The sequence below is a fragment of the Carcharhinus amblyrhynchos genome, chromosome 16, assembly GCF_965287045.1.
Source record: "Carcharhinus amblyrhynchos chromosome 16, sCarAmb.v2.hapA, whole genome shotgun sequence".
In the NCBI taxonomy this organism is placed as follows: domain Eukaryota; kingdom Metazoa; phylum Chordata; class Chondrichthyes; order Carcharhiniformes; family Carcharhinidae; genus Carcharhinus; species Carcharhinus amblyrhynchos.
This window is the reverse complement of record NC_137339.1, coordinates 7910319-8054497: the sequence shown is the minus strand read 5'-3', so window position 1 is coordinate 8054497 and position 144179 is coordinate 7910319. Positions and strand designations below refer to the sequence as shown.

The 144179-nt window shown below is 45.6% G+C and overlaps 2 protein-coding genes across 2 annotated transcripts; one reads left to right on the top strand and one right to left on the bottom strand.

Annotated features, from left to right (window-relative positions):
* The first annotated feature begins 23732 nt into the window (after positions 1–23732).
* LOC145354081 (deoxynucleoside triphosphate triphosphohydrolase SAMHD1-like) lies at positions 23733–63345 on the top strand. Its single transcript, XM_080205214.1, has 14 exons — positions 23733–23894; positions 28697–28735; positions 29814–29974; positions 34998–35113; positions 37476–37546; positions 41816–41971; positions 43033–43133; positions 47078–47189; positions 47904–47995; positions 48552–48667; positions 52204–52343; positions 59589–59693; positions 59991–60128; positions 63292–63345. Exons 2-14 carry the CDS (start codon positions 28718–28720, stop codon positions 63343–63345), a joined length of 1380 nt encoding a protein of 459 aa, XP_080061340.1. The 5' UTR covers positions 23733–23894; positions 28697–28717.
* Positions 63346–78126: 14781 nt separating this feature from the next.
* On the bottom strand, positions 78127–119721 carry LOC145354080 (deoxynucleoside triphosphate triphosphohydrolase SAMHD1-like). Its single transcript, XM_080205213.1, has 16 exons — positions 119558–119721; positions 115888–115926; positions 114683–114843; positions 109515–109630; positions 106553–106623; positions 103416–103571; positions 102265–102365; positions 100550–100661; positions 99745–99836; positions 99074–99189; positions 95392–95531; positions 93169–93252; positions 81934–82038; positions 81499–81636; positions 78937–79010; positions 78127–78301 (listed from the first exon to the last, which is right to left on the bottom strand). The coding sequence occupies exons 2-16, from the start codon at positions 115903–115905 to the stop codon at positions 78127–78129; spliced, it is 1659 nt and encodes a 552-aa protein (XP_080061339.1). The 5' UTR covers positions 115906–115926; positions 119558–119721.
* Positions 119722–144179: the final 24458 nt, after the last annotated feature.

The window sequence follows — 144179 nt, the reverse complement described above, 5'->3', positions numbered from 1 at the left end:
CTTTAGTTCAGGGTAACAGCACAGAACTGGATTCCCTCTTTAATAACTGCGGGCTTGAATTGAGATTGTGGGAAGCGGAGGGAAGAGTAGCACGTGAATATCATGGCTCTTGGAGGGTTACTCCCCTGACACTCTTCTGTGTAATATAGAAAAGATTACTCTTCTAATTCTGTCCCAGAAAGGTACCTCCGTCCACACTGACCACTCGCTTCATTTTGATTTGAATCGAGCTGTCTGTGAACGATGAAAACTTAATGACAAGCAGTTTGGAGAGGGGCAGTTGCCAATGTGTTTTAATGATGTGTTTCTAGACGGACTGCTTGAGGCTGTGTGATGTGCATTGAAAGTGACAATACTGGACGTTGCTGTGGACAGAGAATCCCACCTATGCATTTACCTGCACCGTGCCTTTTATCATATAACCTTTTACGCTGTTTGGACATTTTTGGTCAGCTCTTTGCGAAATTCTGGACATGTTTTCTGAGTTGTAGAGTATGCAACTGGTTAATAAATAATGTTCTTTTTAGATGGTGACTCTGATTAATCATGGAACTTGGCAAAATATGATCTAATTAGAGTAAACTGTCTACAACAAATCTTAGGGAATTTGCAGAACTATGCACTAATCTCAGAGACAAGTGAAAGTGTAACCAAGTGTTCACAGCTGCCTCACCTTTTTATTTGTAAAAGGCTGGTTTTCCTCTTGTAGCCAAACAGGCCATCTAAAATGGTGTTTTGTAAAGCACTCTGGGATAACTGGGCAAGAAACTAAACTGACAGGCTGCAGTTTAAAGACAGAGACAAACAGGCTACAACCCTGATGAGTGAATACACAGGATACGGGCCATCTCCAGGATGAAAGAGACTTTCTGATCACACTGGGTTGTGTGCCAGACGTAAAGGCACCGTGAATCCTTATTTAGGAGGAAGGTATGTGACCTATGTGCCTACAACACCTACAGGCATGGCCACTGGGGACACACCCAGAGATCGGTGTGGTAGCACCTGATTGGACTCTTATCGATCAGGGTGATCAAGTCCTGATCGATTGATTGGCAATGGCCAAAAAAAGGGCGTGAAGCCAAATGGGGTATAAAGGATGCTGCACAACCAGGAATCTCTCTCTCTCTCTCTCTCGGACCCCCACGAACAAGCTACAACGACGGAGAGCCACCACACCTGAGAAGGGAGGAAAGAAAGAAGATCAGAGCCAGGGTACCACACCAGACTAAAGGACCAGACTACGCAGACAACTACCAAGACCAGCACACAGATAAAGGCCAGTATCTGTTTGGGTATTTGTCAGTCACACACAGTTAAGTCAAGGTCTTGTATTGTACTTGAATTCTAGCATTTCTGTAAGATAACTTATTGTTGGTCGGGTGGGTGATTATTGATTGTGTGGGTTTAAATAAATATTGTTTGTACTAATAAGACGTCTACTCAAAGTTATTTGTCCACCGTATAAGGGTTAAAACAGGCTGATTTTTTTACAACACTCTTCACTCCATTTATTTATTATTAACACAAGTAGGCTTACATTCACACTGCAACAAAGTTGCTGTGAAAATGTTTGAGTGTACTAAGGGGCAATTTAGCACGGCCAATGCGCCTAACCAGCACGTCTTCTGGATTGCGGGAGGAAACCAGAGCACCCGGAGGAAACCCACGCAGACATGGAGAGAATGTGCAAACTCCACACGGACAGTCAGCCAAGCTGGGAATTGAACCCGGGTCCCTGGCGCTGTGAGGCAGCAGTGCTAACGCTGCTTGTATGCCTCTTGAGGCATACAAGGTGATCAAAGGATTGGATAGGGTGGACAGTGAGAGCCTTTTACCTCAGATGGTGATGGCTAACACAAGGGGACATAGCTTTAAATTAAGGGGTGGTAATTATAGGACGGATGTCAGAGGTAGGTTCTTTACTCAGAGGGTAGTAAGGTCGTGGAATGCCCTGCCTGCAGCAGTTGTGGACTCGCCAACTTTAAGGGCGTTCAAATGGTCAGTGGATAGGCATATGGATAACATTGGAATAGTTTAGGTTAGAGGGTCATTAGGTTGGTTCCACTGGTCGGCGCAACATCGAGGGCCAAAGGGCCTGTACTGCGCTGTAATGATCGATGTTCTATGTTCTAACCACTGTGCCACTTGCTCTATCATTAACTTTCTCACAGATATCACCCTACTCACTTTATGTGTGCTTTGCTTCACAGCGAAGTTTTTGTGAAATGAAGACTTGTTTAGCATTTTACATTTTGAGTGTTTTGAAGTCTAACCACTCTGCCCTGGCTGGCGTGGCCTAGTGACCTGTGGCAGATGAAGCCAGTTAGCTGGCACTACAGGATCAGTGCTTTTGCAAAGGACTTTGGTGTTTTTCTTGTTGGCGTTCTAAACCGAATCGGCTCCTGGAGAATTTGGGCTGATCGCTGGCATTTTCTGGGACTTTGCTTTTTTGCCAATGGAAATGGTTGGTAACACATGTTAGTCATGATGTGGTTAACACATGTTAGTAGCAGAAATAGGCCATTAGACCACTTGTCATTCAATAAGATCATGGCTGACTGTGGCCCCTGTTCCACATTTTATCTGAACCCAATAACCTTTGACATCCATTAGTTAAGAATCTACCTATCTCTACATTAAGTTCTTCAATACCATTGCCTCCACCCTTATCTGTGGAAAAAATTCTAAATATTCACAATCCTCCTGAGAGAATAAAAAAATTTTCACCTATCTTAAATGGCAGACACCTTATTTTTAAACTGTGTCCCCCTAGATATAGCCACAATTGGAACTATGGACATCCAAGTTTGACTCATTAACTATAAAGGTTAATTTTTGAAAATTACTGTCTGTTGGGATCCCTACAGTGCAAAAGGAAGCCATTCGGCCCAACACCAACTCACTAAAAGACAGCCTGACCCAGGCCGAATCCCTGAAACTCTACCCATTTCCCATGGCTAATTCCCCCTAACCTGCACATCTTTGGACATTAGGGGGCTTTTTATCATGGGCAACCCACCTAACTTTGGGAGGAAACTGGAGCAAACTCACACAGACACTGGGAGAACGTGGAAACTCCACACAGACAGTGACCCGTGGCCAGAATCGAACTTGGGACCCTGACGGTGTGAGACAGCAGTGCCAACCACCACTGCCGCCAGGCAAATACATAATGTGATTTTAAAAGTAGCTGCTTATCTATTCAGGAGCTGAGATCTGAAAGGTCCTCGAACATATTTTTCAGAATTTCAAGCCTGCAAAATTGTTTGGGAGAGCATTGACTCTTCATCATTAAGCAGGAGTTGATTCGGTTTAGAATGCAAGCAGGAAAAAATGCCAAAGTCCTTTGCAAAAGCACTGATCCTGGAGTGCCAGCTAACTGGCTTCATCTGCCACAGGTCACTAGGCCATGCTAAACAGGGCGGAGTGGTTAGACTTCAAAACACTCAAAATATAAAATGCTAAACAAGTCATCATTTCACAAAAACTTCTCTGTGAGGCAAAGTACAAATAAAGTTTGTGGATTGTGCAATGTCTCTGGGAATTAAAATATTAATTTCCATGCACTGCTGTGAGCATCCAGAAAAACTGCCATGATATTAAAAAAGTTTGTTTCCTTTGAGTATTTTTCCACCTGTTAAATATGAAGCTGAATGGTCTACATTGTTCTTATGGATGACTAGCCGTTTTTGACAATCCTGGAGTTTATTTTCAGTTAATTTCAGTTTATTTTCAGTTAAGAACAAGCTTCAAATTAGTCAACTCTGCTTACATCTGTCTCTGCACTTCTCACTTTCCTTACTCACATTGTTGTCCAGTCACTGGTTCTCCTTTTACACCTTCATCAATTTTATGTTGCACCCATTTGCCTCCATATGCACCATAGAAAGCATTCTTTCTGGTTGTTTCACAGTTTGGTCTGGGCTCCTGCTCTGCCCAAGACTGCAAGAAACTACAAAAGTTCATGAATGTAGCCCAATCCATCACGCAAACCAGCCTCCCACCCACTGACTCTGTCTACACTTCCCGCTGCCTTGGAAAATCAGCCAGCATAATTAAGGACCCCATGTACCCGGGACATTCTCTCTTCCATCTTCTTCCTTCGGAAAAAAAAACAAAAATCTGAGATCACGTACCAACCGACTCAAGAACAACTTCTTCCCTGCTGCCGTCAGACTTTTGAATGTACCTGCCTCACATTAAGTTGATCTTTCTCTATACCCTAGCTATGACTGTAACATTACATTCTGCACTCCTTTCCTTCTCTATGAACGTATATTTTGTCAGTATAGCGTGCAAGAAATAATACTTTTTACTGTAAACTAATATATGTGACATTAATAAATCAAATCAAATTCATGTCTTCCTTGCAAAAACCCAGCTTGCAGGTGCAGCAGGTGGTCAGGAAGGCGAATGGGATGCTGGCCTTCATAGCGAGGGGGATTGAATATAAAAGTAGGGAGGTCTTGCTGCAGCTGTATAGGGCATTGGTGAGGCCGCAGCTGGAGTACTGTGTGCAGTTTTGGGCGCCGCACCTGCGCAAGGATATTTTGGCCCTGGAGGGAGTGCAGAGGAGGTTTACTAGGCTGATACCGGAGTTGAGGGGATTGAGCTATGAGGAGAGGCTGAATAAACTGGGCTTGTACTCGTTAGAGTTTAGAAGAATGAGGGGAGATCTCATTGAGACGTATAAGATGATGAATGGGATGGATAGGATAGAGGTGGAGAGACTCTTCCCGCTCAAAAAAGACAGTAGGACTAGGGGGCACAGCCTCAAGATAAAGGGGAGGCGGTTTAGAACGGAGTTGAGGAGGAACTTCTTCACTCAAAGGGTGGTGAATCTCTGGAATTCTCTGCCCGTTGAAGTGGTGGAGGCTGCCTCGCTAAATATTTTTAAGAAGCGGGTTGATGGGTTCTTGATAAGAGAGGGGATTAAGGGTTATGGGGAGAGGGCGGGAAAGTGGAACTGAGCCACAACAGATCAGCCATGATCTTATTGAATGGCGGGGCAGGCTCGAAGGGCTAGATGGCCTACTCCTGCTCCTATTTCTTATGTTCTTAACTAAGATCTGTAACTATCCACCAGCCTTTTATAGTGTATGATCAAGACACCACTGCACTTATCTCTGTGTTCCTCACCCCCTTCAGGTATAGGCAACTGTAACCAGTCCGCCAACTCTGAAAGCTTTGTTTTAACCACCTTTTGTAAACCACTCTGAGTGACTTCTTCCAAACCCAAGAAACCCTCAGCCACTGAAAGACCTGTTATTCCACAAGGCACTCCTTATTGAAACTAACCGAATGCAACACCTGAAGAACAAACATCAGGTAAGGCTGCATTTTCATCCAATGAGAAAGGTCCAGGATGATCGGGTGCATGTTGAGGTGCATAAGAACAGGAGTGGAGTGAATGGTGCTGGGGCAGAGATGGCACTGCGACCAGTGAAATCTGGAGCTGGAGCCAATAACTATCGCCAGTATGTTTGACATCTACAATCAAAAAACCTTTTCTTATAAGCTCTAGGTTTATTTAATGAACTGAATTTAAATTCCTCAGCAGCCCATGATGGGTTTTGAACTAGACTATAAACCTTAGTACCTTTTCCAGCACCATTCACATCCTTCTGACTATCTGGGTTTCAGGATTGGACATAATAATGCAGAACTGCATGGAGAAGATTTGTAGCCATCTGACCTCCTGGTGGCACAGCAGTTAGCATTGCTACCCCACAGCTCCAGGGGCCCTGGTTCAATTCCCAGCTTGGGTCACTCTTTGTGTGGAGTTTGCACATCTTCCCTGTGTCTGCCTGGGTTTCCTCCAGGTGCACTTTAAGAACATAAGAAATAGGAGCAGGAGTAGGCCATCTAGCCCTTCGAGCCTGCCCCGCCATTCAATAAGATCATGGCTGATCTGTTGTGGCTCAGTTCCACTTTCCCGCCCTCTCCCCATAACCCTTAATCCCCTCTCTTATCAAGAACCCATCAACCTGCTTCTTAAAAATATTTAGCGAGGCAGCCTCCACCACTTCAACGGGCAGAGAATTCCAGAGATTCACCACCCTTTGAGTGAAGAAGTTCCTCCTCAACTCCGTTCTAAACCGCCTCCCCTTTATCTTGAGGCTGTGCCCCCTAGTCCTACTGTCTTTTTTGAGCGGGAAGAGTCTCTCCACCTCTATCCTATCCATCCCATTCATCATCTTATACGTCTCAATGAGATCTCCCCTCATTCTTCTAAACTCTAACGAGTACAAGCCTAGTTTGTTCAGCCTCTCCTCATAGCTCAATCCCCTCAACTCCGGCATCAGCCTAGTAAACCTCCTCTGCACTCCCTCCAGGGCCAAAATATCCTTGCGCAGGTGCGGCGCCCAAAACTGCACACAGTACTCCAGCTGCGGCCTCACCAATGCCCTATACAGCTTTCCTCCTACAATCCAAAAAATGTGCTGGTTAAGTGCATTGGCCGTACTAAATTCTCCTTCAGTCTACCTGAACAGGCACCAGAGCGTGGCGGCTAAGGGATAGTAACTTCATTGCGGTGTTAATGTAAGTCTACTTGTGACTAATAGATAAAGATTCCTTTGTTTTATTCATGTTTATTTGAGAATCCACATCCATAGGATTATAGAAACTTGGAAAGTGGGAGTAGGCCATTCAGCCCTTTGATGCTGCTCTGCCATTTAATATAATCATGGCTGATCCCCTATCTCAACACTATACTCTTGCCTTTTCCCATTTTGACATGTGGAGTCTAGAGATCATCTATTTCCTCTGAGGTTCCTCTGAAGCTCCCACAGCCTCAGAGATTTCCACAGGTTCACTGCTATCTGATGTAAGAAATTCCACCTCATCTCAGTCCTAATTGGCCTACCCTTAATACCACAGTTCACCAGATTGATTCCGGGAATGAAAGGGTTGACGTATGAGGAGAGATTAAGCAGTTTTGGGCTTGGACTGGCTGGAGTCTAGGAAGATGAGATGGGATCTGATTGAAGAATATAAAATACTAAAGGGATTAATAAAGTAAACATCGACCAAATGTGACAACCAGCTTCCATTGTTCCTGCACCCACAGGAGTTTGAAGTCCAGTCTCCTCCCCTTGAGGATGCTCCAGCCTGCGACACTCATCATCCTTAAGAAGTTCAATGGGCCTGTGAGTAACTCAAGACTGTAATGCATTGTGTGGCAATAGGTAGCGGAATCGTTATCACTTGTTTCAGTGTAAGGCTGCTCCGGTGCAGATACTGGATTGCAGGGTTAGTATGACAAAGTAGGATTGCCCCAGCATCAAAAAGCTAGGATTTATAAGGAGTTCCTGTGTAATACACTTCAGCTGTGAACGCTCTGTAGTTTGGGCCCCTGCTTCTTTGCTGAAAGAAGATTTGAGTATATCCTTGACTTGCTGGTGAGATCCAAGTATGAGCTGCAGATTAAATTAATAAGATCTAAACTCCCATTATTATTTTTATCCAATGTGAAGTTAAACATCTCATTCTTCCTGGCCACCTGCTTGCAATTGTCGATGCATTGAATCATAGAATCACTACAGCACAGAAGGAGGCCATTTGGTCTATTGAGCCTGCACCGACCACAATCCAATCCACGTCCTATATATATATCCCTGTAACCCCATGTATTTACCCTGATAATCCCCCTGATGCTAAGGTGCAGTTTAGTAGAGCCTTTCCACCCAAATTTGCCCACCTTTGCAAACCACTGTGCCGCCCTATTATTGGTGAACTCAGCGGAATAAGTACTCAAATTTACACCTTTTATTATCTTCTTCAACATATCCCAAAGATGTGCAGGTTAGATGGATTGGTCATGCTAATTTGACCCTTAATATCAGGGGGATTAGCAGGGTAAATGTGTGGGGTTATGGGGATAGAGCCTGGATGGAATTGTTGTCAGGGCAGGCTCGATGAGCTGAATGACCTCCTTCTGCACTGTAGAGATCCAAAGATCCCTGTGGTTCATTTTCCAATGAAATTCTACTGAACCCACACATTGATTAAGGGTATTTCTCTCCATGTATTACATCCATCCCTGCTGTGTTCCTCTATCAGTGCACTCCCATATTTGCCACATATGGCTGGATATTATTGTTGTAATATCACTTTAAGAGAAAATGCTAACGGTAAGCAGACAGGGTGTAAACTATATGACCGGCAGACATTAGACCAAAGAACAGTATGGAACAGGAACAGGCCCTTCGGCCCTCCAAGCTTGCGCTGTTCATGAGGACTGCCTAAACCATAAAACCGCGTATGCTCAATGGAGTCTGTATCCTTCCATTTCCATCCTATTCATATATTCGTCTAGATGCCCTTAACTGCCACTATCTTGCCTGCTAAAGAATTATTCAGGGTTTCAGTTCAGTTAGCAGCACATGGTATGAAGGAATTGTAGCTGTACTTTACTGTTAACAATAGCTGTTGAATCTTTATAGTCAACATGACTGCTGAGAAATTCTATCTTACCTCTTCAAATAAACCAAACCCATTTTTAATGTACTAATATTATGGTATGGTAGACGGTACGTTCCAGGCTGCCCAAATCTCAAAAAGAAACAAGCTGCCACCACAAATTGCAATTTATGTATTATGAGGAGTTTCCTGAAGTCAATACAAGTAAATTTCAGACCACTTGTAATGACTTTAAACCTTTAAATTTCTAATATAAACCTATTACACAATTAACAGTACTTCTACAAACATTTCTCAAAATAAATAAACTCATTAAATCCCTCTTCAGGCAACATTCCTCAGATTTTTAATCTATAAAATAACTCCACTAATATTACAACACAATACTCTGGGCAAAATCCTAGTAAAAAGTCTGACAACACTAGGTTTAAGTCCAACCGATTTATTTAAAAATCCTATACAGAGCAGCGGAAAATTGCTGTTTGCATGTTTGGCTCACAGCCACACACAACTGCCTTTCATATCACTTTAAATATTTTTTCTCTTTGATCTCCCATTTTATTATTTCTACAATTCTTTAGTAGTTCCTCTTCCCAAAATTGATCAACATTTTTTATTACTGTATGGCTACTATATCTACAAAATAAACCTGCTATTTTCCCAGATATATTTGTGATCTCCCAGTTGTACATGTTTTCTTTGAAATCTAACAGGCAACATTAAAATCACTCCTGAATATAAATTCCTGGTGATTCTGCTTCCCTGCGCACCCCACCGATCATAACTATTTCAACCACCTACCTTCATACCTCTTTTATTGATGTTTTGACCTTTTCACTCCAATTGTCTCCAGTTTAATTTGTCAGAATAATGAAGGAAAAACACTGAGTTACACCCAGAGATGTTTAATTTTGAATACAAGATTTTTAAAATGGAAATATGAGGCAAAGATGGCTGAGGATATAAAGTCAGTCAGTGGCTGAATTGTTGGTGGGTGATACTCCAAGAGCCACAATGAAACCACTTTGTTTCCAGTCAAGGATACTTCTAAAGCGTACAGAAGTTAATTGCCATCTCCTGTGAAGACAATGGGAGACAACGGGAAATAAGCATCACCCTACCTCATCAAAAAGAATCGTGTGCATAATGTCCCATAATGGAATAGTGTATTTTGCATTCCAGGACTATACAAAGACTAGGCTAAAAGCCAGCTGAAATGCTGTCCTAAGTGTGTGTATTTGTGTGTGAACAAACTAATGAATGCTGCTATACATGCAGAGAATGAAAAACCAAGTCATTGCAGCACCTCTCACTCTCTGTTTCTCCGATTGCTGAAGGAGGACAAGTTAGCAATAACCACAGCTGAAATGGAAATGGGGAAACTCCTCAGCTAAACTGCAGAACACTGGAATCTCAAAACTGACTATTCAGCTGTTGAAGCCGGCACTACTGCAATCACAAAATGCAATCACCATAACTGTCAATCATCTGCTCCTCACAAGTCAGAGACTATTTCATATACTATTTCCACTTACTTTGGACTCAATTCTCATTTTTAATCTGTGTGAATGCACATGTTTTATCATTTTCCTGCGTTTAGTAGTCAGTAAGCTCTCTTTTTTTTTAATCCAAGAAAGTCTGGTTCCATTGGCTCCGTTTAAAACGTAAATGGTGGGACTGGGAGAAGGAATCCACGAAAGTTGGGATTGTTTTTAGATTAGACTTGTCACCACCACAGGAGGGAGTTGAATAAACAAAGAGAACCAGTTCATCCCTCCTGACCCAGGGCACAGACTGAAGTCAACGGTTCACATCTGGGTTAACCAATGTGGGAAACCTTGCCTGGGGACCAGTCACAATGAATTAAACCACTCACAGTCATATGAACAAACGTAAGCAGTTTCATAGAATCATAGAACCCTACAGTGCAGAAAGAGGCCATGATATGATATGACAACGATACTGCAAAAAAATGAAGAACTCTCATTTTCCCTCACACCGGTTCTGTGTGAGATTGGTAAATCTGTTTTATTTCAGTAGAAATAGAGCAGGAATCCCTCAGGATTCCTAAATTTTCTGCCCTAATATACCGAGAGTGGGCTAGCTCCATGCGGTGCTACAGGCAAAGAACAACACCATCCCAATAATCATAGAATCCTACAGTGCAGAAGGAGGCCCATTGAGTCTGCACCGACTACAATCCCATCCCGGCCCTATCCCCATGTATGTATCCAAGCCTGTTCCCCCTAACACTAAGGGGCAAGCAACTTAGCACGGCCAATCCACCTAACCCGCACATCTTTGGAGGAAACTGGAGGAAACCCAGGCAGAAACGGGGAGAATGTACAAGCTCCACAGTGAACCCAAGCCAGGAATTGAACTCGGGCCCCTTGGAGCCCTGAGACAGCTGTGCTAACCACTGTGCCACCCCGTGTCACCCCAATATTTCAATCAGTTCCCTTACAATCCTCCGGTACAAGGCACACTAATCTCCTGAGCCGGCATGCAACGATGTTGCTATTATATTTGGATGGGGCCCCAGTGCATTTGTTGGTTATCCGTGACGGTACATCCCTTTAGTGCATTTTCCTGATATTCTTCTGAACCTGCTCTACCGACCATGAACCGTATATAACACACACACATTATTTTGAGCTTCCTCATCTGTGATATTTTTATCTTTTGTTATGAGTATATTTACACCCTCACACGTACCTCCAATTCACCGACTACATCCATAAGGTGGATCATCAGTATCTGGTCCCCCTGTAATTGTGAGACCTAGTTGATATTTCCACTGGTGAGGAGATCCTTTAAACTCCTCTTGAGATAATAAGAACATAAGAACATAAGAAATAGGAGCAGGAGTAGGCCATCTAGCCCTTCGAGCCTGCCCCGCCATTCAATAAGATCATGGCTGATCTGTCGTGGCTCCGTTCCACATTCCCGCCCTCTCCCCATAACCCTTAATCCCCTCTCTTATCAAAAACCCATCAACCCGCGTCTTAAAAATATTTAGCGAGGCAGCCTCCACCACCTCAACAGGCAGAGAATTCCAGAGATTCACCACCCTTTGAGTGAAGAAGTTCCTCCTCAACTCCGTTCTAAACCGCACCCCCCCCCCCTTTATCTTGAGGCTGTGCCCCCTAGTCCTACTGTCCTTTCTGAGCGGGAAGAGTCTCTCCACCTCTATCTTATCCATCCCATTCATCATCTTATACGTCTCAATGAGATCTCCCCTCATTCTTTTAAACTCTAACGAGTACAAGCCTAGTTTATTCAGCCTCTCCTCATAGCTCAACCCCCTCAACTCTGGCATCAGACTAGTAAACCTCCTCTGCACTCCCTCCAAGGCCAAAATATCCTTGCGTAAGTACGGCGCCCAAAACTGCACACAGTACTCCAGCTGCGGCCTCACCAATGCCCTATACAGCTGCAGCAAGACCTCCCTACTTTTATATTCAATCCCCCTCGCTATGAAGGCCAGCATCCCATTCGCTTTCCTGACCACCTGCTGCACCTGCAAGCTGGATTTTTGCGACTCATGCACAAGGACCCTGAGGTCCCTCTGCACCGTCGCCTGCTGCAGTTTTTCGCCACGTAAGTAATAGTCCTTCCTACCATTATTCCTACCAAAGTGGACCACCTCACACTTGCCAACATTAAATTCCATTTGCCATTTCCTGGCCCATTCGCCCAGCCTATCTAGATCCTTCTGTAGACTCTCCACACCCTCCGCACAATTTGCCGTTCCACCAATCTTGGTGTCATCAGCAAATTTCGACACCATACACTCAGTTCCCTCCTCCAGATCATCTATATAAATGGTAAATAGCTGAGGCCCCAGCACCGACCCCTGGGGCACTCCACTAGTCACCATCCGCCGATCCGAATAGCACCCATTGACCCCCACTCTCTGCCTCCTATTTGACAACCAGTCCTCTATCCACGCTAACACCCTACCCCCAACTCCATGTCCCCTGACCTTCTGCAATAACCTCTTGTGAGGCACCTTGTCAAACGCCTTCTGAAAATCAAGAAAGACCACATCCACCGGCTCTCCTCTATCCACCGCCCTAGACACATCCTCATAGAACTCCAGTAAATTTGTCAGACACGACTTTAATGAAACCGTGCTGCATCTGCTCTATCAAGCAATTCCCCTCTCTCGCTTTGTTTTCCAAAGAAGTCATGTTCAAGTTCGTTACCGGGGACACGCCTGTGTTGAACACTGTGGTGACGTTTTAATCAAACTATAATAATTTCTTTCCCTTACACTGGATGCCTTGGCTGTGAGATATTTCCATCTCCAATGTCCCAAACCTCCATTTAGTTTTATTCCATTTTTCGTGAACCGGTAAGTTGTTTTCTGATGTAAAACTTGTGTTTTCCTCTTACACCTATTAGGTAACCCCATTTCTGTTCAGTTCAACACCACCGTTGGCAACTCATGGCATATCAGAACAAAGAACAGCACAGCACAGCACAGGAAACAGGCCCTTTGGCCCTACAAGGCCACACTGCCCATTTTAACACTCAGTGAGTGCCCTATTCAAGTCTTTCATCGACGTTTTTGTCTACCTCAAGTGGACTCCACAATAAAGGGGGTGCAAATTTAGGGAATTATGTGTGCACCAGATTAAGGAAAATCCAATTCAGGGACAATTTATTGACACCAATCAGCCTAAAAAGCACGTTTTTGGGGTGTGGGAGGAAACCGGAGCACCCGGAGAAAACCCACGCAAGCACGGGGGGGAATGTGCAAACTCCCACAGACGTTGATCCAAGTCGGAGATCTGACCTGGGTCCCTGTAACTGCACAGCAGACAGTGATAGCCACTGAGCTGTCGTGTTGCCCGTCCGATGGTCCAGTTTAAGCGTACACTAACAGACGTGCAGCACTAGGCAACTCTCGAAGCAACATCCAAGAGCAACCCTCGCACGACCCACCACATGTATGCCCCTTGTTGGCCAACAAGGCGGACTGAGTCACCTGTGGATATAAAAAGGAGACATCAATAAACATCAATAGACAACCAACAGGCTGTACAGACAGTAATGGAAGATTCCCAGTAGCTCCTACGTAAGTGACAAGGCGAGCCTTAAAATTTGTTGGACGACTGATAGGAATCTATTAATTTCCAGGAATGTCCTGAGGCTCTTGATATTCAACTAGAACATTCTTTTGTATCCCTCCATCTCCAGTCTGCCCATGTGCCTATCTAGGTAAGTCTTAAACAACCCTAGCATGTCTGCCTCCACCACCCTACTTGGCAGTGCATTCCAGGCCCCCACAACCCTCTGTGTAAAAAACATCCCTCTAACATCTGAATTATACCTTGCCCCTCTCAGCTTGAGCCCATGACCCCTCCAACTTGGGAAAAAGCTTCCCACTGTTCACTCTATCTATACCCTTCATAATCTTATACACCTCTATTAGGTGTCCCCTCATTCTCCGTCTTCCCAGGGAGATCAACCCCAGTTTGCCCAATCTCTCCTCATAGCTAAGACCCTCCATACCAGGCAGCATCCTGGTAAACCTCCTCTGCACTCTCTCCAAGGCCTCCACATCCTTCCAGTAGTGTGGCGACCAGAACTGGATGCAGCACTCTAAATGTGGTCCAACCAACGTTCTATACAACTGCAACATTAGATGCCAGCTTTTATAGTCTATACCCCTTCCTATAAAGGCAAGCATACCATATGCCCTCTTCACCACCTTCTCCACCTGTGCTGCCACCTTCAAGGACTTGTGAACTTGCACACCATGTCCCTCTGTGTTTCTATACTCTTAGTGGTCCTACCATTTATTGTATAACTCCCCCCTACATTATTTCTTCCAAAATGCATCACCTTCCATTTATCTGGATTAAAATCCATCCGCCATTTCACCGCCAAATTTACCAGCCTATCTATATCCTGCTGTATTGTCCGACACTGTTCATCACTATCAGCAAGTCCAGCCATCTTCGTGTCATCCACAAACTTGCTGATCACACCAGTTACTCCCTCTTCCAAATCATTTATATATATCACAAATAGCAGAGGTCCCAGTACGGAGCCATGCGGAACACCACTCGTCACAGACCTCCAGCTAGAAAAAGACCCTTCCACTGCTACCCTCTGTCTCCTGTGACCAAGTAAAAAGTCTGACAACACCAGGTTTTAGTCCAACCTATTTATTTGATAACATACTCACAAGCTTTCGGGTTAGCCCCTTCGTCAGGGGCTAACCCGAAAGCTTGCGAGTATATTATCAAATAAATAGGTTGGACTAAAACCTGGTGTTGTCAGACTTTTTACTGTGTTTACACCAGTGCAACGCCGGCATACCCACATCCTGTGACCAAGCCAGTTCTCAACCCATCTAGCCACCTGTCCTTGTATCCCATGAGCCTTAACCTTTTTCACCAACCTGCTATGAGGGACTTCGTCAAATGCCTTACTGAAATCCATATAGATGACATCCACGGCTATTCTTTTGTCAACTCCTCAAAAAATTCCACTAGATTTGTAAGGCACGACCTCCCTCTTACAAAACCATGCTGCCTGTCACTAACGAGATTGTTCTGTTCTAAATGCTCATACATCCTATCTCTAAGAATCCTGTCCAACAACTTCCCTACCACTGACGTCAAGCTCACCGGCCTATAATTACCCGGGTTATCCCTGCTACCCTTTTAGAACAATGGTACCACATTTGCTATTCTTCAATCCTCTGGGACCTCAGCTGTGTCCAGAGACAAAGATTTCTGTCAGAGGCCCAGCAATTTCATCTCTTGTCTCCCTGAGCAGTCTAGGATAAATGCCATCAGGCCCCGGGGATTTGTCAGTTTTAATGTTCCCTAAGAAACCTAACACTTCCTCCCTTGTAATGGAGATTTTCTCCAATGGGTCAACAACTCCGTCTAAGACACTCCCAGACAACAAGTCCCTCTCCTTTGTGAATACTGACGCAAAGTATTCATTCAGGATGTCCCCTATTCCCTTGGGCTCTAAACATAATTCCCCTCCTTTGTCCCTGAGAGGTCCGATTTTTTTTCTCTAACAACTCTCTTGCTCCTAACATATGAATAAAATGCCTTTGGATTATCCTTAATCTTGAATGCCAAGACCATTTCATGACCTCTTTTCGCCCTTCTAACTCCCCATTTGAGTTCCATTCAGGCAAATTAAGCTGGAGACAATTGGAGTGCATAGGTCAAAACAATGACCATTGTGATTGTTGGCTGGGCAGTTCATTCAGCAGTAACACCTGTACCACTCCCATGCTGCCTCTAACTAACTGCAACTAACTTCTTGCTTTGTTTGTTCTCACACACACCGACACCCTTCGCCTTCTTGGTGAACTGTGATCAACAGCATTCTTTATCATTTCCCTCTGAATGCAGAACAAGTCCCACCTTTCCCTAACCTCATGGTTTCCATGCACCTGTTGTAGTGTATTGGACTCTGTATTCCCTCATCCACAGCGACTCCTAATATGATTTCCCTCCTAAATCCCTTTTCCTCGTGTGAGATGCAAAACTGACAAGCTCACTCCACAATTACATCAGTCAATGATTTACAGGGATATTGGACTCCATCAACCCACTTTCCCGTTCCTTTTCATACACCGTCCCTCTTCCGAACTTACTATTCTTCCTTCAACTGATCCATCAATTTATTTATCATGGCCTTACAATCGCTAGTTTCCCTATCCTCCCCAACCCGTCCACCCCCCCAGCTCCAGGTCCTACCTTCAGATTTTTGCATAGCCCCTTTTTATCGGTTGCTGATTACATTATCAGTCACACTACCTTGGCCAGGGATTTTTACTCCATAACTCATTGTTCACCTTAACCTCCTGGGCCACCCCCTTCATATCATAGAATCCCTACAGTACTGAAGGAGCCCATTCGGCCCACTGAGTCTGCACTGACCACAATCCTGCCTAGGCCCTACCCCCGTATCCCTACATATTTACCCACTAATCCCTCTAACCTCTCAGGACATTAAGGGGCAATTTTAGCACGGCCAATCAGCCTAACCCGCACATCTTTAGACTGTGGGAGGAAACCGGAGCACCCGGAGGAAACCCATGCAAACACGAGGAGAATGTGCAAACTCCACACAGCCAGTGACCCGAGCCAGGAATCGAACCCGGGTTCCTGGAGCTGTGAAGCAGCAGTGCTAACCACTGTGCCACTTTTACCCACGTTTGCCTGACAGATAATTTTCCCACCATGTATCTATAAACGAGTGCATCCATAGTCTTTCCCACCATTATTCTGCTTCAGGTCTTGTTGTTTAGATACTTGGGGTCGATTCTCCCAACAAAGTTCCAAGTGCTGAATTTGCAAGAAAACTGGTGTAAATCACAATTATTTTCTCAGCGATGGTTCATACTAGAATCTCTCACACTCTGTACAAGGTAGAGGTCACAATCGTGAATATCATTAAAAGCTCGGAGGGGGGTGCGGGGCCTATTCATGCCAGAGTCTCACAGTTCTGAAACCCTGTGCATGAACAGTGGCCCCAAATTGTCAGCCTGCACTTTACTGACCAGCTCGATCGCTGGCCAGCCCGGGACCTCGCAGTGCTGACTACCCCAAACCTCCCGTGACCTAATCGCAGCCCCCACGAGAATTCTCAGGCCAGCCCCAAGCTTCCACACCATCCCCCGTCCTCCAGCGATCTCCAGCACTCTCCCCACCTCCAGCAGTGATGATCCACCCCCCCCCACCCCGACTCCAGCAGATCCTGCTCCCCCTCTATGGGATGCAGACCCCCAGCAGTCAACCCGCACCCCCCCCCCCCAACCCACCCCAATCACTGGCCATTCTCCAGCCCCGATCAATCCTAATGCAGAGTGGCAGCGGGATCCCGCACCCTGCTGATTGCCCCTAGGCCTTGCCCCTGGCACTGTCCCCTTGGTTCTGCCCCCTTGACACTGCCTGACGGACAGTGAGAAGATGCCCCTACATATTGGCACTTTGTCCCTTGGGTAGTGCTGGGGTACTGCCAGGGTGCCCGTGCCCGGGGGCACCACCCCCTGTCGCCCGACCCCCTGGAGTTGCCCTAATTGCCCACCCCCCTTCACTCTAGCCGGAGTGAAATTACACTGACGGGGTGGGAGAGGCTAGCAGACCTGGAGAATTCCTGTGCCCGATAATGACATGTAAATGTCTGGTCCCGACTATATCGGATACCTGGCGCTCGGAGCTGTGCGTGTGTCGGGAACGCACGCGTGTATCCCACGAATCAGCCCGCACACGATTCTCCCGGTCAGCCGCGCTAAATAAATTAGTGCGTCGGAATGGGAAAATCGGCCCCAATCCAAAGTAAGATAATTACTTTGTTTTGGGCTGCTTCTCTTTAGAGTAATGACAGGTGCCGACAGCCATGGTGACCACTTAACGTGATGCTGCCTTTATTGAACCTTATTTTCAAGTTACAGAAAACAACAATACCAGTCGATAAAAGCAAAGTGCTGCGGCTGTTGGAATCTGAAACAAAAACAGGTAAATGCTGGAAAATCCCAGCGGGTCTGACAGCATCTGTGGAGAGAAATTAGAACCACTGTTTTGAGTCTAGATGACTTTTCATCAGAGTTGACTAGGTCATTCCTTCCTGCCAACAGTCCAGAACCTCTACCACGCTGACTTTTAAATTCTTGGCTGCATTCCAATTATGGAGATATCTGTTGCCTCTGGCCAATTACGTCAGTCAAATTTCAGCTCACCTCAGTCATTTTGTTAGCCATTGCAGGTCCTGGTTGACAGATCACATCTTCCTTTGTCCTAACACTGATTAGATTCATCCAATTTGTGGCAAGTTGCAACTTGTTACAGCACATGTGGTTCTTGTAAGTTCTTCCCTCCATTGCTTTTTGCAATCTTGCTGTTTCACAGTCCAGCCTTCCAGCTTGATGCGTGTGAAGCGTTACACCAAAATCAGTTTTTATTACAATCACTTGTTTTACCATCTGTGAACCATCTTACACCTGTTCCGGGAAACAGTCACGCCTTCCTTAGGTTAGGCTGCATTTTAAAATTGATCAAAGGCAGCGTGCTACGGCTGGGAATCAGGCAGGTATGGGGACCCGAAAGATAGTGATGGAGGAGCCTCTGTCCTTGGTTCTGACCACCAGGTGCAATGTGCTTGTTACCTGCGTGGATGCAGAAAAGCACTGCAGGGCGAATAAGCAAGCCCACTACAGTAGCACGCTGAAGGAAGCCTTTTAATTGGGGGGATTTGAAGGGAAAAGATTCTCTTCCCTGTTGTGACCAAGGGTTCTGAAGGTTGTGCTGCTGCCTAGTGCCGGGATTAAGGACAGTTCCTTATTGCTGGAGAGGCATTTGGAGTGGGAGGGGAACAGCCCAGTTCCTCTAGTCCACATGGGAACCTATGGCCCCGACAGAACTATTGATTCACAGTAACTTCATTGCAGTGTTAATGTAAGCCTTACTTGTGACAGATAGGTAAATAAATAAATAATGTTCTGTTAAGAGTGTTTTGGAAGTTAGAATCCAAAATAAAATATTGAACTTCAAAGGTGATAATCTTGGACAAGTAGAGATCCTTGTAAGGTGAAAACATTTTCCTTTTTCTTTTTTTAACTGAAAGTCAGAGTAGTTGCAGTTGGTGACAGGCAACTATAGAGAGAGCCTCTCTATCAGCATTGCTACAAGAAAAACCATACAATGGAGTAACGGTTATCTAAAGAGCAGCTAGTTAAGGAAACTAGATAAATGAAGAAAAGTTTTAAGGCAGTCTGAGGTTAAAGAAATGAGGCCAGGGGACTATTGGATAAAGATAGATGGAGCTCAGAGGGAGGCTGAGATGCCAGAAAGACATCTGCAGTGATTTTCAGGTTTGTGAAGCTTTTCTACAGCCTGTAGAATGTGAATTGAAAGACTTCTGGAAAATGGTGGCTGGGCCTTGAGTAAGATGAAAACATTGTTTAAAAGTGTAATCTTTTAAATTCTGGACCAGATTTCAGAATGCAACCTGTTGGTGGAAAACATTGTTGTGAGAGAAGCATATTTTGGGAATGGAGTCTGGAATTTTTCATATGACAACCATCTGGGGGGAATTCATAGAATCAATAGTGCAAAAGGAGGCCATTTGGCCCATCAAGCCTGCACCAAGAACAATCCCACCCAGGTCCTATCCCGGTAACACCACATATTTAACCTCCTAATGCCCCTGACACTAAAGGGCAATTTATCATGGCCAATCAACCTAACCTATACATCTTTGGACTGTGGGAGGAAACCAGAGGAAACCCACGCAGACACTATCTTCCACCCAGACAATGACCCAAGGCAGGAATTGAACCCAGGTCCCTGGTGTTGTGAGGCAGCAATGCTAACCACTGTGCCACCCAATTCTGAAGAGAAATCCAAAAACACTAACTTGGGTTCGGATCGAATCGTGGATTTGACTACAACCAATCTGTGTGCTTTAAAAAAAGTTTTGAGTGTTAGAGATCATTGTAGCTTCGCATGTACGTTATCATCTGTGTTAATCTAAAAACCTGTGTATATTTATCCACTTACAGGGGCAGTAATGGGAATATTGTGTTATAATTCAAACTTTCCTTGTTCAATAAACTTTCTTGTTGTCAGAACTAATTCGAGGGAACGAGGGGATTTTCTCAAATGAGGGGACATAGCTTTAAATTGAGGGGTGGTAATTATAGGATGGATGTCAGAGGTAGGTTCTTTACTCAGAGGGTAGTAAGGGCGTGGAATGCCCTGCCTGCAGCAGTTGTGGACTCGCCAACTTTAAGGGCGTTCAAATGGTCATTGGATAGGCATATGGATAATATTGGAATAGTTTAGGTTAGAGGGTCATTAGATTGGTTCCACTGGTCAGCGTAACATTGAGGGCCGAAGGGCCTGTACTGCGCTGTAATGTTATATGTTCTAATTAGCAGTCCTGTGACTTGGCTATTCCATGTTTGATTAAAAAATGTAAAGGTTTTGATTTTTTGACTCAGCGTTCCATTCTGGGCTGTCCCTGTCCAGTTAGAGCGTCAATTGGGACCAGTGGATTTGGGAGTTGTACTGAGTGTTGGTTAGGCCACAGTGGAGTAATGTGTGCAGTCCTGGTCACCTCACTATAGGAAGCATGTGATTACACGAGAGAGGGTGCAGAGAAGATTCACCAGGATGTTGCCTGGGATGGAAAGTTTGAGCTATAAATAGAAGCTAGAATCATAGAAAGAAATCATGGAAACCCTACAGTACAGAAAGAAGCCATTCAGCCCATCGAGTCTGCACTGACCACAAGTGGCACAGTGGGTTAGCACTGCTGCTTCACAGCTCCAGCGATCTAGGTTCGATTCCCGGCTTGGGTCACTGTCTGTGTGGAGTTTGTACATTCTCCTCATGTCTGCGTGAGTTTTCTCTGGGTGCTCTGGTTTCCTTCCACAGCCCAAATATGTGCAGATTAGGTTGATTGTCTATGCTAAAATTGCCCCTTAGTGTCCTGAGATGCGTAGGTTAGAGGGATTAGATGGTAAAATATATGGGGATAGGGCCTGGGTGGGATTGTGGTGAAATTAGATAAGCTTGGATTGTTTTTTTTAGAGCAGAGAAGGCTGTAGCGGGGATGTGATTGAGGTGTGTGAGAAAATGAAGGGAAGGGACAGGGTGATTAGGAAGCAGCTGTTCCCTTTGGTTGAGGGGGTCAATAACGAGGGGGCATAGTTTTGGGGTGAGGGGTAGAAGATTCACAGGAGATTTGAGAAAACATCACTCAGAGGGTGGAGGGAGTTGCAGTGACTGCTTGGGAAGGTTGTGGAGGTTGGAAACCTTACAATCTTTATGAAGTATTTAGATGAAATATCATAACATTCAAGGATATGAGAAAGAGCGCTGGAAAATGGTATTTGTGCGACTGTGGTCATTGTCAGTGCTGACTTGATGGGCTGAAAGGCCTTTTCTGTGCTGCAGGCTTCTCTAATAGTTTCGAACCTGGTCATGAGACAGACCACATGTAGCCATAACAAATGGGTGGTGGTATAGAGCCAGATCCCATAGCCATACAGCTAGATGGTTGCCGGCGTAACCTACTACAAGTAGCTGAACGAGTACCACATAACCCAAGCATCCAACCTACAGTCCAGGCCGCCTGCACCAATGCAAATGGAGACTTCTCCAGGGGCCAACACAGCGAGCCCTGTGGCCACTGAGTCCACCAAAAGGATGCCTGGTGCCACCCACAATGAGGACACCAACTTGAGAGCATCTCCAGCCCAGCGAACTGGTACAACCCCATGCTCAGGGTGCATGAGTCAACCAAGTTGGAAGGTTCAAGGACTGTGTGATGAACTAATCGACAAATGGACTTTGTTTTTGAAAAGGGAGGAGGTGGCGGGGAGGAGACGTGATGGGCTATGCACCTGCTGTGCCAGCCCAATTAGTGTTTTGCGCATTGTAAATAACTGTAAGTTGTTGGTCCTGTTCAACTTGATATGTTATAAATAGTTTACAGCATGTGACTGTTCCCTTATACTGTTACTCCTCAATCCTGCAGGTTGCCCCAAATTAACTGGGGAAGATTCTGGTCACGTGGTCTGGGATGACACTGGCACAAAAGGTGCCACATTTCGGGGAGTCTCTCCCCCCCACCACCCCTCCAATGGGTGTGGGCAGACACAAGCCTGTAAGAGCTGTTCACTATCATCAACACACCTTTATTGTTATTAGTCCTTGGTCACTCTATGGACAGTTAAATGGATAAGATGAGTATAGAGGGATATGGGCCAAATGCGGGCAATTGGGACTAGCTTAGGCGTTTAAAAAACGAGGGTGGCATGGACAAGTTGGGCCGAAGGGCCTGTTTCCATGCTGTAAACCTCTATGACTCAGCAATTCTATTCTGTAATTCAATGGAAGTTTGATCAGTTCATGATCTGGAGTGCACTGTCTGACTAGTACATTCAAGAACAACTATCACAACAAAATCAGAAGGGGAATATTTTGCAGGAATATGTTGAAAGGAGAGAGAGGCGGGATTGGTTGGATAGTTCTAACCAATGGTTAACTTTCTGTGGGTGGCACGGTGACGCAGTGGTTAGCACTGCTGTTTCACAGTGCCAGGGCCCTGGATTTGATTCCCATCTTGGGTCACTGTCCGTGTGGAGTCTGCACGTTCTCCCCGTGGGTTTCCTCAGGATGCTCCGGTTTCCTCCCACAGTCTGGTTAGGTGCGTTGACCCGAACAGGTGCCATAATATGGCAACTAGGGGAATTTCACAGTAACTTCATTGCGGTGTTAATGTAACTCTTAAGAACATAAGATCTCCTACTTGTGATGAATAAATAAACTTTACTTTTTAAACTTTCTGTATGGTATCATTCTATAACATAGTTTACAACAACTTAAAATTCACTAGCACCTTTATTGCTTTAAAACATCTCAAGCCAGCTACACTAACTAAAATTTGACACTCAAGATAATATTCGGACAGGTAACCAAAATCTCAGTCAAAAAGATAGATTTACACAGAAACTAGCTGGGGGCAAAAAAAAGAAATATACCTGGATTGGATCTGATAAAGTAAAGTGAGAGGAGGCTCATGTGGAGTATTAGTACTAGCAGGAACCTGTTGGGCTGAATGGCCTCTTTTACTGCAAATTCTCTGTAACAATTTTGGGGTGAGCTCGGATTTGATTGACAGCGAGAATGGATACAATTAACCAATGAACAGGGAGGGGTGGGCCCATTCCTGGGATAAATTGGAACTGGCGGGTGAGGGAGCGAGAGGCAGCTGCCAGAGGGAGCGAGAGGCAGCTGCCAGAGGGAGCGAGAGGCAGCTGTCAGAAGAGAGAGAGAGAGACAGAGAGAGGTCAGAGGAGAGAATGAGTGAGAAGGAGCTCTCAGAGGAGAGAGAGAGTAACAGAGAAGAGACAGAGTGAAAGAGAGAGCAGTTAGAGGAGGGGGAGAGAGAGAGAGGGAGAGAATGTTCATCCCGTTCATGGAGCATCCAGCACCCAATTATCAGGACTCTGTTGTGGAGGAAGCTTTCGGTGTAAAGATTTTGTGAAGTTTGTTTGGTCTGGGGGCAAAGAAGTAGAAATACATCTGGATAAGATTGGATAAAGGAGGGTGAGAGGAGGCTGGTCTGGAGCATTAATACCAGCAGGGACCTGTTGGGCTGAATAGCCTCCTCCTTTACTGTAAATTCGCTGCAATAATTGTGTTTGATTGACAGCGAGAATGGATACAATCAGCCAATGGGCAGGGAGGGGCGGGCCCATCCCTGCCATAATTTGGCAACGGGGTGAGCTGTCAGAGCACAGAGGAGACAGAGGGCAGAGTGCTGTCAGAAGAGAGCGAGGCAGAGTAAGAGCTGTCAGAGGAGGGAGTGAGAGAGTCCATCGTGTTGACAGAGCAGTGGATCCGGCATCCAACTACCAGGACTCTGGTGCGGAGGAAGCTTTCGGTGGAAAGAGTTTGTGAAGTTGTGCCGAGGCAAGTAGAGAATGAGAGAATGTTGCAACAAAATAGGAGGCCATTCTGTCCATCACTTCTGTGCTGACCCTTTGAGAGAGCTCTCAAATTAGCCCCATTTGCCTTGCTTGTTCCCCCATAACCTTGCAAATTTACTCCCTACATTTGCTTAAAGCAAAATGCGTGAAGATGTTCTTGGATCATTCTTGGAGCCCTGAATAATTTTAATTTCTCTATAGATGGTCCCAATCTGAATTCTCAGTACACTTAGCTTGTTTGTTTTAAATTCTTTGCATGCGGGTGTCAAGGGCAGCAGTGCCCTTGAGAAGGTGGTGGTGAGCTGCCTTCTTGAACTGCTCCAGTCTCTGAGGTGTAGGTACACCCACCGTGCTGTTAGGGGTGGAGTTCTAGGATTTTGACCCAGTGACAGTGAAAGAACCGTGATATATTCCCAAGTCAGGATGATGCGTGGCTTGTATGGGAAGCTCCAGGTTGTGGTATTCCCAGGTATGCAGTTGTCCGTCTAGGTGGTAGAGGTCACAGGTTTGCAAGGTTCTGCTGAGGGAGCCTTGGTGAGTTCCAGCTACACAATGCTGCCACTGCGTGTCGGTAATGTAGAGAGTGAATGTTTCTGACAGGGATGCTAATCAAGCTTTGTTTTGGAGTTTCTTGAGTGTTCTGGGAGCTGCACTCGTGCAGTCAAGTGGAAAGAGTTCCATCACACTCCTGCTTTGTGCCTTATAGATCATGGACAGGCTTTGAGGATTCAATCATAGAACCCTAGAATCATAGAGCCCTACAGTGCAGGAAGAGGCCCTTCGGCCCATCAAGTCTGCACCGAACACAATCCCACCCAGGCCCTACCCCCATATCCCTACATATTATACCCACTAATCCCTCTAACCTACACATCCCTGGACACTAAGGGGCAATTTCGTAGCATGGCCAATCAACCTAACCCCCACATCTTTGGACTGTGGGAGGAAACTGGAGTACTTGGAGGAAACCCACGCAGACACGGGGAGAATGTGCAAACTCCACACAGACAGTGACCCGAGCCAGGAATCAAACCCGGGTCCCTGGAGCTGTGAAGCAGCAGTGCTAACCCACTGTGCTACTGTGCCACCTGCTCAAGAAGTGAGTCGCACACTTTGGAACCCCCAGCCTGCAGTTTCCATTCATAGTCAGTGTTAATAGTGTTTATAACACAATAAATGTACTTTGTATGCTATGGATTCTTTACTTGGGTAATACCATTGTGTGATACATTGAATGCGTCTCCTTGACTCCTCACACACTGTATTTCTGTAACTCAAGCAGGTGTTTCATTGTATTTTATTCAAATAATTTCAAAGGATCGTGAGATTAACTGACCACGGTACACAAGGCTGGATTGTTACTAGCTAAATATGTAATGTAAATATATGTCAACACATATATTTATGTAAATATGCAGAAATCAGAAGAAAATCAAGGTAAAATTTCCATGGGCCTTTACTGGCTCAAACCTGGATTAGTGTGAACTATTCTGGTCTCCCTAATATACCACTGATATTGAGGCAATTGTGAAGCTTTAAAACTAATTACACGTCACGAGGAAAGATTGAACAAGCTGTGGCCTTTGACAGAGGGGAAAGTTAAGTCTACGTCTTGATCCTTTTTTAGTTTGTGTCAATACAGCTCCCCCCTCCCCCACAGTGCCACCTGTCACTTGTTTTTCAGGTTTGCTTCCACCGAGCAATGACTTTTGCCCTCCTATTCACACATTTTGCTATCTTAACTTCACGTCACTATCAGAAGTCTACAATTAACACCCCGTTTATCTTGCGCCCATTGCAATTTTGTCAATCTCTCCTTAACTCTGACCTATCCCTGACCCGTTCTCCAACTATATAATTCACCACACTGCTATTCCTCTTCAATTCTGCAGAAGAGTCATATTGGACTCAAAACATTAACTCTGTTTCACTCTCCACAGATGCTGAGTTTATCCATCATCTTCTGTTTTTTATTTCAGAGCTCCAGCATCTGCAGCACTTTGCTTTTAGCCCTTTGTAAGTGGCGGGAAGGTATTGATTCTGGGATTATTATCCCATTCCTTTGCTGTCTGATTTTTGGGAGTGCCTTTAAAGGGTAAGGACTGGCTCCTATTGGTATGATTTCTGCTTCAATCACAAATGCTTTAGGACCCTCTGGGAAAAATAAAAGAATGTTTTTCGTGTTCGCAATGAAATCTCTTCCATTTACTGTTCTACTTTTATCTCTTCAGGCAAGGTAAGTAAACATATTTACGACCTCTCCTCTGCTGTTCCTTCATGGTTGGAATCATCTGTTAGAAAGCATAGTGTAACAAAAACAAGCCCAAGCTATGTAGCTCTATTTGCATTCCCAAGGGTGAACTTCCTGAACTATTAGCTGTGGGCATTGTTTCATTTCAAAACTGATCTTGGTTTGTTTGCTCTTTCTTTGTTTCAGTATGTGCCGTCCTTTATTGTATTTATTTGTGCAACTTTAACCAGGTGATCAGGAAGAGTTTGGCATTTTTCCCTCAATATTTTAGGGGAATTTTTGATTTGATTTGGTTTATTATTGTCACGTGTATTAACGTACAGTGAAAAGTATGCTATACAGACAAAGCATACTGTTCATAGAGAAGGAAACGAGAGAGTGCAGAATGTAATGTTACAGCCGTAGCTAGGATGTAGAGAAATATCAACTTAATGCAAGGAAAGTCCATTCAAAAGTCTGACAGCAGCAGGGAAGAAGCTGTTCTTGAGCCGGTTGGTACGTGATCTCAGACTTTTGTAACTTTTTCCCGACGGAAGAAGGTGGATGACAGAATGTCCCGGGTGCATGGAGTCCTTAATTAAGCTGGCTGCTTTACCAAGACCGTGGGAAGTTTAGACAGGGTTAATGGATTCACGACCTTTTGTAGTTCTTGCAGTCTTGGGCAGAATAAGAGCCATACCAAACTGCGATGCAACCAGAAAGAATGCTTTCTATGGTATATCTGTAAAAGTTGGTGAGAGTTGTAGCTGAGATGCCAAATTTCTTTAGACTTCTGGGAAAGTAGAGGCGTTGGTGGGCTTTCTTAACTACAATATTGGCATGGGACCAGGACAGGTTGTTGGTGACCTGAACACTTAAAAACTTGAAGCTCTTGACCCTTTCTATTTTGTTCCCAATGATGTAGATTTTGTCCCCATTGATCAATGACAATCTTCTTCGTTTTGTTCAGGGAGAGATTTTCCTTGCCGCACCAGTTCACCAGATTCTCTATCTCATTCCTGTACTCTGTCTCATCATTGTTTGAGATCTGTCCCACTACAGTGGTGTCGTCAGCAAACTTGAAAATCGAACTGGAGGGGAATTTGGCCACACAGTCATAGGTGTATAAGGAGTATAGTAGCGGGGCTGAGAACACAGCCTTGTGGGGCACCGATGTTGAGGATGATCATGGAGGAGGTGTTGTTGCCGATCCTTACTGATTGTATTGAATTTTATATTTCTCAACATAAAACATGTAAAAGGGAGATCGGTGATTTGGTAGGCGGGGCAGATATTACATTTATTCTAATATAATAAATTTTAAATTGCGAGACCCGACCTCATATTACTGAAAATTATTACTTTTTTAGTCTTTCGCAGGATGTGGGCATTGCGGGCATGACCAGCATTTATTGCCCGCTGCTATTTGCCTCTGAGATGGTGGTGGGGCAGTTCTTGAGATGTAGATACACCCACAGTGCTGTTAGGGTTGGAGTTCCAGGATTTTGACCCAGTGACAATAAGGAACAGTGATATATTTCCAAATCAGTATGGTGTGTGGCTCAGAGGGAAACTTATCAAGTGGCGATGTTCCCATGCATTCACCACTCTTGCCCGTCTAGATGGGAGAGCTTGTAGGTTTGGAGAGTTTTGTTGAAGGAGCTGTTCTTTTTTCACCGTTGCTGAAACTACCTTTTGAACCTTGAAGACGACAAGATTTTGAACAGTCAATTCAAATTTAGATTCAGACTTTTCCTTTTTCCTAACCTTAACAGAGCAGAAGTAGAACAATAGGCTGGCAATAATTAGAAATTGCATTCTTAAACTAACTAATGATAAAATGAATTATAGTTGATCATATCTCAGTAGATTTCACAAGTTCTCAGCACATTCCCACAGACATCTCAAAGAGATGACATATCCCTATAGACAATTTTAAATCTCATTGTGCTTTTCGCTTTCTTACAGCAAGAAAAATTACTTCTGCGAAAACTTGTGTTCCTGCCAGGGTCAATAAACATGGGGATGATTGCAGAATGACAACTCTCACTGCAAGCTTAGAATTAATTAATTCCTGCAATGCCAAATCACTCTAAATACGCGCAATGTTTTTACACAGACTCCCATTTCCCCGCCATCTTGAGATGTATGGAAGATAGCGCTTTTAATAAAGAAGTTCATTTCAGCTGTTACCTCTTTCCACTCAATCTGTCTAGGATGTAACCCACTTTGATGAAACCAGCTCAAGGGGCTGAATGGCCTCCCTCTCCAAAGGGACGCAAGTTCAATATTCAGTCTCTAGTGGCTGTGATGATTTGTAATACAGTGAGCTGAGATTTTACTCCCATTGCCTCCTGTCAGCCACTCAGGGCAGTGTATTTTGAGGGTTGGGGAGACGGAAAGGGAAAGTAGACAGTGTCTGTGGCCAATTTACTCAGTTCCAAATGGGTGTTGTGTAGGGCACATCTTGCCAAATATCAGCCTCTCTTCTTTCATGAGCAAGAATTGGTTATGAGCTGACATCTGAAGTTCCTGCTTTGTTTTCTTCTTTCCAGCATTTGTGGAGAACAATCAGAATGGGCCCTGTCACAAAGGTAGGAGAATGCAGTGGAAGGGGAAATCGTATCATCTCTGGGCAATGATTATCAATCACTCTCTCTGACTCACAGCAATGCTGTCAGTTTGTTGAGAGGTTACCAGTTGGGTAAAAAAACAATAAATGATGGGGGTGGGGAGGGGGCAGGGGGAGATGAAATTAGAAACTATTACACTGCATCTTTCTGTAGCTCTACTCAGTAGAGTAAGAAGGTGGTCGGATGATTTCATGATCCATGTCAGCACATTGCCAATTACAAGGTGATCACCTGTGTGATCAGACACACTGAAAATTGAGACACAGGTGAATGAAAAAAACAAACCATCCACTGGGATTCACTTGTGATTGAATTGAAAAACAAGGAAGCCAGGTTAAACTTGCATCAAACCTTAGCTAGAGCCCACTTAAAGTCCCGTCTGCATTTTCAATTTACAAAAGAGATGTAGAGACATTGGTGAAGATGCAAAAAAAGGATTTACAAGGAAGATCCCAGAACTGAGACGTTATACCTCCCAGGAAAGATTGACAAGGCAGGAGCTATTTTTTGAATAGAAAAATTAGACTTGGGAGGTGACCTAATAGAAGTCTTTAAAAACATGAAATGATTTGATAGAAAGTTGTTTCCTCTTATATGAGATTCAAAAACCAAGAGTCATGAGATATGACAGTCACTACTAAATCCTGTTGAAGATTCAGGAGAAAATTAATATATCAAAGAATTTGAAATATTCCAACACAAGGACTGAGAGAACAAATAGCTTGGATGTCTTTAAAGAGAACCTAATAGTACATGAGGGAGCAGGGAAAAGAAGGTTATTCTAACAGAGCTAGAGGAAAAGGAGTGGGTAGCTCTTACCTGGAACATAAAAACAGCACTGATCAGTTAGACCAAATGACCCGAGTTCTTGATTTGATGTAACTCAAAGTTTTATTGTTATACGGAGTTGGGAATAGGTGTGTAGAAATAATTTCATCATTGAGTGCCAATTACTTATTCATTATGATAAACAGAGTCGGAAATGTAATGAACATATGCACATCCTGTCATGGGAGGACACCTTTCCATTGTTCTGTAGGTTTTCAATGACCCAATCCATGGACACATTGAGATGCATCCACTCCTCGTCCGGATCATTGATACACCACAGTTCCAGCGACTTCGCTTCATCAAGCAGCTCGGTGGAACTTACTTTGTGTATCCCGGGGCTTCACACAACCGGTTCGAACACTCCATAGGGTAAGCATCTGCAAAGGGGCTCTGAACATTTAATTTTGGAAAGCAGATTGAGAATATTTGATCAACCTGGAATATTAACTTTGCATTTCTCTTGCCACAAATGCTGCTGAGAGTTTCCAGCCTTTTCTGTTTATGAGGCTTTTATTGCTTTATGTTCCTTGGTGTCGAATCTTGCTTTACAAAGCTCCTGTGAGGCATCTTGGGATTTTCTGTTGTATTAAAGATGATAAAGAAGTTTTTAATCACATTGATGTTTGTGGGATTTAACTTTGCGCAAATTGGTTGTTTCCTACATTTCAACAGTTAAGATTCCTCAAACGTAATTTTTTAGCTGTGAAGTGATTCGGAACATGGTGAATATGTGAAAGATTTTCTTCCCTCAAGGGCATTACTCTTAGTCTCTCACCTGGACTGGTCCACATCTCTCCCTCCCTCTAACACCTTTACTTATCTAGCCTCATACCTTTCTCCGTAACTCTCACACCTCACCATCTCTCTCTTTCACATTCCCAGTATTTGGTCTGCGTTATTTCCACATGTATTTTTATATTAGGTATAGCTCTTTTTTGGCTAAAAGAATCAAGCAATATGGGACGAAGGTGGAATCGAGGAACAATTTGAAGATCAGCCCTGATCATAATGAATGGCAGAGCAGACAGAAAGGGCTGAATGGCCTGCTCTGGCTTCTACTTTCTACGTTTGTCTCTTACATTTTACTCTCGCTCCCATTCACTCTCTTGGGTGGACCAGATGAGATTTCCCAATGCTTCTTGTTATGAACCAGTGATGGTAAATGCCAGAGTATCTCAAAACACAGAAGCGTAATTTGGAACCCTGGTTCATTGTGATATAATGGGGTTTTTCTATATTATGCGAGGAACAACATTAAATCCAGTGAAGAAATAATAGTCATCATGTGAACAATTGAAGAATAATTATTAACTTAAACAAAAAACACAAACAAACATGACAACAGAATACCCTACAACAATTAAGGATATTGATAGCTATACACACACAATGAAATGATCCATTGGTTCCCAAAACAACCTACATTTTACCTGAATTCTGAGACATCGTGGGTGGAATTTTACGAGAAAAATTCAATGCTTCCAGCTAACATAAAAATGGGAGAGTTGCAGATCTGTTTTTTGAGCGAGTTTTTACGCACAATCCTGTGCACATAGTGCATGAAAAAATGGGCTGGATTGTTCCTAACTGCTACATGCAGTAGACAGGACGTAATTTGCTAGCCAGGAGCAGAGGGAGCTATTGCGCATGTGAAGACCTTTGTAGCTGCACGTGCACAATTCCAACAGCAGAGGCCTGATAGAGAGAGCGAGCTGTCAGGCCTCTGCTGCTGGAGCCAGCCTGAACCAACCCGTCTCACCAAAATTGTGGGGACCCGCAGCAGATCGAGAGCCTCACAGCGCCCAAAAATGTAACCACCCAGGCTGATTGCACCCCACTCTCTCCTCCCACCAATCTTAGGGAGAGTGATAGTGGGCCCACCTTGATCCCCTCCACGATCATGATGCAGAGCAGCAGCAGGACCCTCTCCCTCCTCCACCAATCGTAACTGCAGAGTGCACAGCACTGACCTCCCTCCTCCCAGTGAGAGATAGAGAGAGTGACTGCAGAATGTGCAGCAGCAGCATCACCCTCTCCATGATTGAGCCACCCTGATGTGGCCCCACTCTTCAAGGCCCCTTCCCTGTCAGCCCCGCCTCCTTCAGGCCCTCCCCCATAGGCCACACCCCCTGACATGGCCTAGTGGGCAGTGCCAAAGTGCCAGGCTGGCACTGCCAGGCTGGCACGGCGCAAAAGAGAGCCCCCTTGCCCTCAGCCTCCCCAGGGGGTTTCAGTGGTTTCCGGTCCTACTGAAGAGAGCAACATGACTGTTCCCCATTCATGAGGAACAAGTGTCTTCCCTGCGAGAGAGAAACTCTCCCGTCAAGGCCGCAAAGGCAAGAGAGCCCAAACGATTGAGCACCGGGTTCACTAATGTCACGTAAATCAGCATTATTATAAATTTAGATAATTTATTCAGCCTCTCGCTGGAAATGGGTGACAGGCTGACCTCGCTGGAACTCCAGTTTCGGAGAGATTGCGAGAGCTGAGAAATTGGGCACGAACCTGATTTCTCAGCTTTCGCGTGACTTTACCGGCTCACTCCATCCATAGATGGGTGGGCGAACCAATAAAATTACACCCCCCCTCTCCCCCCACTTTCCCAAACAACATCCAACATTAAGTAACTCTATGAGCTAAATCTAGTAAATAATTACCACAATTATATCAGGGTAAAGTGGACACGTCTGGGAAATGGTCCTCTGGTTCAGAGAAGGCAGAAACTGGCTGCTTCTCTCAGGAAACTATAGCTGCTACTTGCTGGAGTTCTGATGTTGGTGTTCCTCTCCCTTGTCTTCTTGTTTCCCCTGTGTTAGGGTTCTACAGTTATTCCATTTCTTTCCCTTTAATATTAAACCGGGGTTTTGGGCAGATATGTGTCAAACTCCTTATCTGTCCACTTTGAAGTTACCCCTCATATAGCCTCACTGTTTTCTCTAGTCACATATGCAAAATACTTGAAAGGCTAATTCACATCTCATCATTTCTCCAGCTGTCTGCCTCAAATCAACTCCCTGCTTTGACTTTATTTTTTTAACCTTAATTTTCCCCCATTCATTACACACTGTCTCTCCCGCATTCTTCACTATCCTTTTGACCTGTCTCACCCCTCTCACTGTGACTCTCAGTCACTCTGTCATCTGTCCTGCAGTATCTCTCCCCTTGTCCTTTCGTCTCTCATTTAACTTCACAATAGTTGCCTTCGGCCTGTTAAATCCATCTGAAAAGACGAGCAAGGCCTCCATATCATATCTCAGATGAGCAATGGCACCTCTAACGGAGCAACACTTGTTCAGGATTGGAATTCAGATTTTTGTATACAGGTCTCTGCATTGGGACTTGAACCTGCAACCTTCTGCCTCAGTCAGAGTGCTACTCTCTGAGCTTTAATCAATACAGATGCATAGTTACACCATAGAACATAGAACATCGAACATTACAGCGCACTTCAGGCCCTTCGGCCCTCAATGTTGCACCGACCAGTGGAACCAATCTAATGACCCTCTAACCTAAACTATTCCCAATATTATCCATGTGCCTATCCACTGACCATTTGAATGTCCTTAAAGTTGGCGGGTCCACAACTGCTGCAGGCAGCGCATTCCACGCCCTTACTACCCTCTGAGTAAAGAACCTACCTCTGACATCCGTCCTATAATTACCACCCCTCAATTTAAAGCTGTGCCCCCTCGTGTTAGCCATCACCATCTGAGGAAAAAGGCTCTCACTGTCCACGCTATCCAATCCTTTGATCATCTTGTATGCCTCAATCAGGTCACCTCGTAACCTTCTTCTCGCCAATGAAAATAACCTCAAGTCCCTCAGCCTTTCCTCATAAGACTTTCCCACCATACCAGGCAACGTCCTGGTAAACCTCCTCTGCACCCTTTCCAATGCCTCCACGTCTTTCTTATAATGCGGCGACCAGAACTGTAAGCAATACTCCAAGTGCGGCCGCAACCATGGAGATTGGGAATTTGAAACTCACTGCACGAGAGGGTGGATGAGACAGAAACCGTCACTGCATTTCAAAAAATACATGGATATGCACTCGAAGTGCTGCGTACATACCACAGGACTATGGACTGGGGGTTGGGAAGTGGGAATTGGCTAGTAGCTCTTGTTTTGGTGAATAGATATGAAGGGCTAAATAGCCTACTTTTGTGCTCCAATATTCTCTATGCTTCTATAGGCAGAACTTATCCCCAAAAATTCTAAGTGTCACGAAAGTCTGAAAACCGGAGAGTTTCACTCCGTATTTTTCAGCGAGCTAACACACGCAACTTTCACACACACTGGGAATTTTGTTTGGCCGTAGGGAATTTCACACCGATAACAGGGGGTTGAATCTGAGCTCTGGTTTTCAGACTAATGCGACACTTTGAAATTTTTTGGAGAAAAACTGTGTACAAGTCTAAACGGTATATGGGGAATCTGACATCCACCACCCCCACCCCCCCGCCAGCCACTCCCCCACAGACCCCTGATCACTAACCCCACCAGAGACATCGCTCACAGACACCCCCACCACAGACCACACCCCCCACAGATACACCCCCACAGAACCCCCACCACAGATACCTTGCGACGTACGGTCCCCACAAACATCCATAAGCACCCCATTACCCACCCTCCTGCCAAACAATGCACCCACTGATTGCCAGCCTCCCAATCACCAGCCCTGAAACCCCCAGTGGCTGGCATCCCATTTGCTGGCCCCCCCCCCTACTTGCCCCACACCCCAACCTGATACATTGTTCCCCCTTTCCTCCCCTCAGACCCCACCCCCTTGACACAGCCCAGTGCCTGTTGGGCAGTGCCAGGGTGCCCAGTGGGCATGACCAGCTGGCAGTGCCAGAGTGCCTGGAGGATACTGCCAGGGTGCCAGGCACGCAGTTCCAGGCTGACACTGCCCAAGAGGTGCCCACCCCTCCCACAACTTCCTGAAGGTCTCAATGGCCTCTGATCACACCATCAGGTCTGGTCTCCATTGCTGGGGACCAGGTGTGATTCCCGCAGTTGTGGACCTCCACCAGTGAGGTTGAATCCTAAGTGAGCCCAGGCGATAACTCCACTGAATGTACAATGCACATTGTAACAAAAGTGGTCTGGGAAGCCCGCGACTGGCCAAGTGCCAGGCACAATTCACATTTTTGGACCCCACTTACATTTCCCACGGCGCTACAGTACTCAAATAGTGCAGCAGAACTGGAAAATCACATCCTATATTTGCAAGAAATTAGGTCAATAAAGAAAATTTGGAGCTGTCCATAACTAGATGATACTGACTGGTAAAATATATGGGGGTGTTTACTGTACTTGGAACCCCATGACAATTGATGTATAAAGAATTGTGTGCGCCCTTGTCTAAATTCTCTGTTTTGCCCGGCAGTGTGGCATACCTGGCAGGCCAGCTGGTAAAAGCCCTCAAAGAGCGGCAACCGGACCTAGGGATTGATGAACGGGACGTGCTGTGTGTGCAGATTGCAGGACTTTGTCATGACCTGGGTGAGTAGGCAGATCTGAAGGAGCTGGTAGTGCACAATGTTTTATTTAATCTGTCCCTGGGGTGTGGACATTGCTGGTAAGGGCAGCGTTCGCTGTTATCCAGATGGTGGGGGTGAGCTGCCTTCTTGAACCATTGCAGTTCACGTTGGGTAGGTTCATTCTCAGTACCTTCTGTAATGGTTTGATACGATTGTGAGGCTTGTGAGGTGATTTCAGGTGAACGGAGAGTTCTGGCCTCAGACAGAGCTTGTAACAGCACACACAGTTTACAGATTACTGATTAGAATGTGAGTCTTTACAACTAACCTGCTATTCAAGTCTTAAAGATGCAGACAATGTGAGTGGAAAGAGCATTAGGCACAGGTTAAAGAGATGTGTATTGTCTCCAGACAGTAGTGTAAGTGAGGTTTTGCAAACCCAGGCAAGTCACTGGGCTTACAGATAGTGCGACATGAACCCAAGATCCCGGTTGAGATGTCCTCATGTGTTCGGAACTTGGCTTTCAGTCTCTGCTCAGCGACTCTGTGCTGTCATGTGTCGTGAAGGCCACCTTGGAGAATGCTTACCCGAAGGTCAGAGGCTGAATGCCCGTGACCACTGAAGTGTTCGCCAACAGGAAGGGAACAGTCTTGCCTGGTGATTGTCGAGCGATGTTCATTCATCCATTGTCATAGCGTCTGCATGGTCTCCCCAGTGTGCCATGCCTCAGGACATCCTTTCCTGTTACATGCTCTGTCTGAGGCCAGAACTCTCCATTCACCTGAGGAAGGGGCAAACCCCGAAAGCTAGTGAGTTTCTATCAAATAAATTGGTTGGACTTTAACCTGGTGTTGTCAGACTTCTTCCTGTGTTTACCCCAATCCAACGCCGGCATCTCCACACCATGACCACTTTATGACTGATTTCCAGACTATGAACAAAACATTCACCACCCAGATGAGAGGATTGAACTCCACTTTCTCCGATGCCACATATTCTGCCAGGATTGACTGTAATGTCTCATACATGAAGAATGGCCACAAGTGTGAAGTTATTGTAGGTCACTGGTTCCTTTGATGTCCCAGTAAGAATTTGAAAATTAAGAGGGCAAATGGAAGTAGAATCTTCCCCTTCCCACCCACTCGTTGAACGAATGTTCCAATCTACCCTCAGACTTAAATTTTACTCCTGAGTCGGGAGTGGGGACATTTCCCAGCTCTGTAAACTCAACCCAGAAGAAAGTGCCCTGGAAGTTTAGATTATTGTTCTGAGTGGGGTCCGAGTGATAGCAGCTGATCCAGGGTGAGTTCAGAGGTTGCCAGATGTTGGACTGGTGGAAGGCTTATCTCAGTGCTCCAGCACCGTGTCAAAGTGAAAAAATAAATAAAACAGCCCTCATACATCCCTTCACCTCCAAATTCCCCCGTCCTCACTGGCAGCAGCTGCAGGGCATAAATGAATGAAAAGTCTGGTCCTTATCTCTCCAAAATGGGTATCCTATCTCTCCAAAGAGCTCCATGAGCTTTAGTTGTTCTCCTAAAGAGCACAAGTCATGTTCTGTACATCTGACTAATGGAAATCAGATCCTTTTGAGGCAGTGGCACTTTAACATGTGCAGTTGCCTCTGTGAACCATGGATCTGTATATTAAAACTTGCCCTCAATGGCACAATTTGCCCACTGCCAAAATGGTGGATGCCTTGTTTGTCTGCAGATTCCAACTTCTGGAGCCAATTTCATAACGGTAAACAGACTCTCCGTGACTATAAAAATTCAGGCGTTGGGCCAGCCCCTTACTTCTATCCCATGATGGGGAACATTCACCCCCAGTACAACAGGCAGTCAACTATAGTTTTTTTTTACAATGTCACTCTAAATGCCAAGGATGGTGTGGCCATTCCATTCAAACATTCTCTGTGAGAAATTCACAGTAGGAGGAACATTATTAACTATTTGATTAGTATCGAACCCTCAATGCAGCAGAGGTTTTTGCCCTCCAACCTCGCTATGCATGATACAAGGAATTGGATGCTGGAATATTCTAGCATTTGGTTCTGAAAGTTGGGTATTGAGACAGGACAATTCACCCACAGTCGCACAAATACAGTGGAATTAAATCTCTTTATTTACCTCACCATCCAAAATGCATCAAGTGTGAAAAGTGCACAATTGGAACAATTGAAGCAGAAATGAAATTCAAATTAAGGTCTTCCACTTAGCAGTCATAAGATTGCGATCAAACAAGGACTAAATCAGCATAACCTTTAGCCAAGGAAGTACATCAGAATATTAACTTTTGCAGTTTAATGAGGTACCATATAATTAACTTCCTAAACTATCAACCTTGATGCAGACAGCAAATGTAACATGTTTCTTTTTCACAGGTCACGGGCCATTTTCACACTTGTTTGATGCAGCATTTATCCCACGTACACGACCAGGGATAAAGTGGAAGGTAACACTACCTGTAGATTCTGAGTAATGCTGAGTGTTACAAAAATCAATAACATGAACTCTGGGCCATTATCATATCGATGGGGAAGATCTTCGTGGAACTCATTGGGAATTAGATCATTCATTCAAAGCCCCGCTGCCGGTTTATTAACTCATAAGTCTGGTTCACCCATCATCCTGGGCTTGCTGACATATATCTGTGCCCAGCCCAGCAATACGCCAGTTTTAAAATTCTCGCCCTTGTCTTCATATCCCTCCATATCCTCACCCCTCCAGCCCGGATATGCTTCAAGATCTCTGTGCTCCTCCAATTACGACCTCATGCATAATCCCCAATTTCCTTCAGTCCCCCATTGGTGACCTTCAGGCATTTGGATATTAGCCCTGGAGATCTCTCTCTAAACCTTTCCATTCTCTGCCTGTTCCTCCTTCTTCCAGTTGCTCTTTACAACCAACTCATTGATCATTTGTGGCTCACTATCTGATGTTATTTTGTCACGCTACACGGCACCTTGGGACATTTCATTACGTTAAATGCTCAATATGAGGGCAAGATGTTGTGTGAGTTAAAATGTTTGATGCGAGTGGCAGGAGAAAGTAAAGAAAACATTGCAGCCCAGTTGAGCACTGAAAAGTCCACTGTCCCTTCACCAGATACCTTTTTATTTACAAGCTCTCTTATAGTTCATAGAGTGTTACAGCTTCTGGGCAGAATTTTATGAGTTTTTTTTTCTGTGTCCAACCAGTCTGAAGATGGGACAGTCCCACTTCCGTTCCTTGGGCGAATTTTCTGATCCTGTCTCACACACACTGTCTCTGAAATTTTGGGCTATTCAGTTCCTGGCCACAAGTGGGCAGGGGTTAACTTACCAGGCATCCAGCAGCACAGATCAGAGTCACAAACTGTGCATGCGCAAAAATAAGCAAAAATAAAGCAGTTCTCCTCCTGGGCCACAGTCAGCCACCCTCTCCCCCCCGACCCCCGCCACCCCAGGAGCCTCCCCCAAACATTACTGACCCCCTTACCTACTCAAACCCACTTGCACATAACCAGCACCCCCCCTCCCCCACCCCACTATACCAACCCCTTGCCCAGATGGCTGCCTGACATGACCTTCTCTCTCCCCGATCATCATAGAGGCACGAATCCACCCCCCCCCACACCACCCCATCAGCACATCCGCAAGTGCTAACTTGACTTCCTCTTCATGGTAACCAGGCAAACTGCATTAAACTCGCTGGAATGCTCTAAAGGGTGCCTGACTCACCCATGCTGTCTGCAGCTAATCGGCCCTAATGAGGGACATGAAAACCTGAAGGATGGGCAGACAGACGGGCAGTGCAGAGCCGGAGCCATCGGCAACACGCGATGTCTGACAGTTGCTCAAAAAACACCCACATGTGGATCTGCCAGGTCCTCCGCACCCTCCTTCTCCTGATCCCCCGGAGCGAATGGTGGCCACATCCTACCTCCAGAAAAATCAATGGGTTCCATTGCAAAAACCATCTCATCAATCTGTAGGGTAGGGGGATTTGGGGAAGGGGGGAGACAGATGGAAAGGTCAACGAACTCTGCTCAAATGCACCCCAGCAACACAGCTCCCCAGACACCCCTACACCACCAACAACACAGTCTCCTCATTCCCCCCAGCAACACAGCCTCTGCGTACCCCCTGCAGCCCCCCAGTTATACATCATCCTCCCCATTCACCTCCCCCCACCATCACACATCCAGAAGCCATGCAGTAGCGACCACAGACACTGCTGCTTGACAGGACCTGATGATGCAGCACTGCCACTTTAGAGGGTTTCCAGCACATTCCCCACTTACAACAGTGCTTCCTGCTGCCTGCACTAGGACCCAGATGCATCCCTGACATCTGAGGTCAATGTTCAGACTGGGGTCTGTGCTGAGAGTCCAAGGTTAGACTCCGTGATCAACAACAGCCACCACCCTCCCCGACCCAAAATGCAACATCACCACCATGAAACAACCCCCTGTAAGCAGCACAGAGAAGTTTTAACACTGAGACTTACCTCCACGCTCACACTTATTGATCAAGCGCCAGAATCAGACTTTTATACATGAGGTATTTTCCAGTCCAATCCGGCTGCAGTGAATGGGTTGGTAAAAGCAGGTGAGCTGGGACGATTGGGAGTGAAGCTCACGCATGACATTACGGTGCACGCAAAAACATTTAAATTGAGGATTAAATTGAGGTCGTGTTGATTTTTTTTCCCCATGGTAAGATGAGAATGGGCATGGAAAGGGGTGCCATTCCTACTAGCTGCTTTATGCCCGATTTTCCGGCTGAAAAACGGGTGCAGAAAGGTTATAGAATTGCACCCTCTGTGTCAATATCCAGACTGCCGAGAGCTCTGACACCCCCAGTTATATATACAGAAAAGATTCCCTGATTGGGCAGGCAGAAATGAGCCCACAAGAGGCCAACCTCAATGTCTGCATTGAAGTAATTACACGCACACTTCACATTGATTGGCTCAACTGAACCCGACTAAATTTTTAACAAACCTTATGGGGTTAGAAATCTGTTTGCTTTGAGCGACAACGCAAAATTCCAACTGCCATGGGCACGGTGCACCACATGCTCCCTGCATGACCTCTGCCACACTGCTGGAGCAAAGGGGTGAGTCCCCCTGTGAGCAATGAAAGATCTTGGATCAACACTAAGCTGACGTCGCACAACCAAATAGCTGGTGTGGCACCAAGATTCCACACCTGGGCAATGAATGTGCAGGCAACCTCTCAAACAATAAACCTGAAGCTAAGAAATTGGCTCTGCACTTGTAAGATCCAAGCACCCAAAATGTAGGTATGGTAATTTTTGCAAACATTTTCTATTCTGATCTTGCTAGACTGTTTTTAGAGATGTTAATTATTAGTCACGAGTAAGGCTGACATTAACACTGCAATGAAGTTACTGTGAAGTTCCCCTAGTCGTCACAGTCAATGCACCTAACCAGTTTGTCTTGCAGAGTGTGGGAGGAAACCGGAGCATCCGGAGGAAACCCACACAGACACAGTGAGAACGCGCAAACTCCACACAGACAGTGACCCAAGCTGGGAATCAAAGCCAGATCCCTGGCGCTGTGAAGCAGCAGTGCTAACCACTGTGCCACTGTGCCACCCCAAGTTGTGGTGAGTTGGTGGATTTGCCAGAGTATTCCTGTATCCTCTCAGTGCCAGGGGACAGTGGGGAATGGGGACACTGGAGGGAGAATAGGGGACATACTACTGGGTCCATTCATTCCTTTGAACAGATGAGGGGACAGCACTGATATGAATTTTAAATGATTTTCTTTTTTTAAACAGATAAAAGCAAAAAGATAAAACAAGCTTGGAATTGGCTTTTATTGCTGGCCCCTGTACTGAACACACTGAATTGAGCTTGAACAGGATCTTGAAAACAAACTGCACAAACACACTGAAACCAAAATATATATCAACCCTTATCTCGTTATTGGAAATGTTTTCCACAAACTGTCTCTTTCTGGCAAACACAGGCCTTGCAGCTGCTGTTATCAAAAATGTGTTTGTCTACTGTGTACACTCCAGGAATGCAGTTATTTTTTAGCTAACCCAGTATGCCTTCTGAGTTTTAAAATGCAGTCAATTTTTTAAGATTAGCAGAGTTAGTTGCACAGGCAGAAATATCTTAAAAGGAAGTCTTTGCATAGACTGGAGCAAACAGGACTAAGCATACATGGGATCTCTCAGAGAGACTGTAACCTTCAGCCACATGTTCACCACCCAATCTGTCTACCCTTATTTGTGCATAACTTGGGATATAGTCCAGAAATTATAACTTCTGAGGTCGTCTTCTTTAATTAGTCCTTCGCCTCTGGTACTCTACAATTGAGAGCTCTGTCTCCGACCTGTGTTGTTGGTCCCAACATGGGACCAATGATTGGATGGTCCTCCTTCTTCTGAATCAAGCTGATTCAGGATGTCCCTCACATTGATGCCAGTTGGTAACACAGCATGATGGGCCTTTTGATTCTGCTTCTGAAGGATGCTATCTGAACCCAAATGTTATTGAAACTGCAAGATTATCATTTTCCTCCTTCATTCAGCCGCCTGGTCCAAGGTGCTTTTGTTAGCATTTTGGCTGTCCTGTCAGCAGTTACAGTCCTTATGCTGACAGGTAGCGAGTGTGTTGTGTTATTGGATAAGATCAGTTTCTGTGAATTTCATTTGTTCTTCGTGGGAACAGATCGCTGATCTAATTTTTTGTTCTTGATTTAATAGCACGAGGATGCTTCTTTGAAGATGTTTGATCACTTGCTAAAAAGCAATGGCCTGGAAGATGCTTTCGGAAACTATCATCTGAATTTAAATGATGACATTATATTTATCAAAGAGCAGATCAAAGGGGAGCCATTAACTCCAGAGGAGAACCAAGGGGTAAGTGACAACAACCAACCAATGAAAAGAGAAGGATGGCCTGTACAAGTTAACTACTTTAACAATAAGAAGGTGTATAGAGGTTAGTTTAGTTTTGCGCACCAAATGATTCTGCTGCAGATATTCTTCACAAATACTGTTGTGGAAAGGCTTGGACGATAAACGTAATTCACAGAACGGAGTCGTCCAGAATTGCAAGGCCGTGGGTTCAATTCCGATTGTGTTGAGTTGGCAGATCAACCATTGGAATCAAAGAATTTGGGATGTGATGGTTACTGGATTAATCATCCAGAAAACAAAAGTTCAAATCTCACCATGTGAGGCTGAGAGTTTAAATTCAGTTCAATAAGAAATAAAAATCTGGGGACAGAAAAGTGACAGTGAAACTGACAGAATGTTAGAAAAAGCCAACTGGTTTGTTAATGTTGTTTAGAGAGTCTCCTTACCTAGTCTGGACCTATACATGGCTTCAATCAAACGCAGACATGGGTCACTCTTAATTGCCCTCTTAAGTAGTTTAGCAACGAATTGCTTGTTACAAGCTCACTTCCACTGCAGAAGGGGATATTAGCCAAATTTCAGCACCTATCTGCTTTCCAAAACTCTTGGTTGGAAGTATGCATGTGTGATGTTGAATAAAAACATGAGCAGTATTCAGTCTGATACTCTCTATGATTCAATAGCTTGCTGGAGTTCGTTGTCAAATTGAAGGCTGCTTATTTGGGTGAGGGTATCTTGGGAATGTGCCCCACTTATGTCAATAGTGTTGGAAGAGGAGATATAGGGGGAAAACTGGTTAACTTGGAGGACAAGAATGCTGGTGATTGGTTTGTATGGGATTGGTAGGTGTTGGAAATTCCTGGATGTGCAACATCCCGACCCAGCAGGACATGACAGAGCTCGACTACTTGGTGAGGTACCTAATTTCAGCTGCTCTTGTTCATAGCGAAGAGATTGAAGATAAAGAGAATGTGAAAGAAGAAACCAAGGCGTGGTTCTCAATATTTCCTTTGCCCTGAGAGTTCATATCTGCATCTAACTTTGCTATCTTGTCTTTTCAGTGGCCATACAAAGGCCGGCCCAGAGAGAAGGGTTTTCTGTATGAAATTGTCGCCAACAAGATACATGGGATTGATGTTGATAAGTGGGATTATTTTGCCAGGTAAGCCTGCTCTCTGATCACTAAGTGATGAACTCTGTCTCTCTGATTGATCTCGGGAAGAGTTCACCAGGTGCAATACAGAAGTTAACTGAGAGTAAGTTTCTGTGCTGTGCTATTCTGTATTGAAGGACCAGCCCAATACCTTAGAATCAGAGAGTAGTAAAGAAGCCATTTAGAAATTGTGACATCTCTCTGAACATTAGTCCCATTTTCCTATTTCACATTTGTTGAATTTATTCCGGTACATATCAAATATCATTTTGAAACTGATTACTGGTCACGTTTTCTCCCACTCTTCTAATAAATACATTCTAGATCAGAACTCAGAGTGAAAAAATGCTCCTGATCTGACATTCCCAACCACCTTTCTTAGATTAATTTAAACCTGTTCCCTTTACTTACTGACCTTCATATTAATGGATTATAGAATCATATAGTGCAGGAAAGGACCTTCAGCCCATCAAGTCTGCACTGACACATTTATATCCTGAATAATTCATTTAAAATTATCCACTAATAATTTTATTCTAACTTGCTCTCTCCTCCTGAAGGTGTTGTCTCTCACTGATATGCAGATTCAATAGGCAAGATGCTTCTCGAACGTTGCCTCGAGTGGTGTGTGTGTGTGAATGTTGGAAGGCTATTTGACCATATGGGGCATCACAGTTCATTTTGATGATGAACTCATTCCTTGGGTACATGTGCAGTAGGTGGGTGGGAAGGGAAATTTTGCTGGAACAGCTGTCTTGGCTGAGATCAGCTAATTGAGGAGGAATTAGTGAATCTCTGGGACAATCTGGTCTGCCTGCCTTATGTTACATGAGGCCTGGCTCTATACACCTGAACCTAACTCTACACCTTTTTCCACTTCTCAGTAGAATGGCTTCAGGACTCAAAGGGTTTAATTGTGGGGACAGATAGTACAAACTCTGTTTATAGTTTCTTAAGTTTAGAATATTGAGGAATGATGAAATGATTGGATATGATAGACATCAAGGATCCAAGCCTCACTCCAAGGCTTGAGTACAAAAATCAAAGGGATGCTCGAGTGCAGTCTTGAGGGAGTGCTGACTTTCAGATGAGACCTTAAACTGATGTCCAAACTTTCCCTCAGGTGGATGTAAAATATCTCATTGCACTATTTCGATGAAGCATGGTAAATATTACCCTGGGCCCTGACCAAATTGATTCTTCTGTCAACATCAGAATGCAGATTACTTGGTCATGATCACAAAGTTGTTTTGTGGGAGCTTGCTGTTCACAATTGGCTGCTGTGTTTCCTACATTACAACAGTAACGACACTTTGAAAGTACTTCACTGGCTGTAAATTACATTGGGATGTCTTGAAGTCATGAAAGACTGCTTGTACATGCAAGTCTTTCCTTACACAGAGAAAATAAAATCTCTGCTGGGCAAATCCAGTACTTAACATAGAACATAGAACATTACAGCGCAGAACAGGCCCTTCGGCCCACGATGTTGCGCCGACCAGTTAAAAAACAATGACCCACTAATCTAAACCAATCCCTTTTCGTCCATAAACCTATCCACAGATCTCTTAAACACCCCCAAACTAGGCGCATTTACAACCGCAGCAGGCAGGGCATTCCAATCCCTCACCACCCTCTGGGTAAAGAACCTACCCCTGACATCCGTCCTATAACTACCCCCCCTTAATTTAAAGCCATGCCCCCTTGTGCTAGCTTTCTCCATCCGAGGAAAAAGGCTATCACTATCCACCCTATCTAAACCTCTAATCATCTTATATGTTTCAATAAGATCCCCTCTTAGCCGCCTTCTTTCCAACGAAAACAACCCCAAATCCCTCAGTCTCTCCTCATAGGACCTCCCCTCCATACCAGGCAACATCCTGGTAAACCTCCTCTGCACCCTCTCCAAAGCCTCCACATCCTTCCTGTAATGTGGGGACCAGAACTGCACACAGTACTCCAAGTGCAGCCGCACCAGAGCTGTGTACAGTTGCAACATGACGCTGCGACTCCTAAATTCAATCCCCCTACCAATAAACGCCAAGACACCGTATGCCTTCTTAACAACCCTATCTACTTGATTCCCAACTTTCAGGGATCTATGTACAAATACACCTAGATCCCTCTGTTCATCCACACTATTGAAAGTCCTCCCGTTAGCCTTATACTCAACACATCTGTTATTCCTACCAAAGTGAATTACCTCACACTTCTCCGCATTAAATTCCATCCGCCACCTCTCGGCCCAGCTCTGCAACCTGTCTAAGTCTCCCTGCAAACTATGACACCCTTCCTCACAATCTACCACACCTCCGACTTTGGTGTCATCAGCAAATTTACTAATCCACCCAACTATACCCTCATCCAGATCATTAATAAAAATTACAAACAGCAGTGGCCCCAAAACAGATCCCTGAGGCACACCACTCGTAACCGAACTCCATGACGAATATTTACCATCAACCACCACCCTCTGTCTCCTATCCGCTAGCCAATTCCTGATCCAGTTTCCTAGACTACCTTCAATCCCATACATCTGCATTTTCTGCAGAAGCCTACCATGGTGAACCTTATCAAACGCCTTACTAAAATCCATATATACCACGTCAACTGCCTTACCCCCATCCACCTCTTTGGTCACTTTCTCAAAAAACTCAATAAGGTTAGTAAGGCACGACCTCCCTGCTACAAGACCATGCTGACTATCTCCAATCAATTCATTACTCTCCAAATAACTATAAATCCTATCCCTAATAATTTTTTCTAAAACCTTGCCCACAACAGAAGTAAGACTCACCGGTCTATAATTCCCGGGGAAGTCTCTGTTCCCCTTCTTAAACAATGGGACAACATTCGCTATCCTCCAATCTTCCGGTACTATACCAGAGACCAACGACGACCTGAAGATCAGAGCCAGAGGCTCTGCAATCACCTCTCTTGCCTCCCAGAGAATCCTAGGGTAAATCCCATCCGGACCAGGGGACTTATCTATTTTCAAACCCTCTAGAATATCCAGCACATCCCCCTTATCAACTGCAATACTGTCTATTTTACACCCCTGCAACCCAGTGTCCTCCTCAGCTATATTCATGTCCCCCTGCGTGAACACCGAAGAGAAATATTGGTTCAATGCCTCTCCAATCTCTTCCGGTTCCACACACAACTTCCCTCTACTGTCTGTAACTGGCCCTAATCTTGCCCTAACCAACCTTCTGTTCTTGACATACCTATAGAACGCCTTAGGATTCTCCTTAATCCTATCAGCCAAAGTCTTCTCATGTCCTCTTTTAGCTCTTCTTAACTCACTCTTCAACTCCCTCCTAGCCAATCTAAAGCTTTCTAATGCACTATCTGAGCCCTCAAGCCTCATCCGAACATAAGCCTCCTTTTTCTTTTTAACCAACGAATCAACTTTTTTAGTGCACCACGGTTCCCTAGCCCTACCAAATCCTCCTTGCCTGACAGGGACATACCTAACATGGACTCGCAGTAGCTGCTCCTTGAAAAAACTCCACATTTCGGACGTTCCCAGTCCCTGTAATCTCCTAGTCCAACCTATGCTTCCTAATTGTCTCCTAATAGCCTCATAATTACCCTTCCCCCAGCTAAAACTACTGACCCGAGGTTCATGCCTATCCCTTTCCATCACTAAGGTGAACGTAACCGAATTGTAGTCACTATCACCAAAATGCACACCAACTTCCAAGTCTAGCACCTGGTCTGGCTCATTTCCCAGCACCAAATCCAATGTAGCCTCACCTCTAGTTGGCCTATCTACTTGGCAGCATAATGGTAAATAGAATTATCATCTAAATGTGAAAACAGGTGGCTTATTTACAGTTTTAAAGTGCAACTCCCTTCATTTAGGGATTGCAAGCTGATTTAGCAGAATATTTCACCATGTTAATGAAGATGATGTGAAGGCTGGGATTAATGGCATCTTGTTTCTGAAGGGACTCTTATCACCTGGGGATGCAGATCAACTTTGATTTCACGCGCTTCCTCAAGTTTGCTCGAGTTTGTAACATTGACGACGAACAGAAAACAATTTGCACTCGAGATAAGGTGGGTCACCTTAGATAGAATGGAGAGTGATAATGAGGTTGTAGTTTTGTAGAATCACAGTCTGCGGTACACCAACGTACCTCAAACAAACTAAAGTCAATAATAAATAAACACAAAATATTGCGGATGCTGGAATCTGGAACAAAAATGCTGGAAAATGTCAGCAGGTCTGACAGCATCTGTGGAGAGAGAATAGAACCAATGTTTCAAGTCTGGATGACCCTTGAAATATCTCATGATTCTATTCCAATGAAGAGCCATGAAGTTATCCCTGGATTCTGACCAAACTGACCCTTTGGAGGATCATGCAGACTCAAAACGTTGGCTCTATTCTCTCTTCACAGATGCTGATGGACCTGCTGAGATTTTCCAGCATTTTCTGTTTTGGTTAAAGTCTATAATAAAACCATGACTTCTCTTAATTAATTCAATACAATTTTCAGCGACTTTTCCTCTCTCTCTCTGCCTCTGGGGATCTCTTGGAAAGCACTTTTGAAATGTATTTGTGGGATGTGGGTGTCTCAGGATTCTGACTCCAAATGTTGGCTCTGTTCCCTTTCCACGGATGCTGTCAGATCTGCTGGGATTTTCTAGTATTTTGTGTCTTTGCACTTGTTGGTCAATCCTGCTCCATGCTGTCTGTTCGGGACCTTTGCGGCCGATGCACCTTGTGATGACCAAGAGTTTAATTCCAGTTTGCGTCTTTCTCTGCAGGAGGCTGGTGACCTGTATGACATGTTTCACACACGTTATACTTTGCATCGCAGAGCCTATCAGCATAATGTGGTCAATGGCATTGAACGCATGTGAGTATTGGTGTAGCGCTCATCTGGGTCATTTTTGTTCAGCATTTTCCCCTTTTTCTATCTCTTGTTGCAGATCAGATGTTCTCCTCCTCTCCTGAAGGAACTCGTCGTGAATTACAAGTCCTTGTTTCTGCTCATCCTCTATCGCCTTATCCCCAAATGTGAAGCCGTGATGGTGAGGGTCAGTAGCTGATTGGCGTTGCCCTAAGAGACATCAAACTCCAGCCCGCCTGGTCCTCACTGACGGTGATACGTTTACACTGCAGCAACAATCTCTGTCTGTTGGCCAACATGAGGAACCCTGGCTGATTTCTATTCTCTTTAATCTTCCCTGTCCCCATCCTAAGGACACTGAGGCTAATAACGGAGCATTGCTGCTGTGCCTGTCCAGCTGTACAAGCTCCGTACAGACCAGCGATCCACCCTGAGTCTCAGTCTGTTCCCCCCATGGCTGTGAATGTACCCACTGAGCCATTGGATTCCTGGACAAAACAATTTAAAAATCCTTGTTTGGGAAACATCATTGACACATTTCTGAAAATATTTAATCTTTCAGGATCACAGAGGCACTGGTGCTGGCAGATCCATTTATCAAGATAAGAGGTACAGGCGGGCGTTCTCGCCGAATGTCCGAATCAATTGATGACATGGAGGCTTACACCAAACTGACAGGTGAGTGTTCTAGTCAGTCAGATATCCAGTTTTCTTGAACCTTACTGTAAGGTCCAGTTTCCTTGCTTTTTCCTCCTCGCCATTTCCTCCTGGAAAAACTGGCAGCAGAAAAACCTGGTGATGAGAAATTGTAAACCAATGGGAAGAACCAGAAAGTATTCTGGATTTCTGGTGAAGGCTAATGGACACGAAACGTGAACTCGAGCCAGAGTCTTCTGCTCTCACTGCATAGGGACATGCCATGGTGATTTGGCCACCCAGATTCAGCGGGACTGGACAATCCCATAGGTGTATGTGGCTGGAAAATCCCTCCTTCTGATTCTCTCTTCACAGTAACATTCACGTCACACAAGTGCCAGGCAATGTCCATATCCAACAAGAAAGGACCTAATCATCGCCCCGTGACATTCAACAGCTTTACCATTGTTGAATGCCCCCGCTATCAACATCCTGGGGGTTTATCATTGACCAGAAACTGAACTGGACCAGTCACATGAATACTGTGGTTACAAGGGCAGGTCAGAGGCTAGAAATCCTGCGGTGTGTAACTCACTTCCTGACTCCCTAAAGCATCTGCCGGGACAAGTCAGGAGTGTGATGGAATACTCTCCACTTGCCCGAAAGAGCGCAGCTCCAACACTGGAGAATCTCCACACCATCCAGGACAAAGCAGCCCGATTGATTGCTATCCCATCCACAGACGTTCACTCCCTGCAACTCTGATGCACAGTGGCAGCCGTGTGTCCCATCTAAAGATGCACTGCAGGAACTCACCAATGTTCCTTCGGCAGCGCCTTCCAAACCCACGACCACTGCCATCTGGAAGGAGCAGAGTAGCAGATTCAGGGAACGACTTGAAAATTCCCCTCCAAACACTCACCATCCTGACTTGGAACTATATCGCTGTTCATTCACTGTTGCTGGGTCAAAATCCTGGAACTCCCTCTCTAACAGCAACGTGGGTGTACCTACACCAGCTGGACTGCAGTGGTTCAAGACGGCAGTTCACCACTACATTCCAAGGGTAACGAGGGATGGGCAATCGATGATGATCTAGCCAGCGACACCCACCTCCCATAAATAAATTTAAAAAAAGATACTGCTGGACCTGCTGAGTAATTCCAGGTTTTATTTTCGATTTCTTTTTGGCTCCAGTGAAAGTCTGTAACCTGCGATCAGCCATGTTACAGTCACTGGGGTGTGTAGCTTTAGGACAGTAAAAGGCATCTGCAAAATGGCCACTGGGGGAATGTAAATCAGGTTTTTAGCTTATTTTTGCTTGTATAATTGAACGTATTAACAGGCGTTAGAGAGAGGGTTTTGTGTGATGGCGAAGAGGTCACTGTGATGGGACGTCTCAGGTGGATGTGACGGTGAGGAATAGGGGGTCCATGGTGATCCGAGGTAATAGTCAGATTGAAACTAGAGTCTCAGCGAATAGTCCCTGCCACCTGATTCAGGTGTTCAGGATTCTTTGTCCCATCCTTCTCCTGTTCCTTCTCCTCTCAGTTGGCCTCTGGATTCCTGGTGGGGCAATGACTGTTCCCTCATGGTGTTAGTGAATGCTGCAAGCTGCCATGAACTTGCATATCTCACCTGGTGTGTACTGGAGGCTTCCAGCCGAGCAATTTAGGCAGGTGTGTCACACATCAGCGACACCTACCTGTTCAACCTGAATCACTTCAGGGACTACTCCTGGGCCAGGGGCAGGTGGGAAAGGTGTTCCTGTAAAATCCTCTGTGGCGCGCCCTCCTCTCTCGCAGTGGGCACTGTCCCTGCCTCTGAACAGGAGCTCCAGGATTGACCCCATTTCAGGACTTGATGTTCAAGGACGATGTGTTCATAACATGGCCCAAACAGATTGAGAATCAGACTGTAAATACTTACAATATGCCGCTGGTAGGCAGTAAGAGTGGGGGACTCTTCTGGTCAGCCTGAACCGTTCAGTTACTGCAGCACAACAGTGCCCCTGTGTCAGAAGTTCCACACACAGGTTCTTGCCATGGGCCGTACTCCACACTAGAACCATCCTCTTCACCTCGAGGGTGTACCTCATCCTCCTCATTCTTCACAGAAGTTCCACTCACTGCAGTTACTGTTTATTTCATGGTTATCTTGCAATACTTTCATAATCTTTATTTTCAAATCATATTGATTTTAATCAGCAGATCTTCAAAAAAATACACTCCAGTTCCTGGAATCATTTAACCGAGGCAGAAATAACTTTTTTGAAATATTTAAAATAAAATATGTCAGCGTCATTGGCAAGACCAACCTTTGTTCTCTATCCCTAAATTGCCCTTGAACTGAATGTTTTGCTCAGCCATTTCAGAGGGCAGTTAAGAATTAACCCCATTTCTGTGGCTCTGGAGTCACGTGTAGGCCAGAACGGTTAAGGACAGCAGATTTCCATCGCTGAAGGTCATCGGTAAACCAGATGGGTTTTTACAAGCATCAATGATGGTCCCATGGTCACAGTTATTGAGACTAGCTTTCAATTTCTAGTAACTAAATTTAAATTCCGCCACCTGCTATGGGGGGGGTTTGACAAGCATCAGCTTAGGCCTCTGGATTACTAGTTCAGTGACATTGCCGCTGTGTCACCATCTCCCCAAAGTAGCCATGATGGGGAGATGCTGGCGTTGGTCTGGGGTGAGCACAGTAAGAAGTCTCACAACACCAGGTTAAAGTCCAACAGGTTTATTTGGTAGCACGAACTTTCAGAGCACTGAATTGTTAATAAGATTTTGCAAGCCCAGGCAGGTCATGGGGGTTACAGATAGTGTGACATGAACCCAAGATCCTGGTTGAGGCCGTCCTCCTGTGTGTGGAACTTGGCTATCAGTTTCTGCTCAGCGACTCTGTGTTGGTGTGAGTCTTGAAGGCCACCTTGGAGAATGCTTACCCGAAGATCAGAGGCTGAGTACCTTTGACGGCTGAAGTTCTCCCCGACAGGAAGAGAACACTCCTGCCTGGTGATTGTCGAGCGGTTTCCCATCATCCATTGTTGTAGCGTCTGCATGGTCTTCCCCAGTGTATCATGTCTCAGGACATCCTTTCCTGCGACACATCAGGTGGAAAACATTGGCCACCTCTTCACTCACCTGATGAAGGGGCAGCGCTCCGTAAACGTGTGCTACCAAATAAACCTGTTGGACTTTAACCTGTTGTTGTGAGATTTCTTACTGTGCCTCCCCAAAGCACGAGAGGGAGGGATGGGTGGTGTGGATGGGGGGCCCGGGTCCCTGGTGCTGTTAAACATAGCTGGGACTGATTAGCACTGTGTCCAGTGTGAGCGTGCTGATAAAGTTTGTTGAATTAACATTGTGTCAGTCAGAATGTTCTCTGACATGTTGGTAGCGCCTCTTCTGCCCCGTTCTGGGATTCATATAACATGCCTAAACTCATGCCCTCCCCAGGAAACCTGGTTGGCATCAATGTAAACCCTTTGGGTCTTCTGTAACATTGGCACCAGCATTACAGAGCCCAATTTCACTGCCCATATTTCATTGGAACTTGTGTTGTTGCTTTTCCAGACGGTGTATTTCAGAAAATCTTGTGGTCAACTTGCGATGATCTGAAGGAGGCACAGAAAATCCTCCAAAAGGTCGTTAAGCGCGAGCTCTACAAATGCATTGGGCACGTTCGTCCTGAAGAAGAAAGAGAAGTTAAAAAAGTCAGTATTACAATGAGCTATACATTATTTACCAACAAGTCATTGAGTTCACCTGGACCATATATGATCTCCCTCCACTCTAATTACATCACTCACCCTGTTTTTGGACCCTGATATTCTGGAGTTTCAAACCCTTCCACTTTGGGTGGAAATCCCGAAAATGGCGGATTGGTTTCCCGAGCACTGTAAGTGAGCAATTCAAGAGAAACAGTCCTGCTAACGTGATAGTTTATACCTTACCCAGCCAGAAGTTGTAGTAAACTTTTATGATCTTTATTTATAAATTACGTTAGGCATCTCACTGTGCGACACCATAACAAAAACTTTCCTTGTGGCTCGGTGATACTGAGACATTCGACTCCTGTAAAGGCAATGCCATTGACAAGCAGTGGGCAAAGGTCACGTGAGTAAGCATCATGTGAGTGGTGTCACATGACCAAATGTCATGTGATCCAATATCATAAGAAAATCTCCAGGAATATCTCAAAACAGGGTTGGCAACCCTGCACTTTTCCCTTCTCCCTCATGTTGTACTTTCAGCTCCAGCCACGCTACGTGACAGCAAGCTTCACTTCCTCATCCCTGTTTGCGGACAGAAAGTCTCCTAAATGCTTTATTGTATCTGTTAGTTACTATCTTGGCGAACACAAACAGGTTCCAACTGGGACAATGCAATAACGGACCCACTCAGGGGCCTGCTTTATACAGGGCTTGGTATGCGAGCTCCACCTGATGAATTCATTACCAATCCCTGAGGAGTTTGTTCATATTCAATGAGTCCTACAGAGAGGTCAATCAATGATTCCCCCGTGCAAGTCCAGGGAGTTATCACAATGACTATTTAGCATTCTATCCTTCCAGTTCCATGCTGTTTTGTGTAGAATTGGGCAGTTGTGTTGCTTTCAGAGGTCTCATCACCTCTATGTGGAGCCTCGGTTCCATTACTCATAGGAATAGGTCCAGTTTCTATCCATTTCCTGATTATACCCAGCTAGATATCTGTGCCTCAACTTTATGTCTATAACTGTGTTGTCCAAGTGCTTCATAGACATCAGGTGGAGAGTAAGCAAGATTTTCCCTGGCTCAACATAGACACAGCGAATAAACCTGTGCTTGCTGTAACTGTGCACCATCAACACAAGCAATAGAAGCAGGAGTAGACCAGCAGACCCTTCAAGCCTGCCCTGCCATTCAATACATACATGGCCATCTCCTCATAACCCTCTATTCCTCAATCTATCAGATATTTATCCACATTCACTTTAAATATTTTTAATGATGCAGCCTCCACTCCCCTTTTGGGGCAGAGAATTCCGGAACACATGCTTTTGCCTTTGGAGCAGTGGCTGCTAATCTTCCTAGCTGATTTCTTCAAAACATTTCTTTTTGACCTCATGAATATTCATTACCATTAACTTCCAATTTGTCTGTAGTTTTGTAGCCTGATTCCTCTTCTACGGTGAGTTTGTAGCTCCATCCTTCTGTTTGCTCTTCATCACAGTCCTCTCGTGAACAGTAAATTCTTCTTCCACTGATCAGTTATTGCACCAAGTCCCATTCACTCACCCCCCTCTCATTCTCACTATCTACGTTAATTCCCAGAACAGCAATTCTTGAAATGTAAAATTCTTATTCTTGTGTTCAGATTCCTATAACTCCCTAACTCTGTACTCTCCTCCAGCGCTACAACAATCTAAGATCCCTGGGTATCTCCAGTTCAAGCATGTTGTGCATTCCTATATCTTCATCACTGCCTCAGTTGCTGGGGTGATAAGGTCTAGGATTCCCTCCCCTACCTCTCCGCCCATCTCTATCTCTCTCTTCCTTTACCATGTTTCTTAAAACTGACCTTCCTAACTAAGCTTTCAGTCACCTCTCCTAATATCTCTCTTTGTGGCTTGGTGTCAAAGAATGCTTAATAACATTGCTGTGACATTGTGCTATGTTAAGTGTGACTTGGCTTAGGCACTCCATGGGTTAATTTTCTGAGCTATTGAAGAAATTTTGGATAAACCTTTATAATTTTGCATTTGTATTGTTTGCTGTTTTTATAACACACTGCGACAAATGTTTTGTTGTAAAGTTCTTTTACTTTTTAATAAAACCAATTTTAGGACAAACTGTTGCAATTTTTTTTAGACAGGACAGGAGTTGGCTGCTGAGCTGGTTAAAGCATTGGAAATTCCAGATGTCCAATTTTCTTCGGATGACTTCATAGTAAATGCAAGTATTGGATAGTTATGGAATTACTTGACTTCTTCACTTCCCTGCCTCCGAACCACCGGGGAAAAGTGGCTATGTATATGAACACAGTTGGAAAGTGATCACGCCTGGGATCTGAACATTCAAGGACATTTGCCATTTTGAAATGGCAGGAGGAAAGGAAAGCGAGCTTGAGTAGCTTTGTTAATAATGGATGATATTAATATTGGAATATTGACCCCGGAATGTCAAGATAGCGAATCAGTTTGGGTGGAGACAAGAAGGAAAGGAGTCACAGGCAGGAATAATTTATAAGCTCCCTTACATTCTGGAACTGACCAGAGAACAGAGAAATGCGGACCTGGAACTGGAATCTTAAACTTAAATAAAGACAATTACAATCGAGTGTAGATTGTTAGTTAAAGTGGACTGGGACAATAGGTTAAAAGGTAAGATGGTAGAGAGGCAATAGCAGCCATTTGATTGGATATTTTGTAACACTTAACAAAGATTGAATGCCTTTTGGAAGTCCAGGTACGTCATATCTTCACATTCCCCTTTATCTATTTCTCTAGTTGATTCTTCAAAAAACTCTAATAAAATTGTCAAACAGGATTTTTCTTTTGGAAAACCATGTTGACTTGTTCTAATAATATTCTGCTTTCCTAAGTCCTTTGTCAAGACTTCCTTAATCATAGAATCCAGCATTTTCCCAACAATTGATGTTAGGCTAATTGGTCTATAGTTCACTGCTTTCGCTCCCTCTTTTGTAACATTTGCCAACTTCCAATCTAATGGGGCTGTTCTGCATCGAAGGAACTTTGGAAAATCATAACCAGTACGTCCAGTGTTTCTGCATCTATTTCTTTAGAATTCAAGGGTGTAGACCATCGGGTGTGAGAATTTGTCAGATTTTAGCCCCTTACATTTTGCCAACACTTTCTCTTAGCTGATATTAGAAACGTAGAAACCCTACAGTAGAGAAAGAGGCCATTCGGCCCATCGGGTCTGCACCGACCACAATCCCACCCAGGCCCTATCCCCATATCCTTACATATTTACCCACTAAACCCTCTAACCTACACATCTCAGGACACTAAGGGCAATTTTAGCATGGCCAATCAACTTAACCTGCACATCTTTGGACTGTGGGTGGAAACCAAAGCACTGGAGGAAACCCACGCAGACATGAGGAGAATGTGCAAACTCCTCACAGACAGTCACTCAAGCTGGGAATCGAACCCAGGTCCCTGGAGCTGTGAAGCAGCATTGCTAACCACTGTGCTGCCCCATTTATTTATTTCTTTAGTTTTCTCGCCGTCTATTTCTGGTGTGAAATCTGTGCCTTCTACTGGGAAGAATAGGCGCAAAGGACAGGAGTTTCCAGCTGTGCCAAGACGGGTAAATCCTGTGGAAGGCGGGACAGTAACATTCTGCCCAAAAAATGTATTCAATGTCTCTGCATTTCCTCATTCCGATTGATCATTTCTCCTCTCTGCTTCTATGGACCAATGTTTAATTTAGCTATTCACAACCTCTTTATATACATATGAAAGCTCTTGAGAAATGTGTTTATATCCCTATCTAATTTACTCTCATATAATTTTTCCCATTTTCATCAAGTTTCTGATGACCTTCTGCTGGTTTCTAAAACATTCCCAATCCTCAGACTGCTTTTTGGGACATTCTAGGGGCAGCCTATCTCTCGGCAAACCAGAAATCATTTTGTTTTTACATGTTTCATGATGAGTTCCATTAAAAAATTAGAGCAATGATTGAGTTTTTTTTTATATTCTTTGATGTCCTCTAACATTGTGTCTATCTCAAATCTTTCTTCAGCCGGATGTGAGGTGGATAGCCCAACAGTTAGAGTGGCAGGATCGTAAGGAATGATGGCACAGAAGGGGGCCATTCGATTCATCAAGTCCATGCTGGCTCTCTTTAGAACAATCCATTTCCTATCTTATTTCAGTAACACCAAACGTTTATTTTGCTCAAATGCCCATCCACCCAATTTCCACTTGAAATCACTCATCATCTCCACATCCACCCTTGGAGTCCATGGACAACATCTTCCAGTGGGATCTTCTGGTCCTGCCAATGGAAGATTCCACTGCCAGCCAATAGCACACCGCCTCCATCACTGGAAAATGCACCATAGGCGATCTGGAAAATGAGTTCAAGTCATTATTTTTCTCTGAAGGTTTTTCTCAACACCTATTTTTCTCATGAAGGTTTTTCTCGCACCCCCCCTGCATCAATTGCCCAAAACCTTAATTTTGTGCCCCGTAGTCATTGTCTCATCAGGCAACAGGAAACCCTTTTGTTTACCTTATCCAAACAAGTCAATCTGCAAAGAACAACAAAGATCAAAGAACAACACAGCATGGGAAACAGGCCCTTCGGCTCAACAAGCCCGCACCGCCATCTTAATGATGTGTTTTTCCTCCTTCACCCTTGACCCATGTCTATGCTTATGGTACCCCCTGTTGGAAACCAGATTAATCTCATGCACCTCTACCAAATATTCCCTCAATCTCTTTTGTTCCAACAACAACACTAACTTTTCCAATCTAACTTTGCATCTAAAACTCTCCGTCCCTGGAACCATTTTTGTAAGTCACCCTCGCACCCTCTCACGTCCAATAATCTCCTTCTTAACGAGTTTATGATTGAGGTCCATGATGTCCTGTGGCTTGCCAATCTCCAGAACTGAAAATATCTCTCAAGTTATGGCCTAACCAGAGCTTTATAAAGCTCCATCAGAACTTTCCCTTTTTGTTTTGCCCAAAAACCTTTAGTTATGAAGCCGAGATCCCGTATGCTTTGCTGCTCATTTTGTCAGTATGGCCTGCCACTTTCAAAGGTTTAATTTACATGAATCACTGGTGGCAAGGGGTGGGAGGGGATGTGATCTTACCAAAAAACATTCTAAGGCCCAAACATGTGTGAAAACGGGGGAGAGTCGCACCCATTTTTTTGGCAAGAGAAAAATTCAAACCATGCGCCATTTAGAGAAAGAAATGAGACCGACTGTGATTTGCACCAATAGGGGAATGAACAGAGTGCATTCATACAGGGAGGCTAGTGATGAGTACCAGAGGATGCTATTGCCCATGACCTTCCAGTGCACTTTATGAAGTGTACACAGTTAGTGCACTGGGCATCTGACATTCCTCCCATCCCCACAATCACAATATCTACTCCTCCCACCCCACACCCCCCCACCCTCCCCACAACCTGGCCAATCACGCACTCCACCCTAATACCCCCCAGCCGAACGCCAACCAAAGGGGCACTACACCCCACCTCTCGAACACCCAGGGTGCCTCAATGGCCTCCTTTCCCATTGGCGAGGCCATCACGATAGCATCCCCACCCCCCCGCCACTGGGAACTGTACGTGATCTTCGCCAGTGAAGGCCTACAGCAGGGAGGCCATTAAGGCAAGTGAGTCCTTCAAGGGCACGAGACTGATCATGCCAGCAATCCAGTGCCGATATCATCGCAAGAAGCGAGCGACCGGGCGTGAACCTGGTTTTTCTGCCTCTTTTGCGACCTCACCAGCTCGCCATGCTGTTCAAATGGCATGACAGTTGCCCCCTCGTCCTCTCTGTCCCTTCACACTCTTTAGCAATGTGCGTTTGAGTCCAAATCCAGATGTTTCTGGCTGTTAATGCCGGCAGGATCTTTTGGTTCCACTGAAGGCACGCTTTATTGCAAGTTTCCCAACGGTAATGGGGTAGAATGAAAGTGACAGAATCAGAAGACCCCATCGCTGGCCAATGGCAGCCACCTCCCACCATGAGAGACACGCTGTGGGAAGGCCAGAGAATTCCCTTCCTATATTGCTTCTCCCTTCCATCACTTCACTCTTCTCTGTGTTAAATTCCATCTGCTGCTTGTCTGCCTATCTACTAATCTATCTTTGTCCTGTTGCAGTTAGCTGGTGTTATCCTCACTGTTGGCTATACAATTTAGTATAATTGGCAAATTCTGGAATTTTGCTCTGTATTCCATCTTCAAGTCAGATATATATATATCAATCTATGAGAGTGGTTCTTACACCAACTCTTGGGGGAAACCATTGTCTACCATCTCCAGTCCAAAAAACAACCATTTAACATGACTCACTTTAGAAAGTCAGAAAAGTAAAACAATTTGCATTGCCTATTTTACTCTCTGACGTCAGAAAGGAAGTAAATATGAATTAGCAGGAAAATATTGGTAAAAGACCACACTGCACATTGACTGGTAAATGTGACCAAGACAGATACCATGGATTTCTCAGCAGCCTATCTTGACGTCAATGACCACTGTTAGTCACAAAATCTCAGCACTGCCTCCCTCATGAGGGATTTTCAACTGTTCACTTTCAAAGGTCTGCGCTCTGAATTCCCTCGAAAACCACTCTGACTCAGATTGCCTCACTAACTTCTCATCTCTCAATGGTTAACTTTCTTCTCCTGAAACTGTGTTTTCCTAACATCTGAGCTGGCAATATCCCTAGATTTCGCCAAGCTTCAATCACTTCAACTTCACCAATCCGTCAGTGGCACCCAGCCCTTTCTCTAACCCCTAACCCTCTCAGCATCATGGAGCCATCTACTCTGTCTTTTCAGTTCCCCTGAGCCCTAATCAGATGGAACTATCAAAGTGTTCCTTGGCCTTCTGCTGCAGCCAAACTGAGGCAGGGCCAGCTCACATGAACACCCTTTCTGCCTGGAGCCTCTGTCCCAATAAACACACCGATAAATTGAAAGCAGAGTATTCTTAAGCACCACCAATCTTTATGACAACATCACCTTTTAGGGTTCACTAAATGTTTTTAAGTTACTTTAGTTGTACAGGACTGGTATTCAATGGTCTAGTCTAATGGTCTTAGTTATGGGTCAATGGAAGACACTCTTGCCTAAGTGTCTAAAGGTTCTAGGTTCAAGGCCCACTTCAGAAATGTGAGCCATCTGCTCATGAAGCAGTGACATTGGCAGTGTTTTGGATTGAAACATTTGCAATATTTCAACATCTGGATTTGCTTACTTAGGTTGTTCCTTTGGACTATGGAATGAAGGAGGAAAATCCCATTGACAAGGCTTGGTTCTATCGCAAGGACAACCAAAACCAGGCAGTTAAAATCCCAAAAGCTCAGGTAAAATCAACATCTAAAGCAACAAAGCCTCCTTCTAAAACAGCATTAAAAACTTTCGATAGTCTAAGGGACGGGGGTGTAGCTGATTCCCAGTGCCGCTGGGGATCGACCATTTTCACAATGTCCCTGTCCTTGATTTGCTCATCAGCATCATCTGTCTTATGAGGTGTTCGGTAGCTCCGCAAATCAGAAAGTTAACTCACTGTGGTGCTGAAGTTCGCTCCATTCTACCAGAACGTTCACCCCTATCAGTTTGTTAATGTACGTGAATGTCAACTTTCTTTCTCATGCACCCAGGTGCCTCAGTTGCTGCCAGAGAGGTTTAAAGAGCAGCTGATCCAAGTGTACTGTAAGAAGATCGATGGGAAAAGTGTGGAAGCAGCCAAGAAGCTCTTTGCAAAATGGTGCAGTGACAAGAAACTCACTGCACTCAGGGTAAGGGGTTGGAGATCACAGCGCAATGTTGAGTTCTGTGCAGGTTTGTGTTATAGGCCTGTGCCTACAACTATTGACTTTCACTGGAGTAATTACAAGAGGTTGGCCTGTAATGGATTTGTCCACTTTTTGCTCACTACAGTGCAACACTTCTGCTATCGATCAGCTGTGAGTCAGAGGGACATGGGTTCCAGTCTCATTCCCGGTATTCTCCAGCCTCCCAGCCGCAGCGGGTGGACTGTTCACCGGTGACGGGATTCTCTGGTCAGCTGCTGTCAATGGGATTTCCCATTGAAGGCATTCCACACGGCAGGGAAACCCACAGGCGGGAGGTGGTGAGCTGTCGGCACAAGCAGAGAATCCCACTGACGTGAACAGCGGGGCAATTCTGGCTCAGGTGTTTGACGCTGATAATACAATGCGTCAGGCAACATTAAATTACGTCAGGAAAAGTTCTGCTCATAAAAGAAGTTCACTCAAAAGTAACAGTTCAGACTTATCCAGCAGCTTTAACATTGATAAATATTCCAAAGTGCTTTACAATGAATGTACACAGATAAATTTATCCGCACATGAGCAGACTAGAGATGGAAGGATACAGGAGACTGTTCTAAATAAGGATCAAGAGCCTTGGGACGTTCCTGGGAATGAATTGATTCCTATGGACCTTCCAACATATTTTATGGCTCACTGGTCTTACTTCTGAGCTCCTGGGGATTCCGTGAATGTCTGTATAAGTTGTGCATGTTGATTGACGTCTTTTTTAATCCATTGGTGATTCGGTCCGCCTTGTTGTCCAACAAGGGGCATACACGCGGTGGGTCGTGCGAGGGCTGCTCTTGGATGTTGCTTCAAGAGTTGCCTAGTGCTTCACGTCGTTAGTGTACGCTTAAACTGGACCATCTGACGGGCAACACGACAGCCCAGTGACTATCACTGATTGCTGTGCAGATACATGGATTTGGGTCGGTGTCTGTGGGAGTTTGCACATTCTCCCCGTGCTTGCGTGGGTTTTCTCCGGGTGCTCCGGTTTCCTCCCACACCCCAAAAACGTGCTCTTAGGCTGATTGGTGTTAACAAATTGCCCCTAAATTAGTCTCCCCTCAATCTGGTTATGGTTCCTTTATTGTGGAGTCCAATAGGCGTAGACAAATGTCATAGGTAGAAGAGGGCATTCACAATGTTAAAATGACGGCGCGGGCTCGTTGGGCCAAAGGGCCTGTTTCCTGTGCTGTGTTGTTCTTTGTTCTTAAATATAGACACCAAGTCAAAAAGACATTTTTTTGTTATGATGGATGACCAAGAACCCGTGTTATCTGAAGCAGTGGGCGGTGGTGGGGCAGCTGGGCTTAGACAGGGGACCTAAATCACAGGAATTAGACAGCTGAAGCCATAGTTGTCAATGAGAGAAAGGCTTGGGGTGTGGGGTTGATGGGGTGGAAACTGGGATGCACAATACACCTTTGTTATACATTCTCTGTAATCAACTGTCACTGAATTATTCAATTCATCCATTATTAATTCAAGGAAAATTGGCTGCTTCTCTTGGAGAATTTTTGAAGTGTGTGGGAACAGAGTATTTGGCAGGAGAGGCAATGGCCCAGTGGTGTTATCGCTAGGCTATTAATCCGGAAACTCAGCTAAAGTTCTGAGGACGGGGGTTCGAATCCTGCCACGGCAGATGGTAGAACTTGGATCCAATAAAGAAAGTATCTGGGATTAAGAATCTACTGATGAACCAATTGTCGGAAAAATCCATCTGGTTCACTAATGTGCATTAGGGAAGGAAATCTGCCGTCCTTACCTGGTCTGGCCTACATGTGACTCCAGAGTCACAGCGATGTGGTTGACTCTCAAACTGCCCTCGGGCAACTAGGGATGGGCAATAAATGCTGGCCCAGCCAGTGATGCCCGTGTCTCACAAATGAATAAAAAAGTCTTTTGAGGGGTGGGGGGGATTTGCGGCCCCTGGTTACGGTGGGTGGGAAAACCAGCGGCAACAGATAATCGAGGTGGAATCCCACAGCGCCTTTCACATCAGGGGATTTCTCCCCTCCCTACAAATGATGCAATGCGGTTCATTGAAAGGTCAGGAACCCTATTACAACACACTTACATATATTAGAGGGCTTCCTCACCCTCTTATCCCCCCTCCCATGTTGGGAATTTATGCCTTAGTCAGCAGAGTTTACAAAAGACCTGAACCAATTAGGACCTGGCTAAGGGTTAGTGCCCAGTCAATGCCAGGGGGCAATGCAGGGGGACACAGTCAGAAAGGGGGGAATATGGCAGGAGGTGGCAGTGTGGGAGGGGGGGGGGGGAGGTGGGGGTGAGGGTGGGGGGAATCCCATGCCTGTAGCCTGTGGGGGGGGGAAGTGTTTCGTGGGTGGGGGGGCAGGGCACCTCTGTGTCCATAAGGGGGTATCCTTTTTCTCATTTTTATTGTCTATTTAGATCGGGCAATCTCTTAAAGGCCGAGATTGCTCGTTCAACCCCGCTCTGAACCCACCTCCGCGATTTTGTTTCACGTGAGTGTCAGAAAATATGATGGGGGAAAGCCGGCAGTGGAGCTGGCGGGTCTACACATCTCCTTTCCCACCGGAGCTGAAACTTGGTCAGAAGGTGATACAATTGCGCCCAGTGTTTCTGTGCCCTGAGAATTCCTGCTGACTGCCACACAAAGTGAATTAGGCCCAGGGCTTTGCTGCCATTAGCAGAACTGGCAGCAGCTTTGGAAAAGAGTTATGTTTCTAGCTGATGACATGTCATTGTTGTAATGTTGGAAATGTGGCCATCAATCTGGGCACAGCAGGATCTCACAAACACCAGCGTAATGATGACCAGGTCATCTCTGGTTGAGGTATAAATATTGAACAGCAAATCCGGAGAGAACTCGCTGCTCTTCTTTACAACATAGAACAGTACAGCACAGGATCAGGCCTTTTGTCCCACAATGTTGTGCCGAGCATGATGCCAAATCCCTTCTACTGCCCTTGGTCCAGATCTATTCCTTGCACATCCATGCACTTATCTGAAAGCCCCGGGATCTTTTAAGTTAAGACTGAAGTGCAGAGGGAGACTTGGATTGACATTCCATTCAAAGGGCAGAGACTCCGACAAGGGGTGTGTCAGCTAACAGTTTGACCTTTTTACCCATCCACAGGTCGATGATGATAACACTGCTCCTGAGCCCAATCTCAAACGGCAGCAACAGTAATGACCCTGATCCCAAACAGGATCCCAAGTTCCATCGCCACTGGCCACAGGCTCAAGATGAAGCTTTCGAGTTGAGGGAATGGCAATTTCCTGTAAACAGTGGGAGACCTGTAATGGTGTGACACTCATGTGGGGCCACTTGGGCACCTCAATACTTACCTTTTTGGTGCTTTTATACCTGTAGACAGCTCTGATTTTTATTCATGCAAATGAAGCTGTCTCTAAATGGATATACGTTTTAATGCTTGGTGAGGGAATAAGGCTGGGATTGTAGAACTCACAGCTGGTTAATGTGATATTTCTTCAGCTTAAAGCTTCAACTTTTTAAAATATTGTAACTTATGGAATGAAGTAAAAATGTGAAGAGTGGGCCAGACCAGCACTTAATCCACCTCCTTGCTTGTTCCAAAAACCAGTTCAAATTCAACCCAATTCATAGCCCCACAAGGGAGGGAAACAAAATCCAAGCGGACAAGATAAGACACTACACCCCACCTTGGGCTTGATCTGATACTTGATCCTAGCCAAAAGGCCGAGAATAGAAAATTAATTCTCTACTTTAGTAAATGCTCAGGGAATTTGAGTGAAACTCAAGGCGTTTGACAAGGTACCTCGCAAGAGGTTATTGCAGAAGGTCAGGGGACATGGAGTTGGGAGTAGGGTGTTAGCGTGGATAGAGGATTGGTTGTCAAATAGGAGGCAGAGAGTGGGGGTCAATGGGTGCTATTCGGATTGGCGGATGGTGACTAGTGGGGTGCCCCAGGGGTCGGTGCTGGAGCCTCAGCTATTTACCATTTATATAGATGATCTGGAGGAGGGAACCGAGTGTATGGTGTCAAAATTTGCTGATGACACCAAGATTGGTGGAATGGCAAATTGCGCAGAGGGTGTGGAGAGTCTGCAGATGGATCTTGATAGGCTGGGCGAATGGGCCAGGAACTGGCAAATGGAATTTAATGTTGGCAAGTGCGAGGTGGTCCACTTTGGTAGGAATAATGGTAGGAAGGACTATTACTTACGTGGCGAAAAACTGCAGCAGGCGACGGTGCAGAGGGACCTCGGGGTCCTTGTGCATGAGTCGCAAAAACCCAGCCTGCAGGTGCAGTAGGTGGTCAGGAAGGCAAATGGGATGCTGGCCTTCATAGCGAGGGGGATTGAATATAAAAGTAGGGAGGTCTTGCTGCAGCTGTATAGGGCATTGGTGAGGCCGCAGCTGGAGTACTGTGTGCAGTTTTGGTCGCCGCACTTGCGCAATGATATTTTGGCCTTGGAGGGAGTGCAGAGGAGGTTTACTAGGCTGATACCGGAGTTGAGGCGCCCAAAACTGCACACAGTACTCCAGCTGCGGCCTCACCAATGCCCTATACAGCCGCAGCAAGACCTCCCTACTTTTATATTCAATCCCTCTCGCTATGAAGGCCAGCATCCCATTTGCCTTCCTGACCACCTGCTGCACCTGCAGGCTGGGTTTTTGCGACTCATGCACAAGGACCCCGAGGTCCCTCTGCACCGTCACCTGCTGCAGTTTTTCTCCACGTAAGTAATAATCCTTCCTACCATTATTCCTACCAAAGTAGACCACCTCGCACTTGCCAACATTAAATTCCATTTGCCAGTTCCTGGCCCATTTGCCCAGCCTATCTAGATCTTTCTGCAGACTTTCCACACCCTCCGCGCAATTTGCCGTTCCACCAATCTTGGTGTCATCAGCAAATTTCGACACCATACACTCGGTTCCCTCCTCCAGATCACCTATATAAATGGTGAATAGCTGAGGCCCCAGCACCGACCCCTGGGGCACCCCACTAGTCACCAACCGCCAATCCGAATAGCACCCATTGACCCCCACTCTCTGCCTCCTATTTGACAACCAATCCTCTATCCACGCTAACACCCTACCCCCAACTCCATGTCCCCTGACCTTCTGCAATAACCTCTTGTGAGGTACCTTGTCAAACGCCTTCTGAAAATCAAGACAGACCACATCCACTGGCTCTCCTCTATCCACCGCCCTAGACACATCCTCATAGAACTCCAGTAAACTTGTCAGACACGACTTCCCCTTAACGAAACCGTGCTGCGTCTGCTCTATCAAGCAATTCCCCTCAAGATGCCTCGTTATTTCCTCCTTGATGACGGATTCTAACATTTTACCTACAACAGACGTTAAGCTAACCGGCCTATAATTCCCTGCCTTTTGCCTGGCACCCTTCTTAAACAACGGCGTAACATTAGCCGCTTTCCAATCTTCCGGCACTTCCCCGGAATCCAGTGACGTCTGGAAAATAACCACCAAGGCATCCACTATCACCTCCGCCATTTCTTTCAGAACATAAGAACATAAGAAATAGGAGCAGGAGTAGGCCAACTAGCCATTCGAGCCTGCCCCGCCATTCAATAAGATCATGGCTGATCTGTCGTGGCTCAGTTCCACATTCCTGCCCTCTCCCCATAACCCTTAATCCCCTCTCTTATCAAAAACCCATCAACCCTCGGATGCATTCCATCCGGTCCTGGGGACTTGTCCACAATCAGTCCCTCCAGTCTGTCGAGCACCGCCTCTCTAGTAACAATAATGTCATTGAGACCCTCCAGTCCTACCACCTTTCCATCTCTAACACCCGGCAAATTATTCACGTCCTCCTCCGTGAAGACCGAAACAAAAAAGTTATTCAAGACCTCAGCCATTTCCCCATCCCCTACCACTAAGTCCCCCTGCTCATCCTCTAAGGGACCAACGTTCACCCTAGCCAGCCTCTTCCTTTTTATATACTTATAAAAACTCTTGCTATCCTTTTTTATATTAAGCGCTAGCCCAGCTTCATAGTTTCTCCTCCCCTTCTTTATCAATTTCTTTGAAGACAAGTCCGGTTTGATGGGAGCTGCATTATTCTGGCAAGTCTTTGCATTGCTGAGATTAGGGACGGATTTATGCATTCGCTGCTGGAATGAGCCTGAGAAGATGTGAATCCAGGTTTCAGCAAATAAAATTTTTCAGAGCTTAGAGGCTACGTACTGCCCTGACTAGAATTCCTTCAGGACGTTACAGGTGGAATCACCTGTTGTGTACAGTAACTCCTGATAATGTTTACTCAGGGTTTCATAATACGTCTAAGATAAAGCGGCTGATTTTGCACTGTGTTTGTTTCTGAGTGATAGTTACAAAACAGGGTTTGTCATTTGCCTCGCTCCTGACAGATACAGACACATTCATTAAATATTGGCAGGAAAAATCAACATCTGCTCCTTATAGAACCTTTATAAGTTTAAGTATGAAAGAGAAAGGAAAATAAGGTAATGCTGATAGGGTCAGATGAAGGAGACTGGAATAAACACCAGCAGAAAGCTTTTGGGCTGAATGGCCTGTTTGTGTGTGTAAATTCTCTGTAATTTCACCCTCATCACCTTCAAATAGTTGCCGTAAATCTTTTTGCTAAAACATGATCCAAAATAGGAAAAAGGAGAAACTGAGTAGCAGATGCATAGTCCATACATTCCTACGTCAAGAGACCAGCTTTGAACAGCAGACTTGTCCAAGTAATAAGATTCCGCGACACAGAGACCTGGTTTTGCAAAATTTGGTGCAATTTGCACCTATTTCTAAGTTGAATTTAAGGATTACATTCCGGCCAAACACTCTTCACAAATGTCAAGTGTAGAACTTCTTCAATCAGTACAAAATAATCAGTTACAATTTAAATTTATTAACGCACAAGTTTTTAATCTCAGCAGCATGAATATTGATATCAAAAACTGTTTATTAATTGATTGATTGAAATGTGTTTTCAATGATTCAATGCAACGAGGAGAGAACTGATTTTGGGTTTCTCTTACCTCTACCTGCTCCTCCCCGTCTTCGGAGAATGGAATTAACAGCTGTTTGCACTTTCCAATATCTTTGAATAATCACTCATTTGATGCACTTTCATGAAGCTTTCTGAATAACTTTGGGAACTTTCAATTTTGCACTTTAAGTTGGTACGATTGGAATAGTTTTGAACATGTACATTTCTAAATAAATCACACCACTTGTTTATAAATTGTTATGTTTTATATCAAGTATGTCATGCAAATGTGATGAACAAGAAGGAACTTTAGCTAAACTCCTGAACGTTCTAGAACATAGAACATTACAGCGCAGTACAGGCCCTTTGGCCCTCGATGTTGCGCCGACCAGTGGAACCAATCTAATGACCCTCTAACCTAAACTATTCCCAATATTACCCATATGCCTATCCACTGACCATTTGAATGCCCTTAAAGTTGGCGAGTCCACAACTGCTGCAGGCAGGGCATTCCACGCCCTTACTACCCTCTGAGTAAAGAACCTACCCCTGACATCCGTCCTATAATTACCACCCCTTAGTTTAAAGCTATGTCCCCTCGTGCTAGCCATCACCATCCGAGGAAAAAGGCTCTCACTATCCACCCTATCTAACCCTCTGATCATCTTGTATGCCTCAGTTAGGTCACCTCGTAACCTTCTTCTCTCTAATGAAAATAACCTCAAGTCCCTCAGTCTTTCCTCATAAGACCTTCCCACCATACCAGGCAACATCCTGGTAAACCTCCTCTGTACCCTTTCCAATGCCTCCACATCTTTCTTATAATGCGGCGACCAGAACTGTAAGCAATCCTCCAAGTACGGCCGCACCAGAGTTTTGCACAGTTGCAACATGACCTCAACGGCTCCAAAATTCAATCCCTCTACCAATAAAAGCTAACACACCGTACGCCTTCTTAACAACCTTATCAACCTGGGTGCCAACTTTCAGGGAGTTATGCACATGTACCCCGAGATCTCTCTGCTCGTCAACACTACTAAGAGTCCTTCCATGAGCCCTATATTCTGTACTATATTCTATCAGTTTAACAATTGTAATGAGATTCTTGTATTTTTAAAACAAGTGCCTTAGTTTTCTATTTTATGGAAAGGGGGAGATGAAAGCATGAAGTGGAGTTCATTACACAAAATTCTCCCAGGGCTGTGCTGCAGTAGTCCTGCCCAACCGTGAGGCTACCTCCTATACAGACTCAGTAGTCCTCAGCTTTACTTCCTGATGCATGTTGTTTAGTTTGACAGACTAACCTACAATGTGGGTAAATGTGAAATATTCCATTTTTGCAGGAAAAATCAAAAATAAACTTATTGGGGGCGATTTTCTAGCCACGCTTGCCCCAAGTTCCGAAAATGCCGCCTGAGGCTAGCGGACCCTTGCTTGGCCTATGTCCTGCCTGCTACAATTCCCATGGCAGGCAGGCTGGGAAAATGTCACCCATTATCTCTGTGATTCAGAGGGACCTGGGCGTCCTAGTGCATGAATCACAAAAGGCTGATCTGCAGACACAGCCAGTTATTGGGAAACCTAATATAATATTGTAATTCATTTTCAGGGGAATTAGATATAAAAGTCGGAGGGTCATATCTCAGTTATACAGGATTTTTGTTAGACTTTATCTGGAGTACTATGTGAAGTAATGGTCTCTGTGACAACGCCCAGAACTTAGCATGGGGAATTCCTGATTGACCTCCCAGTGAGACTCACAGAAGACAAGTTCCGTTGGTGATCGGTAATTACCTAAACAGATAGAACTTGCATGCTGAGTGCCTTATAAAGCAGGCCCCTGAGTGGGTCCATTATGATATCGTCCCATTTGGGACCTGTATGTGTTCGTCACTGGCTTGTGGCTTTACTTTCCTTTTACTTTGTGCAATAAAGCATCGTTCCTTTACAGCCGACTCCTGGCAACAAAACAAAAGGAGCGTTTTGATAACCCTGCTGAACGGGCTCTGGTAAGCCTGTAGTGTGAAGATTTAAAATGTCGTTTTTCAGGAAATTGAAGCCATATAACACAAGTGTTGAGGACTAGCCACGATATACTCAGAGAATGAAGTACTTCTTCTGGGTAAACAAATAGAAGGCGATAACCGGCAAAAGGTCACCCCAACAACCGTGTGAGGGTCGGCAACTTTCAGCATGATAAAAAGTCTGACTTATCCAGCAACATCAGATTGATTCCAAGACCTTTGATGAATTAGTGGAAATGGTGGAAAATCATTACGATCCAAAACCGCCCATTATCTTGCAATGGTACAGGTTTGATAGAACTGCTCGATTTGCAGGGGGACAAGTGACAGAATTCCTGACATGAGCAAGAAAACTGGTGGAGCATTGTGAACATGGCCCCAGCATTACATGAAACGCTGAGAGACTGTTTAGTGTGCGGCATAAGCGATCTAGCAACCCAGAGGAGGCTTTTAACAGAGCTAAACCTAGACTTTAACAGAGCTAAACCTAGGCCTAAACAAAGCCAAAGAACTGGCCTTTCCTCACAAAAATGAAGAGAAAGGAGCCCAAGAGCTGCAATGAATCATAAAAAAACCATGTCCTTAGGTTCGGGTGAGCGCTCAACCACAGGCCCAGGTCCCCACTTGGGCTCACTTGGGTGAGGCGAGACAAGCAGACAGAGAAACCAGGAAATCCCAGCACCCAGACAAGAGAGAGTCCCACAGTTTAAAGAGTGGCCAGTACTGTGCATGCAGCCAGGGAGCCCGCTCCAAGCAAGCTTCCAAAACAAGCACAACGTACACGGCCCAGATCGAAGGGTGAAGCCGCCCCAAAACAGAACGCACCAGATAAGGCAGGCTGAAGAGGAGGAATCAGCATTACTAAATTGCACCACCCACACCAAAGGTGACCCCAATACTGGTACAGCTCCAAGTGAATGGACACCCATTCAACATGGAGGTGAACATGGGGGCAGTTGTATCCATTGTAGGGGAGCCAGAATTTAGAAGATTACGATTGGGCATCTCTTCTCTCAAGTTGAGAGACTCTAAGGCAAGATTGACAATTTTTACAGGAGAACTGTTACACATAACCAGTACCACTGTAACCCCAGCCACATATGGGCAATAAACAGTCCAGCTCTCATTGATAGTGGTGCAAGGGCCAAGACCCAGTCTTTTGGATTAGCAGCAAAATTTTCAAGATGGACACTGGTAACTTGTATGAGATAATAGGAAAGTACTCTGAAACTTCCCAGGCAGGCCTTGGAAAGATAAAAAGGGTCAAGGCAAAAATCTATATAGACCTGGATAGCTAACGGAGATTCAGTAAGGCAAAACCAGTTCCATACGCTCTGCGAGTGAAGGTAGAGACCGTGTTGAAATGGTTAGATGAACTAGGCATTATTTGACCCTATGAAATTTTCCGAGTGCACTGGTAATTCTGGTACTGAAGCCAGACAACACAATCCGTCTCTGTGGTAATTATAAAATGACCACGAACAGAACGCCTCATTCAGACAAATAATCAATGCCACGAATAGAAGCTCTATGCAAAGTTGTCCAGAGGTCAGAGCCTCACAAAATTGGATGTGAGTCAAGTGTACCTCCAGTTGGAATTAGAAGTATCGTCAGGACAATATATGATGGTAAACACGCGCAAGAGGTTATACGAATATACTCATCCATTCTTTGGAGCATCATTGGTTTGCACCATTTTCCAAAAAATATGTAAAATTTCTTGCGAGGAACACCCAGAGTGCCAGTTTACCTCGATGATGTTCTCATCACAGGAGCCATTGTGAAGATTTAGAGGAAGTCTTACAATGTTTTTTCAGAAGCTGGGTTCAGGCCAAAAAGAGAAAAAAGCATTTTTCAAGCAACTGAGGGAACATTCCTCAGGCACAGGGTTGACTAAGATGCCCTACACCCAGCCGAGGGAAAAGGTAAGGGCCATAAAAGAGGCCCCAACGCCAAGGAATTAAAATTGTTTCTCGGTCTCGTAAACTATTATGGGGAGTTCGTTCCAAACTTGGCAGCCTTACACACACCCCTACCGATGCTGTTAGAAACAAAACATCAGAAGGGGTCATGGAAAGAGTCCCAGGAGAACGCTTTTGTGAAGGTCAAACCTCAGTTACAGTCAGATACAGTATTGACGGCCGTTGGTTATAACTTGCGACGCCTCACCCTCATGGATGGGTGCCGTACTGCCATACTGATGGAGCACTGGGATGGAGTATCCAATTGCATATCACTCACAGACCTTAGTCAATACGGAAAGAAGGTGCACACGGATCAAAGAGGAGCGTTTGGCAATGGTCTTTGCAGTGAAGAAATTTCATCAACACATTTATGGTCAACATTTTACCATCACAACTGACCTCAAACCTCTGTTTGGGCCTTCTTTCTCAGCACAAAGCAATTCTCCCCATAGTGTCGCTCCAACACAGTAGTTGCTGCTCTGATTAAGTGCATAGGTATACACCTTGGAACGTAGACCAGGGACGTAGATTGTCGACGCAGACTCTTTGAGCCATCTCCCATAGCCCTTACCACTGAAAATGGACAAAGCCGAAATGGCGTTACATTTTATGGATACCTTGCCAATCTCAGCCAGACAAATTAAAACTTGGACTCGGAACGATCCCACAATGGCAAAATTAAGCCACTTTGTATTAAATGGAGGAATGCAAGGATATCTGACATGAGTCTTGAAGCCGTATGTGACAAAGCTCCCACAGTTAAGCATAGAAGATAGCATTATCCTATGGGAAGCCTGGGTAGTTATCCCAACCAAAGACCAATTCACCAAGAATTCCATAGCAGCCAGTCAGGTATCTCAAAAATGAAGATGTTAGCAAGAAGCTATATCTGATGGCCTGGAGTAGATAGGAACACAGAGAAGATGGTAAAACCCTGCAGAATATGGCATGGTAACCAGAGGACCCCGCCAGTAGCTTCCCTGCATCCCTGAGAATGGCCAGGAAGACCATGAGTTTGGGTGCATGCAACTTTCACAGGACCAATCCTGGGCTCAATGTTCCTGATACTAATTGACAACCCATCAAAATGGATTGACGTACACTGAATGGAATCCACACATCATGCAACATACTTTGTAAAAGATTATAAAAGATTTCTTTGAGCGGTTCAGTGTTAGTTCTCCAAGAGAAGATTACCCTCTCCTTCGTAACACATCATGTAACATGATGTCCCCTCGAAAGCTTGTGAGTTTACTATCAAATAAATCGGTTGGACTAAAACCTGGTGTTGTCAGACTTTTTACTGTGTTTACCCCAGTCCAACGCCGGCATACCCACATCATACCAGGAACAAGAACAGGGCCAGTATCTTACACTGGAAAAGTTCGGAACAAGATCCTAAGGAAACATGTTGACCGCCTACACCTTCGGGAGCTGTCGACAGAAGCAACTAACACGGCGAGCGTGACATCTGGAACACCAAGTGTGCTGAGGAACCACAAAGGAACTCAACCAATGAGAGGATCAAAGGCAGCCTGTGAGGACATCAACTCCAAAATGGGAATGAAAGCAACACAATCCCAACCGGAGATCATTGTTGAGAAAGAATCGCCTGCAGTGATACTTCAGCGACCGTCCAGAAAGAAACCCTTGCAGACACAGCATAGCCCTCTTGATCAGATAGAGTATGAGATGGAAAGAAGACCGTGGGCAAAAAAAGATGAAAACAGCCCAGAAATGGTAAGAGTGATTGGGGGGGGTGGGGGGGTGGGGGGTGGAGGTGAGGGTTGGGCCCTCAGATCTGGAGGGAGAGGGGCGTGATAACCCCCAGGACATACACGAGGAATCCCTGATTGACCTCCCAGTGGGGCTCATAGAATTCAGATTTCTGGGGTGATTAGCAATTACCTTACCAAGTGGAACTCGTGTCCTGAGCCCTTTATAAAGCAAGCCCCTGAGTGTGTCCTTTATCGTACCATCCCAGTTGGCACCCGTTCGTGTTCACCACAAGCTTGTGTTTTACTTTATTTTTACTTTGTGCAAGAAAGCGCCATTCCTTTACAGGTGGGATTGTTACAGTTTCCCTATTGAAAGAAGAATGTAGATGTGTCGCAAACAGTTTGAAGAAGGTTTACTAGACTAACACCAGGAGTGGGCGAGTTGTCTTACAAGGAAACGTTGGAAAATCTTGACTCATATCCAGTGGAGTGTAGAAGAATGAGAGATGAATTGATCGAGACATTTAAAATCCTGAGGGGTTTTGACAGGGTGGATGTTGAGAGGATATTCTTCTTGTTGGAGAATCCAGAACCAGGGATGCTGTTTAAAAATAAAGGGGTCACCCATTTGAGACAGAGTTTTTTTTCTCCGAGGATAGTGAGTCTTTGGAATGCTGTTCTTTAAAAGACAGTAGAAGCAGAGAACATGATCTTATGCCCTCGCCCCGCCCCTCAATCAGCATGGAGAGGTGGTACGATTGCGTGTGAAGCCAAAAATCAGAAACATCTCCGTTTTCACACCAGTTCCCATCTTAGGGGGCGGTACAGAGACACAGTGGTTAGCGCTGGGGACCCAGATTCCATTCTCGGCTTGGGTGACTATCTGTATGGAGTTTGCACATTCTACCCATGTCTGTGTGGGTTTCCTCAGGGTGCTCCAGTTTTCACCGAAAGACGCGCTGGTTAGGGTGCATTGGCCGTGCTAAATTCTCTCTCAGTGTTACCCGAACAGGTGCCGGAGTGCGGTGACTAGGGGATTTTCACAGTAACTTCATCGCAGTGTTAATGTAAGCCTTACTTGTGACACTAAATAAATAAACTTTTCCAGTTACCTTTTCCCGGGCGTGAACAGCTTTGCGCCCAAAATGGGTGAGACACGGATTAGCGTGCAATCGAATGGATCTCACTATCGTTAGTGGGTTCGGTGTGTAATCCCCCACCTCCCCCAACACCTCGTCAGTCAGAGATCACACAGTCAGAGATTACAGTCGCTCTGTGTAAGGGAGTTTCAGTTGCTGCGGTGATGAAGGCGAATGAGGAGGTGAGTATGACTGAGCACCAACGCCCATGTGATGCTCTCAGTCTTGGCCATGGAGGTTGGGGATTTGAATGGGTACCGGGGCTACGGGGTGAGGCGGGGGAGCTCTCGCTAGTCTGGTTGTCCCGCAGGTGCGAATTGTGCTGGCTTTGGGGCTAATGTTGCGCGCGTTCCCCATGGCTGCTAGGCAACCCCCAAAAAGGCTTACTTATGAGGACAGCTCCCAGCCCCAACTGATGGCACCATGGTTACCCTGCTGGGCAGGCTCTGTGACCTTCCGTCCCAGGCCCCATTCATATTAACAAGAAGCAGCATGGTCAGCGCTCTTCCAACCAAGGCAGGCGTTAACCCCATTCTTCACACTGCATGGAGTCTGCCGTGCGGCCTTCGATGGAAACCCAGCTTGCGATAGTCACGAGGGTGCCCCTGCCCCATTTGTCTGAGCTGCAAGCCATTCCTGGAAGCCGCTGCGCCAGGTATACAGGTGGGTGCAATCCTGCCCATGATGCTGGTGCCCCCAGTGGGGGGCACCCCCCCCCTCACAAACACCCATATATCCCCCTGTGCCCACCATGGCAATGATGGGGAAGCAGGTGGCAGCCCACTGAGGTGATGCATGGTACCAGGGATGGTGCCGGGGTGCCAGTGTCCAGACCCATGAGGAGGAGGGGGAGAAGGAGGGAGAGGAGGAGGAGGGGAAGAGGAGGGGGAGTCTGGACCCAGTGTCAGTTGCTGTGAGGGAATGAGGGACCTGGGATGGACAATCTTACTCTCTTTCTCTCTCACTATCTTCCTCTCATTCTCTCTCTCTCTCTCCTCTTCACTTCCCTCCCTTACCTCTTAGATAACATGAGTTTCGCCATTCAATCCATTGAGATAGCTGTGACAATTGAGACTGAGGAGGGGGAGGAGGAGGGGAGAGGGACTGAGAGGAGGGGGAGGAAGGGAAGGGGAGAGGGGCGGAGGAGGGGAGAGGGAGCAGGAGGAAGGGAGGAGCAGGGGGATGGGGAGGATGGACCGGAGGGGAAGGAAGGGGAGAAAGGGGATGGGGATGGGGAGGAGGGGGGTGGGGAGGGGAGGGAGGGGGAATAGGGAGGGAGATGGGGGGAAGGGGAGGAGGAGGGGAGAAGGAAGGGGGAGGAGGGGAGAAGGAAGGTGGGGGAGGGGAGGAGGAGTAGGAGGGAAGAGGCAGCGCCCCTTCCCCCCAAAGCAGTTATGACCCCCCCGGCTGCCCTGACAGCCCCCCACCCAAAAGGCCAGCCTCGAGCAAGCCCTCCCCTCCGCCTGTCACTGACCCCCATGAAAGGTGGCAGCGGGATCCCCCACCGTCACCGAGGGTCCCCGATAGGCCCCGACCCTATCAACCCTGTCCCCTCTGGCCCCACCCTTCTGGGACTGCCCAGTGCCCAATGGGCAGTGTCAAGGTGCCCCTTGGGCAGTGCCAGGGGGTCAGGCTGGCACTGCCCAGGGACTGCCCCGCTCTTACTCCCAACTCCTGGGAACCTTAATGGTCTTTGTTCCCTCCAGCAATGTTGACCACCTGGTCCCCAATCGTGGGAAGCTGGCAGGGAGAGGTGGGGGGATGGGGGGGAGACACGAATGGGAGAAAAACTGAAATTTAAACATTTAAATCAGCTCGGCACCGATTTCTAGTGCGAAACTAATGCCTCCAAAAATCTTGGAGCCGGTGACACGAGGAGGCCGTGGTGCCTAATGGGGAGTCCACAGAAGGGTCACCGCTGATGACTCCAGACCCGTGGCGCTGCTAGAGCAATGCAGTGGGCTGGGAGAATCATCCCCCCCCCAATAAGTTTATTTCTAACTTTTCCTGTAAAAATGGACCATTTCACATATGCCCACAGTATAGAGTAGCCTATCAAACTAACATGCATCAGGAAGTAAAGCTGAGGATTACTGAGTCTGTATAGGAGGTAGCCTCACGGTCGGGCAGGACTACTGCAGCACAGCCCTGGAAGAATTTTGTGTAATGAACTCCACTTCATACTTTCATCTCCCCCTTTCCATAAAATAGAAAACTAAGGCACTTGTTTTAAAAATACAAGAATCTCATTACAATTGTCAGGCTGATAGAATTTTGCAGTTCAGGAGTTTAGCGAAAGTTGCTTCTTGTTCATCACATTTGCGTGACATACTTGATTTAAAACATAACAATTCATTAATGAGTAGTGAGATTTATTTAGAAGTGTACATGTTCAAAACTGTACTAACCACACCAACTTAAAGTGCAAAATTGAAAGTTCCCACAGTTATTCAGAAAGCTTCATGAAAGTGCGTCAAATGAGTGATTATTCAAAGATGTTGGAAAGTGCAAACAGCTGTTAATTCCATTCTCCGAAGACGGGGAGGAGCAGGTAGAGGTAAGAGGAACCCAAAATCAATTCTCTCCTCGTTGCATTGAATCATTGAAAACACATTTCAATCAATCAATTAATAAACAGTTTTTGATATCAATATTCATGCGGCTGAGATTAAAAACTTGTGCGTTAATAAATTTAAATTGTAACTGATTATTTTGTACTGATTGAAGAAGTTCTACACTTGACATTTGTGAAGAGTGTTTGGCCGGAATGTAATCCTTAAATTCAACTTAGAAATAGGTGCAAATTGCACCAAATTTTGCAAAACCAGGTCTCTGTGTCGCGGAATCTTATTACTTGGACGAGTCTGCTGTTCAAAGCTGGTCTCTTGACGTAGGAATGTATGGGCTATGCATCTGCTTCTCAGCTAGAACAGTTTCTCCTTTCTCCTATTTTGGATCATGTTTTAGCAAAAAGATTTTCGGCAACTATTTGAAGGTGATGAGGGTGAAATTACGGAGAATTTACACACACAAACAGGCCATTCAGCCCAAAAGCTTTCTGCTGGTGTTTATTCCAGTCTCCTTAATCTGACCCTATCAGCATAACCTTCTTTTACTTTCTCTTTCATACTTAAACTTATAAAGGTTCTATAAGGAGCAGATGTTGATTTTTCCTGCCAATATTTAATGAATGTGTCTGTATCTGTCAGGAGCGAGGCAAATGACAAACCCTGTTTTGTAACTATCACTCAGAAACAAACACAGTGTAAAATCAGCCGCTTTATCTTAGACATATTATGAAACCCTGAGTAAACATTATCAGGAGTTACTGTACACAACAGGTGATTCCACCTGTAACGTCCTGAAGGAATTCTAGTCAGGGCAGTCCGTAGCCTCTAAGCTCTGAAAAATTTTATTTGCTGAAACCTGGATTGACATCTTCTCAGGCTCATTCCAGCAGCGAATGCATAAATCCGTCCCTAATCTCAGCAATGCAAAGACTTGCCAGAATAATGCAGCTCCTATCAAACCAGACTTGTCTTCAATCTACTGGCTAGGGCCTTCGTCACCGGGCCATGTGCTGATCGCTGACTCCCACAGCAATGTTCGCAAAACAATTACATTGGGAATCTCAATCACAGTCAGCCTGACTCTAACTGTGCAGGTAGAGGCAGCACCATCAGTTTCACTCAAATTCCCTGAGCATTTACTAAAGTAGAGAATTAATTTTCTATTCTCGGCCTTTTGGCTAGGATCAAGTATCAGATCAAGCCCAAGGTGGGGTGTAGTGTCTTATCTTGTCCGCTTGGATTTTGTTTCCCTCCCTTGTGGGGATTATGAATTGGGTTTAATTTGAACTGGTTTTTGGAACAAGCAAGGAGGTGGATTAAGTGCTGGTCTGGCCTACTCTGCACATTGTAACTTTTAGAATGAAGTAAAAATATTTTAAAAAGTTGAAGCTTTAAGCTGAAGAAATATCACATTAACCAGCTGTGAGTTCTACAATCCCAGCCTTATTCCCTCACCAAGCATTAAAATGTATATCCATTTAAAGATAGCTTCATTTGCATGAATATAAAATCAGAGCTGTCTACAGGTATAAAAGCACCAAAAGGGTAAGAATTGAGGTGCCCAAGTGGCCCCACATGAGTGTCACACCATTACAGGTCTCCCACTGTTTACAGGAAATTGCCATTCCCTCAACTCGAAAGCTTCATCTTGAGCCTGTGGCCAGTGGCGATGGAACTTGGGCTCCTGTTTGGGATCAGGGTCGTTACTGTCGCTGCTGTTCAGGATTGGGCTCAGGAGCAGCGTTATCATCATCGACCTGTGGATGGGTAAAAAGGTCAAACTGTTAGCTGACACGCCCCTTGTCGGAGTCTCTGCCCTTTGAATGGAATGTCAATCCAAGTCTCCCTCTGCACTTCAGTCTTAACTTAAAAGATCCCGGGGCTTTCAGATAAGTGCATGGATGTGCAAGGAATAGATCTGGACCAAGGGCAGTAGAAGGGATTTGGCATCATGCTCGGCACAACATTGTGGGACAAAAGGCCTGATCCTGTGCTGTACTGTTCTATGTTGTAAAGAAGAGCAGCAAGTTCTCTCCGGATTTGCTGTTCAATATTTATACCTCAACCAGAGATGACCTGGTCATCATTACGCTGGTGTTTGTGAGATCTTGCTGTGCCCAGATTGATGGCCACATTTCCGACATTACAACAATGACATGTCATCAGCTAGAAACATAACTCTTTTCCAAAGCTGCTGCCAGTTCTGCTAATGGCAGCAAAGCCCTGGGCCTAATTCACTTTGTGTGGCAGTCAGCAGGAATTCTCAGGGCACAGAAACACTGGGCGCAATTGTATCACATTCTGACCAAGTTTCAGCTCAGGTGGGAAAGGAGATGTGTAGACCCGCCAGCTCCACTGCCGGCTTTCCCCCATCATATTTTCTGACACTCACGTGAAACAAAGTCGCGAAGGTGGGTTCAGAGCGGGGTTGAACGAGCAATCTCGGCCTTTAAGAGATTGCCCGATCTAAATAGACAATAAAAATGAGAAAAAGGATACCCCCTTATGGACACAGAGGTGCCCTGCCCCCCCACCCAGGAAACACTTCCCCTCCCCACAGGCTATAGGCATGGGACTCCTCCCCCACCCTCACCCCCACCTCCCCACCCCCTCCACGCCCTCGCACCCCCCCCCCCCCCACACTGCCACCTCCTGCCATATTCCCTCCTTTCTGACTGTGTCCCCCTGCATTGCCCCCTGGCATTGACTGGGCACTAACCCTTAGCCAGGTCCTAATTGGTTCAGGTCTTTTGTAAACTCTGCTGACTGAGGCATAAATTCCCAACATGGGAGGGGGGATAAGAGGGTGAGGAAGCCCTCTAATATATGTAAGTGTGTTGTAATAGGGATCCTGACATTTCAATGAACCGCATTGCATCATTTGTAGGGAGGGGAGAAATCCCCTGATGTGAAAGGCGCTGTGGGATTCCGCCTCGATTATCTGTCGCCGCTGGTTTTCCCACCCACCGTAACCAGGGGCCGCAAATCCCCCCCACCCCTCAAAAGACTTTTTTATTCATTTGTGAGACACGGGTGTCACTGGCTGGGCCAGCATTTATTGCCCATCCCTAGTTGCCCGAGGGCAGTTTGAGAGTCAACCACATCGCTGTGACTCTGGAGTCACATGTAGGCCAGACCAGGTAAGGACGGCAGATTTCCTTCCCTAATGCACATTAGTGAACCAGATGGATTTTTCCGACAATCGGTTCATCAGTAGATTCCTAATTCCAGATACTTTCTTTATTGAATCCAAGTTCTACCATCTGCCATGGCAGGATTCAAACCCCCGTCCTCAGAACTTTAGCTGAGTTTCCGGATTAATAGTCTAGCGATAATACCACTGGGCCATTGCCTCTCCTGCCAAATACTCTGTTCCCACACACTTCAAAAATTCTCCAAGAGAAGCAGCCAATTTTCCTTGAATTAATAATGGATGAATTGAATAATTCAGTGACAGTTGATTACAGAGAATGTATAACAAAGGTGTATTGTGCATCCCAGTTCCCACCCCATCAACCCCACACCCCAAGCCTTTCTCCCATTGACAACTATGGCTTCAGCTGTCTAATTCCTGTGATTTAGGTCCCCTGTCTAAGCCCAGCTGCCCCACCACCGCCCACTGCTTCAGATAACACGGGTTCCTGGTCATCCATCATAACAAAAAAATGTCTTTTTGACTTGGTGTCTATATTTAAGAACAAAGAACAAAGAACAACACAGCACAGGAAACAGGCCCTTTGGCCCAACGAGCCCGCGCTGCCATTTTAACATTGTGAATGCCCTCTTCTACCTATGACATTTGTCTACGCCTATTGGACTCCACAATAAAGGAACCATAACCAGATTGAGGGGAGACTAATTTAGGGGCAATTTGTTAACACCAATCAGCCTAAGAGCACGTTTTTGGGGTGTGGGAGGAAACCGGAGCACCCGGAGAAAACCCACGCAAGCACGGGGAGAATGTGCAAACTCCCACAGACACCGACCCAAATCCATGTATCTGCACAGCAAACAGTGATAGTCACTGAGCTGTTGTGTTGCCCGTCAGATGGTCCAGTTTAAGCGTACACTAGTGACGTGAAGCACTGGGCAACTCTTGAAGCAACATCCAAGAGCAGCCCTCGCACGACCCACCGCGTGTATGCTCCTTGTTGGACAACAAGGCGGACCGAATCACCTATGGATTAAAAGAAAAGACATCAATCAACATGCACAACTTATACAGACATTCACGGAATCCCCAGGAGCTCAGAAGTAAGACCAGTGAGCCATAAAATATGTTGGAAGGTCCATAGGAATCAATTCATTCCCAGGAACGTCCCAAGGCTCTTGATGCTTATTTAGAACAGTCTCCTGTATCCCTCCATCTCTAGTCTGCTCATGTGCGGATAAATTTATCTGTGTACATTCATTGTAAAGCACTTTGGAATATTTATCAATGTTAAAGCTGCTGGATAAGTCTGAACTGTTACTTTTGAGTGAACTTCTTTTATGAGCAGAACTTTTCTTGACGTAATTTAATGTTGCCTGACGCATTGTATTATCAGCGTCAAACACCTGAGCCAGAATTGCCCCGCTGTTCACGTCAGTGGGATTCTCTGCTTGTGCCGACAGCTCACCACCTCCCGCCTGTGGGTTTCCCTGCCGTGTGGAATGCCTTCAATGGGAAATCCCATTGACAGCAGCTGACCAGAGAATCCCGTCACCGGTGAACAGTCCACCCGCTGCGGCTGGGAGGCTGGAGAATACCGGGAATGAGACTGGAACCCATGTCCCTCTGACTCACAGCTGATCGATAGCAGAAGTGTTGCACTGTAGTGAGCAAAAAGTGGACAAATCCATTACAGGCCAACCTCTTGTAACTACTCCAGTGAAAGTCAATAGTTGTAGGCACAGGCCTATAACACAAACCTGCACAGAACTCAACATTGCGCTGTGATCTCCAACCCCTTACCCTGAGTGCAATGAGATTCCTGTCGCTGCACCATCTTTCAAAGAGCTCCTTGGCTGCTTCCACACTTCTCCTATCGATCTTCTTACAGTACACTTGGATCAGCTGCTCTTTAAACCTCTCTGGCAGCAACTGAGGCACCTGGGTGCATGAGAAAGAAAGTTGACATTCACGTACATTAACAAACTGATAGGGGTGAACGTTCTGGTAGAATGGAGCGAACTTCAGCACCACAGTGAGTTAACTTTCTGATTTGCGGAGCTACCAAACACCTCATAAGACAGATGATGCTGATGAGCAAATCAAGGACAGGGACATTGTGAAAATGGTCGATCCCCAGCAGCACTGGGAATCAGCTACACCCCCGTCCCTTAAACTATCGAAAGTTTTTAATGCTGTTTTAGAAGGAGGCTTTGTTGCTTTAGATGTTGAATTTACCTGAGCTTTTGGGATTTTAACTGCCTGGTTTTGGTTGTCCTTGCGATAGAACCAAGCCTTGTCAATGGGATTTTCCTCCTTCATTCCATAGTCCAAATGAACAACCTAAGTAAGCAAATCCAGATGTTGAAATATTGCAAATGTTTCAATCCAAAACACTACCAATGTCACTGCTTCATGAGCAGATGGCTCACATTTCTGAAGTGGGCCTTGAACCTAGAACCTTTAGACACTTAGGCAAGAGTGTCTTCCATTGACCCATAACTAAGGCCATTAGACTAGACCATTGAATACCAGTCCTGTACAACTAAAGTAACTTAAAAACATTTAGTGAACCCTAAAAGGTGGTGTTGTCATAAAGATTGGTGGTGCTTAAGAATACTCTGCTTTCAATTTATCGGTGTGTTTATTGGGACAGAGAGTCCAGGCAGAAAGGGTGTTCATGTGAGCTGGCCCTGCCTCAGTTTGGCTGCAGCAGAAGGCCAAGGAACACTTTGATAGTTCCATCTGATTAGGGCTCAGAGGAACTGAAAAGACAGAGTAGATGGCTCCATGATGCTGAGAGGGTTAGGGGTTAGAGAAAGGGCTGGGTGCCACTGACGGATTGGTGAAGTTGAAGTGATTGAAGCTTGGCGAAATCTAGGGATATTGCCAGCTCAGATGTTAGGAGAACACAGTTTCAGGAGAAGAAAATTAACCATTGAGAGATGAGAAGTTAGTGAGGCAATCTGAGTCAGAGTGGTTTTCGAGGGAATTCAGAGCGCAGACCTTTGAAAGTGAACAGTTGAAAATCCCTCATGAGGGAGGCAGTGCTGAGATTTTGTGACTAACAGTGGTCATTGACGTCAAGATAGGCTGCTGAGAAATCCATGGTATCTGTCTTGGTCACATTTACCAGTCAATGTGCAGTGTGGTCTTTTACCAATATTTTCCTGCTAATTCATATTTACTTCCTTTCTGATGTCAGAGAGTAAAATAGGCAATGCAAATTGTTTTACTTTTCTGACTTTCTAAAGTGAGTCATGTTAAATGGTTGTTTTTTGGACTGGAGATGGTAGACAATGGTTTCCCCCAAGAGTTGGTGTAAGAACCACTCTCATAGATTGATATATATATATCTGACTTGAAGATGGAATACAGAGCAAAATTCCAGAATTTGCCAATTATACTAAATTGTATAGCCAACATTGAGGATAACACCAGCTAACTGCAACAGGACAAAGATAGATTAGTAGATAGGCAGACAAGCAGCAGATGGAATTTAAGAACATAAGAACATAAGAAATAGGAGCAGGAGTAGGCCATCTAGCCCTTCGAGCCTGCCCCGCCATTCAATAAGATCATGGCTGATCTGTCGTGGCTCAGTTCCACTTTCCCGCCCTCTCCCCATAACCCTTAATCCCCTCTCTTATCAAGAACCCATCAACCCGCTTCTTAAAAATATTTAGTGAGGCAGCCTCCACCACTTCAACGGGCAGAGAATTCCAGAGATTCACCACCGTTTGAGTGAAGAAGTTCCTCCTCAACTCCGTTCTAAACCGCCTCCCCTTTATCTTGAGTCTGTGCCCCCTAGTCCTACTGTCTTTTTTGAGCGGGAAGAGTCTCTCCACCTCTATCCTATCCATCCCATTCATCATCTTATACGTCTCAATGAGATCTCCCCTCATTCTTCTAAACTCTAACGAGTACAAGCCTAGTTTATTCAGCCTCTCCTCATAGCTCAATCCCCTCAACTCCGGTATCAGCCTAGTAAACCTCCTCTGCACTCCCTCCAGGGCCAAAATATCCTTGCGCAGGTGCGGCACCCAAAACTGCACACAGTACTCCAGCTGCGGCCTCACCAATGCCCTATACAGCCGCAGCAAGACCTCCCTACTTTTATATTCAATCCCCTTCGCTATGAAGGCCAGCATCCCATTCGCCTTCCTGACCACCTGCTGCACCTGCAAGCTGGGTTTTTGCGACTCATGCACAAGGACCCCGAGGTCCCTCTGCACCGTTGCCTGCTGCAGTTTTTCGCCTCGTAAGTAATAGTCCTTCCTACCATAGGTGTGGACCACCTCACACTTGCCAACATTAAATTCCATTTGCCATTTCCTGGCCCATTCGCCCAGCCTATCTAGATCCTTCTGCAGACTCTCCACACCCTCCGCACAATTTGCCGTTCCCCCAATCTTGGTGTCATCAGCAAATTTCGACACCCTGCACTCGGTTCCCTCCTCCAGGTCATCTATATAAATGGTAAATAGCTGAGGCCCCAGCACCGACCCCTGGGGCACTCCACTAGTCACCAACCGCCAATCCGAATAGCACCCGTTGACCCCCACTCTCTGCCTCCTATTTGACAACCAATCCTCTATCCACGCTAACACCCTACCCCCAACTCCATGTCCCCTGACCTTCTGCAATAACCTCTTGTGAGGAGTGAAGTGATGGAAGGGAGAAGCAATATAGGAAGGGAATTCTCTGGCCTACCCACAGCGTGTCTCTCATGGTGGGAGGTGGCTACCATTGGCCAGCGATGGGGTCTTCTGGTTCTGTCACTTTGATTCTACCCCATTACCATTGGGAAACTTGCAATAAAGCGTGCCTTCAGTGGAACCAAAAGATCCTGCCGGCATTGTTTGTTTGCTGGAGCAGACGAGTGAAGGAGCAGAGAGAAAGCTAAGAATTTACCTGTCAAAAACCTGTTTAAAATAAGTTTAAAGCACTTTGTTCTTTGTAGAACTGTTTAAAGCATTTATTTTATTGTATTTACTGCTTTAAGAATTCTGAGGGAGTTGTGGACTAGCCTGCTTTAATTTAGTTAATTATCAGGGCCACACGGTGAAGCCTTTCATTGTTTGCTGGAGCAGACGAGTGAAGGAGCAGAGAGAAAGCTAAGAATTTACCTGTTAAAAACCTGTTTAAAATAAGTTTAAAGCACTTTGTTCTTTGTAGCCTGCTTTAAATCAGCGCCAGGTTTAAAAGGAGGCCTGGTGTAGACAGCGGGCAGCGTCTGAGCGGGCAGCGGAGTGAGTGGGAAGCAGAGTGAGTTAATAGGGCTTAATATCAAAAAGGGCTGGAGGGAAAAAAGGCCAGGTGAGTTTCTTTGAAAAAACAAGGGAAAAAAAATTTTTTTTCTCAAACCTACTACTGTGAATAATGGAGGGGCATGTGATGTGTGGTTTCTGTATGATGTGGGAACTGGTGGACCCCAGGGTCCTCCCCAGTGACCATGTCTGTAGTAAGTGCAGGTTGCTGGAGGAGCTCCAGCTCAGGGTAAATGAGCTGGCCTCTGAGCTACAGACACTGAGGCTCATCAGGGGGAGAGAGGGTGCCATTGTCAATGGGGTGCAAGTGACATCCAACCCCCTTAGACTGGCTAACTCTAAGGGTCAGGGACAAGAGGGGGCTGCTGGGAAGAGGAAGGGGGGTGAGGAGCGGAGGCCTCAGCCTCTTAATCTGCATAACAGGTTTGAGGTTCTTGCTGCCAGTCTGGAAGAGGACGAGGCAGGTGAGGTTGGTGAGCAAACTGCACACGGTACAGTGATGCAGCAGGACATAGGCAAAGAGAAGGGGAAAAGGAACGCAGTAGTAATTGGGGACAGTGGGGTGAAGGGTATTGACACTGTCCTTTGTCACAATGACAAAGTGCACAGAAGGGTGTGTTGTCTGCCTGGTGCTCGGGTCCGGGATGTCGCAGCTGGGCTGCAGAGGAACCTGGAGTGGGAGGGTGAGAATCCGGTCGTTGTGGTACATGTGGGTGCCAATGACGTAGGCAAAGTGCGGACTGAGGATCTGGTGAGGGAGTATGAGAAGCTGGGAATGGAATTAAAAAGTAGAACCTACAAGGTGGTCATCTCTGGGCTACTGCCTGAACCGTGTGCAGACGGGCGTAGGGTTGACAGGATTAAGGAAATGAATGGGTGGCTCAGAGATTGGTGTGGGAGGAATGGGTTTGAATTTATGGGGCATTGGCACCAGTATTGGGGTAGGTGGGACCTGTTCGGGTGGGATGGGGTTGGTATGAACCGTGCTGGGACCAGAGTGCTGGCGAATCGAGTAAAGAGGACTGTAGACAGGGCTTTAAACTAATTAGGGGGGGGGAGGGTGCGAGGGTAGGTGACCTTACGAGGTCTAAAGTTAAGGAGAGGGTACAGGTAAGGGAAGAGGCCGAGGATGTCCCAATAATAGAGAGAGTAGGGGGCGTGAGTAGGGTTGGTGGCATTATGGCAAATAGGGTCCAGGTGAAGGCTGGGATGAAAGCACTGTATCTGAATGCACGAAGCATTCGGAATAAAGTGGATGAGCTGGTGGCGCAGATCGACACAAATGGATATGATCTGGTGGCCATTACAGAGACGTGGCTGCAAGGTGACAGGGACTGGGAGCTGAATGTCCAAGGGTATCAAGTGTTTAGGAAGGATAGGCGGGAGGGAAAAGGGGGGGGCGTAGCTCTGCTGATTAAGGATAGCATTAAGGTGGTAGCAAGGGATGATATTGGAGCCAAGGAGCAGAACGTGGAATCGTTGTGGGTAGAGATTAGGAACAGCAAAGGGAGGAAGACGCTGGTGGGTGTCGTCTATAGGCCCCCGAATAATGATCTGGAGGTGGGGCGGGCTGTTAACGCGCAAATAAGTGCGGCGTGCAGGAATGGGACATAAGAACATAAGAACATAAGAAATAGGAGCAGGAGTAGGCCATCTAGCCCTTCGAGCCTGCCCCGCCATTCAATAAGATCATGGCTGATCTGTAGTGGCTCAGTTCCACTTTCCCGCCCTCTCCCCATAACCCTTAATCCCCTCTCTTATCAAGAACCCATCAACCCGCTTCTTAAAAATATTTAGCGAGGCAGCCTCCACCACTTCAACGTGCAGAGAATTCCAGAGATTCACCACCCTTTGAGTGAAGAAGTTCCTCCTCAACTCCATTCTAAACCGCCTCCCCTTTATCTCGAGGCTGTGCCCCCTAGTCCTACTGTCTTTTTTGAGCGGGAAGAGTCTCTCCACCTCTATCCTATCCATCCCATTCATCATCTTATACGTCTCAATGAGATCTCCCCTCATTCTTCTAAACTCTAACGAGGACGGCCGTAGTTATGGGGGATTTCAATCTGCGTATTGATTGGTCGACCCATGTTGGACACGGTGGGCTCGAGGAGGAGTTCTTGGAATGCTGCCAGGATAATTTCCTTGAACAGTGTGTGTTGGAGCCGACGAGGGAGCGAGCTATCTTGGATCTGGTGCTATGTAATGAGGCGGGTAGAATTAGGGACCTTGCAGTGAAGGATCCTCTTGGAGAGAGTGATCATTGTATGGTGGAGTTTCTGTTGCAGATGGAGGAGGAGAAAGTGGGTTCCCGGACACGCGTCCTTTGTTTGAATAGAGGGGAGTACGGTAGGATGAGAGAAGAATTGGCGAATGTGGACTGGGGGAGTGCGCTGGAGGGAGGGTCTGCTGAGGAGCAGTGGAGGATCTTTAAGGAGATCTTTCTTGGTGCTCAGCAGAAATTTATTCCGATGGTCAAAAAGGACTGTAGGAGGAGAGGTAATAAGCCGTGGATAACGAAGGAGGTGAAGGAAAGTGTTAAATTAAAAGCGGAGGAATTTAGAGTAGCGAAGAGTAGTGGGCGAGAAGAGGATTGGGAGAGGTTTAAATGTCAACAAAGATTGACAAAGAAGTTGATAAAGGAGGGTAGGAGAAACTATGAAGCTGGGCTAGTGATTAATATAAAAAAGGATAGCAAGAGTTTTTATAAATATATAAAAAGGAAGAGGCTGGCTAGGGTGAATGTTGGTCCTTTAGAGGATGAGAAAGGGGACCTAGTGGTAGGGGATGGGGATATGGCTAAGGTCTTGAATAACTTTTTTGTTTCTGTCTTCACGGAGGAGGACGTGAATAATTTGCCGGGTGTTAGCGATGGAAAGGTGGTAGGACTGGAGGGTCTTAATGACATTACTGTTACTAGAGAGGCGGTGCTCGACAGACTGGAGGGGCTGATTGTGGACAAGTCCCCAGGACCGGATGGAATGCATCCGAGGCTTCTGAAAGAAATGGCGGAGGTTATAGTGGATGCATTGGTGGTTATTTTCCAGATGTCGCTGGATTCCGGGGAAGTGCCGGAAGATTGGAAAACGGCTAATGTTACGCCGTTGTTTAAGAAGGGTGCCAGGCAAAAGGCAGGGAATTATAGGCCGGTTAGTTTAACGTCTGTGGTAGGTAAAATGTTAGAATCCGTCATTAAAGAGGAAATTGCGAGGCATCTTGAAGGGAATTGCTTGATAGAGCAGACGCAGCACGGTTTCATTAAAGGGAAGTCGTGTCTGACAAATTTACTGGAGTTCTATGAGGATGTGTCTAGGGCGGTGGATAGAGGAGAGCCGGCGGATGTGGTCTTTCTGGATTTTCAGAAGGCGTTTGACAAAGTACCTCATAAGAGGTTATTGCAGAAGGTCAGGGGACTTGGAGTTGGGGATAGGGTGTTAGCGTGGATAGAGGATTGGTTGTCAAATAGGAGGCAGAGAGTGGGGGTCAACGGGTGTTATTCGGATTGGCGGATGGTGACTAGTGGAGTGCCCCAGGGGTCGGTGCTGGGGCCTCAGCTTTTTACCATTTATATAGATGATCTGGAGGAGGGAACCGAGTGTAGGGTGTCGAAATTTGCGGATGACACCAAGATTGGGGGAACGGCAAATTGTGCGGAGGGTGTGGAGAGTCTGCGGAAGGATCTAGATAGGCTGGGCGAACGGGCCAGGAAATGGCAAATGGAATTTAATGTTGGCAAGTGCGAGGTGGTCCACTTTGGAAGGAAGAATGGTAGGAAGGACTATTACTTACGTGGCGAAAAACTGCAGCAGGCGACGGTGCAGAGGGACCTCGGGGTCCTTGTGCATGAGTCTCAAAAACCCAGCTTGCAGGTGCAGCAGGTGGTCAGGAAGGCGAATGGGATGCTGGCCTTCATAGCGAAGGGGATTGAATATAAAAGTAGGGAGGTCTTGCTGCAGCTGTGTAGGGCATTGGTGAGGCCGCAGCTGGAGTACTGTGTGCAGTTTTGGGCGCCGCACCTGCGCAAAGATATTTTGGCCTTGGAGGGAGTGCAGAGGAGGTTTACTAGGCTGATACCGGAGTTGAGGGGGTTGAGCTATGAGGAGAGGCTGAATGAACTAGGCTTGTACTCGTTGGAGTTTAGAAGAATGAGGGGAGATCTCACTGAGACGTATAAGATGATGAATGGGATGGATAGGATAGAGGTGGAGAGACTCTTCCCGCTCAAAAAAGACAGTAGGACTAGGGGGCACAGCCTCAAGATAAAGGGGGGGCGGTTTAGAACGGAGTTGAGGAGGAACTTCTTCACTCAAAGGGTGGTGAATCTCTGGAATTCTCTACCCGTTGAAGTGGTGGAGGCTGCCTCGCTAAATATTTTTAAGAAGCGAGTTGATGGGTTTTTGATAGGAGAGGGGATTAAGGGTTATGGGGAGAGAGCCGGAAAGTGGAACTGAGCCACGACAGATCAGCCATGATCTTATTGAATGGCGGGCCAGGCTCAAAGGGCCAGATGGCCTACTCCTGCTCCTATTTCTTATGTTCTTATGTTCTTATTAACAGCCAGAAACATCTGGATTTGGACTCAAACGCACATTGCTAAAGAGTGTGAAGGGACAGAGAGGACGAGGGGGCAACTGTCATGCCATTTGAACAGCATGGCGAGCTGGTGAGGTCGCAAAAGAGGCAGAAAAACCAGGTTCATGCCCGGTCGCTCGCTTCTTGCGATGATATCGGCACTGGATTGCTGGCATGATCAGTCTCGTGCCCTTGAAGGGCTCACTTGCCTTAATGGCCTCCCTGCTGTAGGCCTTCACTGGCGAAGATCATGTACAATTCCCAGTGGCGGGGGGGTGGGGATGCTATCGTGATGGCCTCGCCAATGGGACAGGAGGCCACTGAGGCACCCTGGGTGTTCGAGAGGTGGGGTGTAGTGCCCCTTTGGTTGGCGTTCGGCTGGGGGGTATTAGGGTGGAGTGCGTGATTGGCCAGGTTGTGGGGAGGGTGGGGGGGTGTGGGGTGGGAGGAGTAGATATTGTGATTGTGGGGATGGGAGGAATGTCAGATGCCCAGTGCACTAACTGTGTACACTTCATAAAGTGCACTGGAAGGTCATGGACAATAGCATCCTCTGGTACTCATCACTAGCCTCCCTGTATGAATGCACTCTGTTCATTCCCCTATTGGTGCAAATCACAGTCGGTCTCATTTCTTTCTCTAAATGGCGCATGGTTTGAATTTTTCTCTTGCCAAAAAAATGGGTGCGACTCTCTCCCGTTTTCACACATGTTTGGGCCTTAGAATGTTTTTTGGTAAGATCACATCCCCTCCCACCCCTTGCCACCAGTGATTCATGTAAATTAAACCTTTGAAAGTGGCAGGCCATACTGACAAAATGAGCAGCAAAGCATACGGGATCTCGGGCTTCATAACTAAAGGTTTTTGGGCAAAAAAAAAGGGAAAGTTCTGATGGAGCTTTATAAAGCTCTGGTTAGGCCATAACTTGAGAGATATTTTCAGTTCTGGAGATTGGCAAGCCACAGGACATCATGGACCTCAATCATAAACTCGTTAAGAAGGAGATTATTGGACGTGAGAGGGTGCGAGGGTGACTTACAAAAATGGTTCCAGGGACGGAGAGTTTTAGATGCAAAGTTAGATTGGAAAAGTTAGTGTTTTTGTTGGAACAAAAGAGATTGAGGGAATATTTGGTAGAGGTGCATGAGATTAATCTGGTTTCCAATGGGGGGTACCATAAGCATAGACATGGGTGAAGGGTGAAGGAGGAAAAACACATCATTAAGATGGCGGTGCGGGCTTGTTGGGCCGAAGGGCCTGTTTCCCGTGCTGTGTTGTTCTTTGATCTTTGTTGTTCTTTGCAGATTGACTTGTTTGGATAAGGTAAACAAAAGGGTTTCCTGTTGCCTGATGAGACAATGACTACGGGGCACAGAATTAAGGTTTTGGGCAATTGATGCAGAAGAGGTGTGAGAAAAACCTTCATGAGAAAAATAATGACTTGAACTCATTGGGGGGCTTTTCCAGATCGGCTATGGTGCATTTTCCAGTGATGGAGGCGGTGTGCTATTGGCTGGCAGTGGAATCTTCCATTGGCAGGACCAGAAGATCCCACTGGAAGATGTTGTCCATGGACTCCAAGGGTGGATGTGGAGGTGATGAATGATTTCAAGTGGAAATTGGTGGATGGGCATTTGAGCGAAATGAACTTTTGGTGTTACTGAAATAAGATAGGAAATGGATTGTTCTAAAGAGAGCCAGCATGGACTTGATGAATCGAATGGCCTCCTTCTGTGCCATCATTCCTTATGATCCTGCCACTCTAACTGTTGGGCTATCCAACTCACATCCGGCTGAAGAAAGATTTGAGATAGACACAATGTTAGAGGACATCAAAGAATATAAAAAAAAACTCAATCATTGCTCTAATTTTTTAATGGAACTCATCATGAAACATGTAAAAACAAAATGATTTCTGGTTTGCTGAGAGATAGGCTGCCCCTAGAATGTCCCAAAAAGCAGTCTGAGGATTGGGAATGTTTTAGAAACCAGCAGAAGGTCATCAGAAACTTGATGAAAATGGGCAAAATTATATGAGTGTAAATTAGGTAGGGATATAGACACATTTTTCAAGAGCTTTTATAAGTATATGAAGAGGTTGTGAGTAGCTAAATTAAACATTGGTCCATAGAAGCAGAAAGAGGAGAAATGATCATTCGGAATGAGGAAATGCAGAGACATTGAATACATTTTTTGGGCGGAATGTTACTGTCCCGCCTTCCACAGGAGTGTCACGGTCCATTGATCTCAGGCAGGATTTTCCAGTCTTGGCACAGCTGGAAACTCCTGTCCTTTGCGTCTATTCTTCCCAGTAGAAGGCACAGATTTCACACCAGAAATAGACGGCGAGAAAACAAAAGAAATAAATAAATGGGGCGGCACAGTGGTTAGCAGTGCTGCTCCATAGCTCCAGGGACCTGGGTTCGATTCCCGGCTTGGGTGACTGTCTGTGAAGAGTTTGCGCATTCTCCTCGTGTCTGTGTGGGTTTCCTCCAGTGCTTTGGTTTCCACCCACAGTCCAAAGATGTGCGGGTTAAGTTGATTGGCCATGCTAAAATTGCCCTTAGTGTCCTGAGATGTGTAGGTTAGAGGGTTTAGCGGGTAAATATGTAGGGATATGGGGATAGGGCCTGGGTGGGATTGTGGTCGGTGCAGACCCGATGGGCCGAATGGCTTCTTTCTCTACTGTAGGGTTTCTACGTTTCTAATATCAGCTAAGAGAAAGTGTTGGCAAAATGTAAGGGGCTAAAATCTGACAAATTCCCACACCCAAAGGTCTACACCCTTGAATTCGAAAGAGGTAGCTGCAGAAACACTGGATGTACTGGTTATGATTTTCCAAAATTCCTTCGATACAGAACAGCCCCATTAGATTGGAAGTTGGCAAATGTTACAAAAGAGGGAGCGAAAGCAGTGAACTATAGACCAATTAGCCAAATATCAGTTGTTAGGAAAATGCTGGATTCTATGATTAAGGAAGTCTTGACAAAGGATTTAGGAAAGCAGAATATTATTAGAACAAGTCAATATGGTTTTCCAAAAGAAAAATCCTGTTTGACAATTTTATTAGAGTTTTTTGAAGAATCAACTAGAGAAATAGATAAAGGGGAATGTGAAGATATGACGTACCTGGACTTCCAAAAGGCATTCAATCTTTGTTGAGTGTTACAAAATATCCAATCAAATGGCTGCTATTGCCTTTCTACCATCTTACCTTTTAACCTATTCTCCCAGTCCACTTTAACTAACAATCTACACTCGGTTGTAATTGTCTTTATTTAAGTTTAAGATTCCAGTTCCAGGTCCACATTTCTCTGTTCTCTGGTCAGTTCCAGAATGTAAGGGAGCTTATAAATTATTCCTGCCTGTGACTTCTTTCCTTCTTGTCTCCACCCAAACTGATTTGCTACCTTGACCTTCCGAGATCAATATTCCAATATTAATATCAACCATTATTAACAAAGCTACTCAAGATCGCTTTCCTTTCCTCCTGCCATTCCAAAATGGCAAATGTCCTTGAATGTTCAGATCCCAGGCGTGATCACTTTCCAACTGTGTTCATGTACTTTTTCCCGGTGGTTCGGGGGCAGGGAAGTGAAGAAGTCAAGTAATTCCATAACTATCCAATACTTACATTTACTATGAAGTCATCCGAAGAAAATTGGACATCTGGAAATTCCAATGCTTCAACCAGCTCAGCAGCCAACTCCTGTCCTGTCTAAAAAAAATTGCAACAGTTTGTCCTAAAATTGGCTTTATTAAAAAGTAAAAGAACTTTACAACAAAACATTTATCGCAGTGTGTTATAAAAACAGCAAACAATATAAATGCAAAATTATAAAGGTTTATCCAAAGTTTCTTCAATGGCTCAGAAAATTAACCCATGGAGTGCAGAAACCAAGTCACACTTAACATAGCACAATGTCACAGCAATGTTATTAAGCATTCTTTGACACCAAGCCACAAAGAGAGATATTAGGAGAGGTGACTGAAAGCTTAGTTAGGAAGGTCAGTTTTAAGAAACATGGTAAAGGAAGAGAGAGATAGAGATGGGCGGAGGGGTAGGGGAGGGAATCCTAGACCTTATCACCCCAGCAACTGAGGCAGTGATGAAGATATAGGAATGCACAACATGCTTGAACTGGAGATACCCAGGGATCTTAGATTGTTGTAGCGCTGGAGGAGAGTACAGAGTTAGGGAGTTATAGGAATCTGAACACAAGAATAAGAATTTTACATTTCAAGAATTGCTGCACCGGGAATTAACGTAGATAGTGAGAATGAGAGGGGGGTGAGTGAATGGGACTTGGTGCAATAACTGATCAGTGGAAGAAGAATTTACTGTTCATGAGAGGACTGTGATGAAGAGCAAACAGAAGGATGGAGCTACAAACTCACCGTAGAAGAGGAATCAGGCCTCAAAACTACAGACAAATTGGAAGTTAATGGTAATGAATATTCATGAGGTCAAAAAGAACAGTTTTGAAGAAATCAGCTAGGAAGATTAGCAGCCACTGCTCCAAAGACAAAAGCATGTGTTCCGGAATTCTCTGCCCCAAAAGGGGAGTGGAGGCTGCATCATTAAAAATATTTAAAGTGGATGTGGATAAATATCTGATAGATTGAGGAATAGAGGGTTATGAGGAGATGGCCATGTATGTATTGAATGGCAGGGCAGGCTTGAAGGGTCTGCTGGTCTACTCCTGCTTCTACTGCTTGTGTTGATGGTACACAGTTACAGCAAGCACAGGTTTATTCGCTGTGTCTATGTTGAGCCAGGGAAAATCTTGCTTATTCTCCACTTGATGTCTATAAAGTACTTGGACAACACAGTTATAGACATAAAGTTGAGGCACAGATATCTAGCTGGGTATAATCAGGAAATGGATAGAAACTGGACCTATTCCTATGAGTAATGGAACCGAGGCTCAACATAGAGGTGATGAGACCTCTGAAAGCAACACAACTGCCCAATTCTACACAAAACAGCATGGAACTGGAAGGATAGAATGCTAAATAGTCATTGTGATAACTCCCTGGACTTGCACAGGGGAATCATTGATTGACCTCTCTGTAGGACTCATTGAATATGAACAAACTCCTCAGGGATTGGTAATGAATTCATCAGGTGGAGCTCGCATACCAAGCCCTGTATAAAGCAGGCCCCTGAGTGGGTCTGTTATTGAATTGTCCCAGTTGGGACCTGTTTGTGTTCGCCAAGATAGTAACTAACAGATACAATAAAGCATTGAGGGGACTTTCTGTCCGCAAACAGGGATGAGGAAGTGAAGCTTGCTGTCACGTAGTGTGGCTGGAGCTGAAAGTACAACATGAGGGAGAAGGGAAAAGTGCAGGGTTGCCAACCCTGTTTTGAGATATTCCTGGAGATTTTCTTATGATATTGGATCACATGACATTTGGTCATGTGACACCACTCACATGATGCTTACTCACGTGACCTTTGCCCACTGCTTGTCAATGGCATTGCCTTTACAGGAGTCGAATGTCTCAGTATCACCGAGCCACAAGGAAAGTTTTTGATATGGTGTCGCACAGTGAGATGTCTAATGTAATTTATAAATAAAGATCATAAAAGTTTACTACAACTTCTGGCTGGGTAAGGTATAAACTATCACGTTAGCAGGACTGTTTCTCTTGAATTGCTCAGTTACAGTGCTCGGGAAACCAATCCGCCATTTTCAGGATTTCCACCCAAAGTGGAAGTGTTTGAAACTCCAGAATATCAGGGTCCAAAAACAGGGTGAGTGATGTAATTAGAGTGGAGGGAGATCATATATGGTCCAGGTGAACTCAATGACTTGTTGGTAAATAATGTATAGTTCATTGTAATACTGACTTCTTCAACTTCTCTTCCTCCTTCAGGCCAAACGTGCCCAATGCATTTGTAGAGCTCGCGCTTAACGACCTTTTGGAGGATTTTCTGTGCCTCCTGCAGCTTAGGGTCAGGTGACCACAAGATTTTCTGAAATACATCGTCTGGAAAAGCAACAACACAAGTTCCAATGAAATATGGGCAGTGAAATTGGGCTCTGTAATGCTGGTGCCAACGTTACAGAAGACCCAAAGGGTTTACATTGATGCCAACCAGGTTTCCTGGGGAGGGCATGAGTTTAGGCATGTTATATGAATCCCAGAACGAGGCAGAAGAGGTGCTACCAAGATGTCAGAGAACATTCTGACTGACACAATGTTAATTCAACAAACTTTATCAGCACGCTCACACTGGACACAGTGCTAATCAGTCCCAGCTATGTTTAACAGCACCAGGGACCCAGGCCCCCCATCCACACCACCCATCCCTCCCTCTCGTGCTTTGGGGAGGCACAGTAAGAAATCTCACAACAACAGCAGGTTAAAGTCCAACAGGTTTATTTGGTAGCACACGTTTACGGAGCGCTGCCCCTTCATCAGGTGAGTGAAGAGGTGGCCAATGTTTTCCACCTGATGTGTCGCAGGAAAGGATGTCCTGAGACATGATACACTGGGGAAGACCATGCAGACACTACAACAATGGATGATGGGAAACCGCTCGACAATCACCAGGCAGGAGTGTTCTCTTCCGGTCGGGGAGAACTTCAGCAGTCAAAGGTACTCAGCCTCTGATCTTCGGGTAAGCGTTCTCCAAGGCGGCCTTCAAGACTCACACCAACACAGAGTCGCTGAGCAGAAACTGATAGCCAAGTTCCACACACAGGAGGACGGCCTCAACCAGGATCTTGGGTTCATGTCACACTATCTGTAACCCCCATGACCTGCCTGGGCTTGCAAAATCTTATTAACAATTCAGTGCTCTGAAAGTTCATGCTACCAAATAAACCTGTTGGACTTTAACCTGGTGTTGTGAGACTTCTTACTGTGCCCACCCCAGACCAACGCTGGCATCTCCCCATCATGGCTACTTTGGGGAGATGGTGACACAGCGGCAATGTCACTGAACTAGTAATCCAGAGGCCTAAGCTGATGCTTGTCAAACCCCCCCATAGCAGGTGGCGGAATTTAAATTTAGTTACTAGAAATTGAAAGCTGGTCTCAGTAACTGTGACCATGGGACCATCATTGATGCTTGTAAAAACCCATCTGGTTTACCGATGACCTTAAGCGATGGAAATCTGCTGTCCTTAACCATTCTGGCCTACACGTGACTCCAGAGCCACAGAAATGGGGTTAATTCTTAACTGCCCTCTGAAATGGCTGAGCAAAACATTCAGTTCAAGGGCAATTTAGGGATAGAGAACAAAGGTTGGTCTTGCCAATAACGCTGACATATTTTATTTTAAATATTTCAAAAAAGTTATTTCTGCCTCGGTTAAATGATTCCAGGAACTGGAGTGTATTTTTTTGAAGATCTGCTGATTAAAATCAATATAATTTGAAAATAAAGATTATGAAAGTATTGCAAGATAACCATGAAATAAACAGTAACTGCAGTGAGTGGAACTTCTGTGAAGAATGAGGAGGATGAGGTACACCCTCGAGGTGAAGAGGATGGTTCTAGTGTGGAGTATGGCCCATGGCAAGAACCTGTGTGTGGAGTCTTCTGACACAGGGGCACTGTTGTGCTGCAGTAACTGAATGGTTCAGGCTGACCAGAAGAGTCCCCCACTCTTACTGCCTACCAGCGGCATATTGTAAGTATTTACAGACTGATTCTCAATCTGTTTGGGCCATGTTATGTACACATCGTCCTTGAACATCAAGTCCTGAAATGGGGTCAATCCTGGAGCTCCTGTTCAGAGGCAGGGACAGTGCCCACTGCGAGAGAGGAGGGCGCGCCACAGAGGATTTTACAGGAACACCTTTCCCACCTGCCCCTGGCCCAGGAGTAGTCCCTGAAGTGATTCAGGTTGAACAGGTAGGTGTCGCTGATGTGTGACACACCTGCCTAAATTGCTCGGCTGGAAGCCTCCAGTACACACCAGGTGAGATATGCAAGTTCATGGCAGCTTGCAGCATTCACTAACACCAAGAGGGAACAGTCATTGCCCCACCAGGAATCCAGAGGCCAACTGAGAGGAGAAGGAACAGGAGAAGGATGGGACAAAGAATCCTGAACACCTGGATCAGGTGGCAGGGACTATTCGCTGAGACTCTAGTTTCAATCTGACTATTTCCTCGGATCACCATGGACCCCCTATTCCTCACCGTCACATCCACCTGAGATGTCCCATCACAGTGACCTCTTTGCCATCACACAAAACCTTCTCTCTAATGCCTGTTAATACATTCAATTATACAAGCAAAAATAAGCTAAAAACCTGATTTACATTCCCCCAGTGGCCATTTTGCAGATGCCTTTTACTGTCCTAAAGCTACACACCCCAGTGAGTGTAACATGGCTGATCGCAGGTTACAGACTTTCACTGGAGCCAAAAAGAAATCGAAAATAAAACCTGGAATTACTCAGCAGGTCCAGCAGTATCTTTTTTTAAATTTATTTACGGGAGGTGGGTGTCGCTGGCTAGATCATCATCGATTGCCCATCCCTAGTTACCCTTGGAATGTAGTGGTGAACTGCCGTCTTGAACCATTGCAGTCCAGCTGGTGTAGGTACACCCACGTTGCTGTTAGAGAGGGAGTTCCAGGACTTTGACCCAGCAACAGTGAATGAACAGCGATATAGTTCCAAGTCAGGATGGTGAGTGTTTGGAGGGGAATTTTCAAGTTGTTCCCTGAATCTGCTACTCTGCTCCTTCCAGATGGCAGTGGTCGTGGGTTTGGAAGGCGCTGCCGAAGGAACATTGGTGAGTTCCTGCAGTGCATCTTTAGATGGGACACGCGGCTGCCACTGTGCATCAGAGTCGCAGGGAGTAAACGTCTGTGGATGGGATAGCAATCAATCGGGCTGCTTTGTCCTGGATGGTGTGCAGATTCTCCAGTGTTGTTGGAGCTGCGCTCTTTCGGGCAAGTGGAGAGTATTCCATCACACTCCTGACTTGTCCTGGCAGATGCTTTGGGGAGTCAGGAAGTGAGTTACACACCGCAGGATTTCTAGCCTCTGACCTGCTCTTGTAACCACAGTATTCATGTGACTGGTCCAGTTCAGTTTCTGGTCAATGATAAACCCCCAGGATGTTGATAGCAGGGGCATTCAACAATGGTAAAGCTGTTGAATGTCACGGGGCGATGATTAGATCCTTTCTTGTTGGATATGGACATTGCCTGGCACTTGTGTGACGTGAATGTTACTGTGAAGAGAGAAACAGAAGCAGGGATTTTCCAGCCACATACACCTATGGGATTGTCCAGTCCCGCTGAATCTGGGTGGCCAAATCACCATGGCATGTCCCTATGCAGTGAGACCAGAAGACTCTGGCTAGAGTTCACGTTTCGTGTCCATTAGCCTTCACCAGAAATCCAGAATAGTTTCTGGTTCTTCCCATTGGTTTACAATTTCTCATCACCCAGTTTTTCTGCTGCCAGTTTTTCCAGGAGGAAATGGCGAGGAGGAAAAAGCAAGGAAACTGGACCTTACAGTAAGGTTCAATGAAACTAGATATCTGACAGACAAGAACACTCACCTGTCAGTTTGGTGTAAGCCTCCATGTCATCAATTGATTCGGACATTCGGCGAGAACTCCCGCCTGTACCTCTTATCTTGATATATGGATCTGCCAGCACCAGTGCCTCTGTGATCCTGAAAGATTAAATATTTTCAGAAATGTGTCAATGATGTTTCCCAAACAAGGATTTTTAAATTGTTTTTCCAGGAATCCAATGGCTCAGTGGGTACATTCACAGCCATGGGGGGAACAGACTGAGACTCAGGGTGGATCGCTGGTCTGTACGGAGCTTGTACAGCTGGACAGGCACAGCAGCAATGCTCCGTTACTGGCCTCAGTGTCCTTAGGATGGGGACAGAGAAGATTAAAGAGAATAGAAATCAGCCAGGGTTCCTCATGTTGGCCAACAGACAGAGATTGTTGCTGCAGTGTAAACGTATCACCGTCAGTGAGGACCAGGCGGGCTGGAGTTTGATGTCTCTTAGGGCAACGCCAAACAGCTACTGACCCTCACCATCACGGCTTCACATTTGGGGATAAGGTGATAGAGGATGAGCAGAAACAAGGACTTGTAATTCACGACGAGTTCCTTCAGGAGAGGAGGAGAACATCTGATCTGCGACAAGAGAGAGAAAAAGGGGAAAATGCTGAACAAAAATGACCCAGATGAGCGCTACACCAATACTCACATGTGTTCAATGCCATTGACCACATTATGCTGATAGGCTCTGCGATGCAAAGTATAACGTGTGTGAAACATGTCATACAGATCACCAGCCTCCTGCAGAGAAAGACGCAAACTGGAATTAAACTCTTGGTCATCACAAGGTGCATCGGCCGCAAAGATCCCGAACAGACAGCATGGAGCAGGATTGACCAACAAGTGCAAAGACACAAAATACTAGAAAATCCCAGCAGATCTGACAGCATCCGTGGAAAGGGAACAGAGCCAACATTTGGAGTCAGATCCTGAGACACCCACATCCCACAAATACATTTCAAAAGTGCTTTCCAAGAGATCCCCAGAGGCAGAGAGATAGAGGAAAAGTCACTGAAAATTGTATTGAATTAATTAAGAGAAGTTGTGGTTTTATTATAGACTTTAACCAAAACAGAAAATGCTGGAAAATCTCAGCAGGTCCATCAGCATCTGTGAAGAGAGAATAGAGCCAACGTTTTGAGTCTGCATGATCCTCCAAAGGGTCAGTTTGGTCAGAATCCAGGGATAACTTCATGGCTCTTCATTGGAATAGAATCATGAGATATTTCAAGGGTCATCCAGACTTGAAACATTGGTTCTATTCTCTCTTCACAGACGCTATCAGACCTGCTGACATTTTCCAGCATTTTTGTTCCAGATTCCAGCATCCGCAATATTTTGCATTTATTTATTATTGACATTAGTTTGTTTGAGGTACGTTGGTGTACCGCAGACTGTGATTCTACAAAACTACAACCTCATTATCACTCTCCATTCTATCTAAGGTGGCCCACCTTATCTCGAGTGCAGATTGTTTTCTGTTCGTCGTCAATGTTACAAACTCGAGCAAACTTGAGGAAGCGCGTGAAATCAAAGTTGATCTGCATCCCCAGGTGATAAGAGTCCCTTCAGAAACAAGATGCCATTAATCCCAGCCTTCACATCATCTTCATTAACATGGTGAAATATTCTGCTAAATCAGCTTGCAATCCCTAAATGAAGGGAGTTGCACTTTAAAACTGTAAATAAGCCACCTGTTTTCACATTTAGATGATAATTCTATTTACCATTATGCTGCCAAGTACTGGATTTGCCCAGCAGAGATTTTATTTTCTCTGTGTAAAGAAAGACTTGCATGTACAAGCAGTCTTTCATGACTTCAAGACATCCCAATGTAATTTACAGCCAGTGAAGTACTTTCAAAGTGTCGTTACTGTTGTAATGTAGGAAACACAGCAGCCAATTGTGAACAGCAAGCTCCCACAAAACAACTTTGTGATCACGACCAAGTAATCTGCATTTCTGATGTTGACAGAAGAATCAATTTGGTCAGGGCCCAGGGTAATATTTACCATGCTTCATCGAAATAGTGCAATGAGATATTTTACATCCACCTGAGGGAAAGTTTGGACATCAGTTTAAGGTCTCATCTGAAAGTCAGCACTCCCTCAAGACTGCACTCGAGCATCCCTTTGATTTTTGTACTCAAGCCTTGGAGTGAGGCTTGGATCCTTGATGTCTATCATATCCAATCATTTCATCATTCCTCAATATTCTAAACTTAAGAGACTATAAACAGAGTTTGTACTATCTGTCCCCATAATTAAACCCTTTGAGTCCTGAAGCCATTCTACTGAGAAGTGGAAAAAGGTGTAGAGTTAGGTTCAGGTGTATAGAGCCAGGCCTCGTGTAACATAAGGCAGGCAGACCAGATTGTCCCAGAGATTCACTAATTCCTCCTCAATTAGCTGATCTCAGCCAAGACAGCTGTTCCAGCAAAATTTCCCTTCCCACCCACCTACTGCACATGTACCCAAGGAATGAGTTCATCATCAAAATGAACTGTGATGCCCCATATGGTCAAATAGCCTTCCAACATTCACACACACACACCACTCGAGGCAACGTTCGAGAAGCATCTTGCCTATTGAATCTGCATATCAGTGAGAGACAACACCTTCAGGAGGAGAGAGCAAGTTAGAATAAAATTATTAGTGGATAATTTTAAATGAATTATTCAGGATATAAATGTGTCAGTGCAGACTCGATGGGCTGAAGGGCCTCTCCTGCACTGTATGATTCTATAATCCATTGGCATGAAGGTCAGTAAGTAAAGGGAACAGGTTTAAATTAATCTAAGAAAGGTGGTTGGGAATGTCAGATCAGGAGCATTTTTTCACTCTGAGTTCTGATCTAGAATGTATTTATTAGAAGAGTGGGAGAAAACGTGACCAGTAATCAGTTTCAAAATGATATTTGATATGTACCAGAATAAATTCAACAAAATGTGAAATAGGAAAATGGGACTAATGTTCAGAGAGATGTCACAATTTCTAAATGGCTTCTTTACTGCTCTCTGATGCTAAGGTATTGGGCTGGTCCTTCAATACAGAATAGCACAGCACAGAAACTTACTCTCAGTTAACTTCTGTATTGCGCCTGGTGAACTCTTCCCGAGATCGATCAGAGAGACAGAGTTCATCACTTAGTGATCAGAGAGCGGGCTTACCTGGCAAAATAATCCCACTTATCAACATCAATCCCATTTCTCTTGTTGGCAACAATTTCATACAGAAAGCCCTTCTCTCTGGGCCGGCCTTTGTATGGCCACTGAAAAGACAAGATAGCAAAGTTAGATGCAGATATGAACTCTCAGGACAAAGGAAATATTGAGAACCGTGCCTTAGTTTCTTCTTTCACATTCTCTTTATCTTCAATCTCTTCGCTATGAACAAGAGCAGCTGAAATTAGGTACCTCACCAAGTAGTCGAGCTCTGTCATGTCCTGCTGGGTCGGGATGTAGCACATCCAGGAATTTCCAACACCTACCAATCCCATACAAACCAATCACCAGCATTCTTGTCCTCCAAGTTAACCAGTTTTCCCCCTATATCTCCTCTTCCAACACTATTGACATAAGTGGGGCACATTCCCAAGATACCCTCACCCAAATAAGCAGCCTTCAGTTTGACAATGAACGCCAGCAAGCTATTGAATCATAGAGAGTATCAGACTGAATACTGCTCATGTTTTTATTCAACATCACACATGCATACTTCCAACCAAGAGTTTTGGAAAGCAGATAGGTGCTGAAATTTGGCTAATATCCCCTTCTGCAGTGGAAGTGAGCTTGTAACAAGCAATTCATGGCAAAACCACTTAAGACAGTTAAAAGTGTTTGTGTTTGATTGAAGCCATGTATAAGTCCAGACTAGGTAAGGAGACTCTCTAGATAACCTTAACAAACCAGCTGGCTTTTTCTAACATTCTGACAGCTTCACTGTCACTTTTCTGTCCCAGATTTTTATTTCTTATTGAACTGAATTTAAACTCTCAGCCTCACATGGTGAGATTTGAATTTTTGTTTTCTGGATGATTAATTCAGTAACCATCACATCCCAAATTCTTTGATTCCAATGGTTGATCTGCCAACTCAACACAATCGGAATTGAACCCACGGCCTTGCAATTCTGGACGACTCCGTTCTGCGAATTACGTTTATCGTCCAAGCCTTTCCACAACAGTATTTGTGAAGAATATCTGCAGCAGAATCATTTGGTGCGCAAAACTAAACTAACCTCTATACACGTTCTTATTGTTAAAGTAGTTAACTTGTCCAGGCCATCCTTCTCTTTTCATTGGTTGGTTGTTGTCACTTACCCCTTGGTTCTCCTCTGGAGTTAATGGCTCCCCTTTGATCAGCTCTTTGATAAATATAATGTCATCATTTAAATTCAGATTATTGCTTTTGAAAGCATCCTTCAGACTTTTGCTTTTTAGCAAGTGATCAAACATCTTCAATGAAGCGTCCTCGTGCTATTAAATAAAGAACAAAAAATTAGATCAGCGATCTGTTCCCATGAAGAACAAATGAAATTCACAGAAACTGATCTTATCCAATAACACAACACACTCGCTACCTGTCAGCATAAGGACTGTAACTGCTGACAGGACAGCCAAAATGCTAACAAAAGCACCTTGGACCAGGCGGCTGAATGAAGGAGGAAAATGATAATCTTGCAGTTTCAATAACATTTGGGTTCAGATAGCATCCTTCAGAAGCAGAATCAAAAGGCCCATCATGCTGTGTTACCAACTGGCATCAACGTGAGGGACATCCTGAATCAGCTTGATTCAGAAGAAGGAGGACCATCCAATCATTGGTCCCGTGTTGGGACCAACAACACAGATCGGAGACAGAGCTCTCAATTGTAGAGTACCAGAGGCGAAGGACTAATTAAAGAAGACGACCTCCGAGGTTATAATTTCTGGACTACATCCCAAGTTATGCACAAATAGGGGTAGACAGATTGGGTGGTGAACATGTGGCTGAAGGTTACAGTCTCTCTGAGAGATCCCATGTATGCTTAGCCCTGTTTACTCCAGTCTATGCAAAGACTTCATTTTAAGATATTTCTGCCTGTGCAACTAACTCTGCTAATCTTAAAAAATTGACTGCATTTTAAAACTCAGAAGGCATACTGGGTTAGCTAAAAAATGACTGCATTCCTGGAGTGTACACAGTAGGCAAACACATTTTTGATAACAGCAGCTGCAAGACCTGTGTTTGCCAGAAAGAGACAAGTTTGTGGAAAACATTTCCAATAACGAGATAAGGGTTGATATATATTTTGGTTTCAGTGTGTTTGTGCAGTTTGTTTTCAAGATCCTGTTCAAGCTCAATTCAGTGTCATCAATACAGGGGCCAGCAATAAAAGCCAATTCCAAGCTTGTTTTATCTTTTTGCTTTCATCTGTTTAAAAAAAGAAAATCATTTAAAATTCATATCAGTGCTGTCCCCTCATCTGTTCAAAGGAATGAATGGACCCAGTAGTATGTCCCCTATTCTCCCTCCCCTGTCCCCATTCCCCACTGTCCCCTGGCACTGAGAGGATACAGGAATACTCTGGCAAATCCATCAACTCACCACAACTTGGGGTGGCACGGTGGCACAGTGGTTAGCACTGCTGCTTCACAACGCCAGGGACCCGGGTTTAATTCCCAGCTTGGGTCACTGTCTGTGTGGAGTTTGCACGTTCTCCCTGTGTCTGTGTGGGTTTCCTCCGGATGCTCCGGTTTCCTCCCACACTCTGCAAGACAAACTGGTTAGGTGCATTGACTGTGACGACTAGGGGAACTTCACAGTAACTTCATTGCAGTGTTAATGTAAGCCTTACTCGTGACTAATAAATTAACATCTCTAAAAACAGTCTAGCAAGATCAGAATAGAAAATGTTTGCAAAAATTACCATACCTACATTTTGGGTGCTTGGATCTTACAAGTGCAGAGCCAATTTGTTAGCTTCAGGTTTATTGTTTGAGAGGTTGCCTGCACATTCATTGCCCAGGTGTGGAATCTTGGTGCCACACCAGCTATTTGGTTGTGTGACGTCAGCTTAGTGTTGATCCAAGATCTTTCATTGCTCACAGGGGGACTCACCCCTTTGCTCCAGCAGTGTGGCAGAGGTCATGCAGGAAGCATGTGGTGCACCCTACCCATGGCAGTTGGAATTTTGCGTTGTCGCTCAAAGCAAACAGATTTCTAACCCCATAAGGTTTGTTAAAAATTTAGTCGGGTTCAGTTGAGCCAATCAATGTGAAGCGTGCGTGTAATTACTTCAATGCAGACATTGAGGTTGGCCTCTTGTGGGCTCATTACTGCCTGCCCAATCAGGGAATCTTTTCTGTATATATAACTGGGGGTGTCAGAGCTCTCGGCAGTCTGGATATTGACACAGAGGGTGCAATTCTACAACCTTTCTGCACTCGTTTTTCAGCTGGAAAATGTAAAATCGGGTGTAAAGCGGTAGTGGGAATGGCACCTCTTTCCGTGCCCATTCTCATCTTACCATGGGGAAAACAATCAACACGACCGGGATCCTGCCCAAAATGGGCAAAGCATCAATTTAAATGTTTTTGCGTGCACCGTAATGTCATTAGTGAGCTTCACTCCCAATCGTCCCAGCTCACCTGCTTTTACCAACCCATTCACTGCAGCCGGATTGGACTGGAAAATACCTCATGTATAAAAGTCTGATTCTGGCGCTTGATCAATAAGTGTGAGTGAGGAGGGAAGTCTCAGCGTTAAAACTTCTCTGTGCTGCTTACAGGGGGTTGTTTCATGGTGGTGATGTTGCATTTTGGGTCAGGGAGGGCTGTGAGTTTCTGCAGGGCAGGGGAGGTGTCTGTTGTTGATCACGGAGTCTAACCTTGGACTCTCAGCATAGACCCCAGTCTGAACATTGACCTCAGATGTCAGGGATGCTTCTGGGTCCTAGTGCAGGCAGCAGGAAGCACTGGTGTAAGTGGGGGATGTGCTGGAAACTCTCTGAAGTGGCAGTGCTGCATCCTCAGGTCCTGTCAAGCAGCAGTGTCTGTGGTCGCTACTGCGTGGCTTCTGGATGTGTGATGGTGGGGGTGGGGGGAGGTGAGTGGGGAGCTATGACAATGGATGAATGAACACCGCTCGACAATCACCAGGCAGGAGTGTTCTCTTCCTGTTGGCAAACACTTCAGCGGTCACAGGCATTCGGCCTCTGATCTTCGGGTATGTGTTCTCCAAGGCAGCCTTCACGACACACGACAGCGCAGGGTCGCTGAGCAGAGACTGATAGCCAAGTTCCGCACACATGAGGACAGCCTCAACCGGGATCTTGGATTCACGTCACACTATCTGTAACCCCCATGACTTGCCTGGGCTTGCAATAGGAGTCCTGTTGTCTCCAGACAGGACTTACTGTTCATGTCATTGATTTTTGTAACACCCAGCATTACTCAGAATCTACAGGTAGTGTTACCTTCCACTTTATCCCTGGTCGTATACGTGGGATAAATGCTGCATCAAACAAGTGTGAAAATGGCCCGTGACCTGTGAAAAAGAAACATGTTACATTTGCTGTCTGCATCAAGGTTGATAGTTTAGGAAGTTAATTATATGGTACCTCATTAAACTGCAAAAGTTAATATTCTGATGTACTTCCTTGGCTAAAGGTTATGCTGATTTAGTCCTTGTTTGATCGCAGTCTTATGACTGCTAAGTGGAAGACCTTAATTAGAATTTCATTTCTGCTTCAATTGTTCCAATTGTGCACTTTTCATACTTGATGCATTTTGGATGGTGAGGTAAATAAAGAGATTTAATTCCACTGTATTTGTGCAACTGTGGGTGAATTGTCCTGTCTCAATACCCAACTTTCAGAACCAAATGCTAGAATATTCCAGCATCCAATTCCTGTATCATGCATAGCGAGGTGGGAGGGCAAAAACCTTTGCTGCATTGAGGGTTCGATACTAATCAAATAGTTAATAATGTTCCTCCTACTGTGAATTTCTCACAGAGAATGTTTGAATGGAATGGCCACACCATCCTTGGCATTTAGAGTGACATTGTAAAAAAAAACTATAGTTGACTGCCTGTTGTACTGGGGGTGAATGTTCCGCATCATGGGATAGAAGTAAGGGGCTGACTCAACGCCTGAATTTTTATAGTCACGGAGAGTCTGTTTACCGTTATGAAAATGGCTCCAGAAGTTGGAATCTGCAGACAAACAAGGCATCCACCATTTTGGCAGTGGGCAAATTGTGCCATTGAGGGCAAGTTTTAATATACAGATCCATGGTTCACAGAGGCAACTGCACATGTTAAAGTGCCACTGCCTCAAAAGGATCTGATTTCCATTAGTCGGATGTACAGAACATGACTTGTGCTCTTTAGGAGAACAGCTAAAGCTCATGGAGCTCTTTGGAGAGATAGGATACCCATTTTGGAGAGATAAGGACCAGGCTTTTCATTCATTTGTGCCCTGCAGCTGCTGCCAGTGAGGACGGCGGAATTTGGAGGTGAAGGGATGTATGAGGGCTGTTTTATTTATTTTTTCACTTTGACACGGTGCTGGAGCACTGAGATAAGCCTTCCACCAGTCCAACATCTGGCAACCTCTGAACTCACCCTGGATCAGCTGCTATCACTCGGACCCCACTCAGAACAATAATCTAAACTTCCAGGGCACTTTCTTCTGGGTTGAGTTTACAGAGCTGGGAAATGTCCCCACTCCTGACTCAGGAGTAAAATTTAAGTCTGACGGTAGATTGGAACATTCGTTCAACGAGTGGTGGGAAGGGGAAGATTCTACTTCCATTTGTCCTCTTAATTTTCAAATTCTTACTGGGACATCAAAGGAACCAGTGACCTACAATAACTTCACACTTGTGGCCATTCTTCATGTATGAGACATTACAGTCAATCCTGGCAGAATATGTGGCATCGGAGAAAGTGGAGTCCAATCCTCTCATCTGGGTGGTGAATGTTTTGTTCATAGTCTGGATATCAGTCATAAAGTGGTCATGGTGTGGAGATGCCGGCGTTGGATTGGGGTAAACACAGGAAGAAGTCTGACAACACCAGGTTAAAGTCCAACCAATTTATTTGATAGAAACTCACTAGCTTTCGGGGTTTGCCCCTTCCTCAGGTGACTGGAGAGTTATGGCCTCAGACAGACCATGTAACAGGAAAGGATGTCCCAAGGCATGGTACACTGGGGAGACCATGCAGACGCTACGACAACGGATGAATGAACATCGCTCGACAATCACCAGGCAAGACTGTTCCCTTCCTGTTGGCGAACACTTCAGTGGTCACGGGCATTCAGCCTCTGACCTTCGGGTAAGCGATCTCCAAGGCGGCCTTCACGACACACAATAGCGCAGAGTCACTGAGCAGAGACTGAAAGCCAAGTTCCGAACACATGAGGACATCTCAACAGGGATCTTGGGTTCATGTCGCACTATCTGTAAGGCCCATGACTTGCCTGGGTTTGCACAACCTCACTTACTCTACTGTCTGGAGACAATACACATCTCTGTAACCTGTGCCTAATGCTCTTTCCACTCACATTGTCTGCATCTTTAAGACTTGAATAGCAGGTTAGTTGTAAAGACTCACATTCTAATCAGTAATCTGTAAACTGTGTGTGCTGTTACAAGCTCTGTCTGAGGCCAGAACTCTCCATTCACCTGACGAAGGGGCAAATCCCGAAAGCTCGTGAGTTTACTAGCAAATGAATTGGTTGGACTTTAACCTGGTGTTGTGAGACTTCTTACTGTATCAGTCATGAACCCTGGACAATTTTTTCCAAAATGTATTCCTTCCTCAGAGTTACAAGGTCAATGTTCAGAGTGGAACAGGGCAAATCCGTAATCCATCTCCTAGCTTGCTCCAAAAAGCAATTCAATTCAAATTGAATCCAATTCCTGGTCCACACTAAAGAGACAGACTAGATACAAGCTGACAAGAACAAGCATTACACCTGATTTCACCTTTGATCCTACGCTTGACCTGAGCCAAAAGGCCGAGATGAATTTTGTTCAAGCTCACTGGAGCCTCCAGCTTTAACCCTTGTTCAGCAAGACTCAGGATCAAACCTGGAACCTACCTATCTGTAAACCTTACAGTTCACTGATGTCCTTCAGGGGAGAAAATCTGCCATCCTTCCTCGGAATGACATACATATGATGACCGACCCACAGAAATATCGTAACTGCCCCCTGAAATCACCTCACAAGCCACACAATCGTATCAAACCATTACAGAAGATACTGAGAATGAACCTACCCAACGTGAACTGCAATGGTTCAAGAAGACAGCTCACCCCCACCTTCTGGATAACAGCGAACGCTGCCCTTACCAGCAATGTCCACACCCCAGGGACAGATTAAATAAAACATTGTGCGCTACCAGCTCCTTCAGATCTGCCTACTCACCCAGGTCATGACAAAGTCCTGCAATCTGCACACACAGCACGTCCTGTTCATCAATCCCTAGGATCGGTTGCCGCTCTTTGAGGGCTTTTACCAGCTGGCCTGCCAGGTATGCCACACTGCCGGGCAAAACAGAGAATTTAGACAAGGGCGCACACAATTCTTTATACATCAATTGTCATGGGGTTCCAAGTACAGTAAACACCCCCATATATTTTACCAGTCAGTATCATCTAGTTATGGACAGCTCCAAATTTTCTTGATTGACCTAATTTCTTGCAAATATAGGATGTGATTTTCCAGTTCTGCTGCACTATTTGAGTACTGTAGCACCGTGGGAAATGTAAGTGGGGTCCAAAAATGTGAATTGTGCCTGGCACTTGGCCAGTCGCGGGCTTCCCAGACCACTTTTGTTACAATGTGCATTGTACATTCAGTGGAGTTATCGCCTGGGCTCACTTAGGATTCAACCTCACTGGTGGAGGTCCACAACTGTGGGAATCACACCTGGTCCCCAGCAATGGAGACCAGACCTGGTGGTGTGATCAGAGGCCATTGAGACCTTCAGGAAGTTGTGGGAGGGGTGGGCACCTCTTGGGCAGTGTCAGCCTGGAACTGCCTGCCTGGCACCCTGGCAGTATCCTCCAGGCACTCTGGCACTGCCAGCTGGTCGTGCCCACTGGGCACCCTGACACTGCCCAACAGGCACTGGGCTGTGTCAAGGGGGTGGGGTCTGAGGGGAGGAAAGGGGGAACAATGTATCAGGTTGGGGTCTGGGGCAAGTAGGGGGGGGGCAGCAAATGGGATGCCAGCCATTGGGGGTTTCAGGGCTGGTGATTGGGAGGCTGGCAATCAGTGGGTGCATTGTTTGGCAGGAGGGTGGGTAATGGGGTGCTTATGGATGTTTGTGGGGACCGTACGTCGCAAGGTATCTGTGGTGGGGATTCTGTGGGGGGTGTATCTGTGGGGGGTGTGGTCTGTGGTGGGGGTGTCTGTGAGCGATGTCTGTGGTGGGGTTAGTGATCAGGGGTCTGTGGGGGAGTGGCTGGCGGGGGGTGGGGGTGGTGGATGTCAGATTTCCCATTTACCGTTTAGACTTGTACACAGTTTTTCTCCAAAAAATTTCAAAGTGTCGCATTAGTCTGAAAACCAGAGCTCAGATTCAACCCCCTGTTATCGGTGTGAAATTCCCTACGGTCAAACAAAATTCCCAGTGTGTGTGAAAGTTGCGTGTGTTAGCTCGCTGAAAAAATACGGAGTGAAACTCTCCCGTTTTCAGACTTTCGTGACACTTAGAATTTTTGGGGATAAGTTCTGCCTATAGAAGCATAGAGAATATTGAGGCACAAAAGTAGGCTATTTAGCCCTTCATATCTATTCACCAAAACAAGAGCTACTAGCTAATTCCCACTTCCCAACCCCCAGTCCATAGTCCTGTGGTATGCACGCAGCACTTTGAGTGCATATCCATGTATTTTTTGAAATGCAGTGACGGTTTCTGTCTCATCCACCCTCTCGCGCAGTGAGTTTCAAATTCCCAATCTCCATGGTTGCGGCCGCGCTTGGAGTATTGCGTACAGTTCTGGTCGCCGCATTATAAGAAAGATGTGGAGGCATTGGAAAGGGTGCAGAGGAGGTTTACCAGGACGTTGCCTGGTATGGTGGGAAAGTCTTATGAGGAAAGGCTGAGCGACTTGAGGTTATTTTCATCGGAGAGAAGAAGGTTACGAGGTGACCTGATTGAGGCATACAAGATGATCAAAGGATTGGATAGGGTGGACAGTGAGAGCCTTTTTCCTCAGATGGTGATGGCTAACACGAGGGGGCACAGCTTTAAGTTAAGGGGTGGTAATTATAGGACGGATGTCAGAGGTAGGTTCTTTACTCAGAGGGTAGTAAGGGCGTGGAATGCGCTGCCTGCAGCAGTTGTGGACTCGCCAACTTTAAGGGCATTCAAATGGTCAGTGGATAGGCACATGGATAATATTGGGAATAGTTTAGGTTAGAGGGTCATTAGATTGGTTCCACTGGTCGGTGCAACATTGAGGGCAGAAGGGCCTGAAGTGCGCTGTAATATTCGATGTTCTATGTTCTATGGTGTAACTATGCATCTGTATTGATTAAAGCTCAGAGAGTAGCACTCTGACTGAGGCAGAAGGTTGCAGGTTCAAGTCCCAATGCAGAGACCTGTATACAAAAATCTGAATTCCAATCCTGAACAAGTGTTGCTCCGTTAGAGGTGCCATTGCTCATCTGAGATATGATATGGAGGCCTTGCTTGTCTTTTCAGATGGATTTAACAGGCCGAAGGCAACTATTGTGAAGTTAAATGAGGGACGAAAGGACAAGGGGAGAGATACTGCAGGACAGATGACAGAGTGACTGAGAGTCACAGTGAGAGGGGTGAGACAGGTCAAAAGGATAGTGAAGAACGCGGGAGAGACAGTGTGTAATGAATTGGGGAAAATTAAGGTTAAAAAAATAAAGTCAAAGCAGGGAGTTGATTTGAGGCAGACAGCTGGAGAAATGATGAGATGTGAATTAGCCTTTCAAGTATTTTGCATATGTGACTAGAGAAAACAGTGAGGCTATATGAGGGGTAACTTCAAAGTGGACAGATAAGGAGTTTGACACATACCTGCCCAAAGCCCCGGTTTAATATTAAAGGGAAAGAAATGGAATAACTGTAGAACCCTAACACAGGGGAAACAAGAAGACAAGGGAGAGGAACACCAACATCAGAACTCCAGCAAGTAGCAGCTATAGTTTCCTGAGAGAAGCAGCCAGTTTCTGCCTTCTCTGAACCAGAGGACCATTTCCCAGACGTGTCCACTTTACCCTGATATAATTGTGGTAATTATTTACTAGATTTAGCTCATAGAGTTACTTAATGTTTAATGTTGTTTGGGAAAGTGGGGGGAGAGCGGGGGTGTAATTTTATCGGTTCTCCCACCCATCTATGGATGGAGTGAGTTGGTAAAGTCACGCGAAAGCTGAGAAATCAGGTTCGTGCCCAATTTCTCAGCTCTCGCTATCTCTCCGAAACTGGAGTTCCAGCGAGGTCAGCCTGTCACCCATTTCCAGCGAGAGGCTGAATAAATTATCTAAATTTATAATAATGCTGATTTACATGACATTAGCGAATCCGGTGCTCAATCGTTTGGGCTCTCTTGCCTGTGCGGCCTTGACGGGAGAGTTTCTCTCTCGCAGGGAAGACACTTGTTCCTCATGAATGGGGAACAGTCATGTTGCTCTCTTCAGTAGGACCGGAAACCACTGAAACCCCCTGGGGAGGCTGAGGGCAAGGGGGCTCTCTTTTGGGCAATGCCAGCCTGGCAGTGCCAGCCTGGCACTTTGGCACTGCCCACTAGGCCATGTCAGGGGGTGTGGCCTACGGGGGAGGGCCTGAAGGAGGCAGGGCTGACAGGGAAGGGGCCTTGAAGGGTGGGGCATATGGGAGTGGGGCCTGGAAGAGTGGGGCCACATCAGGGTGGCTCAATCATGGAGAGGGTGATGCTGCTGCTGCACATTCTGCAGTCACTCTTTCTATCTCTCACTGGGAGGAGGGAGGTCAGTGCTGTGCACTCTGCAGTTACGATTGGTGGAGGAGGGAGAGGGTCCTGCTGCTGCTCTGCATCATGATCGTGGAGGGGATCAAGGTGGGCCCACTATCACTCTCCCTAAGATTGGTGGGAGGAGAGAGTGGGATGCAATCAGCCTGGGCAGTTACATTTTTGGGCGCTGTGAGGCTCTCGATCTGCTGCGGGCCCCCACAATTTTGGTGAGACGGGTTGGTTCAGGCTGGCTCCAGCAGCAGAGGCCTGACAGCTCGCTCTCTCTATCAGGCCTCTGCTGTTGGAATTGTGCATGTGCAGCTACAAAGGTCTTCACATGCGCAATAGTTCCCTCTGCTCCTGGCTAGCGAATTACGCCGTGTCTACTGCATGTAGCAGTTAGGAACAATCTAGCCCATTTTTTCATGCACTATGTGCACAGGATTGTGTGTAAAAACTCGCTCAAAAAACACATCTGCAACTCTCCCATTTTTATGTTAGCTGGAAGCATTGAATTTTTCTCGTAAAATTCCACCCACGATGTCTCAGAATTCGGGTAAAAGGTAGGTAGTTTTGGGGACCAATGGATCATTTCATTGTGTGTGTATAGCTATCAATATCCTTAATTGTTGTCGGGTATTCTGTTGTCATGTGTGTTTGTGTTTTTTGTTTAAGTTAATAATTATTCTTCAATTGTTCACATGATGACTATTATTTCTTCACTGGATTTAATGTTGTTCCTCGCATAATATAAAAAAACCCCATTATATCACAATGCACCAGGGTTCCAAATTGCCCTTCTGTGTTTTGAGATACTCTGGCATTTACCATCACTGGTTCATAACAAGAAGCATTGGGAAATCTCATCTGGTCCACCCAAGAGAGTGAATGGGAGCGAGAGTAAAATGTAAGAGACAAACGTAGAAAGTAGAAGCCAGAGCAGGCCATTCAGCCCTTTGTGTCTGCTCTGCCATTCATTATGATCAGGGCTGATCTTCAAATTGTTCCTCGATTCCACCTTCGTTCCATATTGCTTGATTCTTTTAGCCAAAAAAGAGCTATACCTAATATAAAAATACACGTGGAAATAAAGCAGACCAAATACTGGGAATGTGAAAGAGAGAGATGGTGAGGTGTGAGAGTTACGGAGAAAGGTGTGAGGCTAGATAAGTAAAGGTGTTAGAGGGAGGGAGAGATGTGAACCAGTCCAGGTGAGAGACTAAGAGTAATGCCCTTGAGGGAAGAAAATCTTTCACATATTCACCATGCTCCGAATCACTTCACAGCTAAAAAATTACATCTGAGGAATCTTAACTGTTGAAATGTAGGAAACAACCAATTTGTGCAAAGTTAAATCCCACAAACATCAATGTGATTAAAAACTTCTTTATCATCTTTAATATAACAGAAAATCCCAAGATGCCTCACAGGAGCTTTGTAAAGCAAAATTTGACACCAAGGAACATAAAGCAATAAAAGCCTCATAAACAGAAAAGGCTGGAAATTCTCAGCAGCATTTGTGGAAAGAGAAATACAAAGTTAATATTCCAGGTTGATCAAATATTCTCAATCTGCTTTCCAAAATTAAATGTTCTGAGCCCCTTTGCAGATGCTTACCCTATGGAGTGTTCGAACCGGTTGTGTGAAGCCCCGGGATACACAAAGTAAGCTCCACCGAGCTGCTTGATGAAGCGAAGTCGCTGGAACTGTGGTGTATCAATGATCCGGACGAGGAGCGGATGCATCTCAATGTGTCCATGGATTGGGTCATTGAAAACCTACAGAACAATGGAAAGGTGTCCTCCCATGACAGGATGTGCATATGTTCATTACATTTCCGACTCTGTTTATCATAATGAGTAAGTAATTGGCACTCAATGATGAAATTATTGCCACACACCTATTCCCAACTCCGTATAACAATAAAACTTTGAGTTACATCAAATCAAGAACTCGGGTCATTTTTATGTTCCAGGTAAGAGCTACCCACTCCTTTTCCTCTAGCTCTGTTAGAATAACCTTCTTTTCCCTGCTCCCTCATGTACTATTAGGTTCTCTTTAAAGACATCCAAGCTACTTGTTCTCTCAGTCCTTGTGTTGGAATATTTCAAATTCTTTGGTATATCAATTTTCTTCTGAATCTTCAACAGGATTTAGTAGTGACTGTCATATCTCATGACTCTTGGTTTTTGAATCTCATATAAGAGGAAACAACTTTCTATCGAATCATTTCATATTTTTAAAGACTTCTATTAGGTCACCTCCCAAGTCTAATTTTTCTATTCAAAAAATAGCTCCTGCCTTGTCAATCTTTCCTGAGAGGTATAACGTCTCAGTTCTGGGATCTTCCTTGTAAATCCTTTTTTTGCATCTTCACCAATGTCTCTACATCTCTTTTGTAAATTGAAAATGCAGACGGGACTTTAAGTGGGCTCTAGCTAAGGTTTGATACAAGTTTAACCTGGCTTCCTTGTTTTTCAATTCAATCACAAGTGAATCCCAGTGGATGGTTTGTTTTTTTCATTCACCTGTGTCTCAATTTTCAGTGTGTCTGATCACACAGGTGATCGCCTTGTAATTGGCAATGTGCTGACATGGATCATGAAATCATCCGACCACCTTCTTACTCTACTGAGTAGAGCTACAGAAAGATGCAGTGTAATAGTTTCTAATTTCATCTCCACCTCCTCCTCCATCATTTATTGTTTTTTTCCAACTGGTAACCTCTCAACAAACTGACAGCATTGCCGTGAGTCAGAGAGAGTGATTGATAATCATTGCCCAGAGATGATACGATTTCCCCTTCCACTGCATTCTCCTACCTTTGTGACAGGGCCCATTCTGATTGTTCTCCACAAATGCTGGAAAGAAGAAAACAAAGCAGGAACTTCAGATGTCAGCTCATAACCAATTCTTGCTCATGAAAGAAGAGAGGCTGATATTTGGCAAGATGTGCCCTACAGAACATCCATTTGGAACTGAGTAAATTGGCCACAAACACTGTCTATTTTCCCTTTCCTTCTCCCCAACCCTCAAAATACACTGCCCTGAGTGGCTGACAGGAGGCAATGGGAGTAAAATCTCAGCTCACTGTATTACAAATCATCACAGCCACTAGAGGCCGAATATTGAACTTGCATCCCTTCGGAGAGGGAGGCCATTCAGCCCCTTGAGCTGGTTTCATCAAAGTGGGTTACATCCTAGACAGATTGAGTGGAAAGAGGTAACGGCTGAAATGAACTTCTTTATTAAAAGTGCTATCTTCCGTACATCTCAAGATGATGGGGAAATGGGAGTCTGTGTAAAAATACAGACTTTGGAGGGTATTGGAGCAATTTGGAATTGCAAGAATGAACTGACTCTAAGCTGGGAATGAGAGCTATTATTTTGGATTCGCCCACTACTCATGAACAGCCCATTGACTCCGGTAATAACACAGGTTTTCGCAAGAAGTAATTCTTGCTGCTATAAAAAAGCAAAGAGCACGATTAGATTTAAAATTGTTTATAGGGATACCTCATCTCTTTAAGATGTCTGTGCGAATGTGCTGAGAACGTGTGTGATATCTACTGAGATATGATCAACTATAATTCCTTTAATTACTATTTCATATTAAGATTGCAATTTATTATTATTGCTAGTCCATCACCACCAATCAGCTCTCTCTCAAAGGGGAGAGCAGCCTATGGTCTCCTGGTACTGTGGCAACACTGACATTCCTTATTGTTTGAAAAACTGTGCCCCTGGGAATACATTGCTCAATTAACAGCAATGGCTCTGTGACTACACTGGTTAATTTTGCCATGATTGTTTACACAAGATTAAGAGTTTTCGAGGGCTTCTTATTGATATTATAAAGTGTATGAGTGCCAGATGGGGACAAAGGATGGACAAAGGATGAATGCTTTTGGTAGCCTGTGCTCCACTGTATGGGAACGTCAAGGAATCAGCCCAGCAACAAAACTGAAGGTCTACAGTGCTGTGGTACTCACTACCCCCCTGTATGCCTGTGAAATGTGGACTGTGTATCGAAGGCATGCAAGACAGTTCAATCATTTCCACATGACTTGTCTTTGCAGAATATTACGCATCTGATGGCAAGGCAAAGTACCAGACACTGCTGTTCTCTCAGAGCAAGTCTACCATTAGTCCACACACTGCTGATGAGAGCGCAGACCCGGTGGGCAGGTCATGTCATCCATATGTCAGATGAGCGCATACCCAAGCAGCTCCTTTTTGGGGAACTCTCTGCTGGAAGACGCTCGCATGGAGGGCAGAAGAAACGTTTCAAAGATACACTCAAAGCCTCCATGAAGTCGCTTGACATTGACATGACCACCTGGGAAACGGTGGCACAAAACCCCCCTACCTGGCGCTGCCTCATCCACAAGGGCTGTCAAGCTCACGAAGCAAAGTGTATTGCTGAAGCACAACTTAAGCGCGAGCTGCGCAAGTCCAGAGCCACCAGCGCAACAACTACAGTGTCTACACAAGTCTGCCCAATATGTGCCAGGACATTCTGTGCCCAAATTGGCCCTGATCAGTCATCTTCGGACACACTGCAACCAGCCTCAAAATGACTAATGGTGTCAAGGTCCTCATCGATGATGATGGACAAACAACAACAAAGTGTATGGGTGATAGGCATGTTTATTGCCACGCAGTGAAATGGCTTTTTAATCGAGTGGAAATGTGTGCATTAATTGCTTTTTTTCTAAGGACTTATTGGATCTGTACAGTGAATAATGGGTCAAAGGGCATAGCTTGACATTGGATGCATGAGGAGCAATACAAGGTGGGTGGACGGGTATAGCTGGGCATTGGAGGCACGAAGATCTATTGGGGTGGGTGAGGTCAAAATGTGGCATGGGGGCATGAGGAGGACCTTCAAAACTCACCTCTTTAATAGTGAGTTGTTGCAGAGTATCATTCCCAACTCCCCTGAGGTGCTGTGAACCATGATCCTTTTAAAACCTGGCCCGACTCCATGAAAGTTGTGGACATATCTATCTGCCCAATGCAGCTGGCCAGCTCATAGAATCATAGAATCCCTACTGTGCATAAGGAAGCTACCTGGCCCGTTGAACCTGCACTGCTGCTCCCACAAGATATAGACTGAAATCTCCCCTCCAAAAAAGGCCACAGCTTATTCAATCTTTCCTCATGATGTGCAATCAGTTTGGAAGCTTATCAATTGCCTCTATATCATTTATATATTAGGGAAACCAGAAAAACTCACACTAAGCCAGGTGTGATCCAGTAAAGGTCCATGGAAATTTTACCTTGATTTTGTTCTGGTTTCTGTATGCTTACCTAGTAACAATCCAGCCTTGTGTATTGTGATCAGTTAATCTCACAATCCTTCGAAATTATTTGAATGAAGATACAATTAAACAGATAGAGACACCTGTTTGAGTTACAGAAATACAGTGTGCGAGGAGTCAAGGAGACGCATTCAATGTGTCACACAATGTCATTACCCAAGTAAAGAGTCCATAGCATACAAAGTACATTTATTGTGTTATAAACACTATTAACACTGACTATAAATGGAAACTGTAGGCTGGGGGTTCCAGAGTGAGCGACTCACTTCTTGAATCCCCAAAGCCTGTCCACGATCTATAAGGCACAAGGCAGGAGTGTGATGGAACACTCTCCACTTGACTGCATGAGTGCAGCTCCCAAAACACTCAAGAAACTCGACACCATCCAGTACAAAGCAACCACTTGATTAGCATCCCTCTCACAAACATTCACTCTCTACATTACTGACACATCAGTGGCAGCATTATGTAGCTGGAACTCACCAAGGCTCCTCCAGCAGAACCTTGCAAACCTGTAACCTCTACCACCTAGATGGACAACTGCATACCTGGGAATACCACAACCTGGAGCTTCCCATTCAAGCCACGCATCATCCTGACTTGGGAATATATCACGGTTCTTTCACTGTCACTGGGTCAAAATCCTGAAACTCTACCCCTAACAGCACAGTGGGTGTACCTACACCTCAGAGACTGGAGCAGTTCAAGAAGGCAGCTCACCACCACCTTCTCAAGGGAACTGCTGGTCTAGCCAGTGACACCCACATGCAAAGAACTTAAAACATTAAACAAGCTAAGTGTATTGAGAATTCAGATTGGGACCATCTATAAAGAAATTAAAATTATTCAGTTCTGCAAGAGTGATCCAAAATATCTCTCACACATTTCAGGGACATTCCTGAAACAAGATTTATAAAGATCAATAGAATGCAATCTGTGATTTGCATGTGGCCAAAATGAAATAGCAATGGGACTCGTTACATCTCAGAGATGTGCCCATCTTCACACATTTTGCTTTAAGCAAATGTAGGGAGTAAATTTGCAAGGTTATGGGGGAACAAACAAGGCAAATGGGGCTAATTTGAGAGCTCTCTCAAAGGGCCAGCACAGAAGTGATGGACAGAATGGCCTCCTATTTTGTTGCAACATTCTCTCATTCTCTACTTGCCTCGGCACAACTTCACAAACTCTTTCCACCGAAAGCTTCCTCCACACCAGAGTCCTGGTAGTTGGATGCTGGATCCACTGCTCTGTCAACACGATGGACTCTCTCACTTCCTCCTCTGACAGCTCTTACTCTGCCTCGCTCTCTTCTGACAGCACTCTGCCCTCTGTCACTCTGTCTCCTCTGTGCTCTGACAGCTCACCCCGTTGCCAAATTATGGCAGGGATAGGCCCGCCCCTCCCTGCCCATTGGCTGATTGTATCCATTCTCCCTGTCAATCAAACACAATTATTGCAGCGAATTTACAGTAAAGGAGGAGGCTATTCAGCCCAACAGGTTCCTGCTGGTATTAATGCTCCAGACCGGCCTCCTCTCACCCTCCTTTATCCAATCTTATCCAGATGTATTTCTACTTCCTTGCCCCCAGTCCATATTTACTGGCAGTACCATCACCTCCAGGGCTATGAACCAACAATAAAAAATGGAACTAGTGTAGTCAAATCTTTGACATAGACATAGACATGGTGGGCCGAATTGCCTCCATCTGTTCTGTAAATGTCTGTGAATCGCTAAATCTATAACAAGCCCAAGGGGATTTGATGGAGGTGTATACAATAATGAAGAGTTTAAATAGAATAAATAAAAACTGTTTACAATGGCTAAATAACCATTTATCAGATTTCACTGCTTTTCAGCTGACTGGCAAAAGAACCAGAGGTGACATGAGGAAAAGTGTGAGCATTTAGGATTTGTAATGTACTCTTTCTCCGAAACTGTGGTGTACCCGAACAGGCACAGGAGTGTGGCAACTAGGGGATTTTCACAGTAACTTCATTACAGTATTAGCATAAGCCTGCTTGTGACATTAAATGAATAAATAAATAATGAAGAGGGGTTTAAGCTCTGAGGATAGATATATTTTTAAATAGTAAAGGAATTAAGGGTTATGGTGAGTGGACGGGTAAGTGGATCTGAGTCCATGAAAAGATCAGCCATGATCTTATTGAATGGCAGAGCAGGCTCGAGGGGCCAGATGGCCTACTCCTGCTCCTAGTTCTTATGTTGATACAGGTTCATATTGGTATTCAACAGGAATATTTGGAAAAAACAAATATTGGGAAAGAACATGTATGGAAGGACACAAGCAGCAGTATTGTTGTTTTAAAGTTTATCTATTGATATCACAAGTAGGCTTACGTTAACACTGCAGTGAAGTTACTGTGAAAATCCCCTAGTCACCACACTTTGGCGCTAGTTTGGGTACACTGAGGGAGAATTTAGCATGGCCAATGCATCTAACCAGCATGCCTTTTGGACCGTAGGATGAAACCAGACCACCTGGAGGAAAACCCACACAGGCACGGGGAGAACATGCAGACTCCACACTGAAAGTGATCCAAGCGGGATTTGGACTTGGGTCCTTGGCGCTGTGAGGCAGCAGTGCTAACCACAACATTCCTCAAATTATAAACTATAAAAATAACTCCATTACTAATACCACATAATCTTCCCTGCTCGAGGCAAACTCCTACATAGGAACGCAGAAGATTGTTGTTTGCTTGTGTGGTTTCAGCACGTATCTTGTTCAAGGTCTCACTGCCACACATACCAGTTTTAGTATCACTTTTATGGGGAATGAGGAAATTACAGAGGAATTGAACAAATATTTTGTGCCTCTCTTTGCGCTCAAAGACAGAAGTTACATACCAGAAATAAGGGTTTATGCATGAACTAAAAAAGAGTGAGCAAATTAAGCAAATTCATGTTAAAAGGGAAAATATTACTAGAGAAACTAAAGGGACCAAAATCTGACAAATTCCTGGGACCTGATGCCTACATCTTAGGATTCTAAAAGAGATGGTGGCACAGTGGTTCACACTGCTGCCCTCAGTTCCAGGGACCTGGGTTTGATTCCTGGCATGGGTCACTGTCTGTGTGGAGTTTACATGTTCTCCCCGTGTCTGTGTGGGTTTCCTCCAGCTGTTCCAGTTTCCTAACCAGCTGGTTAAGTGCATTGGCCATGCTAAATTCTCCCTCAGTGTATCCAAACAGGCACAGGAGTGTGATGACTAATGGATTTTCACATTAACTTCATTGCAGTGTTAACATAAGCCTACTTGTGACATTAAATGAATAAGTAAGTAATGAAGAGTGGTTAAAGCTCTGAGTTTAGCTAAGCTAATGTCTTTTAGGAAATGTTTGTGTAAGTACTGTTAATAGTATAAAAGTCTTTTACTGTAATTGTTTTCTTTATTTCTAATAGAAATTTTTAACTTTATGGTTTAAATAATCACAAGTGGTCTGAAATTCTGTTGATTTCAGGTAACACCTCATAATACACAAATTGCAATTTGTTGTGGCAGCTGGTTCTAAGTTTCTCTTTGGGATTTGGACCTCATGGAACTTCCCATCTGCCATGCCATAACACTAGTGCACTAAACATAGGTTTAGTTTATTTGAAAATGTAGTCCAGGACTTCTCAGCAGTTATATTTACTATAATGATTCAACAGTTACTCTCTCTTAAAGCGATTTACAAACATGACATCCAGCCATATCCAATCAAGGGCAGTCACTCGCACCTCCCATCTGAAGTTCAGCTCTTTGGTCCATGTTTGAAACCAGGCTGTAATGAAGCTGATTGACCCTGACACAACACAAACCGAGCATTAGTGTGCAAGTTGCTGTTCAGCAAGTGTCACTTGATAGCACTGTTGATAACCTCTTCCATCACTTTACTGATGATAGAGCATTAATCAGTTGGTTTAGTCCTGCTTTTTGTGTACAGGACATAGCTGGGCAATTTTCCATATTGCTGGGCAGAAGCCAGTGTTGTAGCTGTACTGGAAACAGCTGGGCTAGGGGCATGGCAAGTTCTGAAGCACAAGTCTTTTGAACTATTGCTTGAATATTATCGGGCCCATAAACTTTGCAATTTCCATTGCCTTTAGCTTTTTATTTATCTGATGTGGTGTGAATCGGATTAGCTGAAGACGCATCTGTGATGCTGGGGACCTCGCGAGCAGTCTAAGATGGATCATCCACTCAGCACCTCTGGCTGGAGATTGTTGTGAATGCTCCATCCTTATCTTTTACACTGATGGGTGGCACCATGGCACAGTGGTTAGCATTGCTGCCTCACAGCGCCAGGGGCCTTGGTTCAATTCCCAACTTGGGCCGTTGTCTGTGTGGAATTTGCACGTTCTCCCTGTGTCTGTGTGGGATTCCTCCGGGTGCTCCGGTTTCCTCCTACAGTCTGAAAGACATGCTGGTTAGGTGCACTGATCCGAACAAGCACCGGAGTGTGGCCATTAGGGAAATTGCACAGTAACTTAGTTTCGGGGCCATGTTGCACAAAACTGTACAAAACTCTATTGCGGCCGCATTTGGAGTATTGCGTACAGTTCTGGTTGCCGCATTATAGGAAGGATGTGGAAGCATTGGAAAGGGTGCAGAGGAGATTTACCAGGATGTTGCCTGGTATGGTGGGAAGGTCTTATGAGGAAAGGCGGAGGGACTTGAAGCTGTTTTCGTTAGAGAGAAGAAGGTTAGGAGGTGACTTAATAGAGGCATATAAGATGATCAGAGGATTAGATAGGGCGGACAGCGAGAGCCTGTTTCCTCGGATGGAGATGGCTAGCACGAGGGGACATAGCTTTAAATTGAGGGGTGCTAGATATAGGACAGATGTCAGAGGTAGGTTCTTTACTCAGAGAGTAGTAAGGGTGTGGGAATGCCCTGCCTGCAACAGTAGTGGATTCGCCAACATTCAGGGCATTTAAATGGTCATTGAATAAACACATAGTTGATATTGGAATAGTGTAGGTTAGATGGGCTTTAGATTGGTTTCACAAGTTGGCGCAATATCAAGGGCCGAAGAGCCTGTGTTGCGCTGTAATGTTCTATGTTCTAACTTAATTGCAATGTTAATGTAAGCCTTACTTGTGACTAATAAATAAACTTTAAACAAATGTGCAAGTCTTCTCTATACTTGAGGATGGGGATATTTATAAAGGCCCCTCCTCCAGTGAGTTGTTTACTTGTCCATCTCCATTCATGACTGGCCGTGCCAAAATTGCAGAGATTAGATCTGACCTATCAGTTATGGAATCGTTTATCTGTCACTGTCATGCTGTTTGCTTGTGCAGTTTATCACAGAAGTAGTCCTATGTTGACACCTTCACCAGGTTGACACTTCACCTTTAGGAATGCCTGGTGTTGCCCTCCTGCACTCTTCATTGAATCAGGGTTGATCCCCTGAATTGGAGTGAATGATAGAGTGAGGGATATGCTGGGCCATGAGGTTACAGGTTGTTGATAAGTACAATTCCTTTTTTTTTGTTTACTTTATTCCAATCCAATCAAGTCAAATTAAAGCCAATTCACAGTCCCAACAAGTTGGGACATTCTTGATCCAAGCTGACGAGACAGGGCTCTCACCCCCCGCCTTGGGCTTGATCTACATGATCCAATTCTACTGCAGTTGCTGATGGCCCATGGCGCCTCTTGGGTGTCCAGTCCTGAGCTGCTGGATCTGGTGGGAAGTCCACCCCATTTAACATGGCATTGCCACAGGGCATCCTCAATATGGAGATGTGAGTTTGTCTCCACAAGGACCGTGTGGTGCTCACTCTTACTCAACCTGCCATGGATAGAAACACCTATGGCAGGCAGGTTGGTGAGGATGAGGTCAAGAATATTTTTCCCTCTTCTTTGTCCCCTCCTGTCACAGACCCAGTCCAGATGTTCTTTAGTACCTGGCTACTGTATCGGTGCCACTGAGCCATTCTTGGTGATGGACATTGAAGTTTCCCCACCCCACCCAAAGTACATTCTGTGCCCCTGCCACTCAGTATTAGTACCATTCCTTAGCTGAAGGGGGAACGGTATGGGATAATCAGCAGAAGGTTTCCCAGCTTGTATAGCCTGTCATGCCATTTTGGGATCTGCATTTGCATTTAAATGCTTTGACTGCTCATTAAATAACCACTTTGCCACAACTCGTGTTCCAGGTGGCAGTTAATTAGACCAGCATGATTCACGACCAAATATAATAATGTACATTTAGCCAGCTCCAGTTCACTCATGTCTCTGTGGCATGTTCGCCTACCTCTTACCTGCTATTAAAGTCAGGAAATGGACAATTGTGATCTCTATCTGCACTGGTGGGAAACTGGCGTTTTGTATGACAATCAAATTTCCCCATGCTAGCCAGCATGACACTGGCAGGACTGGAGCATCCTGCCCCAAGGAGAGAGTATAAAGTAAAGAAGTTTATTTATTAATCTTAAGTAGGCTTACAATGGAGTTATGGTGAACTCTGGCGCCTGTTTGGGTACACTGAGGGAGAATTTAGCATGGCTAATGCACCTAAATAGCACGTCTTTCGGATTGTGGGAGGAAACTGGAGGAAACTCACGCAGACACGGGGACAACGTGCAAACTCCACACAGACAGTGACCCAAGCCAGGGATCGAATCCAGATCCCTGACGCTGTGAGGCAGCAGTGCTAACCACTGCGTTGCCACTGTGCCACCCTCAGCATTTGAAAACAAGGGTGAGAACTTCAGCAATGAAGAAAGGTGTCCTTGGGACTGAAGACCAAAAATGACCCGATGCTCTCTTTGCAGAGAATCCTCTCCCTTGCCCCACAACAGACAGTGGTGAAGATTGAAGCTTTCTTTCAGTAGGTGCAAACCTGTAGGAGAAGCTGTGATGCGTTGAGTGATACTGGCACTGGTTTGAATCCCAGTTTCGATTGTGGTCTTGGGTGAGACCCAACAAGTTTCGGGGGGTGCGATTGTCACCCAGTGGGATAAGGATGAGACATGAGGGAGCAGCTAGTATGTAAGGGCTGCGAGCATCATAAGAACATAAGAACATAAGAACATAAGAAATAGGAGCAGGAGTAGGCCATCTAGCCCTTCGAGCCTGCCCCGCCATTCAATAAGATCATGGCTGATCTGTTGTGGCTCAGTTCCACTTTATGGAGTTTCCCCTGAGTCTCAGTGCTGCGGCTGTTTCTGTGATGTGGGGTACCAGGCATCAGAGGAGGAGCAAGGAGGTAAATGCTCATTTTAAGCTCTTTGATATTGCTTGGGAGTGGGGGGGATTGGTACGCACGATTCAACAAGGGCAACTGGGCTTCATGTTGAAGGGAAGGGGGTAATCTCAGGGGTGGCAGGGGGTGTTCCAGTGCGGGGGAGGCCTTGCCTGACCACTTCCATTGCCTCTTTGAAGTGTTGCAGCTCACTGACCCAATCCATATCAGTTTCAGGCACCTGAAATTGCTACTGGAGCATCTGACTCTTGCGTGCACTCACCTTCCTGATTCCCGTCCCTCATCTGGTGTGGGACTGTGAATGGAGGGAGCACTGTGGGGTTGTGCCAATGTCCAACAGCATGTGGGATTAGAAGGGAGAGAGGTTTTGGGTCAGTGACACTTGCAGTGTGTGAAGGGAGTTAGGACAGGGCTGGCCTCAGTTGGAGGTTTCTGCATGATGACAGACTGTGAGAGGTTAACAAGGCCAGGTACGCAGGGGTCCAAATATCCCCAGAGTGTGGTCTCCTTGGAACGCAGAAGGTCAGAGTTGAGACCAGATACAGACATTTTTAACATGGCGGCACGGTAGCACAGTGGGTTACCACTGCTGCTTCGCAGCTCCAGGGATCTGGGTTCGATTCCTGGCTCGGGTCACTGTCTGTGTGGAGTTTGCACATTCTCCTCGTGTCTGCGTGGGTTTCCTCCGGGTGCTCCGGTTTCCTCCCACAGTCCAAAGACGTGCGGGTTAGGTTGATTGGCCATGCTTAAATTGCCCCTTAGTGTCCTGAGATGTGTAGGTTAGAGGGATTAGTGGGTAAAATATGTAGGGATATGGGGGTAGGGCCTGGGTGGGATTGTGGTCAGTGCAGACTTGATGGGCCGAATGTCCTCCTTCTGTACTGTAGGGTTTCTGTGTTTCTATTCGGGTGCCTGAAACCGCTATGGATTGGGTTAGCTGCAACATTTCAAAGAGGCAATGGAAGTGGTCAGGTAAGGCCTCCCCAACACCTGAACCCAACTGCCACCCCTGAGATCACCTCCTTCCCTTCAACATGTTGCCCTTGTTGAGTCATACGTACCCACCACCCCCCCAAACCAATATCAAAAAGCTTAAAATGAACATTTACCTCCTTGCTCCTCCTCGGACGCTTTGCCATCAGGTTTTTAATAGTAACACTATGTGATATCCGGTAGTGGAGTGGGTGAATATTACGGGGCTGCTGCTTCTGGGGTCAGTTCCACTAATGTCAGGGTGATGAAGTTTTTTGCACAATTATTGGGTTGTCACCTGCCCTGGGTGAGAACATGATCTGGGCTGGTGGGCCATCGGGATTCCAGTTGGTCATCTGAGAAGGTCGGTGAATGGCCCCTCTCTGCTCCTCTCTTCACAGACACCCCCTGACCTGCTCAGCATCCCCACTGTTTCCTGTTTTTATTTCAGATTTACAGCAACCTCAGTATTTTGTGTGTGAATATTTTTGGCAGGTTATTAAATCACAGGGGTTAGCACTGCTGCCTCACAGCGCCAGGGACCTGGGTTTGATTCCCGGCTTGGATCACTATGCTTGCGGAGTTTGCGCGTTCTCCCAGTGTCTGTGTGGGTTTTTTCCGGGTTTCCTCCCACAGTCTGAAAAAAAATGCTGGTTAGGGTGCATTGGCCATGCTAAATTCTCCCTCAGTGTACCCGACCAGGTGCTGGAGTGTGGCGACTAGGGGATTTTCACAGTAACTTCATTGCAGTGTTAACGTAAGCCTACTTGCGACTAATAAATAAACTTGACTTTGACTGAAAGGTATTTGATAAGATCCTTCATAAACAACTGCTAGCCAGAATTGAAATTCTCAGAATTCAAGACAAATTCTTAATCTGCTTAGGACAGAAGACAGAGAGTAGACAGAAAAGGAGGAATGTAGACAATAGTGTCTTGTCAGCATCAGTCTGGAACCACAACTATGCACAGTATTTAATAACAACATGGATGATGAAATAGAAAAGCATATATTAAAATTTACCGATACCAGAATGGCAGGTGCATTATAAGCAGTGTAGATTGAAGTATAAAGTGACAAAGAAACAGCATCACGGTGGCACAGTGGTTAGCATTGCTGCCTCAGCGCCAGGGACCCGGGTTCAATTCCCTGCTTGGGTGACTGGGTGGAGTTTGCACATTCTCCTCGTGTCTGCGTGGGTTTCCTCCCACTGTCCAAAGATGTGCGAGTTAGGTGGATTGGCCGTGCTAAAATTGCCCCTTAGTGTACTAGGATGCTTGGATTAGTGGGTAAAATATGTAGGGATATGGGGGTAGGACCTGGGTGGGATTGTGGTCAGTGCAGACTCGATGGGCCGAAGGACCTCTTTCTGCACTGTAGGGTTTCTATGATTCTAAATCACCAATTACTGTAACTGGCAGATGTGACCAGTGAGATTTCATTCGATTTGTTTTGGAATCTCACCTATTCACTTCATTTATTAATGACTTTCATGATGGATATCTTTTTGTGTGCGGCCAAATAAACAAAATCAAACTAACTCAGGGACAACTCAAAAATGGGCAGCTCCCTAAAAGGAGGGGAATGGCCTGAAACAAAAGACAAACTTAAAACATCAAATTAAAACGTGATTATCGGGGCCAATGGTACGCCCCAGTCCCTGCAGTGCCCAGTGGGCACGGAAGGCGTCAACTGTGCCCCCGGACACCGCACGCTCCCTTTCCAGGGATATCCCGCCGCAAATATAGCCATAGTAGAGGGGTAGACAATCAGGTTGGATGACCCCCTCGGTCGCCCGCTGCCAGGACCTGAACGCCTTGTCAGGTCCAGGAGCAGGTTCACGAGGAGGTCCTCCTCCTTCTTCCCCCACTCCCCCCGACTCCTCCGCATTGGGTGCCCGTGGAACGTGGGACTGAAGTACAAACGAAACATCAATAAAAGGTTTTTGAGCAAACTGAAAAGGGCGTGCAGCCTATAACATGCAACGTAGACATGGTCCACGGACTCCACAAGATTGCAAAAACGGGCACGCTTGGGTTGTACGGCACTGCCGCATGCAGCACCCTCCACCCCAGATCCCCCGAGATAGTGGGGCGAGACCTCCACTGGGGACCTTCGCCGCCGGGCGGCAACAAAGCCCACCAAGGGATGGTGAAATACAAAACCACATCGTGATACAAAGATCAGCGGCAACGTGGCTAGAAGTATAAAATCACAAAGACCTTAAAGTGGATTGGGCAAAAGTGAAAATAATCACCATGGTAACTCATTTTCGAGATTAGAATACGAGGGAACGGTATGTAGTGGAATCCAAGACAGTGACCATCAGAAACTGCATCATGATCAGTTCCAGAGAGGTGATAATGGAGTTGGTCAGCTGACCTACTTTAGAAAGGATGGTTTCCAAGCTTTACGCTAATTTTTTTTTTAATTTCAAAAATATACTTTATTCATAAAAATCTCAATTAAACCACTGCAAACCTACATGTCTACAAATTGTAAACAGTGGGAATAAGAACATTTTTACAGCTCTGTACAAATTACAGTCATTACATTTCAAAACCTAAAACTATATACAGGCCTCAAAATTTACCGTGTGCCGTTATTTCTCAGATTGGCACACAGTTATGCGGGCCGAGAGTATTCTGCAGTTCCCGGGCCCTCGGTCAATTCTTTTTTTTTGTTTACTTTATTCCAATCCAATCAAGTCAAATTAAAGCCAATTCACAGTCCCAACAAGTTGGGACATTCTTGATCCAAGCTGACGAGACAGGGCTGTCACCCCCTGTCTTGGGCTTGATCTACATGATCCAATTCTACTGCAGTTGCTGATGGCCCATGGCGCCTCTTGGATGTCCAGTCCTGAGCTGCTGGATCTGGTGGGAAGTCCACCCCATTTAACATGGCATTGCCACAGGGCATCCTCAATATAAAGACGGGAGTTTGTCTCCACAAGGACCGTGTGGTGCTCACTCTTACTCAACCTGCCATGGATAGAAACACCTATGGCAGGCAGGTTGGTGAGGATGAGGTCAAGAATATTTTTCCCTCTTCTTTGTCCCCTCCTGTCACAGACCCAGTCCAGATGTTCTTTAGTACCTGGCTACTGTATCGGTGCCACTGAGCCATTCTTGGTGATGGACATTGAAGTTTCCCCACCCCACCCAAAGTACATTCTGTGCCCCTGCCACTCAGTATTAGTACCATTCCTTAGCTGAAGGGGGAACGGTATGGGATAATCAGCAGAAGGTTTCCCAGCTTGTATAGCCTGTCATGCCATTTTGGGATCTGCATTTGCATTTAAATGCTTTGAATGCTCATTAAATAACCAGTTTGCCACAACTCGTGTTCCAGGTGGCAGTTAATTAGACCAGCATGATTCACGACCGAATATAATAATGTACATTTAGCCAGCTCCAGTTCACTCATGTCTCTGTGGCATGTTCGCCTACCTTTTACCTGCTATTAAAGTCAGGAAATGGACAATTGTGATCTCTATCTGCACTGGTGGGAAACTGGCGTTTTGTATGACAATCAAATTTCCCCATGCGATCCAGCATGACACTGGCAGGACTGGAGCATCCTGCCCCAAGGAGAGAGTATAAAGTAAAGAAGTTTATTTATTAATCTTAAGTAGGCTTACAATGGAGTTATGGTGAACTCTGGCGCCTGTTTGGGTACACTGAGGGAGAATTTAGCATGGCTAATGCACCTAAATAGCACGTCTTTCGGACTGTGGGAGGAAACCGGAGGAAACTCACGCAGACACGGGGACAACGTGCAAACTCCACACAGACAGTGACCCAAGCCAGGGATCGAATCCAGATCCCTGACGCTGTGAGGCAGCAGTGCTAACCACTGCGTTGCCACTGTGCTACCCTCAGCGTTTGAAAACAAGGGTGAGAACTTCAGCAATGAAGAAAGGTGTCCTTGGGACTGAAGACCAAAAATGACCCGATGCTCTCTCTGCAGAGAATCCTCTCCCTTGCCCCACCACAGACAGTGGTGAAGACTGAAGCTTTCTTTCAGTAGGTGCAAACCTGTAGGAGAAGCTGTGTTGCGTTGAGTGATACTGGCACTGGTTTGAATCCCAGTTTCGATTGAGGTCTTGGGTGAGACCCAACAAGTTTCGGGGGGTGCGATTGTCACCCAGTGGGATAAGGATGAGACATGAGGGAGCAGCTAGTATGTAAGGGCTGCGAGCATCATCCTTTATGGAGTTCCCCCTGAGTCTCAGTGCTGCGGCTGTTTCTGTGATGTGGGGTACCAGGCATCAGAGGAGGAGCAAGGAGGTAAATGCTCATTTTAAGCTCTTTGATATTGCTTGGGAGTGGGGGGGATTGGTACGCACGATTCAACAAGGGCAACTGGGCTTCATGTTGAAGGGAAGGGGGTAATCTCAGGGGTGGCAGGGGGTGTTCCAGTGCGGGGGAGGCCTTGCCTGACCACTTCCATTGCCTCTTTGAAGTGTTGCAGCTCACTGACCCAATCCATATCAGTTTCAGGCACCTGAAGTTGCTACTGACTCTTGCGTGCACTCACCTTCCTGATTCCCGTCCCTCATCTGGTGTGGGACTGTGAATGGAGGGAGCACCGTGGGGTTGTGCCAATGTCCAACAGCATGTGGGATTAGAAGGGAGAGAGGTTTTGGGTCAGTGACACTTGCAGTGTGTGAAGGGAGTTAGGACAGGGCTGGCCTCAGTTGGAGGTTTCTGCATGATGACAGACTGTGAGAGCTTAACAAGGTCAGGTACGCAGGGGTCCAAATATCCCCAGAGTGTGGTCTCCTTGGAACGCAGAAGGTCAGAGTTGAGACCAGATACAGACATTTTTAACATGGCGGCACGGTAGTGGAGTGGGTGAATATTACGGGGCTGCTGCTTCTGGGGTCAGTTCCGCTAATGTCAGGGTGATGAAGTTTTTTGCACAATTATTGGGTTGCCACCTGCCCTGGGTGAGAACATGATCTGGGCTGGTGGGCCATCGGGATTCCAGTTGGTCATCTGAGAAGGTCGGTGAATGGCCCCTCTCTGCTCCTCTCTTCACAGACACCCCCTGACCTGCTCAGCATCCCCACTGTTTCCTGTTTTTATTTCAGATTTACAGCAACCTCAGTATTTTGTGTGTGAATATTTTTGGCAGGTTATTAAATCACAGGGGTTAGCACTGCTGCCTCACAGCGCCAGGGACCTGGGTTTGATTCCTGGCTTGGATCACTGTGCTTGCAGAGTTTGCACGTTCTCCCAGTGTCTGCGTGGGTTTTTTCCGGGTTTCCTCCCACAGTCTGAAAAAACATGCTGGTTAGGGTGCATTGGCCATGCTAAATTCTCCCTCAGTGTACCCGACCAGGTGCTGGAGTGTGGCGACTAGGGGATTTTCACAGTAACTTCATTGCAGTGTTAACGTAAGCCTACTTGCGACTAATAAATAAACTTGACTTTGACTGAAAGGTATTTGATAAGATCCTTCATAAACAACTGCTGGCCAGAATTGAAATTCTCAGAATTCAAGACAAATTCTTAATCTGCTTAGGACAGAAGACAGAGAGTAGACAGAAAAGGAGGAATGTAGACAATAGTGTCACGTCAGTATCAGTCTGGAACCACAACTATGCACAGTATCTAATAACAACATGGATAATGAAATAGAAAAGCGTATATTAAAATTTACCGATACCAGAATGGCAGGTGCATTATAAGCAGTGTAGATTGAAGTATAAAGTGACAAAGAAACAGCGTCACGGTGGCTCAGTGGTTAGCATTGCTGCCTCAGCGCCAGGGACCCGGGTTCAATTCCCCACTTGGGTGACTGGGTGGAGTTTGCGCATTCTCCCCGTGCCTGAGTGGGTTTCCTCTGGGTGCTCCAGTTTCACTGCCCCCCCCCCCACACTCCAAAGATGTGCGGGTTAGCTGGAGTAGCCATGGTAAATGTGTGGGGTGATGTGGGTATGCCGGCGTTGGACTGTGGGGTTACAGGGATGGAATAGGGGAGAGGGCCTGGGTGAGATACTATGTCAGAGAGTTGGTGCAGACTTGATGGGCAGAATGGATTCTCCGCACGGTCTATGATTGATAAGTTAAGTGAGTGAGTCAAACTGAAAACGATGAACAAGACTGAGACTTGTATGGCAAAGGGAGTTTTGAATTCACTCTTGGAAAGTAAATGTCGCTGGCAAGGCAAGCATTTGTTACTCGTCCCTAACTGCCCTTCATTATCAGGTGACCACAGCTTTCCCATGGTTAATCCATCTAAATTAAGGGACAATTTAGCATGGCCAATCCACCTAAACTGCACATCTTTGAATTGGGGGAGGAAACCGGAGCACCCGGAGGAAACCCACACAGACATGGGGAGAACGTGCAGACTCCACACAGACGATGACCCAAGCTGGAAATTGAACACGGGTCCCTGGAGCTGTGAGGCTGCAGTGCTAACCATTGTATCACCATGCTGCAGAGGGCTTGAGGAAACACAACACAGTCTACTATCTCAGGCAATGAAGTGCCTCTGTCTATGGACTGATGACCAGATAAGTAAAGACGTTTGGTTTGCCTCTCAGCCCTGCCGGTGTGTAGCAAGTGTTCTACGATTCTATAAATGGACAACACAAAGAAGTTTTATAATGGGTGATCAAAAGCGTTGTGATAGAGATAGATTTTAGGAAGCATCTTACAGCGCAGGGAGAGGTAAAGAGGCAGAGAGAGGTAACAAGACAATTCAGAATCTTGCGGCTGAGGCTGCTGAAGGCACAGCCTCCAACGGTAGAACAAAAATCCGCACGAGGCCAGAGATTGAAGAGTTGGAAGAGTCAAGGATGAGAGGACAATGCAGAGGTTAAAGAGAGGGGATTTGAAAACAGGGATGAGAACTTTAACATTGAGAAAAGGTGTCCCTGGGATTGAACACCAGAGAAGGGAACAGGCCAGGATCTGAGCTGTTCCTGGTGGTGAGGTTGAGACCCAGTCAATGGACAGTGTAATGTCATATTCACCCATGCAGAGTTAAGAGAGACTTTATACCATAGAGCGTGGTTAAATTGTTATCATAGATCCCATTCTCTTATTTATTCTGAATAGTTTTCCAATTGAAACCCAGTTCATTTGGGAAAATATTACTTTACTTAAGCTGCTTTTAATGAATCAAAACAAAGTCAAAGTTACACCAGAGAAACGAAAGTTAATATGCCGGGAACTGAAACAAAACTGAAAATAGCAGCAAACACTCAGCAACAGGATAGGTAACATTCTTTGCGGATAAGAAACAATAACATCTTGTGCAATGAATGTGTTTATTGAAAGTAGGGCAAGACTGGGTACGCCCATCTAAGTGGCCAATAAATTTGTTCCTGGAGGCTTCATCACGATCTGCACCCATACTCCAGCCATTAGTCAGCCAATACACCCATCCTTGTTGCACACAGCCTCCCATGCCAATTGGAAAGAGAGGTGATCCAGTGGGATGATACTTGGCTGCCAGCCAAATGGCCCGTCTTCCCCTTTTTCCCAAGTGGCGAGAGGTGAGTTCAACAGGAAACCCCTTTGACAACTGTAAGATCATAAGTTTCCGCTGACAGTGAGCAGTGTACCTCTCCCACCGCCGCAGAGTGAGAGGAATATCCTGTCCTACATGGTTATTTGCTTCAGAGTGAAGAAACTACAGGCCATTTGCAGTTTGATTTATTATTGTCACATGTATTGGGAATACGGTGAAAAGTATTGTCTGTTGTGCGCTACGCAGACAGAGCATACCGTTCATAGAGTACATAGGGGAGAAGGAAAGGAGAGGGTGCAGAATACATCGTTTACAGATAGGGTGATCAACTTAATGCCAGGTAGGTCCATTCAAAAGTCTGATGGCAGCAGGGAAGAAGCTGTTCTTGAGTCGGTTGGCACACGTCCTCAGACTTTTGTACCTTTTTCCCAAAGGAAGAAGGTGGAAGAGAGAATTTCGGGTGCGTGGGGTCCTTGATTATGCTGGCTGCTTTTCCGAGACAGCGGGAAGTGTCGACAGAATCAATGGGTGGGAGGCTGGTTTGTGTGATGGATTGGGCTCTCACAACTGTTGACAACTGGCTGTAGTTTCCTGCAGTCTCGGACAGAGTAGGAGCCAGACCAAGCTGCGATACAACCAGAAAGGATGCTTTCTATGGTGCACCTGGAAAAAGTGGTGAGAGTTACAGTGGATATGTAGAATTCCCTTAGCCTTCTGAGGAAGTAGAGGTGTTGGTGGGCTTTCTTAACTATAGCACCAGTATGGAGGAACCAGGGCAGATTGTTGGTAACCTGACCACTGAGAAACCTGAAGCTCTCGACCATCTCCACTTCATCCCCATTGATATAAGCAGGGGCATGTCCACCAGTATGTTTCATGAAGTTGATAACTATCTCCTTTGTTTTACTGACATTAAGGGGCAGATTATTTGTGGTGTGCAGAACTTATTTATAATACGAACAAAGAGACACGGGAACACGGGAAGAGGGGGCAGGCATTTCACCCCTTGAATCTGGCTGACGTGACTCCCAGACATACCAACAAACCCACTCAAATGTGTAATTTAATTTGAAATTTTGAATTACTATAAACTTTCAGGAAGTTTTGATCATAACTTTATTCTCCTGTTTTTCAGTGACCTGCCAGTTCCCACTGACGTGCCTCTAAGTTTACGCTAAAGAAAGGCCATCGCCTGAAGTTAAGTGTGGGGTGCAATCGCGTCCTGTAGAAATTGTGTGTTGGGTGCTGCGAGGCTGCTTGAAATGGCATCAATGTTGCACGCACACAGTCGCAACACAGAATGGGCTGGATATCAAATTCGTAAAGGGGCTGGTGTGTGCAAATCTGGTGGTCGCCAGCAACTTGCAATGCCAGCTGATAATGATGTACATCATTGTGTAATGCTGAGCTGAAGCTAGTGCTGCTGCCATGATGTGGCTCCCATGTACTCCAGCTGAAACTCTCTCTTAATAAAGGGATATGGGCCAAATGTGGGCAATTGGGACCAGCTTAAGGGTTAGAAAATGGGTGGCATGGACAAGTTGGGCCAAATGGCCTGTTTCCATGCTGTAAACCTCTATGACTCTATAACCCTGCACAGGTGAATATGAAATTATTTGTTTGTTTTTTATTATTAGTGTCACAAGTAGGCTCACACTAACGCTGCAATGAAACTACTGCGAAAATCCCCTAGTCGCCACACTCTGGCACCTGATCGGTTACATCGAGGAAGAATTTAGCACGGCCAATCCACCCTAACCAGCACGTCTCTCGTGACTGTGGGAGGAAACCGGAACACGCGGAGGGGGCCCACGCAGACACAGGGAGAATGTACAGACTCCGCACAGACAGTGACCCAAGCCGGGATTTGAACCCGGACCCCTGGCGCTGTGAGAGAGCAGTGCTAACCCACTGTGCCACCGTGCTGCCACCGCTGCTCTAAAACTCTCTACGTAAAGAGAGAAAATATTCCATCCTGACAGAGGCAGATGGGTTGAGTGAGTACGAAGGTTTGTGGGGATCACGGGTTCCCCCATGCTGCCTTTGACTCCAAGTGTATTGATTTGCCCCGTATCGTGTGATCAGGGCCATTTACCCAAAGCAGAAGGAGTTCCATTCCTGCAGTACGCAGACTGATTCCTGGGATGGCAGGATTGTCGTATGAGGAGTTATTGGGCCTGCGTTCACTGGAGTTTAGAAGAATGAGAGGAAATCACATTGAAATGTATAAAATTCTGACGGGGCTGGGCAGTCTGAATGCAGGAATCTTGTTGCCTCTGGCTGGAAGGGCTAGAACAAGGGGGTTGCAGTCTGAGGATGTGGGGCAGGCTATTTAGCACCGAGATGAGGAGAAACCTCTTCACTCCGAGGCTGGTGAACCTGTGGAATTGTCTGCCACAGAGGGCTGTGGAGGCCATGTCACTGAATATACTTAAAAAGGGAGAGATTTCTGGATTCTAAAGACGGCAAGGAGTATGGAGAGAACATGAGGGTAAGGCGTTGAGATAGAGGGTCAGCCATGATTGATTGGTAAAGCAGGTTCAACGTGCTGAATGGCTTACCCCTGCTCTTATTTTCTACGTTTCTATGCAGGTGGTGTGTGGCCACATCATGCAGGACAACGTCCAATAGCCTGGCCACAGTCAATCTACACGGGACCCCCCAGGCCAGCTCCATTTCAACATAAACTGCAAACCAAAGGGATTATCCACACGTGGCACAGGCGAGGACTCCTGCCAGGAGCCAACGCAAGTGTGCTGCAAGAGAGCCACAAGGAATCTTTCAGAGCGGAACCACTGGCATCCTGAAGCATCAGTGGCCACACCCTGTGGGAAGGCTGTAGTTGGCGTGGGTCTCAGGGTCAGCTGTGTTGTGCCGCACAACCTCACTGCCATCTACCAGCAGCTTGTACCACTGGTATCAAGCAACAGGAAGAAGAGAAAGGAAGCCAGGAGGAGAAAGAGGCGAAGAAAAGGGGAGCCAGACTGCTTGCCTGAACTCTAAATGAAAAAAAAATAACCCGTGAGTCAAACCAATAACTTCAACCCAGCAACCAACAGCCCCACCACACTTCTCACATTTCATCGGTCACTGACCATCGGACAACCCAGGAAGAAAAGCGTGCAATCAAATCTAGGTCTTGAAAGTAAATAATGCCGCAGTGAATATAACTGGTCATCTTTGCGCACCCCTTAATGGCTTTTCCTTCTGCCTTTCCTTTACTTCTTTGAAACATGGCATTAGTCGCTCTGCTTTTTGAGGGAGAAGGCTAAGGGGGACCAGGGATTTATGGACCCATTTACCGACTCCTAAAACAAAGCCGATCAGAAAAATGTGGCCGATTCCCCGGCACTCTGAAACTCAATCTCCCTCTTGCAATTCTTTCATTCTTCCCCGGGAAGAGATATTTGTTGGAAAGATGCATGATATTGCTGTGATGTAGTACTGGCCACTGGGATGGTTGTGGACTGGTTGTCACGTGGAGGCTGGGTAAAGGGGTAAACGGAGGCGATTGTGAAAAATTGCTTTCCTGAAAATAGAATTAATCCCTACCACAAAAAACAAAGTCCGCTCTTGAAACTGCTTGAGTCGATAGTTAAGGATAAGATGGTTTGGGATGTGGGAAGATTGGGAATTAAGGGTTATGGGGAGAAAGTGGGAAAGCGGAACTGAGCCACTTCAGATCAGCCATGATCTTATTGAATGGCGGGGCAGGCTCGAGGGGCTAGATGGCCTACTCCTGCTCCTGTTTCTTATGTTCTTATAATGTTCTTATGGTTGAACACCTTGGACATTTTCAGCTGGTCAGATAGAGACTGCAAGGATGAATCTGACTAAATTGTTTCTGCGGAAGTGACTAAAATGGTGCATGCCCACGGATATTATTTATATGGACTTTCGGAATTTTAATCAAGTCCTCAATAAAATTTGCTAACTGAATTGAAGCCAATGGAATTGAAGGCAAATTAATGGTAGTTGTGGCTAGGTGGCTGAGTGTTAGTTAAATCGGTAAATTAGTTAAAGTGGCATGGTAGCTTAGTGGTTAGCACTGCTGCTTCACAGCTCCAGGGACCTGGGTTCGATTCCTGGCTCGGGTCACTGTCTGTGTGGAGTTTGCACATTCTCCTCGTGTCTGTGTGGGTTTACTCCGGTTTCCTCCCACTGTCCAAAGATGTGCGAGTTAGGTGGATTGGCCATGCTAAAATTGCCCCTTAGTGTACTTGGATTAGTGGATAAAATATGTAGGGATATGGGGGTAGGACCTGGGTGGGATTGTGGTCAGTGCAGACTCGATGGGCTGAAGGACCTCTTTCTGCACTGTAGGCTTTCTATGATTCTAAATCACCAATTACTGTAACTGGCAGATGTGACCAGTGAGATCTCATTCAATTGGTTTTGGAATCTCACCTATTCACTTCATTTATTAATGACTTTCATGATGGATATCTTTTTGTGTGCGGCCAAATAAACGAAATCAAACTAACTCAGGGACAACTCAAAAATGGGCAGCTCCCTAAAAGGAGGGGAATGGCCTGAGACAAAAGACAAACTTAAAACATCAAATTAAAACGTGATTATCGGGGCCAATGGTACGCCCCAGTCCCTGCAGTGCCCAGTGGGCGCGGAAGGCGTCAACTGTGCCCCCGGACACCGCACGCTCCCTTTCCAGGGATATCCCGCCGCAAATATAGCCATAGTAGAGGGGTAGACAATCAGGTTGGATGACCCCCTCGGTCGCCCACTGCCAGGACCTGAACGCCTTGTCAGGTCCAGGAGCAGGTTCACGAGGAGGTCCTCCTCCTTCTTCCCCCAACTCCCCCCGACTCCTCCGCATTGGGTGCCCGTGGAACGTGGGACTGAAGTACAAACGAAACATCAATAAAAGGTTTTTGAGCAAACTGTAAAGGGCGTGCAGCCTATAACATGCAACGTAGACATGGTCCATGGACTCCACAAGATTGCAAAAAAGGGCACGCTTGGGAGCCCGTGAACCGGAAGAACCTAAGGTTGTACGGCACTGCCGCATGCAGCACCCTCCACCCCAGATCCCCCGAGATAGTGGGGCGAGACCTCCACTGGGGACCTTCGCCGCCGGGCGGCTACAAGGCCCACCAAGGGATGGTGAAATACAAAACCACATCGTGATACAAAGATCAGCGGCAACGTGGCTAGAAGTATAAAATCACAAAGACCTTAAAGTGGATTGGGCAAAAGTGAAAATTTTCGAGATTAGAATACGAGGGAACGATATGTAGTGGAAGCCAAGGCAGTGACCATCAGAAACTGCATCATGATCAGTTCCAGAGAGGTGATAATGGAGTTGGTCAGCTGACCTACTTTAGAAAGGATGGTTTCCAAGCTTTACGCTAATTTTTTTTTAATTTCAAAAATATACTTTATTCATAAAGATCTCGGTTAAACCACTGCAAACCTACATGTCTACAAATTGTAAACAGTGGGAATAAGAACATTTTCACAGCTCTGTACAAATTACAGTCATTACATTTCAAAACCCAGAACTATATACAGGCCTCAAAATTTACCGTGTGCCGTTATTTCTCAGATTGGCACACAGTTACGTGGGCCGAGGGTATTCTGCAGTTCCCGGGCCCTCGGTCTGCCTCGGCTGGATTCCTCAGTGCTCCATAACATGGAATGCAGACTTCCTGACAGGGTATCCCAGTTCACCAGGCATTTGGGTGTGCATAGCTCCCTGACTTCTTCTGTGGTCTGGCCCTGTGCAGACCTGATCTGAAACCTCTGCAGCAGAACCAGGGGATAAAAATGCCCTCCAGTGAGTTGGAGCCTTTCCCCCCCCAGCCCTGGCTACAATGCACATTTTTAAATTCATTTTTATGCTCCACAAAGTCCAGCATTTGTGGACTTTGCTGGCCAGGCCCATCCTTAGTTGCCCATTGAGAAGATGGTGGCGGTGAGCTGCCTTCTTGAACCGCTGCAGTCCCTGAGGTGTAGGTGCACCCACAGCGCTGTTAGGGAGGGAGTACCAGGGTTTTGAGCCAGCGACAGTGAAGGAACGGAGATATACTTCATAGCGAGGGGGATTGAATATAAAAGTAGGGAGGTCTTGCTGCAGCTGTATAGGGCATTGGTGAGGCCGCAGCTGGAGTACTGTGTGCAGTTTTGGGCGCCGCACCTGCGCAAAGATATTTTGGCCTTGGAGGGAGTGCAGAGGAGGTTTACTAGGCTGATACCGGAGTTGAGGGGATTGAGCTATGAGGAGAGGCTGAATAAACTAGGCTTGTACTCGTTGGAGTTTAGAAGAATGAGGGGAGATCTCATTGAGACGTATAAGATGATGAATGGGATGGATAGGATAGAGGTGGAAAGACTCTTCCCGCTCAAAAAAGACAGTAGGACTAGGGGGCACAGCCTCAAGATAAAAGGGGGGCGGTTTAGAACAGAGTTGAGGAGGAACTTCTTCACTCAAAGGGTGGTGAATCTCTGGAATTCTCTGCCCGTTGAAGTGGTGGAGGCTGCCTCGCTAAATATTTTTAAGACGCGGGTTGATGGGTTTTTGATAGGAGAGGGGATTAAGGGTTATGGGGAGAGGGCGGGAAAGTGGAACTGAGCAGCAACAGATCAGCCATGATCTTATTGAATGGCGGGGCAGGCTCGAAGGGCTGGATGGCCTACTCCTGCTCCTATTTCTTATGTTCTTATGTTCTTATGTCAGGATGGTGAGCAACTTGGTGGGTAACTTCCAGGTGGTGATGTTGCCAGATATCTGCTGCTCTAAGTGGTTGAGGTCATGTGTTTGGAAGGTGCTGTCGGAGGAGTATAATGAAGGGTATCGATAGAGTCAACAGTGGCAGGCTCTTTCCTAGATTGGAGACAAATATCACGAGGGGTCACGAGCTAAGGGTGAGGGGGGAGAAGTATAATTTGGATACTAGAGGGAGCTTTTTCACACAGAGGGTCGTGGGGGTATGGAATGTGCTACCAAGCAAGGTGGTGGAGGCAGGCACGCTGGACTTGTTTAGGGTTTATTTAGATAGGCACATGAGTGAAACAGGGATGGAGGGTTATAGGAGACGGTTTTAAAAAGGGTCAGAGCCTCGGGACGTTACTGGAAATCTAATGCTACATGTTAATGTTTTGTCTCTTTTAATCCGCAGGTGTGTCGGTCCACCTTGTTGTCTAACGAGGGGCATGCACACGGTGGGTTGTGCGTGGGCTGCTCTTGGATGTTTCAAGACTGGCCTAGTACTTCGTGTCGGTGTGTGTGCTTAAACCTGGACCAGCAGACGGGCACCACAACAGCTCGGTGACTAGCACTGCTGGCTGTGCAGATACATGGATTTGGGCCTGTGTCTGTCAGAGTTTGCGCATTCTCCCTGTGGTTGCGTGGGTTTCCTCCGGGTGCTCCGGTTTCGTCCCACACCTCAAAGATGTGCTCTTAGGCTGATTGGCGTACCAAATTGACCCTACACTATTCTCCCCTGAATCTGGTTACAATAGGGGTACCATTCACATACACACAGGTCAAGGTAGGTGTAGGAAAATGCTTTGTTAAGATGGTGGCGCGGGCTCGTTGGGCCGAAGGGCCTGTTTCCCATGCTGGGTTGTTCTTTGTTCTTTGTTTGTTCTTTGAGTCTTGGTGAGTTTCTGCAATGCATCTTGTGGAAGGTCCACACTGCTGGCACTGTTCATCGATGGTTTGCAGTGTCTCACCATATATAATTCCTGTCACTATGCTATTCTATAAAGCAGGGGTTTTCAACACTTATGCTTCACATGCTGCCTGTTAAATTATGTGCTCGCTGTGATTGTCTCCTTCCCCTAGTCAAGGGTGTGATTCCATCGTTCAATGTCAGGACTCCCATTTGAATACATTTGCATATCATTATCGGGTCCACACGCCGGAATGGTACTCGCTCTGTCAAAAAACCCATCCATAGCTGTGTGACGTCAGTGTGACACGTGTCACGACTGCCTTCAGAAGGGATGCACCTGGGGAGTGCCCCTCTAAGGGGAACTTGGAGGTGAGTGCAGCAGTATCAATGGGGCAGCATCAGGGGTATAATCCCAGACTGGGGGGGGGGGACCAGCCTTGGACTGGGGAGCTGTAAGACCATAAGAAATGGGAACAGGAGTAGATTATTCAGTCCATCAAGCCTGTCTGCCCTTTAATGGCTGATCCAACACATGCTTATTCCACTTTTCTGTCTTCTCTCTGTTGCCCTTCATTCCCCAACTGATTATAAACCTATTGCCTCAGCCTTGAAATGTTCAAGGATTCAGCCTCCTGGGGTAAAGCATTTCAAAGATTTGTCACTCTTTGAAAAGAAATTCTTCCTCAAATCCAGCATTAGTGAGCACCGCTTATTCTGTGACCCTGTCCTCTGGCCTTACCCTCTCCCAAGAACTGACACATTATCCCAGCATTTACTCTGTGTTGGCCTCTGAGAATCTCATATGTTTCCATCGTATCACCCGTCATTCCTCTGAACCCAAAAGAGTTTCCTCATACAGCAATCCCTCCATACCTGGTTTCATCTCTGTGCTGCCTCCAATGATAGTGTATCTTTCCATAGATGAGGGAAGCAAGACTGTAAACAGTTTTCTAAACATGGTTCACTAGTACCTGTACAGTTGCAGCAACACTTTTACTTTTCTATTCCAGTCCCATTGAGATAAAACCCAGCATTCCATTTGCCTCCCCTATTATCTTCTGCACCTATACACTCACTTTCGGAGTTTTCATGAACCAAGTTCCTTTGTGCAGTCTCTCTCCATTTAAATAATAATCCATCATCTCATTCTTTCTTCCAAAACTCAACAACCTCACATCTTTCCACATCAAATTCAGTTTTCCAATTTTCTACCCATTCACTTAACCTATCAATATCTCTCTGTAAATTATGTATATCCTCCTTACAACCTGCCCTCCCTCCCACTTATTGGCATCATCTCAAAATTTGGCCACAGTACGTTCTGTTCCTTCCTCCAAATCGTTAATATATATACCGCTGCCATTAGACTTTTGAATGGACCTACCTTGCATTAAGTTGATCTTTCCCTACACCCTAGCTAGAAGTGTAACGCGACATTCTGCAATCTCTCGTTTCCTTCTGTATGAACGGTATGCTTTGTCTGCATAGAGCGCAAGAAATAATATGTTTCACTGTATGCTAATACATGTGACAATAATAAATCAAATCAAATATATTGTGAAGAGCTGTGGTCCCAGCACTGATTCCTATGGTCTTCCAATGATCACTGCTCTCCAACTTGAGAAAGACCCTCTTTATTGCTTCTCACTGCTTCCTGTTAGGTAGCCAATTCTCTATCCATGCCAGAATATTAGCTCCAGTACCATTTTACGTTGTAGTAGCCTTTTGTGTGGCACCTTCTCAAATGCTTTTTTGAAAATCCAAGTATACAAGATTGACTGGTTCTCCTCTGTCTGGCTAATAACTCCCCAAAAAACTCTAATAAATTTGTCAGACATGATTTCCCTTTCATAAAACCAGGCTGACTCTGTTTGATCGGATAATGGTTTTCCAAACACACTGCTATTCTCTCCTTAATAATTTATTGTAATATTTTTCCAATAACTGAAGTCAGACTAACTTGTCTGTAGTTTCCTCAATTTTACCTCCCTCCCTTTTTGAACGATGGTAAGACTTTGGCAGTTTTCCAGTTCTTTGGTTCCAGAATCCAAGGATTTTTGGAAAATGATTACCAATTCACGATCTGTGTAGCCATCTCCTTTAAGATCCTGCAGGTCCAGGGGGCTTGTCAGCCTTTTACCCCATTTGTTTAAAAAAAATTCATTTATGGGACATGGGCATCGCTGGCTGGCCAGCATTTATTGCCCATCTCTAGTTGCCCTGGGAGGGCAGTCGAGATTCAACCACATTGCTGTGGCACTGGAGTCACTTGCAGGTCAGACCAGGAAAGGGTGGCAGATTTCCTTCCCTAAATAACATAAGTGAACTAGATGGGTTTATCCGATATGGCCATTAGTAGATTCTTAATTCCAGATTTTTTTTATTGAATTCAAATTTCACCATCTGCTGTGGTGGGATTCGAATGCAGGTTCCAAGAACATTAGCTGAGTTTCTGGAATAATAGTCTA

Bases quoted from the DNA above. Each gene is read 5' to 3' on its own strand.
- LOC145354080 (XM_080205213.1), bottom strand. The intron at 102,366-103,415 runs GTAAGTGACAAC...TTGTCTTTTCAG, and splicing joins CTCCAGAGGAGAACCAAGGG to TGGCCATACAAAGGCCGGCC. The intron at 79,011-81,498 runs GTAAGGGGTTGG...TTGTCTATTTAG, and splicing joins GGAATCTCATTGCACTCAGG to ATCGGGCAATCTCTTAAAGG.
- LOC145354081 (XM_080205214.1), top strand. The intron at 47,190-47,903 runs GTGGGTCACCTT...CTTTCTCTGCAG, and splicing joins CAATTTGCACTCGAGATAAG to GAGGCTGGTGACCTGTATGA. The intron at 59,694-59,990 runs GTAAAATCAACA...TCATGCACCCAG, and splicing joins TTAAAATCCCAAAAGCTCAG to GTGCCTCAGTTGCTGCCAGA.